Here is a 107,745-nt window from a genome sequence, read left to right as displayed (position 1 = left end):
ATGGATTTTTTACACCTTCGGGTTGACCCTGCTCGACCCACGGATTTACACCTTTGGATCGACCCTGCTCGATCCACGAATTTACACCTTCGAATCGACCCTGCCTGATCCATGAATTTACACCTTCGAATCGACCCTACTCGATCTACAATTTCATCTCTGGATCGGCCTTGCCCGATTCGTAGATCCACACCTTCGGTCGGCTTTGCCCGATTCATGAAGTTACACATTCAGTTGGCCAGACCGAGTGAAGGGTTCGTACACCTCAAAATCGACAAGTCATCGACCCAACCCAACAGAGAGTACACACAACTTAGCCACTGGGCTGTACCAAAATTAGAACACAAGCATACGACCCAACTCCACCATCCTCACTCCCTAGGAACCAAGTATTGGGTCTCCACTCTATCCAGCTGACCGACCGACTGAACTCCACCATCCTCACTCCCTAGGAACCAAGTATTAGATCACCACTCTTCCTATGCCACCGACCGACCGACCTGGTCTTTTCAAACTTTGACTATCACCACTCACCCCATCCCACGCCACCGATCAACACACAGACTTAACCTGTCTAAAGATTCAATCGCCCTTCCTACCCGACCGAGCCAGCATATTGCAACAGGTTAGCTCCCGCAACGAAGCCGACACTCCCATGCTTCACGTCCAGGAGATTCTCCCAATCGGGGCAATTGGCTAAGAGCAGTCTAGCACTTGTTCATCTCGAGGCGATCAAGGTAAGGGGCCTCGCCCATTCGGTCTTCCATAGCGGACGAGTGGGCAGCCATGGGTCAAATGTTTGCGCATTTTATTTGGCCCTTTGGCATCCAGTAAAGAGCGTCGTGGAATCACAAGCGCAAGTCTTACGGTCCAACAAGTTGGCCGAGCCGATTCCATCCCACTCGATCACTCGAGTACCCCAACCGAACGAACCTTTAATTTAACATCGTCTCCAACTCATTCGACCCGGCATGCCGAGTGGATACCCCTGTCATGGGATTTTAGTTCACTTCTCCAATCGGCAGGACACACCGAACGAGCACGTGAGCCCTAAAAGTCTCGTTATCTTAGTCCCTTCGACCCTTCTTACTGATCGGGCACACTTTCTTGGGTGATTGAACATTCTGGATCAGCTTTGATACCGAGAGACCCTTGACTACGAATAACCTACATCAAACTGGTCAGCTACGCCAATAATTGGCCGTCCAGGAAGGGAGACTGAGCGTGCCTCGATCGCTTCCTACTCTCTGACTTAAGAAAAACTCAACTTAGAGAGTGGGGGGCAAACTGTTAGGGCCAAAAATCTTCCTTGGCCCAAATAAGAGAATGAGACTGAATGAGGAAGAGACCAGGCCTAATCCCGATACGGCCCCATCTGGATTAGGCCCATTTGATACGAGATACAATCGGCCCAAACCATCGGGTCCAGGCCTCCAAATCCCAGTTCACTTTCTAGACCTATGAGCAAGTCCAGAGCCCACGGCACCCACATATCACTTTCCTATTCCAGATCAGTCTCCTATTCGAGGTCACCTTCCTGTTCAGGTCACTTTCCTACTCGAGGTTACTTTCCTGTTCGGGATCACCCTCCTATTTGAACATTGGTAAGATAGCTCACCACCGCCCTAATTCCTCTATGGTTTGTATCAGAGTCACACTAGGACTCTTACTCCCACCAGGACTGGGAGACCAAACAATCACTATATAAGCAAAGGTCAGCCCTCTCACAAGGGAGATTAGATTACATTACACCTTCACACCCGAAGCTCTTACTTGAGAGCTTCACATCACTGCCGCAGTCACAGTCCCCGTCTAGACTTCTAGTAACGTCTCTACTCCCTGCCCTCACTATACTAGACTCTTTCAGCCTTGCTGACTTGAGCGTCGGAGTGCCTATGGCAAACACCACCTTGGTGTTTTCCGTTTGCTTCACGCTTGTTTCTCTATGTGTGCAGGTGCAGCGGATCGCTAGTGGCCTCAACCTCACGGGATCAGACCCCCCTTCCATATAGGTAGATTTTTACGTCTACATATATCAAAAGAATTGATTGGTTAGAAAAATTTATAATTATCATAAATTTGTTAATTTTATAAAGAAAACATTAAATGTATAAAAGAATAAAAAATGGTGGTATTACGTTCATATAATAAAAAATATTAGTTTTCTTAAATTTCTTTATAAAGAAATTTTTTCTTCTCTACGTTGCTGTGTAGGCATCCATCAACAGAAACACCTTTTTTCCCTTATTTCTTGGACACCTTGACCAGTTTGCTTCAATATTTTAAAGTAAAGGTAAATAAAACTAATAATTAAAATAGAATTGATATATAAGAACCAAGTAATACTATTCTTGTCAAAACTTATTCCAAATTTCATATCTTAAATTATGTGTCATCATATATGATATTGATATATAAATGAAGTGATGATGTATTAAATGATATGATAATCTCATATATTTACTGCATTAAAAAACAATAAAAAGGTCCAGCTTGTACTATGAAGTAGCCTAGGGGTGTAAACGAGCTGAGTCGAGTCGAGCTTAGCTTTGGACTAATCGAGCTTGACTCGTTTGCTATAGTGTCAAGCTCGAGTTCGAGCTTGAGTTTTAAAAAAAAAAAAACTCTCAACTTTTCCACTTTCCCAATGAGCTCGAGCTTTTCGAGCCAAGTTCTCATGAGCTCGACACTATAGTCGAGTCGAGCCGAGCACAAGCTTCCACCAAGCCAAGCGCGAGTGGCTTGACTCGGCTCGGCCGACACCCTTACTATGAACAAGTTACACGAGCTGACATTACGTTAAACCAAACAAAAGGTGGGGATATATAAGTGATTTTGACTTTAAAATACCGAATAGATGGTTGATACTCTTAGTGCAAAGGGATACAAATAATACAATTTTCAAACTTTAAGGGTCCACTTGATTAAAAGTGAAAAAGTAATTAACTAGATCTAAGATTCTTCATAGTGGTATTGTTGTACCTGACATTGGGGGCGTCCAATTGAGGTTGGCCTTTGTCCACATCCTGGACAAAGGGGGCATGAAATTCCAAAACTGTTTTGTTTTGTTAAACGTTGGTTTTTGTTGATACGAAAATTCGTACCAACCAAAGAGATTCGATTGACCTTAGTGGAATCGAAATAGATATGGACGTGATTACGAATAATCAACGATGGGTGAATGATAAGTGCAATAAAGTAAAAGATAATAAGATTTTTAAAGTGGTTCGTGCGAGGTAACCTCTTATGCCTACGTCCACTATTCTTGTATTTGCTGTGAGAGATTACAATAAGAGTTTTATGAAAAATTTCTAACCCCTTTTTAATCATTTAAGGGGGTTTATATACAAGGTTTGTACAAAGAAAAGAGCAAAAATAAAATGATTACAATTGATTTGAACTGCAACTCCGATATTCTCGTAATTGAGCGTTGTAATTGCACAGAGATTATTGTTAATCTGGTCATTCCCGTAATATCTAGGATTTGAAGCTATTTGGGAATTGATTGAACGATCATCTGGGTTATTCGCGACTAGCTTGTGCTGAGTCAAGTTATAAGCTCATGCTGGGTTGAACAACCGGTAGAGTCGGATTGATTCTTGGTCGATCTAATACCTCGCAACTCACTGAGTTTGATGAAAAAATCACACACAACAGTTTTGTTTAAAGATGTTCAATGGATAGAATCAGTTGGCATGATATGAAATTATATAGATAGATCTTAAATATATCAAATAATATAGTTTTTCATATCAGCACAAAATTAGCAAACCATATATACAAAATGTATATATACGACACAATTTAATACTTCCATTGATCGTAATATAAATGTTTTCGATGTTTGCCTTTTATAGACACTTCATATGAGCTTAAATGATATATTATATGAGTGTTTTGTATTAAAACGACATGTCTTATGGTGTCTCATACTAGATTAAGTTCTTGGTTGCGGGCCGGATTGTGTATCTTTTTCAATGCAAAAGGTTTCGTTGGGAGCCACTAATTAAAAGCACCATGAGAGGAATGATTTAATCGAGCAATAAATGCACAAAGTTGTTCTGAAAATTTTAATTTAATGTCCTATGATTGCCTACGATGATGAAGACGGTGATTAATTTTTGATGTCCTAAGGGTTATTTTTTTAATTTGGGTGTGTTGACACCAAACTCTCATATCGGTTAAGAGATAAGAGCCATAGTCCTCTATATAGTACAATAACACTCTTAAAAACCTAGAGACATCTTTTTAGGACAAAACCATGCTGGCTGGTCAACAACTCAGCTTATACGCCCAAAACGAATAATACCTTGAAAACCCACATTCTATGTGACTGGAGACGGCATAACAACAGTCATCAGGGTGCAAAGTAGGATTGTTAAGGGTAAAAAGGGTATTATGATGGACGAAGAGCTATAGGTGGAACGTTTATGGGTGCGTTTGATTTATTATTTTAGATAGGATTTTGGGAATAATATTGGGTAGTTGAATAGGAGAGAATTACGAGGTAAAATTTAAAAATTTATAAAAAAGCCCCTAGGTTTACTAATTTTTAAACACCCGAACATATAAAATGACAAAAATACCCCCACCACTTGCAGTGCTAGATTGCGGCCACCACCGTTGGAATCTGGCCCGAAAATCGCGTTACGACACAGACCTATCGGATCTGTGTTGTAATGCGTCGTTATGGCCTTTTTCGGCCAGATCTACGGCTTGCTGTGGCCGTCGACGGTTGGAAAAGGCCAAAACGATGGTCATCTTTGGCCGTTGCTGACGGCCAGATCGGTGAATTACCGGTCAGTTCTGGTCAGTAATTCATCGTTGTAGAAGATTTCGGATACCACCGACGGTGGTTGTAGGAATCTGGCAAGTATGGGTAATGGGGGTGTTTTTGTTAGTTTTTAAACTTTTTTAGGAGGTATTTAATGAAATTAATAACCTTATGGGGTCTAAAAGTAATTAAAAAAATAGGGTAATATTTCTGGAATAATGTGCGAAATATTATTTGAAGAATAGGATTGGAAATATGGGTAGAAATAATAAGCCAAACATGATATTTAAAACCATGGGCATCAATATTCGCCAAATATAGGGTGAATAACGTAATTCAGCTTTTAGTTTTTATAAAAGTTTAATATTTGATTAAAAAAACAAAAAACAAAAAATTAAAAAGACCACTAGACCAGCCTAACTACGAACAAGCCACACGAGCTGACGGCCACAATAAATTAAAGTATTAAACAAAAGGTAGGGATATATTCGTAATTTCAACTTATAATTACAGATAGACGGTGGATACTCTTTTGGCTGCTATAAATGTATCGCTAATCTCAATGTTTTCACCTTCTCTTGCAAGAATTTCTCTCTTCAAACTCCAGAAATATCTGGTTAGTTCTCTTTCCCTTTACACCTGAAATCTTGATCTTCCCTGCTCTGCAATTCAAATTTCGTTCTGGGTTTTTCGTTTTTTTCCTGTTTCGTTTCGTTTTGTCTGGCATGATTATGATTGTACTGCCATCTGGGGTGAGTGTTTTGTGGTAATTGTTTGTGAAAAATTCCATCTTTTTGTTGTAATGAACATGATTTCATCTGGGTTGCCATAGATTTTTTGTTTTTGTTTTCTTGTTTTCGTTTCCTGTTCTGTGGTTGATTGTTGACCTTTCTTTTATGTGAGAAAAATGGAATTTATGTGGCTTATGGTTAATCATGTGGTATATTTTTTCAGTTGACTTTACCAAAAAAAACCTTTTGTCTGATCAATTGATTATTTTCTGCTTTTGATGTCTGCAAATCACAGAGAGAGAGAGAGAGAGAGAGAGAGAGAGAGAGAGAGAGAGAGAGCTGTTGTTGTAGTTTGAAGCTTCTGAGTTACACTAATTTTTGTTCTGGTTCCTGCAATGAGAAAGAAAATTATACCCAAAGTTTTCCTTACTTTAAAAGTTGAAGGTTCCGGTAGCAGTCCACAGTTTAGAACTTGGTGAACTAGAGAGAGAGAGCTGTTGTTGTAGTTTGAAGCTTCTGAGTTACACTAATTTTTGTTCTGGTTCCTGCAATGAGAAAGAAAATTATACCCAAAGTTTTCCTTACTTTAAAAGTTGAAGGTTCCGGTAGCAGTCCACAGTTTAGAACTTGGTGAACTTAATACTTATAAGATATGTTTTTGGGGTTTATATATAAGTAATCTGATTCATGAACATGATGATGTTTAATCTGTGTATGTAATAATTTTTATTTAATAGAACTGCTACCGGTTTGGATTTGTAGGGAAGTGAAAGAGTATGAGCTCATTTACTGTCTTTTAAATGTGGCTTACTAGTTTATTTCTGTATTTATCATTGATGCTAAGCCTATATACATTCAATTTGTAAAGGTTTTTTCTTCCCCTATTTGAATGTTTTCTTTATAAGAATAACATGATTTCTTATGTGTTCTTTTCATCTGATTATAATTGTACATGATTACTTATTTGCTAAGTTTGATATGATTATATAGGGCTCTGGAATTTAATTTTGTGAAGTGAAAAATAAAGGGGAATTTAGTTTTCTGTGGTGACATTTTTACTTCCGAAAAATGCCAAAGGATAGAAGAGTTCAATCTTTGTCTTTTGATCGGTCTAGGGCATCTCCTTACCCTTGCAATTCTAGTTCCAGGGATCCCAAACCGAACAAACTTGAAATACTTGAGGATACAAGAGAGTGGGAGGAAGTTAGGTGCCCAATCTGCCTGGAACACCCCCACAATGCTGTTCTCTTGCACTGTTCTTCTTCCAAGAAGGGATGCCAACCTTACATGTGCAATACAAGCTATCGTCACTCGAATTGCCTTGACCAGTTCCTTAAGACATCCGCATCTACTCCTTCAACAGAAATAAGACAAGACATTCCCTCTGCAGGCTTGAACTCATCTGGAACAGCAGAGGAAGCCTCAATGTCTGTGCAATCCAGGCATGATGTGATACTGTTGCAGCCAAAGCTTGGTTGCCCTCTCTGTCGGGGAGAAATTTATGGGTATAGTGTGGTAGAAGCTGCACGTCAGTTTATGAATTCTAAAGTGCGTAGTTGTTCTTGTGAGAATTGTGATTTTAGTGGTTCTTATTCAGAACTGAGGAAGCATGCTCGGTCGGATCACCCATCTACACGGCCAACAGAGGTGGATCCAGAACGGCAGCACGATTGGAGAAGGTTGGAGGATATAAGAGGGTTTAGGGACTTCCTTACTATTATGCAACCTGTAACAGGGGAAGAACACAGCGAGGAAAATGCTTCTTCCGATTTTATGCTCTACTTACTTTTGGGATCATATCTCATTTATGAAGTAGAAGAATTCCTTGTTAGTAGAGATAGACAGCTAGTGCATGACGATAGGGTCTCAGGGAGACCGTTGAGATTTAGGTATGACAGAGAGACTAATTATGCCCCAAGGCATAGATCAATGAATGATACTCGACCAGGGAGGACAAATGCTGGCAGGCACAACAATATGGAGGTTAACCGTTCCTCTCGATGGATCGATAGTTCACGAGCAGGAAGAGTAAACCATGGCAGGTATAGTAACGAGACTAATCATTTTCCCAGATGGAATGACTATTCACGTCCTCGTACAACAAATCCTGGCCAAGGATTGCGGTGGCGAGGACAACAAAGGTCTAGATTCAATAACCAACGGTAATAGCAGCATCTTAGTGATCATACTGCTTGTCGAACAACCCTTAGTGTTTAGTTTTGAATGTAAGTGCTCTTTCTCTTGCACTTTTCCCCTTTCCCTTCTTGTTCACTCTTTTGTTAAGGTTTGTAGCAATACTGATTTGGATTGATTTAAGCTTTTTCGATTTGCAGATAGGACCAACAGCATGTTTGAAGACATATTCATCTTCTTTGGTCAGCATTCAGGCTCATGAAGCTGAGACTAGGTCCCTAGGATAGTAAAACAAAGAAGGAGCTAATGTATTTTGTTACTGAATTTTGAAGGTTCTATCCTAGACTGAATGGAAAGGGGTTCTGAATCACCTCATTTTACTGTGAATCTCATGTATTTTTAATTAAGAAATGCAAAGTTAATTTTATTTTCTTTCACAGTTCTTGATTGTCATAGCTTATTTATTCACTTTGAAATTGTTCAAATCATTGTACTAGGCTGCAGTACCCAATCCAGTATACAAGGCCACTGGATTCAAGTTAAAGTTGGTCTTGTCTGCAGCCAAGGAGTAAATACTGAAACTCGAAAATGTTGCTTAAAGTGTAACAATAATGCTGCGGATGCTGAAGGTTTTCATCGAATTTTTGCACCGATCGACGTGTCGTCTGAGTCAGACGCAGTTACGTAGCATATTAACAACTATTCTGCGAATGAACGGTCGTTTATCAAATATGGACAAGCTTCCTTGGTTATTGGACGGTTGTTCATTTTAAATGGACTCTCGTCCATACAAAAATAACAATGGACTTTCATCCATATTATATGGGTAGGAATCCATTTACTATGGATGAGCGCCCACTTAGAATGGATGTCCATCCATAGTTTAAATTATAAAATTTATAAAAAAATAAGCATGGACGTCCTTCCATATTATATAGATGGGCGTTCATATTTAAATATTTAATGGATGGACGTCTCTATTAGATGGATGGTTGTCTATTGACATACGATTAGAGATGGGCATTTGGGATCGGGCCCAAAAGCTCAGCTCTAAAACCCGGTCCTAGGACCAGTCCTTGAGAGGACCGGACCTAGGAGGCGGGCCCGAGCCCTCCACTGGGCCCTCCTCCAAGGCCCGGGCCTGGGACCGGTCCCAGGCCTGGGCCCAAAAAAATTTATATTTTTTCAATGTAGTCCCCTGCAAAATTATTAAAACCCCCTGTTAATTTTAAATAGATATAAATTATGAGGGTTAAAATGAAATTTTATAAAATTTATTTTAAAAAAAAATCTTCCAGGTCTAAAAAATTTATAAGTTTTACCCCTAAAAAATACTAAAAACCCCCAATAAAATTTTGTTTTGCCCCCAAAACATAAAAAAATTGAGAGGAGAAAATGAAATTATCCAAGGCCCATGGGATCGGTCCTAGGACCGGTCCTGGGCCTATGGGACCAGTCCCGATCAGGCCTAATCAGGACCCGAACTAGGTCTTAGGCCTGGTTCGGATCCTGATTTTTCTTATGGACCTGGGACCGGTCTCAAGCCCATGAGTGACTGGTTCCATTTGAGACCAGTCCCAAACGGGTTAGGCCTGGGCCCACAAGAGACTGGTCCCTTGCCCAGCTCTACATACGATACGAGGATTTAAAAAAAAAACAATTAGGTCTAAAAATTTTGGGTCCCGAAAAAGTTTTAAAAAACAGAAGTAGCAAACATCCATTGCCTCATCTGCCGCTCTTCTTCTTCGTCTTCGTTCCTCATCTGCCACTCTTCTTCTTCGTCGAAGCCATCTGTGATTGTTATTGTAAGTGTTTGAGTTTATTTGGTTTCTGTTCATCATGTTTTATGGTTTTGATTGATGATTGAGCTTGATTTACAACGTTCACTTCTTCGTCTTCGTTCCTCATTTGCCACTTTTCTTCTTTGTCTTCGTTCCTCATCTACCGCTCTTGTTCTTTGTCAAAGCGATCTGCCATTGTTATCGTAAGTTATTGAGTTTATTTGGTTTCTGTTCATCATGTTTTATTAGTTTTGATTTATGACTGAGGTTGATTCAGCTGTAAAGAACTCAACGGGATGCTAGGAAAAAGCGAAATTTAAACTGGTGCTTTGATGTAAAGAACTGAATGAGAATATGTTTTCGGTGTGCTTGTGCAGTCAATGTAAGCCTCCATGTGAAGATCATTAGCTGCTGATTGATTAGTTCTATTTCCATTATATTCTTAGTTTTGCTTGATGCCAATGTGTGATGTGGGTCAGAGGTTGTGATCTATTTAAAGATCGAAGTGAAAATACCCAAATGCTCTGTCCAAATGAGAATATGTTTTACTAGTTTTAAGTGTTGCAGAGCTTTTTAATCAGAGGTCTGACACCTAGCCTGTTGTAGATTGCTGGAACTTTAACTAGTAAATGTGTGAAGCAAATTAAAACTTCGCCACCATATAATTTCGTACCGAAGCTGTAGCCTATATTAGAGAATCTCAATTGACAGTCACAATTCCAGAGTTACTAGTTTCCTCGAGGAGAAGTGCATATCATCAATCTCACTTTGATAGTCACTCGATTTTCTTTGTAGCAAGCAAATGATAAACATATTGGATAACACACCATCAGATTTGGAAGTTGCATACTAATAACTAAAAAGCAAAATGTTTTCTTTTGAAAACTGAGCTTTACTCGAACCTAGGTAAGTCAACGTTTACTTTCGAGAAGGGTTGGGCATTTCCAAGAAGGATATATATCAATGGAGATACTTGTGTCATGCCACCTCCTGATTCCTATCCATGGTTGCCAAATGCGAGTTCTTTCCGGTTAGTCTCCCCACTTAATTTACTCATTACTTTATTGCCAACCCTGGCATTCTTATACGGGTACGCATAAACACCCGTCCCTGCTCTCAACAAAACGTGGGATTCTACAACTTCTAAGCTGAATTGTTTGACCCTGGTCCTCAATGCAAGCCAAATAAGACATTCATCCGCTAGTGCAATGGCTCCAGCAATTCAAGGACATTGGAATGAGCTCATATTTGTCCCAAAAACTGCATGTTTGTGCATTGGTGGATGAATTCACAGCCATTCAGCTCCATCCTGTTGTTGTGCTAGATGTTTGTTTTGTGCTTAATTGTCTACTTCGTAGAATTTCCATTGTAGATGTATATTCCATTTGTAACATAATTGAGAACTAATCAGAGAAACTAGAGCTAATTAATGCATATATGTGATCTTGTTGTTTATATTCTCTCCTTTTTCTCTCCGTTTATGCATTATCTTGATTCAAAATCAACTTAACGAAATCTTATGTTAAATAAAAGTAAAGGAGGTCAGTTCTCTATTTTAATTGAGAAAAATAATTGCCAAGTTGATTTAGCTCAGAGGGAGAAATGAGAAGCCTTTTTTGTGATGGCAAATTATGTTCTAGATGCCTATTGTTCTGGCAATACAAGGGAGAAGTATCCAACAGCAACAATGCCCAAACACCAACAAATTCTATGAGATTCATTATAGAGTACATATATAATTTGTCTACTCACAAATTCAATAATTCTTTGCACAATGCTACTGTTATGATTCCTCCAAAGAATTTTCAGGTTTTAAACCTCTGCTCCCACTTTTGTGTCCAAAGTTAACCTTCGTTTCAAAACTTGAATGCTAACTTTTTCAAAGTTTCAAGCTGGAGAACCAAAATTACCAAATAACACCAGCTTGAACATCATCATTTAATGTAGCCATCTGAGCTTAATTTCTCTTCTTCTTGTGATTGTTTGTGTCATTTCCATTGGTATTGACTTCATATGATTATTGATTGTTTTGCATCTTTCAAACTTCTTTAGTTATCATTAATTATGATGATGAATTTTTATATATATAGGTTTTCTTCTCTATGCACCAATTATGATGATGAATTTTTTATATATACATGTTTTAGAAGAAAGCAGGAAATGACGAGCAAAAAATACAACCATTCCTCATGGAGGCACATCGTCGTCTAAAGTCCAATTTTGAGACGTGCGACATAAAAAGCAATATGAGGAGGTGTCGAAAAGAGATATTTGCCTTGGAAGAAGTTTGGATTTAAGACTTGTAACAAGTTTGGGTTTATTTGATAAAATTAATGGTTGGATTTGTAATTTGAAATGAGACCAGTTGGTGAGTATTAGATATGATGGATATAAACATTTGATCTATGAGTTTTTTAGTAGTTTGGAAGTTGTGGAGATGGATACTAATGAGTTTCTGGCGTATACAATGTTTTTTAGATTAAATAATAAGAATTTTGTATTGAGACCACAAGATTTAACAACCTAGATAGGATTTAATTTTGAAGGTTTGGATAACGTATCCAGAACGTGGGATTCCAAACAAGCTTGGATGGATGTTTTTGGAATAGGGATTTACCATCCACATAGGTGTAAATCTACAAAGTTAAAGAATCTTGCTATGAGAGTATTTCACAGATTTCTGACTTACACATTTAATGGCAAGAAAGAGACAAATAGAAATATGATGGTTAAGGATTTATTGTTCATGGAAGCAACAATAGCAGGGAGACAAGTAAATTTAGCAAATTTATTGATTAAGAACTTGGCAGAGGTTCAAGCAAAAAAAAGAGAAATATATGGGGGATGTTTGTTACGTTAATATGTGAGAAGTTGGGTATTTAGATCACCCCTAATGATGAAGCAAATAAGATTAAATTTTCTACAAATAATTTGTTGGGGGATGTGACATTGTGTAAAATGAGTTTGATTAAAAAGAATATGGTAGGAGAATGGTTTGTGATTAGGGATGAAATGAAGGAAGATGCAACGGTTCAGGAATGTGTCATTGTTCCAGAAGGGGTAAATCAAAGACAACTCTATGTATGCAAAAGAAGAAGAACGAATATTGAACCTGGATTATCTCAGAATGTACAAGATATACCTTCTCATACTTTAGATGAAATAGTAAGTAGATTTGAGCGGATCGAAAAGTTTCAAGAGTAGTTGTTTTTCACGTATTGAGAGGAAAATAAAGAAACAGCATGATCAATTGCAAAGTGATTTCAACTCGTTTGCATCAAGAATAGAAGAAACGGTTAACATCCTTGGGGAATGCATGACGGCAATTTTCAGCATGATGAAGAACTTCTCAAAAACCTCATCCTCTTCCAGTCAACCTCCACCCCGTGCACTATGATGAAGAATTTCTCAACAACCTCCTCCTTCTCAACATCCTTGGGGAACGCACTATGAATGTTAATAGTCATTATGTGTGGTTCAAATACTAACATTTATGTACGAAGATTATATTTGCCTTTTGTTTATAAATATGTTAATTGTTAAAGATTGATTTTATAAGATGTTCTTGATAAAGATTGTCTTTTGTTTATAAATATATATTTTTGTTTATACATATGTCAACCACATTTTTAAATGCATATGTATATGTAATAGTAGACATACCAAAAGACATATCAAAATTCAAATCTCAAATGAAATGCATATCCAAAATTTCATCTACAACTGGTTAACAAACAGTCTGCAATGTGACGGTAATATATACTGAAAACATTCAGAATAAATTACATTAATGTTATTATTATGAATTCATAACCCTACAGCAGACAACCTACTCATACCCAACCAACGACCAAAATAATAAAAGTAAAACAATTGAATCAACATACAACTCAACTGCATTCGTTAGAAATTAACCAAAGCGCGAATAATTTCTACCAAATACAATTCTATATGCTTCAACCTGTCAACAACATCAAATCTCTCCCAGCGAAACATGTTCATCATTTACAGACTCCTGCCCAGTACATAAATTACTTTTCCTGCGAGATTCTGAATCAAACCAATGGACAACTGTCAATGTTTAACAACCACAATTCAGCACACGTTATAGAAAATTTAAGCCACTTACAATTATATAACATACGTAACACATACCTGGGTAGCAACAACATCATTCGACAACACTTGAGTTTCCGGTATACTTTCAACAGTGTTAACGTAATCATATGTGAGGGCATCGGCCATGGAAGTAGATGAAAGAAACTGTTCATTTTCTCGCTCTGCTAATGATTTTTTCCTAAAAAGTAGCATAACACAGTAATAATCAAGTCGATATTATTATAAACTTCAAATAAATAATGTTTCAAAAACAAATATCATGTAAGAATAGGTGTATGACTCATACCAATTCCTTGTTTTTGTAATTTTTTAATTTTTAACCCTACGTACAATTTATTCAACCTTCGATTGGTTTCTTCTGCATAGATGATGACCTTTATTACAAACTGTATATGGACTAATAATTAGACTATTCCCCTCTTTGGGAGGATTGCTCCCATCTTTACTACTTAAACCGGTTGTGGAAGAGATGTTTACTTTCCTACCAAGCATTCCCTCACTTTCTTTCTGCTCCAACTTTTTTCTCATGTCAATCATAAATTCCATCAACATATTACAATCTTCCTCATTATTTGATGTCATATCAGCTACTGTTAGCATTATATTAGACAACTTATCAAAACATCATTATATTAGACAACTTATCAAAACATTGTCCTTCTACGTTGGTGCTCCACCTATTATAACTTACCTTAATTTTTCGTCCGACGCGTAAAATGTACTTATTTGGAATGTGTGAAACCCTTTTATGAATCAACACAATAATGGAATGTCTACATAAAATCCATCTAAACTCAAACAAATGACAGGTACAATGAATATCACACAAACTTTCTTCAAAGTATACCGCAAAGGGAACACGCCGATTATTATCTTCAAACCAAACATCTTCTAAAAACTTGATACTCCTCATATGAATCACACTTTTTCAGAAAAGATAATTCACAATAAATCTTCCCTGCAATCTTCTTTAAACCTTTTAAACTTTGCAGTTGTGTATGCACTTTGAAATTGTTTCTCAATAGGGTAATTAGTTATGAATGATATCAAAAATTTGAAAGATCTAAAATCAGCCTCCCTTTCTTTTCCACTTTATCCTGCAATGCATTATCATATTGTTCCACAAATTGTTTCAACATTGTTTTAGAATTTACATATCCATAAAAAAAAATGCATACTTTCACTACGTTGGGTAGTAGACATATCTACCTAGAAAGTATCTTTAAGAAATGCAGGCACCTAACGTACTATTTCTTTGTACAATCCACATAACCATTTATTCTCATGGAGGTTGTGCACATCAATGAATTTGTTACACCGTTCTTCGAACTCTTCACGTGTAAAAGAATCATACACAATATTTTGTAATTGAAACTTTATAGTTTCATATTCCTTATACCCTCTTAACTTTTCAGACAATTTTTTCATTATATGTCACAAACACCACCTGTGTCTTGTACTGGGAAAAACTATCTCAATTTCATTTTGCATGGCCTTATCTTGATCAGTGATAATTCCATTAGGAGCAAAATCCATATATTCAAGCCAATAACAAAATAGTCATACAAATGTCCGAATGTTCTCATGGGAAATTAACCCACAACCTAACAATATCGAATGTCCATGTTGATCGACCCCCACAAAAGTAGCAAATGGTATATCATACTTGTTTGTCAGATACATTGTGTCAAAGGTCACAACATCACCAAATTCTTTATTATGTAGCCCTACATCTGGCATCAACCCATGGCACATTCTGTAATCGACTCTCTTCATCTACATCAATTATATACTAGAAATTTGAATTCTCCTTTTGCATTTTCATAAAATACTCGAGTATTGCCAAAGCATCTCCAACTCCAAATCTTAGCTTCTAACTTTTTCAATTTAGTTCCTAGAATCTTTTTGTAGAAACGTCAAATTCTCTACACCTCCCGCCTCAACTGAATATGACTGAAAATTTTTATACGGTCTAATCCCAACCATATCATTAACTTCAAGCCTCCTTTTCACATAAGGTTGTATCGTTCAGTTTACCTTGAAATATCTTTTTTTCGTTGAACTTGTAAGATCATGGTTATGTTCAAGTACAACTAATTTAATTTTTAATTTGCATTCACCATTCAAAGCTGCACTAATTTGACTCTTACAATTTGTTTTAGCAACATGTTGTTTTTTCAAGGTATTTCTGGATTTATATCTCTCCTTCCAGAACAAGAACACGCCACTGTCACGTATCTCATCTCCTTATCATCTCCTTTCTTTGACGTACGTATCATTGCTTAAAAACCCATTTTGTTACCATACGTTTTGTAATACTTCACCAAACTATCAATTGAATCAAACACCAATCCAATATGAGGCTCCACTTCTTCCTCCACACATCCCATATCTTCTAATTTATCACATTCATTTTCCTGATCATTTAATAATTTTATAATGGACAAAATTAGAATATACTAATACAACACATCATAAGAAACAATACAATACAACAAATTTAAAATCATGTTAACGAAAAAGTTAAGGTTTCGAACTCAATTTACCTCAACATCATTGAAATGAGACAAACTGGACTCTTGCATATTCCGTAGTTTTATGCAAAACCAATACTAGTTTTCGCGTTCACGAATTTGGTTCACAACAGTCGCCAACAAATATTGTTTATCAGTTATTTTCTATTGTAACATATATTCAATCCAAAATATAATACAAAACTAAATAAATGCATAAATTAAATAAAAAACTCTTAAATACCTCAACAATGCTTTCTAATCCCGAACAAGTTTGATCTCCCCAACTCCCTTTCCACCCTAAACGATTCTTTTATAAAAAAATGATGGCTTTCTTTCTTGTCACGATAGCTGCTTGTTGTGGCTGTTGAGGAAGAAACCGACAATACCATGTAGAAGACTAACCAGAACACATAGACGAGAAGAAAAGTTAGGAACGATAAAGCGAAAGGTATTAGCTTTAACAATGAAGCTCTTTTTTTTTTTCAAAAAATTTTGGCACTTATTTTGGAGAAACGTATTAGACAAGCTAATCTTTTTTATAAATTGAAAAAAATATGTTAATTAAAAAAAAAAATTATTTGCTTATCATTTAATGTGGACACCCATCCGTATAATATGGACAGGCGTCCATTATTATAATGTGATTTAAAGAACAACTTCAAACTCAAATTTAAGATGACCAAAAGAACAAAACATGTATAAAATTAGCTTAAAAACCAGAGTTAAAGACCAACAGAAATCACAATCCCTCCATGTGGACAATGTGATTTAAAGACCAACAGTTAATATAAGGTAAACATGAAATACTCCCAATGGAACTAAGCTAATGAATAAAAAGGACAGCCATTAAAAAACACAGAAAAAAACCATAAAATGCAATTGGACAGAGAAGCTCTCACCTGGTTTGCGTCTGCATACAGATAAAGTAAGACAAAGGAAAAATAATGCGTGTGATTGTCTGGACCAACACAACCCAACGTCCATCAAGCTCTCACCTGGTTTGCTTCTGCATCTTTATCTTTCTTCGATGACTTTCTTGGTTGGACCAACCTAACCCGCTTCAAAGGCTTCATCCGCGTCGCTCATCCCTTCTTTTTTTTTTTTTTTTTTTGGCTGTTTGGATTACTAAAGAACCAAACAGATCAAGCATGGATAGCATTGAAGAGCTAGATGAGGAAGAAGAGTTTGAAGAGAAGATTTTAATGTTTTATAAAACACTAATCATGGACGCCATCCATGATTATTGTTTTATAAATTTTATATTTTAAACTATGGATGGAGATCCATTCTAGGTGGACACCCGTCCATTGTTATTTTCGCATGGACAGGAGTCCATTTAAAATGAACAACCGTCTAATAATCATGGATGTTTGTCCATATTTGATGGACAACCGTTCATTCATAGAATAGTTGTTAATATGTTACGTGGTTGCGTTTGACTCAGGTGACACGTCGATCGGTGTAAAAATTTGGTGTAAACCTTCAGTATCCATAGCATTATTGAAAGTGTGATACCTTAGCTTAATCGGAACTCAAGTTAATTACCATATTGTTGCCTGAGAAATATGTTATCAAGAAAACTTTAATGCTGATGTTCTTTTTGTGCTACTTTTTGATTCACTTATTTCTTCAAATAATCACAAAAGAATCCTTATATAATTAACTTGAAAAATATGAGGTGTTTTATTTATTTATTTTTTTTGGTTCAAACATTGGCCCAAAAAATATTTCATTAATTTGTGTTGCATTTAAAAAGAATATCAAAAACTTATTTAATATAATATTTGGATATTATTTTAGGACTAAACAACTAAAATTGGTTGTATAGTTAAAATCACATAAAATAAGAAGAGAAAAATCGTTTTTTTTTTTTCTTTCTAAATTAACAAAAATACTAAAAGTTAAACTATTTTCATTAGAAAACAAGTAATTTTATATAAATTCAAAACTAAATTGACTAACGAGGATTTGCAGCAAATCAATATTTTAATTAATAAAAGTGCAAATGGTTCTAATATGCTCTATCGAGTTCGAGTCTCTACGATTGTTAATAAAGGTGGTCATTAGAATTTATACTCAGTCGGTAGTTTCAAGGTCTCGAGAGATTAATTGAAGTACACGTAAACTGGCTCAGACACCCCCAATTATTAGAAAGAAAAAAAATGCAAAAGAATAAGCTAATTTTATTCTTCCATTCTTTTATTTATTTATTTTTTTTCCCTTTAAACTCAAAGTTACCGATGATAAATAATAAATATTTTTCCTTTTTTTTTTTTTTTTTTTGTAGCATTTTAAGTTTGCTAATTCTTATTTACCAAAGAAAAAAAAATTGAAGGCAAGATAAAAATAACAAATAATAATAAAGACACGTAATAAACATAAGAGTGAAATAACTGGAGAGAACTGAAGCCAAAGCCCTAAAACAGTAACAGAGAACCCACTTCAACTCTTGGTGTCAATTTCAGGTATTAAAATCTTCACTTGTTCAAAACCCATGTGTATGAAGAGTCCCTTCAAACTATTCTTACTTTATATCAACTTGTTTCGTTTATTTGGAATGGAAGAAATCTTGTACCGTTGTAATTAATAGACGGTGGTTTTTTATTTGCTCAGTTTATAACAACATGGCAAGATCGTTGTCCAACTTTATCTTGAAGGGAATCGCAGGTTACCCAGTTGGGCCTTCTTCTAGACTTGTAAGAATAAAGATTCTATCGTTCGTTTAAGATTTGAGTTGGGTAGAAAATGAATGAAGTATTATGAGGTCACTTGTTATGAGATTGAATATTTTGGTAATTGATTATCAGAATTTGATTACTAGGGATTTTGGTCCGTTTATGTTTCCAAAATACATGGGAGTTTGTTTGTATTGGCTGAAATCAGAATTTATAGTTTTGGTGTGGTTGAAGGGTGTGTTTGGGAGTACTTTTAATGCCACCAAAAGCAGTTCTAAATATGCCAAAGTTTTTTTTTGTGTGTGTGCGTTCTTGTTTAGTTTGGATCATCTGGCTGAAATCAGTGGTGCTTTTCACAAAGCATTTTCTACAAAAGCGCTCTCTAATATGCACGATGTTAGAAATTTTTAATTTCATTATTTGTCTTGTTCTAGGTCAGAAATAATTGCTGAAATCATGGGTCCTTTCCCACAAAGCATTTTCTACAAAAGCACTATCTAATATGCATTATGTTAGAAATTTTTATTTCATTATTTTTCTTGTTGTAGCTCTGAATTAATTGCTTCTCTGGGTGTTAGGTTGGGTAAATTCTGCGTTTACTTTAGTTGAATTATGAATCTGAATGGTGCCAACTTAGCTAAGTGATAAATATGTTTTTGAAGTCATGGAGTGTTATCATGTATATCACTGTCAGACATGAAGTGTTTTGCCCAGTGTATTATTGCTGTCTTAACAATAACATATTTTCATGGTTTTGCATTTAATTGTTAGTAGTTATCTGGATCCTTTTACCACAATGGAATGAAGTACTCTACTTCTGTGCCCAATGATCCTGACACACATGAAGATTTTAGACCTACTAATAAGGTTGAGAGCTCTGGCCTTTCTTTAAAGGATGCTGTTGAAAAGGTTAATTTTTCCTCTGAATCTTCTTTGTGTTTTGCTTTGTTGGCTAAAATTATTATTATTAGTATTATTTTCTATATTAAATTTCTATGAAAATTGTGCATTCAGTAATTGGGATTAGATTCTTGCTGTAGGATGTCAAAGAAAACCCTGTGATGATTTATATGAAAGGGATTCCTGAGATTCCTCAATGTGGATTCAGCTCACTGGCTGTGAGAGTTCTGCATCTATACAGTAGGTGCTCTAGCCTAATGACTTGAATTTTATAATTGTTTATCCATTTCCTGTTTAAGTTTCTTCAGTTGCCAGTGTTGGAAATATTTTCTATAAAACAACTTATTGACTTGCTATGAAAGAGGGCAGAAGCCATCACATTGGTTTTTATTTGGGAATGCACTTACACTCTTATTCTAACTGTGCTGAAGGATTCAAGATAAACTCTTCAGTCATATGTGAAATTCAAATACATTAAATGTTTGTTTTTTATGTGGCTGTGAATGTTACACATATAACCAGCTTTTTGAAAAGGGCAGTCATCTTATTAGCTCAATGTACAGTACTCGAAAGAAATGCATATTTTAAATTGCCTCAGAGCTAGGATTACAACCAAGTTAAATTATTAGTCAAGATGGCCAATCATAATTTATATAAAATTTTTGTCTTCATAGTATTTGTCTTTCCTTCTAGATAGAAAGATCAGTTGCATCTCAGTACAAGAGAATGGTTACGGAAGATCAATTTACAGACAGTTTTAACTAAGTTGATAAGGGGTTATTGAGCTTCTGAAGTGATACTGCCTGCACAAGTCTTTCCAAAACTAAGAGCGAGTGATCACTGGAGCTTTATATACATGACTTTTTACAGATAGTTTAGTTTCTTTCTTAACTTTGTTTATGAAAAGATTTCTTTATATTTAGGCCTTCAATTGCTATACTTGACGTTTTTGGTACCTCTATATCAGATATAATTTTTTCTATTTTGGATGCAATATTCAAATAGTTTGTAATAGAATTGCTGTGCAGGACCAAATTGGTCTTCAGGAATTGTCAATTATACAGGATATTCGGTTATTAATAAAAGTTCAACATTACCCTAGTGGCCTCTGCATATTGTTTTTATCTCAATGGGATTTGTTGATTTCTTTAGCATATATATTGCTGCTTACAGTATTTTTACTCATGGTTGGGGCCTGTGCAGATGTTCCTTTAAGTGCTAGAAATATTTTGGAGGATGCTGAGCTTAAAGACGCTGTAAAAGCCTTCAGGTGAGTTAGTAGTGGACAGGATTTAACTCTAATGTTAAATATGGTCTTGAAAAAGCTCTAAAAAGGCATAAATTTTTTGTTGGTGAGAAAATGCTTGTATTTTTTAGTGTTATGAGATGTTATCAAACTGCAGTGGTAACATGCAACATAGGGTGCCTTTTTAGTTCAATTTCAAGACTATATTAATGTTCTTTTATCACTTTTACTAGAGGCAAAAATTTTACTTGTTGCTAGCACAAACTTGATGCCTCTGCTTAAGATTTTAATCATGCTTTTTATAGTTGATTTGTCATGGATTGTTTCTGATAGTTCTAGATACTTACTGCCTTGGTTTTTTCCTTCAAATTTTAATTTTATTGACAATAGAGTCCGATAAATTTTTTTCCAGAGATACATATGTTTCCCATGATAGATATGTAGAATTTCTTCTTACATGTGGTTTAAATTTTTTTTTTTGTTAGCTGTGTCCATATGTAAATTTGTTCAGGCTCTTTTTCGTTTTGATGCAAGGCCTGCCTTTTTTGTGCTGCTGGTCTGCTGTTTTAGGCCTCCGTGAGTTTAGCTTGCTGGTTGTCAGGATTGTAAATGCTGATTTTTTTGTTTCTGTTGTGTTTTGTTTGGTTCCTGGAAATGTCCAGGACGCATAAACTCTTGTAGAGCCTCTCTTTTTGGGGTCTCATTCTTTCATTCTTTATACTATTTCCATTTACCCAAAAAAAAAGATTTTTGAGTAGGACACAAGTCAACATGTATGACATTCTCGTTATTCCAATCCCAGATTGTACTTGTTTTATAAAAATCTCTTATTTCTTTCTATGCAGCAACTGGCCTACATTTCCTCAGATTTTTATTAAGGGAGAGTTTATTGGAGGTTCAGATATAATTCTCAATATGCACCAGGTATAGGACTATTATTTTATATTTATTGAACATAATTTGTACCTTTCCATGAAAGTGCAACTTTGTTGCTCTAATACCATGGTCTATATCCCATGTAGACCGGCGAGCTGAAAGAGAAGCTCAAAGATATTTCGGCGGACAAGAAATCAGAATGAATTGCTGCTGTTGAATGCCAAGTGTTGGGATAGACTTATTAGGTGTTTACTATTCTTCGGCGTTACTGCAAAAAAATGATGGGATACTAGTGTTCTTTTTTGCTTAGTTTCTTGTCCCATGAGATAAGCTTGGGATTGTTTGCTTACTCCTTGTAGTTGATTTCAATCTATTTGTACTGTTGACCTTAAAATAAATTAGTTACCAAAACAGTCTTGAGGACTGGTTTCCAGTTAAGAAATCCATATTCTTGTTTTATGACAAGAGAACGAAAAATTACAACATGGACATTGATTATTGAGCAATACCTATCCATAAGACTAATGTTTCCATAACAAAATAGTTTCAAAGGCGTTTAAAGAGTCTTGAATTAATAACCAACCTGGGTGAAACTCAACAAAGTTGATGGGTCTTGGGTTGACCGGTTTAACCCGGTTAAATCGAGTGACAAAAATTTTAAAATTCAACAAATACACTTCTAAAAATCACAGTTAAGTTTTTATAGATTTGAAATTTAGCAAACAAACTCTATATACAGATTGGCAGTCGATTGGTTGATGGCAACGACAAACCAAATGCAATCCTAATCATCCATTGAGCTCATTCCCTATAAAATCTATCCAAGATTTGGCCAAAATCATTTCAATTTTGGCTAGATTTCACCGACACCAACGTCAACGTTCTAAGCCAAATCTCACTACTACTAGCGTCGACAACCCTATCTATCACCACAAAAACACTTCCCTCTCTCTCAGCCTTGTGACCAAAACTCATCTCAACCTACTCCCGTTCGTCTCGCCAATCGCTGACAAAAGCCGATTGTTGCCGTCTCCGGTTTTTCTCAATTTTCGATCGATTCAGGAAATCAATTTCGTCGTCACCATTGCACTCACCAACCCTTTCTCTTCAAAAGCCTCAACATCCCGACCTTCAATTGTTTGCCAATTATTATCCTAATTTTTAAGGTTTTTAATGAATACTGAAATGGGTAATCCGGCCCGGTGAAAACCCCAAGTCAGGCCGGGTTTTAAAATACTGTTAATAACACATCCATGATGAACTGCCAATGTGAAGCACCAAAGAAATAACAATAGCTAGTCCGATGCTAGATATATTTTGATATGAACAGCAGCATCGCTTCAAGGATACCGCGTTATCACATTACAGAACTCGTAAATCTATACAAAATATGAAAAAATTTAGCTGTAATATTAAAAAATGCCCTTACACCGTTTTTTCACAACAGAACAAAAACTACAAAATAAAAAAAAAGAAAAAGCATATTGAGCAATACCTATCTATAAGACTGATGTTTTCACAACAAAATTGTTTCACTGTCGATTCATGAGCAAAACCGTATAACAACACATCCATGATGAATTGCCAACGACAAAAGAAAATAAAAAAGCAGCTGGTCTGATGCTGCATATATTTTGTTATAAACAGCAGCATTTGATCCAAGGGATACTGCATTATTTGTCGATGGTGTTGAGGAATTCTTTACAGCTTGCCTGTTGCCACATGAGAATTATACCTCGCGTGATTTTAGTTAGCTCAAATGCTAACCATGGCCTGCATTACAACAAAACGGCCGAATTCCCTAGCCAATTTCACATAAGTGCCAAGTCACAACCGGAAAAAGTACAGCAATCATCACTTCTTAGCACCCACAGAGCATAAATATCGAAGCATATATTCATTGGAAGAACAAGTATCTGCTAAATCCTGATGTATTCTGGTAATTGCCTTCTGCAAGGATTTTAAGGAAGGAAGCAAGTTCCTGGAATTCTGTTGAATGGAGTTACCATGAGTTTTGCAAAGCTCCTGACACAAACCGGCAGAATCCATGTAAGATTTCGTATTCGCAATTTAAAGTGGTTTGCATTTAAAATTAACAGAGGAAATCAAAAAAGATTTATGGAAAAGTACCTGAGACCAGCGGAGTATAAACTCCAAATGTGGGCAACTTTCTAGAAGATCTGAAAGTGCCTCAATTAACCTTTGCATGTATTTGTGAGGAATAGAAGAGGCAACAGCAGGTATATCAACTGGACTGACAGCAAAAATGCATTTTTTTATTAGACTATCCTCGTTTAAACGAAGGCTGAGAATTAAAGCTCTGTTTGGTTGATCTTCATTTAATGCTGCATCAACTGCCTGTGCAATAAGGTAAAAAATAATGTAAAACAAAATTAAGTAGAGAACCAACCCTGCAAATAAGTTAAGGTGATCCTGTTAATTACAATTAAACTTAAATGCATGTTGATTTTCTATTGCTTCACCATGATTTTCATTCGTAACCAGTGAGCAACATATGAATGATAATAATAAAAAAAATAACAATTTCCTTCAAGAGATTTTGGTTGCCGTATCAGAATCAATAACAACATAAAATTTCATATGTTCCACGGTTTAGATAAGTACCTGTGGTGTGACATCTATGTCAAGATCAGTGGGATCAAAGATAAAAGATTCATCAATTGAATAAACTAGAACCCCTTCTGTTGTTGCTGCTGCAAAGCTCCGACCAGTGGGTGCAAGTCTCAAGCATTTAGTTCGAATGATGGGCCTTCCACGATTAGGCATGGCTCCTGGTAAATCGTAATCTAACTTCCCTCGTGTTTGTTTATCAACCCCTTCTTCTGTGTCACTGTTATCATCATCAATCAAATCCACTGGACCTGATTCTGTCATATTCTTAGAGTTTAAGAAGTCAAGAACCCCATCTAGAGAGAGATTATGCGTTATTTGAAATCGACGCAGCAGAACCTGTGCAGTAGTGATGAATCCGTATCTTCATTAACACAAGGTTCAGCAAGAATGTATTCACATGCTTTTATATAATATATGTAAACTAACCTGATCAGCTACATCATACATACAAATGTATTTGCTACTTCCCCCAGCTAATATATAGCTTCCATCAGCAGAATAACATAATGTTGTGAAGTACTTTCCTGAACTTGAATTAGCTGCTGATCTACGATCAGTCATGAGACGCCCTCCAGCAATATCCCTACGCCCCTCAATGGTGTACATTAACTCACCATTAATTGGATCCCAGAAATGAATCAGCCCATCCAATGTGCTGCAAGCTAATTGCCTTCCATCTGGGCGATAAACCACTGTAAGAACATCATGTGTGTGAGGGAAGGATTCCACAGAACCTTTTCCTTCAAAAACATCCCACAAGCGAACAGTTTTGTCCCATGATGATGAAGCTAAAACAGCCTACATGTGAAAACAGAACAAATTTGTTAAGCTATTCATGAGTCAAAAGATAAGATAAAATATCTGAATAGTCTATAAGGTATGGAGAATCACTTGAAACCAGTTAGATAAACTAAAAGAATCAAGAAGAAAACCATAAGGAAATGAGTGTAAAGCTTTTTAAATAAAACACTTCAGGTTCAGAGAAAAAGGTCAAATGAAACATTGGCACGTCTAACCAGTGTAAGCACTTGATCAAAGGATAAGTCAAACTCACATTTGTAGGAGAAAATGCCAAGCCATGGACAGGACCTTCATGACCACTTAGAATATCCAACAAACGGCCTGTTTTCATTGACCAAACAAATATCTACAATATACACATTACAAAGAAATCAGGGAAGATAAATTATGATAGCAGAGCACTATCAAAATCTCTTAGTGATAAGAAAATGTACCTCAAATGAATCTAGAGTTCCAGCACAAATAACTTCGCCGCTTTGATCTGCTGCCAAAGAAACAAACTGCCTGGAAGAAGGGGTAGTAAAAGTCCTAAAATTTCTATAGCGAAACAAATCCCATGCACGAACCGTACCATCCAGAGATGCACTTAGAAGGCAGTGGTTATTGGCCATAAAATGGAGAGCAGTGACAGCATTAGTGTGCTCAGTGAATGTCACAAAGCAAAAGCCTGATGAAACGGTCCAAACCTGCACATGAGTTAAAGAATTTTACATACAAATTTTAAAATAGGAAGGTAATCATTGACAGATTAGCATGAAATGACGTTAAAAAAAAAAAAAAAAAAAAAAAATCACCTATAGGATCACAACAATCCTATTTTTTTATTAGAAAAAAAAAATTCATTGACATAATACTCCAGAGAAATACATAATTATACTCAAATGTTAAATTGAAGATAATGACACAATGTTTGTGCAAAATGCTAACTAGTTTGCAGTGAACTGAATAAAATAAAGATTTTTATAGTTAAACAGGAGCTAATAACATCAGCTATTAGATCTTTCATCCAACAGACCAATAAGCACAAATGGAGAAACCAAAATAATTGCACATCATGAATGATACTACCAAATCAATCGACTGGAGGGAAGTGAGTATGGTACATTGTTATCTACAACATAATATAGGAAAATATTATATATTTATAAGGATGCATGTTAGTTGGCTAAGTAGAAGCAGCATACGATCCTGCAATGGACAATTAAATAGCATGTATACACATATAATTCCAAATCACACAATATTTTGCATATGAATAAATAAAATACCTTGACTTTGTTATCATCTGCACCAGTGGCCAATAGTTGTGAGTCTGGTGAGTATGCAAGACAGTTAACATCAAAATAATGCCCCTGCTGCTTCAATATATAACTCTCTGATCGCCACTCCCAGACAAGCAACTGCCCTAGCTTTGCACACCCAAACGTCAACCAGTTCCCCAGCTCATTAAAAACAGCTGTAGTGATCTTCTCTCTTGAAATCGATAACAAATGAATACACACAAAATCAGGCATCTGATATAAACCAAACACACCATTTGAGAACCCCACAACCAGCATATCAAGCCCCTTATGATAATCACATGCTGTTAGCTTAGCAGGTGCCTGAGGAAAATCATCCTTTCTCAATAACTCCCATTTCTGCTTATGCAAATACTCCTCTTCACATAGATCACCATCTTTTCCATCAAAATCCTTCCTCTTCTTTCCATCACTTTCTTTCCCTGGAGTACCTGGTGATGGAGGTTCCGAACCTTCCTCACTAATTTCATCAATTTTACCATCATTGCCACTATAACCCCAACTAAATATATAACAATCACGAGCAATTGTAAAAATTCTGCTTACCCTACCACTCTTTTTATCAACACCGAAAAAACAACCCACAACTGAGTCCCTGTGACCTAAAAGTAAAAAAGGCTTATTGCTATGAACACCTTTTAATTTTTCTTTTACATAGAACAATCTTGCAGCCAAATCTTTCGACCCAACAAGCAAATACTTAGAATCAGGACTCCAATTCAATGCAGTAACTTTATCATTGCAATCAGCTAAAGTCCTTATTAACTCAAAGGCAAAGACTTCCTTTTTAAACCCTGGTGATCTCCATATCTGAACTAATTTACCTGTAGATACATTTAAAAAGTTATAACTAAGCCTAAAATAGAACTAATGATACAATCACCCTATATACGAAAAAATTTAAAAAAAAAAAACCTCATCTAAAGCACAATTACAAATCTACTAAATAAACAAATTCAAATGCTAAAGAAATCTCTACAAACATGTTGGAAATAAAAATTTATGGAATTAAGGTTGTGATTGGAAGCTTTTTACCCCCAAAAAAACCTACTTTAGGAGTGATAGGGCTTTCAGGAAAATCACACGTTAAGTAGTTTTTCAGAAATCACTTCAAATTCTGACTCAAAAATGTTTCTTCTCAGCAAAGCATTCATCAAAGTTCTTCTCCAAGAGCAACTCGTTAACCTCCATTAAATAGAAACAAAAACATTTTTCCTTTTTAAAACTCTTAACCTTCAAAGTTTCAACAATTTACCTGTGCCAACGGCGATATATTTTCCATTAGGACTAAACTGAATTGCATTGACAGGATACTTAAATTTGACACGGTGGAGGACCACGTGGCGGTGGAGGTTAATAAAGAGACACCGCTGGTTCTCATCAACTGTCAAGAGAAACGTGCCGTCCGGTGACACGGCAAGGCGACAGACGTTGGACGATGATTGGACGGGGAGAGTCACGGTTTGGGACTTTATAAGGTCTGTGACTGACACTCGGTTACCGACCGGTGAAATTAGCTGTGTGTTCTGGCTTATGACAGCATTGCCGCCTCTGTAGGGGGCGCCCAGGAGATTCTGAAAGCGGTAGTTCATGAGTGTGGGGGAGGCGGACTGTTTGGATGGCAATAAAGTGAGGGAAAGTGAGGGAAAATTGAAGAATTAAATGGAGAGTGTAACGTTGAGTTCTCGCTTTTGTTGTTGAGTGTTAAGGTTTTTGTTTAGGGTTTATTGACTGAGAAGACGACGCTGTGGGCCGAGTGACCCGACTACGAAAATGAAACCCGCCCGTATTTTGTTTAAGCCCGTGGCCCGACGGCCTAGTTTTATGCGTAATTGGCTAATTGCAACTAAACTCTAATATTTATTTATTTATTTTTAGATAAAGATTCTTGATATTTTGTTGGAAATTCTTAAAATTAGCTTTAGATATTATCTTAAAGTTCAATTTAAAATTTAAAATGATATAAATCCATTTTATGATTATTTTGTTACATTTTTTCAAGTATATACATATATATAGTTTTTGAAAAGTTTTTTTTTTTTAATAATAAACCCTATGTGTTTAGCCTTTTTTGTAAACGCTTGTTTCGGTTTCGGATGAGCCCTAACTATTTTTTTTCTATAGTAAATAGTAAGCACTCACTCGTTTGAAATGCAACTTAACTCTTGTGTGTTTGCCTTTTTATGAGAGCATCTGTTGTTTTATAATTGTCTTCAATTAACTTCAAATTTATTGATAATTTAATCAATTTAACCCTAAAAAAAGTATTAACTCTCAACATTTTTCAAATCAAATTTTTTAAATCAGCGAGTGCTACATAAAATGTTCTAACATACAGGTTTACAAAAAAAAAAAAAAAAAAAAAAAAAAAATCTCTTGAAAATGATTATAAATCCCAAATTTAAATCTCAAAAATAGAAAGCTCAATGGGCCAAGGTTTCAAGGGCCTAATGGTCCAGGCCCAAAACTCCGCCCACTGTAATAATAAACATTTTAAATATAAAAATAAACACATTTCCCGCTCCGTGTTCAGGTTCAAAAAATAACGATAGAAAGCAATTTCACTTTTTCCGCAAAATTCTCGCACGGAAGAAAAATACAATGCGGCGTGAATATATTGGGTTTCAATCGTTCAAATCATTATGGAATCGCCTGAAAGCGATCGTATCAAAGCTATTTCATCATCACATCAGCTTCGTCTCCGGCGGTTCAAGTTGTCTCCATTTCCACTGTTTTGTTTTTTGCTTTTACGGCATCGTTATTTTTTTCGTTTTCGGTGCTTAGATCGATCGTTTGTTGTTTAAGCAGGTCATCGTTTCGTTTTAGTGTTTGTAATAGTTAAATGTTGTATTTGTAGGAAAATGTTTCATTAAGCGATTTGGGTTTTCAGTGATTAGGCTTTAAAGTTTATTTATTTATTTATTTATTTTTGTAATTATTTGGTTTTATTTATTTTATGGTCGATCTCTATAATGTTGCTCAGCAACCAAATAAAGCAGCAACTTTTAATTTTTTAATGTTAATATCAGTGGTGTTTGTAAAGTTGACCATGGATTTAATAGTTAAGAACGATTGAATTTCATTTAATTATTATTTGATCTGTTTTGGGGATTGGCTTAAGGTTTTTGTTGATTTTGTAGTTAAGTCAAAACTTGGTAAAAGGATTAAGTTTAATGTGCTCTGTGGTTACTGAAAAGGGTAGAAACAAAAACCAACTTGATGAACATTAAGTTTTCTGAGTCAGTATAACATCAGAGCACTTGAAAAAGTCAAGTTTGAAATTTCATTCAGTGGCTAACGGAACGACACAAGATATAAAGTTTAGAGCTTTTTTTTGCAATCATATATAGAACCTGTCTCTGAATAATCATTATTGGTGTTGACTGCTCGTCATCTCAGTGAAGTTTAGAATTGAATTATGGAATTTTGAGTTGAATGGTTAATCATTATTTTTTCCTCCTGTAATTCCAGGATTCTCCTTTTTTCAATTATCTTAGCAATCTCTCTCCTATACAGTCAGTTAAAGCAGCACGTTATGCGCAGAGGTTTTTTGAATCTCGTTTTCCAACTCCACCACCAGTTTTTAGATCACCCCATGTAGATCTGCAGCGAGAAACCAGCTTTTTGAAAAGGTATTGTTTAACTAATTCTTTTAGTGCTTCGGAATAATCAAAATATTAATAATGATACAGCACTGAATCATATGTTCTTTTACGGTGTAATTCTCTTTTTAGTCTAAAATTTTTGAAGTCTAAAATGTCCAAGACTTCATTCAGTCAATTGAAGGTTTTTATCTACATGATGTCAGCAATGATGTAGATGCAGGAGGTTCAGATGTTTATGGATATCACAGTAATCAAGTGAATAACAAACTTATTGCTTGCTTGCAAAAGGAAGTCCAGCCTTCGAGTCCTTCCGCGTGTGTTGATGAATATCTGACTGATCCTGTAGAGGTTGAAGACTCTAAGATCTCTGCTGATTTACGTGTGCAACCTACTAATAATGTGGGCCAATTGTTACGATGTGGCTTTACTGGCCCCAGAGAAAACATTCGAAAAGTTAATGATGCTAATAATGGAAACCCAGAGGATTACGTCCTTATGTTGCCCGAACAATCTAGAGTCAATATGCCTAGTTCACTGAATTTGGTTGAAACTGCAGATTATCAGGCTGAGTCTAGTACGTTACCTGTTTCTGGTGCAGAAAATCCTGAGCAGCATGTGACTCAGGTAATTATATATGAAAACGTATCTATTTTCCAATGTATCTGAACGAAAACAACCATGAAATAGTGAATTTTGATTCGAAAAGGCCTTATCCACTGAGTTATTTTGCAATGCTGTTTCTTAGATTGTTAAGTTGCAGAATGCAGGTATTCAACATAATGAACAGGATGGAAGTTGCCAGTTGTTGCCTGAATCTTTGCAGAGCGTTGAAGCCCATCAAGATTGTTCAGACAGCTCAAGACCAGTGTCAAAAGGATCCTTTAAGGTATATATGTGTCATTATATACTGCTAGTGATGCATTAATTGTAATCTGTTCTAAATTTTATTTCGATTGGTGGATAATTCTTTTATGTTGTCATGTTAAAATTCATGTTTCATTTATATAGTGACAAGAGACTGATACCTTTGCCTTCTTCGTTATTGCTTGATTAGTGTACTCTTTTGTGAATTTTGAAATAGATTGAATACCATGATTACTTATTTATGACTTCATGATTTAGTGTAAAACAATATTTATTGAAAGTAAGTTATATCTTATGCTGCCTGTCATGTTTGATGGTGTTACGCACAATATTTTCTGTTGAGTGCTGTTTACATCATTTCTTGAGCTTGAAAAGGTGGAATTTGCAGCAGTCAATGCTTAATTCTGTATTATAAAACTAGACGTTAGTAAATTGACTGATTCCATTTTTAACTTATAATTCAAGAACTGAATGTTACATCACTATTTCCCACTCCAAACCCTCAAATTTTGGTTCAAACACTACAGAATCTTGATTTGCCTAATGAAATATTTGAATTGCATCTTGAATAGGTATTATTACTTGACGTCTACTGCTTGATTCAAAGACCTTTTAATCTTAGACAAGACACCAGTAACTGAAGGAAAGCCAGAGAGTAACTGGGGCCATTGTTTCTATCTAAGTCAATGGAAGTCTTGTCAAGCTATTTGCTTAATCACCTTTGAGTTATATTTCTTTCTTTATTTCACGTAGCATTACCATTTCTTCTCTGTTGATGTTGTTAACTATTGGACACTTATGCTTGTTGGAGACCTTAGCATTTAAATGACATGGTTTCATTTTTTTGGGACTAAATGGCATCAAAAAAAGATTCTAGCTGATTCCTACTCACCATTTATCCACAAGGACTCTTATCTATGTAGAAAACAATCTTACAAGTGGTGTTTTTAAGGTTTCATGTGCAAATATTTTCTAAGAAAATATAAAAGTTTTCCTTGTCCAGTTCTCCCTTGGGCATTATAAAATTGAGTTAAAAATCTTCCTTGATAAATTTTACAGATACTAGCCTTGTTTATATTACATCATGCTATGCACAGGGTATCTTTTTCTTTGTTTTTCATGAGATGTTGAAACCAATTATTGAGAGGATATAAATAGTTTTTGTGCATTCTATTTTTAGAGTGATAGTATTGAATATATGTTTATCGCTTTATGAAGCAGCCTTAGTTTCAAGTTTAAAACAATATTTATTTGGCTGTTAAGAATTTATTATGCGGTGTGGGCAAATGCAAGTGCTTTTTAAGAGCATGGTTTGCAATACTTTTAGTTCCTGCCTTGTATCATTCCTAGGAAGAGTATGTATGATGACAAGTTGGAAGAAGTTGAATTTATTTATTGTACTGGTTACAAGGATCATTCTTCACATATTTTTTTGAAACAAGGCAAGTACTGCCAAATTGCAATTTGTTTTTCTTATCCACTTTGCAGTCGTTAACTTTTCTAATCAAATGTAGGAGGCTACTTTGTACCAACGTGGTATACGTAGACATCTTCAGTTTGAGGCTCCAGTGGTCTGCAAGAGTACTACTACTCATAAGAGCCATAGTTCTCACAATGTAATTCAAGAAGTTGATAATTCAAAGGTACCTGCTAGCCATACAGACTTGGAGAGTTTGATATTTTCTGATGTTGATCCAGGAGAGGTGTCCAACGGTAGGGAGTCAATCAGCTACTCCCCAACTATAGCTTCTTGGACTTCTTTCAGCTCATCTGAATTTGTTGGTTCCAATCAACATAGTAGAAGCCTTGCCATCTCAGGTCCCATTCCATCTGATAGTGGTTTGCATTTAAAAAGCATTGGCAGATCAGGGCCCATGGACTCAGATCTTATTCCACGTTTGAAATTGTCTGGTTATATGAGTTCTAAAGATCATGGGCGGAGGGATTGTTTAGCAAAGGACTCAAATAGATCATTATTCTCACCTGAAGCTGGGGAAATTCATGCTCATGTGGACAATTATCAGCAAGATAATCAAACTTTTGTTGAAACCGGTTCTGCTGCTTCTCAGTGTAATGAAAGTATGAAATCACTGTGTGATTCTCTGCATATGACTCCTTCTAAGCAGGGAGTTTCCTCTGAGTGCAGGATACTCATTTCACGAAATACTGAGAGGGTTGAGGAGTTAAACCAAGTGAGCCCCAAGACAAAAAGGCAAGTACACATTTATTCTTTCATTTAATCATTTTGATATTTAACCTTTTATTTATATTGGCTGTTTAACTTGAGAATGTGTGATGCAGGAAAAAGGCCATAAACGCTGGTGAAGGTGATGGCTGCAAACGATGCAACTGTAGGAGGTCCAAATGCTTGAAACTGTAAGTCTGCAGGTAGCACGTATAGAGTCTACATTTAAGTGAATGTTAGAAGTTGATATGCATTTAGACTTCTTTCATTTTCCAGCCTCAGATCTTCGTTTAGAAAATAATGGCATAATAAAAACCACCCTGTACATTTGCCATTTGTTTCAACTGGTATTTTTGGTCATTGGCAGTTACTGCGAGTGCTTTGCAGCTGGGGTCTTTTGTGTTGATTCTTGTGCATGTAAAGACTGTTTTAACAAGCCTGAATATGAAGACACAGTTCTCGATTTGCGACAACAAATTGAATCGCGTGATCCACTTGCATTTGCTCCAAAGATTGTTAAGCATGCCACCAACTCACCAGCAAATATTGTGGTAATTCCTTTGTATCCGTCTTGTTCTATTTCTGTGAAACTTTAAGTACTTTGATTTGAGAAACCTTTGCAGGAAGATGGAAACTGGACAACTCCGGCCTCAGCCAGGCACAAAAGAGGATGCAATTGCAAGAAGTCTAAGTGTCTTAAAAAATATTGTGAATGCTATCAGGTATATAATACCTTGGTGGGTTGCTATTATTTCAAAATTAATTCTTCAATTCTTAGCTTAGCAGCAAGGTTTATATCTCTAAACATGTTGCCCAATTGGGTCTCCCAGTTTCCAAAATTACTGTGATTATGGTTGTCAAAATTTTCTACTAATTTGAAAAGGAAAGGCCTGACACTTGAGTTGTGATCAGGAAATTGGATGGGAAGTTAGCACAAATTGGCCCATTGATCATTCTGATTGGATACAATTTCTTTTTTTTTTTTTTTGCCTATATTCTAGGCTAACGTTGGATGCTCTGATGGATGCCGGTGCGAGGATTGTTGTAATTCATTCGGCAAGAAGGCAGGTCAGAATTATATTTTTCAATCTTTAGCTCCTTCCAGTCTATCCAGTAAAATATTATAGTTTATTTTTCTTCATCAGATGAACTTATTGAACTTTTTCAGTACATGAAATTAAATCAGATACCAGCTTTCGCCTTCAGAATTTTCTAGCAAAAGTTCATGTAGAGAACAATTATATTTTATCTGAACTATCAGCAGCATTATTTGCCCTTCTGAAATCCTTGCGAATCTGTGCATTACACATATTTTCAGTTGTCTAGGCATTTCAATTGATGATTGGTCGAGTCTGTTGAGTGTCAGCTTATTCTGCATCAGTCAGTACTACGTTTGATTTGAACATGTTACGTAATATATAATGAACTGCATTATGAACAAACTGATTAACCATTTGTTTCAAAATAGATATGTTTTTTATTTTTTTCTTATAGTTGTCGAAACACTTCTCCACAATGTGTAATTGCAGATTCAGTATACCGAAGAGTTCAAAGATGGGATAATCCATCTGCTGATGGCACCAAGTCTGGGACATTAAAACAGTTTTCGCCAAGATGGGAAGATCTTCCAGATATAAGCCATTTCACCCCACTGTCTCTTCCATATGCAAAGGTTTTGGCTTCTTCAGCTTCACCTATAAGCGACTATCAAGAAGTTCCACATGCTCAATTGCATCAGGGAAGTACTCTCAAGTCATCATCTGGGCACCGCCATTGGCACAGTTCAATGAGTTTTATGCCACATTTATGCGAGAGCAGTGCTGGTCATGGCTGCAGTTCTGACAGTGCCTTCCATGACTTACTGAAAGATGATGATATGCCTGAGACACTCAAGGAAACTTCTACACCGACCAAGACAATCAAGGTTAGCTCACCAAATCAGAAACGTGTATCTCCTCCACAATCTCGATCACAGGAGTTGAGGTCAAGCTCTTCTCCAGGCCTGCGAAGTGGGCGCAAATTCATTTTGCAGGCTATGCCATCTTTCCCTCCTCTTACTCCATACATGAAGTCAAAAAATGATACTGGCCGCAGTGATTTGAAAGGTGAAGCCAGTGATCATTGATTTACAGAGCTAGAGAATGGTTTAGTTACAACAGTTTTATTTATTACATTATAATAAAATATTATATAGCTGGGTTTTATTCTCAAAAGCACACTATGTAATCTGTAAGTCGATAACTGCTTTTTTCTCGGACAAGCTATGAAAACTTGTATTGCCCAGATACTGCTATAGGAGTGTTGGTAGAGTTCTATAGTGTTGCAGCGCCAGTAGCCTCTGGTGAAAGGACTTCCTGTAATTATCATCTGTATATAGATCTATAATATCAAACAGTTCTGCCGTTTTCTGCTGGCCAACTTTGCGATTCTGTCATTTTGTTTTTATTGGAACATTGAACATCGACAAGCAATTTTTTTCATCAAACATGTGGTAGATTTTAGTGATGTTCTTCACTATTAAAGTATGTTGAATGCAGATTACAGGATTATGTAGAGCTATGCCCCATGGATTCTGCTACTCATGTTCATAAATAAGGTTGTTTAATTGATTTTAGAATCCATAAACAATAATAGCCAAAGTCTACTAGATTGATTATTGCATTAATGAATGCACAAAAATGCTCCAAAAGTAGAATTGACTAAATTCATTATCATCTATGCTCTACAAGTGAAATATAAGAAAAATGCATACAAAATTTTTATTGTTAGGACCAACAAGAAAACGGGAAAATTAGGAAGCTTAATTTATCTATACCATATACCCGAGAACCATTTCTATTTACTAACTACTTGTACATAAGCTTTGTCATTTTTCTCCCATGTTATTGCTTCCGACTGCTTCCTCATGTTATGCTTAACTAGAAACTGATGTTGTGCTACAACTATGCACGAGACCCCTCGAGTCCCAGCCTTGCAGCAAGCCAATTGCAGACCTCGTCCATCTCTTTAGGAACTGTGTAATGACCAAGCCTGCACAATAAAAACCCAACTACTCAGTAAGTTCTTTTCTATTTTCTAAAAACTTAATCATGGGTCTATTCTTGCATAGAAAAGACATCAATACTTACCCTTCAAAAGATTTGAACGTAAGGTGTCGAAATCCTGCTACACTTAAGGAGTTGGCTGATTTCTCTCCATATTGAAAGGGGACTACTTCATCACCTGCAACAAAATAACATTTGGTATTAATTCATTATAGCAAAAAGGTTTTGATTGCACTCATGTATAGACCACAATAAAAAAGTTTTGCAGAAAAGTTCTATGGCGGTGTTTAAAGTAAAGGGGGAGGCTTTCCTATATATTCATTTTTGAATTATTTTTACATGAACGCTTCTTAACAGTCATTCGTGCATAACTTTTGGTATTCACAGGTAAGAGATGGATATACGTACAAGTTCCATGACTGAGCATAATGGGCAAGCACGCCGCACGTCTTGCAGCCTCATTTGAACCTTCTATTTTGTTCCTCAAGTTCCTGTATCAAAATAATGTTTAGCAAACAAATATCAGAAAAATTTTCAGATATGTGTTGAGTGTTATCGATATCCTTTTCATATCTGCTGTGGCTCAACGGATTCATGTAATGCATAAATGTTATGATCCATGTTGATATCTAAGTTTGACAAAGGTAATTTATGAACTGTTATTATATGTTTTACCAGTAACTTTCATCTTATACAGAAACTTGTGCATAAAAAAGGACATAGATGAACATTTATTTGAGAAGGATATATCTGAATGTTGTCACACCTTGAACCTGGAAGCCAGCCACTGAGCCCGACGACTGCCCTTAAGTTGACACTGTATGGAATTCCATTTCCATACCTACCTAGAGCACAACAAGTTGCAGAGTAAAGGGCCATTGCAGCACCCATACTGAAGCCTCCAATACCGACTTTAACTGTCAAAAAGGAAAACAAAATTGTAAGATAATGTGAAGGCCATTAATTGAATAAGCTGACCTCACATCAGTTTATAAATTAACTTAAACTAGATACTGCTAACAACAATTCACTTAATATAATTTAAAGAACAACAAATGGCATAAAGAAGTTACAGTGGAAACTAATATTAGCACATGATATTTAGAACTTTCGGTTCAGGTCACATGGTACATGTGATGATTAAAAAACATGGCTTCTTAAAGATATGCTGGGAACTGAAGTTCATCTTTGAAATGGTATATTTGTTGCGTAAGTTGATTAAAGAAATACATGGGAATTTACAGAAGCTCATAATCAATTATTCATAAAGAGAAATGACTGTAATCATGTAAGGTAGTTAATTTCAAAAAATGGCCTTGGAAAGTACCATCAGCTGGCTCTGTTGACAACAAGTTTGCAACATGTGCTGCTGAAGCATCTAAACCCTCCCAATCATCAGGACTGTTGTCTGAAAGCTCTCCTACGTCAAACCCTGATGTACATCAAAGAAGCAATTTACATGATTCGGTTAGTATCAAAGCATGATAATTTTTTTTTTTTTAATATTTAAAATAAAATATAAGATATGTAATTCTCATTTAATCAACCAGAAGAGAGTCCTGAGAGTCAATCAATATTACATGCAGTGCAAGCAAATCCACCGAGTATAGCCACAGGACGAGTAGGAGCAGTTGGGCAAATCCATTTAATCTGCATCATAGAATGACAGCAGATTACTATATATAAATTTGGATGGCATCATATCGGTCGAATAATTAAATCCATGAACTTTAATCACCAGAGGACAAAAGGAAGTAGTAAGATATACATAAATAAAAATGTTAACTTATGGATAACAAAAATTATATGTATACTTACATTTGGCAGAGGAAGGCCTTCCAATAGCTGGGACCAGCTGCAACCAAATAGAAGACTGAATGAGAAACCTAATCTTTAACTTTTGTAATTTTTATATTATCATGAATGAAACAAATGTCCAACTCCACCACCTCCATAATAGAGATTGAGAAAAATAGAAGAAAGCAACAAGCAATTATTTTAATATGCTACATGATAATCCTGTTACGGGACACCCTTAGAAGTTGACAACCAAAATCTAAGAGGGATGTAATTTGCATAATCATCTAGAGTATTGGGACCGCAATATTTGGCTAAAGTAGCTACTCAAGGCAGAAAACCAGAATTATGTGAACATGACCATCTGCTCACAGTTTACCAATAAAAAATATAAACCCAGTTTCACCTTGAATTGAGGATTATGAGTTCACCATTTCCAATTTACAGAAAATTTCAGGAAAAAACATGAATTTAACTGTATTAGTATGAATATCCTTTGTTAAAAGGTCATGAATGGCTACTCATTTGGCAGAAGAACCAAGAACATTTTGTGGTCCCCCATAAATGAATATGACATGTGCACTTTCTCTATTTATGGCTTCTTGAGTTAAGCTTGGCATCAATCTGAACAAGAAAAGGGAAGGAAGAATAATCAAATCTATATAATTTCGCGGCGCCGCTGCTCTATCCTATCAAATTTATTCGAGTGAGAAAACATCCAAAAGAATCTCAACAAAGAAAAACTATAACATCATATGGGCCCTCAATTTGGAACATGCCAAGATGCTGACTTTCTCAAACTGCCTTTCTTTTTCTTCCTTTTGCAACCAAAAAGTCGAGCCTTAAAATATAGGTTTTGGACACTAATACGGAAAGAAAAACAAATTAAGCATCAAATACAGACAACAAATATCTTGAGTCTGCTTCCAGGCAAATCACAATGTGAACAAATGAAGCTCACACAAACAGTGACCACCAACTTAATTGCTCTATAAACACTCAAGCAATACTGTCAATACCAGGTACATATGTACCCAGATACAAAGTTCCTCTTTATACATGGAAAGGAACAGAAATTCGGATTCAAAAAGAAAGAGTCCTACATGTAAACAGGATATTAACAACTAAATCACAACAATCCGTGAAACAAGAAATTACAACATTGTAAGAATAGGAATGCAACAATATAAAAAATATGAAAAAAAAAAAATACCTGGAACCATTATCCCCAAGGCCATGTAACCAAACTATAGTGGCCTGGTGTTTCCCTTTGGGCCTCACCACATAAGTCCTCCCAAACTCAAATGTCCTTCTAGCAGTTCTACTACCTAAAATTTGCAGCGACAATATCACTTCTCGGAAATCATTCAAATCCAAAGAATAGAACACGACAGGGAAAACCTCAGAAATGGAACAACAATCGCCATTGAGTAAAAAATTGAACTAATCTACACACAAAAGAAAGTAAGAAACCCCATTTAACTGGGCTGTGAAATTCAGAAGAAAATATAGGACACAACAAAAAGAACTAAAAAAAATCAGTTCTTGCAACTATTAGCAATCTAGACTCCATGCAAGTTAAGGAAGAAATAAAAAATATAAAACTAATCATTGAAAGAAAGAAAAGAAACAAACCAGAACCCATAGTATGATGTGAATAGCTCATATTCGCTTCTTTGGAAAAAGTGGGAAAAGAGGGAGCAAAGGCGAAGAGTAAGAAGAGAGTGGAAATGTAATGGGATGATAAAAGGAGGAGAAAGAGAAGGGTGTATTTATAGTGAAAAAATGGAATAAAAGAGATGAATATGCATGAGTAGGTATGAGTGATAGAGTGTACACCAGCTAGCTGCACAATGTGCTAAAACCACCTAGAAACTCAAAAGAGGTGAAAGGGCATCCATGAAAAGTAAGCGGCTAAAAAGACAATGACAAAAGCAAGATATCTTTTTATTAGCAGAGAATCAAAGCAGAGTAGCAGAGGCAGGCAGAGCACATTCATCCATTTCTTGATTTGTAACATGGAGAGAATCTATGCTTGTGCACAACAAAAAAAAAACTATAAGAATATTACTGAAAACAAAGGAATAACCTAAATTTGTAAAAGAAAAAAATATTTCTTTCAATCATTTGTTTATGAATTTTTCATCATTGATTGACACCCATTAACATAAAGTTATCAACTTTCAAGTTTCCAATTTGTCTTTTTAACAAACTTAAACTTGTTTTAATCAAATTTCATTATCAACTCTCAGAGAATAACAGCTGGGGTTTTGGGTATAAATGTGTTTAGGGTTCTGGTATGTTTCATGTTCACATACCTGTAATTACTGTTAAATTAGAATCTAAAATAGTATAAAGCAATTCAAGATTCCAAATATTCGACGTTTAATTATTGATTGGACAACATTATCAAACTAAAATAACTATGATAATTTTCAAATTTTTAATATGATATCAAATTACATTTAAAATCTTAATAATCATAAGATCATTAATTTAAATAAGAAAATGAACTTACATATTTATTTAATGTGATGTAATTGTCCCACCATTTTAAGATTTGCTGAGGAGACATAACAGGAGAAAGGATACCAACTTTTCCCCCACTTTCCATCCTCTTTCTTGCTTGATATTATATTTTCTCAACTTGCTCAAGCCTCCAAAGACCCATCTACAAAACTTTTCTCCTTTATGCTCTTTGTGTTGAGGGAAACCATAATAGCACATTGTAATTCCAAAATCTACTTATGTTGGAATAATTCTTATATTATCAAGAGTAAAATTTCATAAAATATCTCGTATTAATAAAACAAATTGCAATGCTCTTATTGGTCCAATAATGTAGTATATCCTCTAGTTTTACTTGTCAAAAATTTGTCTCCCCCATGTTTGATATGAACTGTACATGGGGAATAATCAGTAATCCCAGTAACATAATTCTTTAAAATTTTCTGCAAAATTTTTGAACTTTTCTTATACCTAGTTGCAGAAACCAGATTGAAGTTGAAGTTTCATAATGGGATATAAACATAATTAATGTACTAAAAATTAGTCACTATACTTGTAGTCCAATGTGCAGTGAAAAGTGGAAGTGGGCATAAATCCTTAGCTGCAACAAGATAAAGTTAGAAATGCAGACCCACCAGTCAGAGGCATTCACTGAGTTATAGGTCAATGGTTGTGAAACTGTTAGTCCATTCTTTATGCACCACTATGTCTGGGTCACCTATGAAATGCAGCTTTAATGCCTTAAAGCTTCTGCCTTTTCTACCTTCAAAAATTCTCCCTCTAATGCTTTCACATCCACAGACAGTTGTATCCAACCCCAGTATCTCATACATAATTTAATTCTCTTCTTACAGTATTTTACTACCAGAAAAAACAGTCTTCTTTGACAGCCAATAACCATTTTTATTGGCAAAAAAACAGATTATCAAAGAAGCCACGAAAACTTAATATAACTTATCAGTCTAAAACGTAATCAATCCACCTAAACTTAAGATATAAAGTATTTTGGCAACTGATAACATTATGAATTATATTTTTTCATTCTTCGGCTTATCTGGTCAATGGAAGTAATACTTGCACTAAAGCTTTTATATATTTTTTGAGTTAATGATTGAAAACGATTAGAGAAGATGATAATGAGTAGATTTATCTAGTTGACCATGAATTTTTTTTGCTGAAATGGCTGATAAAGATTGGTAACAGCAGTAAATGGAGGCATCTGATTTCGTTTCTAGGTCAAAATTTAGGCCATTATCTTTGTTTCCCTCATCTGTGGAGGGTTTTAATTAAATGATGCCTTTTTGATTGTCAACTCCACTCATTACCCGCCCCAGAAGAATAAATCTTGAATTAAATTAACATCACAAATTGGGTTTCTGAGTTTAATAACACGAGACAACAATATGCTGTCTTGCACTGATCTTATATTTTAGATTATAATACTTCTTTGTTAATTGTTCCATTAACTTTTTTATATATAAATCGTACTCAATTTCATTTTTCCCTGCGAAAAATCATTTCACTTTCTAATAGTTTTCTTTGTTTTAGTTGTATCCCATATATATATATATATATATATTATAGTATATAAAAGACCTCTTGATATATTATATCAAGACCATACATATTCCACCATCCTTATATGTAAATCCACAATATTCAAGCACGGACTTGATTAAAGAGATATATATATATATATATATATATATATATTGGAACTTGCTTTGCAATGATAGTTTGAAACTGAAGCTCCGTCAATCTACATAATGTTTGGGAAGTAGGTGTCAAAATTGAGAGAGCAGAAGAGACAATTGAAGAGAGTCATAGTATGCCCGAGAGATCTTTTTAAGAGAGAAATTTGTATTCAATTGAATTGAATTGTTTGTTTTGGGTTGTTGTGAATTGTAATGTGAATACACACTTATTTATACAAAATACATAATCATATAAGGAAACATAATATTGACAATATTGTAATCTCTCTAGGTAAGAAACACAATAGCACCACTATAAGTAAGGAAATGAACATCTTATATAATGTTTGTGATCTTTCTAGTAAGGAAATAGAATATCAACATTCCATATTCGCATGTCAACATTCCCCCAAGCTTGTGTTTTGTATAGTCATAAACTTGAAGCTTGCATTGTAGATGTGAATTTTGTCTTCCATTGATGTGGAATAAGTAGGCAAAAGAGGCAAAGAGAAAAAACAGGTTGCCTGATTACGCTTGAGATGAGAAAGTATGAACATAAATGTTTTATGTACAAAATTGTGTTACCTTGTTGGTTATCTATCCCGATTGCCTATGCTCTTGCAGGCTGAAGCAAACTTAAGGCTGATGGTTGATTAGCAAGCTTGATATACGACGGAGCTTTGAAACCACTTGTTAAAACTCAATAAACTAATAGATATAAATGTTGAAAATGATTCAATATGTACTAGGAAATTCCAAGGAAACATTGGAGGGGTCACAAACAGTCCCATTAAAACCCAGCCTCTTTAGACATTTATCATCTTGTTGACAGAATTTTCCTAAACATGTATATAACATATAAATACTACTCACTGTTCTAACCCTAAGCTTTGTACCATCTCATAATTGAGAGAGCATTGAAGAGAGTAAGTATCCTAGAGATATCTTTGAGAGAGCAAGAGAGACAATTGAAGAGAGTCGAAGTATGCATGAGAGATATCTTTGAAAGGAAAACTGTATTCAATTAAATTGAATTGTTTGTATTGAGTTATTGTTATTTGTTACGTAAATACACACCTATTTATGCAAAATTAATAACTAGGAAAGGAAACATAATATATGTAATCTCTCTAAATAAAGAACACAATATCACCACTCTAAGGAAATGAAATATCTCATAATGTTTGTCAATAGTAGGAGATAGTGTCACCCTAAACTATATGACATCAATTTTCAGAAGTTGGAAACAATGACCAATTTATAGTATGTGAAAGTATTCGTAATCGAGTTACCCCTGATAAGCATTTTAACCCTACTTTTAATATCATATGAAAAAGAATTTCCAATAGAAAAAAGTTAAAAGTATGCATTTCGGATTCAGTAGGTACCATGTTTCACGTGAAACTACATAAAATAATAATAATAATAATAATAATAATAAATGGTATCTTAAATAGATTATTTACCTCTTTTTTACTTAATATATTAAAGATTATCATAATATATTATGGTATCTATGCTAAACAAAAGTGCCCCAACTGTGGGTTTCGTGTTGCATCTTAAACATCAAAGTTACATCCATCCATATTTGAATTAATATTTAGATATTGAAACTATTCCTAAGGAATTTTCTTATACGATTACTTAATGCAAACAACTTGGTAACTTTTGAGATTATTAAAATAGTAGATATTAAAGTAGTGCTACTCAGCCATGCATGCATATATCTGCAAAGCTGGCTCCCGCACTTGTAAATTAAATTCTATGAAATTAGGGTTAAGGAAGGGACATCGAGAACAATAACCTATATATATGTATATATATTTATACATTGTGAATAAAGTGTAGGTATGGTATATTTTGTCTGGCCAGAAAAGATCGATTGTGTTCTTGGTTTTGAGAAGACATTTGTGAACCATATCAAACTAGCTTTAGCAAAGATCAAAATAGCTAGGGTTCCCCATATCTTACTTTCATCTTTAAATTTATCTAGTCAATGTAGTGTTTTGATTAAACAAGTACATGGATTGACAGTTAAGCAAGTGATTTGCTAGGTTTGTGGGAATTATCGGATATGGTAGATTGGGTAGAATATATATCGATTATTCAGTTTTATATTTCGATTGATATGACATTATATAGTAAGTTGTGTTTGATACGAACGACGTTACATCAATTGATATTACAAACACTAGCACATATGTTCTCATGAGAATATTTAATAATATTATAGCTACTATCTATAATACATCGATATGACATTATACAGTACATCGCGTTTTGGTACAAGCGATGTTACATCAATTGATATTACAACACTAATAAATATATTTACGAGAATATTTAGTAATATTATAATTGGTTGAAAGGAAAATGTTAAATACTGAGATGAAATATCTAAATATTGTTTAATCAGTTATAATCTTTTGAGTTAAACTATTTAATTAAAAACACAAATTCATGGTCATTGATTTAAATTTATCTAGTCAATATAGTGTTTTTATTAAACAAGGACATGGATTGACAGTTAAACAAGTGATTAGCTTGGTTTGTGGGAATTATGGGATATGGTAGATTGGATAGAATATATTGATTATTCTGTTTTTTATTTTGATTGATATGACATCATACAGTAAGTTGCGTTTGATACGAACGACGTTACATCAATTGATATTACGAACACTAGCAAATATGTTCTCATGAGAATATTTAATAATATTATAGCTAAGGTCTATAATACATCGATATGACATTATATAGTACGTCACGTTTTGGTACAAGCGATGTAGATGTTACATCAATTGATATTACAACACTAGTAAATGTATTCACGAGAATATTTGGTAATATAACAACTGGTTGGAAGGAAAATGTTAAATACTGAGATGGAATATCTAAATATTGTTTAATGAGTTATAATCTTTTGAATTAAACTACTTATTAAGAACACAAATTCATGTCATTGATTTATTGCAATCTAACATATATGAGATGGAAATTGAAGATAGTTTGTTAATAGGGTAGCCACTGGAACTCTTACCCAATCGGTAATTCTAGGGTTCCAGATGATTAGTTAAGGTGCATATAAGTTGGTCTGGACACCTCCAGTCATATTAAAAAAAGAAAAAAAAAATGTTGAAGTTATTTTCATTTCTACCTCATCAACTCTTAAACCGTTGGATTGTAATGGATCAACGATTAAAAATTTAATTAACATATTATTTTTCGAGTTATAACATGAAACATCATATTTGTAATGTGAACTCTCTATCAAATGAACAAGAAAATTAAGGAAAATTTTGGTACATTCAAGAGTTTGGTTCTTGCTTCCGTGGATTGCTAATTTACTGGTGATAAATGTGACAAGTAAAAGGTTGGATTCTGTCAAAAAATGAGACGAAAAAGTAAAAAAAAAGAAGAGATGGGAAAGAAAAGAAAGATTTTAAATTCCGATTGTTTCTTGCAATCTGTCTTATTCCATATCAATTGATCCCCCATGGAATCACAATCAATTTTATTCTTCTTTCTTTTCTAGGCAACTATGTATATATTACATTACATTAAACCCAAAGAATTTTGTCACGATCTGACTGCTAATAAACATGTACAGAATCAATGGCACCATGTAAATCTTAACTGTTAGTATAATATTCAAAGTGTTCATGTTATAATTTGTGAAAATTTTTAGAATTTTTTTTTTCTTTCTCTAATGAACTTACTAGAAAAAGTGGTTTCGTATAGAAGGAATAATTTGTTGGCAATTGATGAGATATTTGCCCACGTAATTTTGTCTCTATTATCTCAATGGGAAAAGAAATTGAGCTGAGTTGTTCCTTTGTGATTCATTATTGGTAAGATGGTGATGGGGGGGAACTTTTGAATCAATTCTCTTTTGGTTCCGATCACGTTTTCAATCAATAAAAATTGACAGTTTTGTTTGAGGTGTCTGGTTTATAATCTTTTTGGAAGCAAAAACAAATCACTCTTTATTTTGGACGGAGGGTGTTCGAATAGTTTACACGCACTTCAACTAATTTTTCAGAGTTCCTCAGGGTCCTGAATTTGACGACCAAGTAAGCTCCTCAGTGACAACCCCTATTAAGATCTATGAGAATTCGAACTCAAGAACTTATAAAATCTAGTTTTGTTCTTTTACCATCAAATTATCCAACGGTGATTCATACTTAGTTTTTCTGCTCTGAATGCTGCTAGTCCCCTTGTAATCTCTTTCTGATTTCCAAAATTGGCTTTATTTCATGTCTTGAAATCAAATTTTGAATATAATTCTCAGTATTAATCCTTAAATGTGTAAATTATTAGTTCTGCTTTTGGGAAAATGAGTTGCGCAAAGGTAGATGTAGCGTGTTGAGAAAGATGCCGATGTCTCCTGGAAAACGTTCAGCAGCCTCTCGAGTGGTTTCCAAATATTCTGATGGCCAAATAAAGCTCTTGAAAAGTTCTCTTTACAAATGTGCGAACCACATTTACATTACACATCCGTGCAAACACTTGGCAACACAAAACATAAGGTCAAACTCTCCATCTTATGAAACTCGCTTCGCATCCTCTGTGTCAGATTACGAATCTGCTCTGATACCAATTGTCAAATCCCACTTTACAAAATGGATTAATTCCGTAAAGTTCTAAAACCTTATTATTCATACATACTTAACAAATCAAAGCAAATAAAAAGCTATGATATATCAAAAAAAATAAAAAATAAAAAATTTGTCATGTAGCAAATCGAACTGTCTGGGAATCACCAGGGAGAAGGGCTTATGCCTAGTTAATTAGTTATTGTGGTTCGCGATAGGCAAAACTCAAACAACGTCAGGGTGAAGAAAGAAATACAGTGAATTTGAAGCCTGAAGGGAAGATCAAATAATACAATGCCAAAATCATCCAAAAGTAACAGAAATATAATTCGTCCTCTTAATCGAAGGAAGGGTCATCATAAGCATCCTGAATTCTCATGGACATTGTTCACTGGCAATTCATGACCATGACATCTTTATGCTGAATCAAAATGAAACACTTGGTGCAACTCTGGAGGGTTAGAATACAGGAATCCAACATTATAAAACCACAAAAAAATGATTCCTTTAAAAACTAGCATCAAGATGTTTCAGGAAAGAATTGAAATGTAGCCATCTAATTATTTGGCAATGCATTAAAGGAAACCTAAAAAGATCCATAGTTCCAACAGATGACTGACCCGTGTCTTGAATAACCACAAAAAGATACCGTCCCAAACTTTGGGAAAGCAACAGCCACAAGAACTAAGGACCATCCAAAACAAACAATACAAGAGCTTTTCAACTTTTGAAGCTGCAGTGTATACTGGAAACTGCCTCATCGACTCCTCAATATTTTATTCCAATAGGAAAATTAACAGATGCAATCAGTGATGGTGATCATCATCGCCATGTCCATCTGGTGGTCCACCGGGGCCTACCACTTCCAGCTGTCAATAAAAAAATTTAATTAGTAGGAAAATATAAGGGATCATGAGAAAAAATGGATAATTTCAAGAAGACAAAAGTTTTGAAAGCCACTTAATTCATTCATCCTATTCCATTTTAACAAAACCAATGAAAAATGGATTTCCTTCCATGAAATTACAACTCATGGAAATCAAGTACCTAACTCAGTCCCATCCAGGCCCAACAGACCAAATCTTAACTAATAAAAAAGGTCTCACTGGAGTATATAATATAATTAAAGGGCTTCTTATGTCATGATTCCTGTCTTTACAATTTCATTTGCTAAGAAATCCACTAATAATTAAGATGTCATATTTGTTGCCTGGTTTCAGCTTAGTCAATCCAATTAAAAGTAAGAATCCTCTTGATGATTGGATCAAAGGTGTATTACACACAAGGAAACCTGAGTAATACAAGCAAATTCGAATTGATTGATTATGCCATTTTATAATGAGCACAGACAAGATAAAAATATGATGCAGAATTCTAGGTCAATCACATAATTTTCGGCCCATGGGTTGGCAGGGAACATAATCCACCAAAGGACTTCAAATCCCAAACTTTAGATATAGTTTGACAGACAGGCCTTTCTAGTTTAAGAGTCTGTGATTGAAGTTTGATCCTGCGCTTACCACAAAGTACTGTGAGCACACTGGGCATTCATGTGGCTTGTCTTTCTCCAGCCAAAACCAGACAACATCATGCTCCTCCTCTGCAAATAGAAAAGAAAAAAGGTAAATCATTCTAGATGAACGTTATTAAACAATGCCCTTTTGGTAATTTTTTGCCCAAATCATTAGAAGGCATTCATATAAAGCTGTGAGAAAAGAAAAGACAAGATTTTGTATATTTTAAAAAAAACCCACCGCCTTCGCCTCCAGGGCAGCCAACTATTCTCTTGTCATAGTAAGACTTGACAACAGCAGGTGCTTCCTACAAGCAAGTCAAATGAGACAATTATACATATGTCAAACTGTTGACGTCTAAGTGTAAACCAAAGCCAGCCACTTTGCGTCAATTTACAAATGAAAATATACCACACTAAGCTTAATATAGATATATTAAAAACATCATCAAAGAAATAACTGGTTCAGACCCAATATAAGTGTTGACTGTATTAAACTATAAAGGCTTGTTAGGTAGTCCATTCAATTCAAAAGAAATTCCACGTAAGTATCTGTCATCCAAAATGGTGGTCCTGATGACAAAAATGATCCCCACCCCGTAGGACAGTTCCTCTGTCTAAAGCAGACCTATCATATAGCACTCTAACAAAAGAAAAGAAATAGAAGACCTATCACCATCCCGGTCTTGTATACTTATATGAATTATTTCTTACTTTTTGTCCATTGTTCAAAAAAAAAGATAAAACAATAGAAATGATTATTTATATCTAACTACTCAAGTTTCTATCTCAAACTTAAGAATTTTAACAACCAATGCAGTGGATATCTAATTCAATGATGTTAGAGTATCGCAATTCATTTGTTCAAGATCTAAAGTTTTCAAACCATTCAAACGGAAATGGGTAGTGGAATCTAGTATCCCCTCTCATAAAAGGGAGAGAGAGTAGATTAGAAGTACAAAGACTACACCAAAAGTAAGAGAAACAAAAATAATAAAACAAAACCCCTCCACAACAAAATATATCTTTAAATTCAATCAAAAGGGCCTGCTTATGAATGTGGAAGACATACCGAATCTAAAAGATTTTCTCTTTCAAAGAAAAATATTAATCATTTTAGTGCAATAGAACTGCAACTCTTCAACAATAAAGAGTTAGCATAAAAGTCGCATTTTAGACATTTTTTACCCTTATCCCCTAAAAAATTACAAAATAATAAATGCTGAGGCAACACAAGGAAAAAATCTGCCACTGAACACTAGAAAATCAAACACACAATTCAACAATATCTCAACATTTCCAACAAGAACATCCTCAATAGTCAATAATATCAAGCATTACTACGTAGATGAGACATAAACAGATATCTTGACTGCGAATCTCCAGTAAGAAATCCGAATGACCACACAGTTGATCACTACTGGTAAAACTATTTTGCAACACATTTATGAACAATGTAACAAAACCGCAAAGGAAATTTACCTTAGTGCCAAATGGTCCAGCAGGGTTGTCTATCTCAAGAATATCCCTTCCCTGCAGAAAATAGAGAACCCAAAATCAGATCATCAGTCAGCTGCCAAAAGCATCTAATACAAAAATCAACATGCTTACAAGACATGAAAAGGAAAGAGGACCACAATTAGAATTATAAACAACAGACAGATTTATTATAAAATTAATTTCAACAGAAAAAGTGTGTTATAATATTTGCAGAACAAGTGATTCATTTGTTTGAAACAAAACAGAGAAGCCTCAACTCGAATAAGCATGTCAACACCAATCAGCTACACATATATAACATTTCTTTTAGGGAAACATAAAAACAGTAATATATAACATTTTCCACCAAACCAAACAGCATTCAAAATGAACATCTTCTGACCCAAAACAGAATTTAAAACAAAAATTACCTCAAGTGCAGCTTCGAGCTCCTCCCGCTCATGTCCAGTAGCAATAGGCATGACATCCTCAACCCTCTTCTTCACAGAAGTCTCTATTACAAACCAAACAAAGGCATTTACATCAATCAAACATAACAAGCACATAGCCACTCATTTAAGCATTATATATACAAACACAAGCACACATATTCAACATTTCAACCTTTTTCCTCCCCAATCAACAGAGCACGGTATTGATTAAATATTAAAATACTTTAATAATAACACAATTCATGGTCATTTATTATTGTAATCTATGAGACGGAAATTGAAGATAGTTTGCTAATAGGGTAGTCGTTGGAGTTCTACTCAGCCGATAGTTCTAGGGTTCCAATGATTATTTAAAATGCATGTAAGTTAGCTTGGATGCCTCCAGTCATATTAAAAAAAAAAAAAAAATGTTGAAGTATTTTCATTTCTACCTCATCAACTCTTAAACCGTTGGATTTTAATGGATCAACGATTAAAAATTTAATAAACTGATTATTTTTCGAGTTATAACATGAAACATCGTATTTGTAATGGGAACTCTCTATCAAATGAACAAGAAATTAGGAAAATTTTGGTCCATTCATAGTTTGGTTCTTGCTTCGTGGATTGCTAATTTACTGGTGATAAATGTGACAAGTAAAAGTTTGATTCGTCAAAAAAGGACGAAAAGTAAAAAAGAGAGAGAGGAAAGAAAAGAAATATTTAAATTCCGATTGTTCTTGCAATCTGTCTATTCCATACAATTGATCCCCCATGGAATCACAATCAATTTTATTCTTCTTTCTTTTCTAGGCAACTATGTAATATTACATTACATTATACCCAAAGAATTTTGTCACGATTGACTGCTAATAAACATGTACAGAATCAATGGCACCATGTAAATCTAAGTTATATAATATTCAAAGTGTTCATGTTATAATTTGTGAAAATTTAGAATTTTTTCTTTCTTTCTAATGAACTACTAGAAAAAGTGGTTTGGTATAGAAGGAATAATTTGTTGGAATTGATGAGATATTGCCCACGTAATTTGTCTCTATTATCTCAATGGGAAAAGAAATTGAGCTGAGTTGTTCCTTTTGATTCATTATTGTTAAGATGGTGATGGGGGGGAATTTTGAATCAATTCTCTTGGTTCCGATCACGTTTTCAATCAATAAAAATTGACAGTTTTGTTTGAGGTGTTTGGTTTAATTTTGGAGCAAAAACAAATCACTCTTTTTTTGGACGGAGGTGTTCGAATAGTTACAGCACTTCAACTAATTTTTCAGAGTTCCTCAGGTCCTGAATTGACGACCAAGTAATCCTCAGTGAACCTATTAAGATCTATGAGATTCGAACTCAAACTTATAAAATCTAGTTTTGTTCTTTTACCATAAATATCCAACGTGATTATATACTAGTTTTTTGCTTGAATGCTGCTAGTCCCCTTTATCTCTTCTGATTTCCAAATGGCTTTTTCATGTCTTGAAATCAAATTTTGAATATATTCTCATATTAATCTAAATGTGTAAATTATTAGTTCTGCTTTGGGAAAATGAGTTGCGCAAAGGTAGATGTAGTGCGTGTGAGAAAGATGCGATGTCTCCGGAAAATGTCAGCAGCCTCCCAGTGCTTTCCAATATTTGATGGCCAATAAAGCCTTGAAAGTTCTCTTTACAAATGTGCGAACCACATTACATTACACATCCGGCAAACACTTGGCAACACAAAACATAAGGTCAAACTCTCATCTTTGAAACTCGCTTCGCACATCTGTGTCTGTGTAGATTACGAATCTGCTCTGATACCAATTGTCAAACCCACTTTACAAAATGGATTAATCCGTAAAGTTCTACAACCTTATTATCATACATACATACAAAAATCAAAGCAAATAAAAAGCTAGATATATCAAAAAAAAATAAAAAAAAAAAATTTGTCATGTAGCAAATCGAACTGTCTGGGAATCCACAGGGAGAGAGGGCTTATGCTAGTTATTAGTATTGTGGTTCGCGATAGGCAAAACTCAAACAACTCAGGTGAAGAAAGAAATACGTGAATTTGAAGCCTGAAGGGAAGATCAAATAATCAATGCCAAATCATCCAAAAGTAACAGAAATTAATTCGTCCTCTTAATCGAAGGAAGGGTCATCATAACATCCTGATTCTCATGGACATTGTTCACTGGCAATTCAGACCATGACATCTTTATGCTGAATCAAAATGAAACACTTGGTGCAACTCTGGAGGTTAGAATACAGAATCCAACATTATAAACCACAAAAAAATGATTCCTTTAAAACTCATCAAGATGTTTCAGGAAAGAATTGAAATGTAGCATCTAATTATTTGGCAATGCATAAAGGAACCTAAAAGATCCATAGTTCCAACAGATGACTGACCCGTGTCTTGAAACCACAAAAAGATACCTCCCAAACTTTGGGAAAGCAACAGCCACAAGAACTAAGGACCATCCAAAAAAAACATACAAGAGCTTTTCAACTTTTGAAGCTGCAGTGTATACTGGAACTGCTCATCGACTCCTCAAATTTTATTCAATAGGAAAATTAACAGATGCAATCAGTGATGGTGATCATCATCGCCATGTCCATCTGGTGGTCACCGGGGCCTACCACTTCCAGCTGTCAATAAAAAATTTAATGTAGGAAAATATAGGGATATGAGAAAAAATGGATAATTTCAAGAAGACAAAAGTTTTGAAAGCCATTAATTCATTCATCCATTCCATTTTAACAAAACCAATGAAAAATGGATTTCCTTCCATGAAATTACAACTCATGGAAATCAGTACCTAACTCAGTCCCATCCAGGCCCAACAGACCAAATCTTAACTAAAAAAAAGGTCTACTGGAGTATTATATAATTAAAGGGCTTCTTATGTCATGATTCCTGTCTTTACAATTTCATTTGCTATGTAGATGTGAATTTTGTCTTCCATTAGATGTGGAATAAGTAGGCAAAAGAGGCAAAGAGAAGAAACAAAGGTTGCCTGAGTACGCTTGAGATGAGAAAGTATGAACATAAATGTTTTATGTACGAAATTGTGTTTGACCTTCTTTGGTTATCTAACCTGAGTGTCTTTGTGTCTTGTAGGCTGAAGCAAAACTTAAGGCTAAAGTGGGTTGATTAGTAGAAGCTTGACTAATTTGACGGGAGCTTTGAAACCACTTGTTAAAACTCAATAACCTAGAATAGATATAAATGTTGAAAATGATTCAATACGTACTAAGAAAATTCCAAGGAAACACTGGAGGGGTCACAAACAGTCCCGTTAAAACCTAGCCTCTTATTGACATTTATCATCTTATTGATAGAATTTTCCTAGACATGCACATAACCATATAAATAACTACTCACTGTTCTAAACGTAAGCTTTGATATCATGTCAGAATTGAGAGAGCAATTGAAGAGAGTCAGAGTATGCCCTAGAGATATCTTTGAGAGAGCAAAAGAGATAATTGAAGAGAGTCGAAGTATGCTTGAGAGATATCTTTGAAAGAGAATAATTGTATTCAATTAAATTGAATTGTTTGTATTGAGTTATTGTTAATTGTTATGTGAATACACAACCTATTTATACAAAAAGATAGTAACTATGGAAGAAAACATAATATATGTAATCTCTCTAGATAAAGAAACACAATATCACCACTCTAAGGAAATGAAATATCTCATATAATGTTTGTCAATAGTAGGAAATAGTGTCACCCTAAACTATATGACATCAATTTTCAAGAAGTTGGAAACAATGACCAATTTATAGTATGTGAGAGTATATCGTAAACATCGAGTTAACCCATGATAAGCATTTTAACCCTACTTTTAATATCATATGAAAAAGAATTTCCAATAGAAAAAAGTTAAAAAGTATGCATTTCGGATTCAGTAGGTAACCATGTTTCACGTGAAACTACATAATAATAATAATAAAATGGTATCTTAAATAGATTATTTAACTCTTTTTTACTTAATATATTATAAGATTATCATAATATATTATGGTATCTATGCTAAACAAAAGTGCCCCAACTGTGGATTTCGTGTTGCATCTTAAACATCAAATTTACATCCATCCATATTTGAATTAATATTATAAGATATTGAAACTATATCCTAAGGAATTTTCTTATACGATTACTTAATGCGAACAACTTGGTAACTTTTGAGATTATTAAAATAGTAGAAATTAAAGTAGTGCTACTCAGCCATGCATGCATGTATTTGCAAAGCTGGCTCCCGCACTTGTAAATTAAATTCTATGAAATTAGGGTTAAGGAAGGGACATCGAGAACAATAACCTATATATATGTATATATATTTATACATTGTGAATAAAGTGTAGGTATGGTATATTTTGTCTGGCCAGAAAAGATCGATTGTGTTCTTGGTTTTGAGAAGACATTTGTGAACCATATCAAACTAGCTTTAACAAAGATCAAAATAGCTAGGGTTCCCCATATCTTACTTTCATCTTTAAATTTATCTAGTCAATATAGTGTTTTGATTAAACAAGTACATGGATTGACAGTTAAACAAGTGATTTGCTAGGTTTGTGGGAATTATGGGATATGGTAGATTGGGTAGAATATATATTGATTATTCAGTTTTATATTTCGATTGATATGACATTATATAGTAAGTTGTGTTTGATACGAACAACGTTACATCAATTGATATTACAAACAATAGCACATATGTTCTCGAGAGAATATTTAATAATATTATAGCTACTATCTATAATACATCGATATGACATTATATAGTACATCGCGTTTTGGTACAAGCGATGTTACATCAATTGATATTACAACACTAATAAATGTATTTATGAGAATATTTGGTAATATTACAACTGGTTGAAAGGAAAATGTTAAATACTGAGATGGAATATCTAAATATTGTTTAATGAGTTATAATTTTTTGAATTAAACTACTTAATTAAAAACACAAATTCATGGTCATTGATTTAAATTTATCTAGTCAATATAGTGTTTTGATTAAACAAGTATATGGATTGACAGTTAAACAAGTGATTAGCTTGGTTTGTGGGAATTATGGGATATGGTAGATTGGATAGAATATATTGATTATTCAGTTTTTTATTTCGATTGATATGACATTATATAGTAAATTGTGTTTGATACGAACGACGTTACATCAATTGATATTACAAACACTTGCACATATGTTCTCATTAAAATATTTAATAATATTATATAGCTAGTATCTATAATACATCGATATGACATTATATAGCTCGTCGCGTTTTGGTACAAGCGATGTAGATCTTACATCAATTGATATTACAACACTAGTAAATGTATTCACTATAATATTTGGTAATATTACAACTGGTTGAGATGGAATATCTAAATATTGTTTAATGAGTTATAATCTTTTGAATTAAACTACTTTAATAATAACACAAATTCATGGTCATTGATTTATTGTAATCTATGAGACGGAAATTGAAGATAGTTTGCTAATAGGGTAGTCGTTGGAGTTCTTACTCAGCCGATAGTTCTAGGGTTCCAAATGATTATTTAAAATGCATGTAAGTTAGCTTGGATGCCTCCAGTCATATTAAAAAAAAAAAAAATGTTGAAGGTATTTTCATTTCTACCTCATCAACTCTTAAACCGTTGGATTTTAATGGATCAACGGTTAAAAATTTAATAAACTGATTATTTTTCGAGTTATAACATGAAACATCGTATTTGTAATGTGAACTCTCTATCAAATGAACAAGAAAATTAAGGAAAATTTTGGTCCATTCATAGTTTGGTTCTTGCTTCCGTGGATTGCTAATTTACTGGTGATAAATGTGACAAGTAAAAGGTTGGATTCTGTCAAAAAATGAGACGAAAAAGTAAAAAAAGAAGAGATGGGAAAGAAAAGAAATATTTTAAATTCCGATTGCTTCTTGCAATCTGTCTTATTCCATATCAATTGATCCCCCATGGAATCACAATCAATTTTATTCTTCTTTCTTTTCTAGGCAACTATGTATATATTACATTACATTATACCCAAAGAATTTTGTCACGATTTGACTGCTAATAAACATGTACAGAATCAATGGCACCATGTAAATCTTAACTGTTACTATAATATTCAAAGTGTTCATGTTATAATTTGTGAAAATTTTGAGAATTTTTTTTTTCTTTCTCTAATGAACTTACTAGAAAAAGTGGTTTGGTATAGAAGGAATAATTTGTTGGCAATTGATGAGATATTTGCCCACGTAATTTTGTCTCTATTATCTCAATGGGAAAAGAAATTGAGCTGAGTTGTTCCTTTGTGATTCATTATTGGTAAGATGGTGATGGGGGGGAACTTTTGAATCAATTCTCTTTTGGTTCCGATCACGTTTTCAATCAATAAAAATTGACAGTTTTGTTTGAGGTGTCTGGTTTATAATCTTTTTGGAAGCAAAAACAAATCACTCTTTATTTTGGACGGAGGGTGTTCGAATAGTTTACACGCACTTCAACTAATTTTTCAGAGTTCCTCAGGGTCCTGAATTTGACGACCAAGTAAGCTCCTCAGTGACAACCCCTATTAAGATCTATGAGAATTCGAACTCAAGAACTTATAAAATCTAGTTTTGTTCTTTTACCATCAAATTATCCAACGGTGATTCATACTTAGTTTTTCTGCTCTGAATGCTGCTAGTCCCCTTGTAATCTCTTTCTGATTTCCAAAATTGGCTTTATTTCATGTCTTGAAATCAAATTTTGAATATAATTCTCAGTATTAATCCTTAAATGTGTAAATTATTAGTTCTGCTTTTGGGAAAATGAGTTGCGCAAAGGTAGATGTAGCGTGTTGAGAAAGATGCCGATGTCTCCTGGAAAACGTTCAGCAGCCTCTCGAGTGGTTTCCAAATATTCTGATGGCCAAATAAAGCTCTTGAAAAGTTCTCTTTACAAATGTGCGAACCACATTTACATTACACATCCGTGCAAACACTTGGCAACACAAAACATAAGGTCAAACTCTCCATCTTATGAAACTCGCTTCGCATCCTCTGTGTCAGATTACGAATCTGCTCTGATACCAATTGTCAAATCCCACTTTACAAAATGGATTAATTCCGTAAAGTTCTAAAACCTTATTATTCATACATACTTAACAAATCAAAGCAAATAAAAAGCTATGATATATCAAAAAAAATAAAAAATAAAAAATTTGTCATGTAGCAAATCGAACTGTCTGGGAATCACCAGGGAGAAGGGCTTATGCCTAGTTAATTAGTTATTGTGGTTCGCGATAGGCAAAACTCAAACAACGTCAGGGTGAAGAAAGAAATACAGTGAATTTGAAGCCTGAAGGGAAGATCAAATAATACAATGCCAAAATCATCCAAAAGTAACAGAAATATAATTCGTCCTCTTAATCGAAGGAAGGGTCATCATAAGCATCCTGAATTCTCATGGACATTGTTCACTGGCAATTCATGACCATGACATCTTTATGCTGAATCAAAATGAAACACTTGGTGCAACTCTGGAGGGTTAGAATACAGGAATCCAACATTATAAAACCACAAAAAAATGATTCCTTTAAAAACTAGCATCAAGATGTTTCAGGAAAGAATTGAAATGTAGCCATCTAATTATTTGGCAATGCATTAAAGGAAACCTAAAAAGATCCATAGTTCCAACAGATGACTGACCCGTGTCTTGAATAACCACAAAAAGATACCGTCCCAAACTTTGGGAAAGCAACAGCCACAAGAACTAAGGACCATCCAAAACAAACAATACAAGAGCTTTTCAACTTTTGAAGCTGCAGTGTATACTGGAAACTGCCTCATCGACTCCTCAATATTTTATTCCAATAGGAAAATTAACAGATGCAATCAGTGATGGTGATCATCATCGCCATGTCCATCTGGTGGTCCACCGGGGCCTACCACTTCCAGCTGTCAATAAAAAAATTTAATTAGTAGGAAAATATAAGGGATCATGAGAAAAAATGGATAATTTCAAGAAGACAAAAGTTTTGAAAGCCACTTAATTCATTCATCCTATTCCATTTTAACAAAACCAATGAAAAATGGATTTCCTTCCATGAAATTACAACTCATGGAAATCAAGTACCTAACTCAGTCCCATCCAGGCCCAACAGACCAAATCTTAACTAATAAAAAAGGTCTCACTGGAGTATATAATATAATTAAAGGGCTTCTTATGTCATGATTCCTGTCTTTACAATTTCATTTGCTAAGAAATCCACTAATAATTAAGATGTCATATTTGTTGCCTGGTTTCAGCTTAGTCAATCCAATTAAAAGTAAGAATCCTCTTGATGATTGGATCAAAGGTGTATTACACACAAGGAAACCTGAGTAATACAAGCAAATTCGAATTGATTGATTATGCCATTTTATAATGAGCACAGACAAGATAAAAATATGATGCAGAATTCTAGGTCAATCACATAATTTTCGGCCCATGGGTTGGCAGGGAACATAATCCACCAAAGGACTTCAAATCCCAAACTTTAGATATAGTTTGACAGACAGGCCTTTCTAGTTTAAGAGTCTGTGATTGAAGTTTGATCCTGCGCTTACCACAAAGTACTGTGAGCACACTGGGCATTCATGTGGCTTGTCTTTCTCCAGCCAAAACCAGACAACATCATGCTCCTCCTCTGCAAATAGAAAAGAAAAAAGGTAAATCATTCTAGATGAACGTTATTAAACAATGCCCTTTTGGTAATTTTTTGCCCAAATCATTAGAAGGCATTCATATAAAGCTGTGAGAAAAGAAAAGACAAGATTTTGTATATTTTAAAAAAAACCCACCGCCTTCGCCTCCAGGGCAGCCAACTATTCTCTTGTCATAGTAAGACTTGACAACAGCAGGTGCTTCCTACAAGCAAGTCAAATGAGACAATTATACATATGTCAAACTGTTGACGTCTAAGTGTAAACCAAAGCCAGCCACTTTGCGTCAATTTACAAATGAAAATATACCACACTAAGCTTAATATAGATATATTAAAAACATCATCAAAGAAATAACTGGTTCAGACCCAATATAAGTGTTGACTGTATTAAACTATAAAGGCTTGTTAGGTAGTCCATTCAATTCAAAAGAAATTCCACGTAAGTATCTGTCATCCAAAATGGTGGTCCTGATGACAAAAATGATCCCCACCCCGTAGGACAGTTCCTCTGTCTAAAGCAGACCTATCATATAGCACTCTAACAAAAGAAAAGAAATAGAAGACCTATCACCATCCCGGTCTTGTATACTTATATGAATTATTTCTTACTTTTTGTCCATTGTTCAAAAAAAAAGATAAAACAATAGAAATGATTATTTATATCTAACTACTCAAGTTTCTATCTCAAACTTAAGAATTTTAACAACCAATGCAGTGGATATCTAATTCAATGATGTTAGAGTATCGCAATTCATTTGTTCAAGATCTAAAGTTTTCAAACCATTCAAACGGAAATGGGTAGTGGAATCTAGTATCCCCTCTCATAAAAGGGAGAGAGAGTAGATTAGAAGTACAAAGACTACACCAAAAGTAAGAGAAACAAAAATAATAAAACAAAACCCCTCCACAACAAAATATATCTTTAAATTCAATCAAAAGGGCCTGCTTATGAATGTGGAAGACATACCGAATCTAAAAGATTTTCTCTTTCAAAGAAAAATATTAATCATTTTAGTGCAATAGAACTGCAACTCTTCAACAATAAAGAGTTAGCATAAAAGTCGCATTTTAGACATTTTTTACCCTTATCCCCTAAAAAATTACAAAATAATAAATGCTGAGGCAACACAAGGAAAAAATCTGCCACTGAACACTAGAAAATCAAACACACAATTCAACAATATCTCAACATTTCCAACAAGAACATCCTCAATAGTCAATAATATCAAGCATTACTACGTAGATGAGACATAAACAGATATCTTGACTGCGAATCTCCAGTAAGAAATCCGAATGACCACACAGTTGATCACTACTGGTAAAACTATTTTGCAACACATTTATGAACAATGTAACAAAACCGCAAAGGAAATTTACCTTAGTGCCAAATGGTCCAGCAGGGTTGTCTATCTCAAGAATATCCCTTCCCTGCAGAAAATAGAGAACCCAAAATCAGATCATCAGTCAGCTGCCAAAAGCATCTAATACAAAAATCAACATGCTTACAAGACATGAAAAGGAAAGAGGACCACAATTAGAATTATAAACAACAGACAGATTTATTATAAAATTAATTTCAACAGAAAAAGTGTGTTATAATATTTGCAGAACAAGTGATTCATTTGTTTGAAACAAAACAGAGAAGCCTCAACTCGAATAAGCATGTCAACACCAATCAGCTACACATATATAACATTTCTTTTAGGGAAACATAAAAACAGTAATATATAACATTTTCCACCAAACCAAACAGCATTCAAAATGAACATCTTCTGACCCAAAACAGAATTTAAAACAAAAATTACCTCAAGTGCAGCTTCGAGCTCCTCCCGCTCATGTCCAGTAGCAATAGGCATGACATCCTCAACCCTCTTCTTCACAGAAGTCTCTATTACAAACCAAACAAAGGCATTTACATCAATCAAACATAACAAGCACATAGCCACTCATTTAAGCATTATATATACAAACACAAGCACACATATTCAACATTTCAACCTTTTTCCTCCCCAATCAACAGAGCACGGTATTCCCAGACACACACATTAACTTAATCCTATTCTTCCTCATCAACCCAACCAAAAAAAAAAAAAAAAAAAAAAATTCCACTAATAAACCATCTAGTTGATAAAATTTACATAAATAAATGAATCCACAGATTTACTCAACAATCTTCGTCAATTTCACACAACATTATCCACCACAAAACTCCAAACCAATCTAAGACACACGAAGAGATAAAATTCAAACACAAGACACATATATTCAAATACGAATACATATAAATGCCGCAACAAATACAGGAATGAATACATAAAAGTGAAGATCTTAGGGTTTTGAGTACCTGGTTCAGAGGAGAAGAGGCAAGCTGCGAAGACTGGGGGAGAAACGAGGGATCGATTAGCGGACAGAGCGATTGTAGGAGCGATAGATGCAGATCGACATGAAGATTGAGCTTGAGCAAGTGCTAGGGTTCTGAGGCGTGAATAGCAGATTCTTCTCCACATCGTCGTCGTTTGGAATTAGGGTTTGTGTTAATTGTTTTCTTTCGTTAGTGTTGATCTCAGGTCACCTCTGTGTGTTCGGAGAGATGAAAACGACGCCGTCACTCTCTCTACACTTTAACTTTTAAATTCCGAAGTACGAGTTGGAAATGAAATAATGTGAAACGAAAGGAGAAAATTTTTAGGGGTGGCTGCGATGAAGATGCCTCTCAATAACGGTGTTGTCAGTGGGGATTGACTTGGCACGTGCGACCTGAGTGTCTGTGGTTTGACTCTCTACACTCAACTTTATTACTTTGTGTGTATTCTCCAATTAGAATTCGCCACATAAGCAAAAAAACACTTGGGTGGGCTACCAATTTTTATTTTCTGTTAACAAGATCGTGTTTTTAACTTTTCCTTGCATAAATTATAACAGTAATACTATACCACCAACCATTTTTTACAAATTTTTTTTTATAATCCTAATATGATAATTTATAAATAGTCAACTCATAATTAATTAGTTAGATCCATGTGAAACTTATTGTGAATTGATCAATTGCAAATTATCACATCAGAATTATGAAAAAAAATTTGTGAAAAAGGGTTGCTAGTGTAATATTATTCAAATTATAAACTCATAAATAATCTCTAAGTGTGAAAATATTTGGAGGATATAAGCGTGGTCCATAATAAACTTGACCATATATTATGTATTTATAACAAATTAAACCAGTAAGACTTGAACAACAACAACACCTGTTATTAGGAATGAGTTTATATAGGGCATATGTAATTAAGTTAATAAAAGTATTGTTTTAAGACCTGGGGACCGAACAGGCTGGTCTGGCCAGTAGGACCAATACTCGACACTCGACAGCCTCTCCGATTCGGTTCAGGTTTCACTCCAAGGGGTTTTTACCATATTTCAAACTTATAGGAACTAATTGTAATTTACAAGAGTGTTTTTACAATATGTCAAAAACCTAGGGACAATTATTTTATTTGTGAATTTTGAAATAAATTAAAATTTTAGAGACTAATTTGTGATTTTTAAAGGTATTTCGTAAAATACTAAAATTTAAGAAACTATTTGGTAATTTAAAAAAAAAATGTCCTCCAACATCATCAATCCAACCAGTTGGATTGGACGACCCGTAACCCAATCACCTTGTCTGAGTCTCACATCAAGTCCGGTTTTAAAATAATGTATAAAAGAAAGTCTGAAACTTGTTACTCTCTTAATTTTCTTTAAACCTTTAATACTCTTTTTTCCTTCACAGGGAAAAATTAGTCTTTTATTGTCATTATCTCTTGAATTTTATAGTTTCCAAATTCTAGATCAAAATCTTCTCCTCATTTTAGCTTTTACCTAAACAAATAAAACTTGTAATTTGAATTTGAATTTTTTTCTAATAACTGGAGATGTCTAGATCAGCTTACGAACACTTCAACTAATCCCTCAAGATTTTGAAACTACCGACCAAGTAAGAGTTCAAATTGTCACCTTTATTAACAATTGAAGAGTGACTCGAACTCAAAATCTCTTGAATAATATACCCAAGAGTCTCTATCGAACCACTCGACCATCCAATGGTTAGTTTGTAATTTAAAAGTTACAAAATAAGAATATACAAATAAATCTCAATCACAAATAAGTGAAAATGCACGTGTCATGAGATCCTTCTAAGTTTAGAAATGCTCAAATCAGAAAAGGATTCAAGTCGTAAAAGATACACCAAAGTTGCCAAACCTCTGGTCCCCTTTTATTGAATTCTTAGAAATGGCCAAAAAAAGTAAAAAAAAAAATCCTATGCCAATGGGATAAAACATTCAAAACCAGGAGAGGATAACAACAAAAGTGTACAAACAAACCTTAAGATAACAGTTTAATTGGATAAATTGATGAAGTGAGACAAAGTTGGATGGATTGTGGTTAAGGGATTACTCCTAATTTGGTCTATTGGGAATCAAAAGGGTTTAAGCTATGATTACTGACTTGAATTTGCGAGAGTGGAAAACTATCCTCTTGTAATGCCAGGCCTAATTTGTTAATGTTGTTTTAAGTTATAACCAGTCAGAGCTTTTGCTTTTGCCTTCTACTTCCGGATTCCTGCTCTTTATCTTCCTCTAATTTTCTTCTTAAATTTTTTAAATCATCTTCGCTCACCTGGCCGTTCAGTTTTTGGTTCAAAGCGTATGCTTCGCCCAACTTTCTCTTGCATTCTTTGCTTGCAGAATCATGAGAAACCACTGAGACAAAACACAGAAGAATAGAGCAAAGGGACAGTTAAAATACACAATCTATGCATAGTCCAATCACAATCAATCAGAAGAACATTCCAAATATATTATTTAACAGACCCCATTGACAAGTTTTAACAGAGTTGATTCAATTTTTGAACCTTGTTTACTCCGGTATATCAAAGATAAGAGAAAACACTTGATGGAGACCACAATGAGATAACTAACCTGGTTTTGGGTAATCTCTTCCAATTATGCACTTTGCTTGAGTTTGAACGCTCAGTGGAGCTGTCCATGGTTCATAAATATATTGCTTTGGCATATCTGATCATTAAATATATGTGAGCAGCAGTATAAACCGAGCCAAAGAATATGATAAAGGGGTTGAACTTCAACATACCTTTCAAAACAGGCAGAAAATGCCTGATATAATTGCCATTGGGGTCGTATTTCTTTCCAAATGACACAGGGGAATAGATGCGGTTATACTGGTCAGCACAAAAACAATTAAAACATGAACAATTGCACTAGAAAAAAAGTAACTTGCGAAGGGAAAATCTAATTACACAAGTCTCTCCACTAGCAGCCACTGTGGCTAAGAGAAATGTGCAGATGATTTGTACCTGGTAAAAGAATGATGAACATGATAGCCACATCCAATTTCCGTTATTAATTGCCCAATCTGAATCAATAAGAAGTCTTTCGAAGACATCACGCCCTTTTTCCCAATGAACAAACTAGCAGCAGGGAAAATTCATGTCAAGACCAAAAAAAGATATAAGGAGATAAAAAGAATCCAAAACATTTCAATCATACCAGATCGCCACGAGTTAGGAAACATGCTACACAATGTCGAGCAAGATGGTGCATCCAACCCCACTTGCGAAGCTACAACAGTGCAGATATACAAACTTCAAATACTCTGCCTAGATAAGGAAGGGCACACCTAGGTAGCAGCAGCAGTTAATAAAAAACTACAAAGCATAACACAAATTTCACCTGGACCATAATAGCGTCAATCCAAGGGTACCCTGTCCTAGCTTCCCTCCAAGCAGCCAGCAGTTCATCATCATTATTCCAAGGTATCTACATCACCAGATAGTATTCCATCAAAACTCAATAACAAATATGAAATCAATAAATATTGAATTCGGAAGGTCATGCAGAATCACATTGATTTTCCTCAAACTATTGATAACCATGTCAGAGGGACTTATTATTCATATAGGAAAAAAAATCAGAAGTTGCAATTTGAAAAACAAATTAGTTATAATTTCTGAAACTGCTTGCCGTAGATTTTGACTTGTGAAAAAGAACTACACAATATAATTTGAGATGATATAGCTCTGACGACAGTAATCAATTACACCTAATGCTGTCAATGATCTATAGTGACCATTGATTCTGACAAAGGATGTTTTCCCAGAGAAAAATAATATTCACAGTTTCTTCACATAAATATGCAGAAAACCTTTCAATTCTTTTGAAATCCCAAAAAGATTTGACTTTCTGTAGCAGAATAAATACAAACTAGTCTACTTGGAATTGCATTATAACTCTTAGTAACAAAATTCTAGTTACAACATAAACCAGGCTCAAACAATATCTATTTTTACAAAAAGAAAAATAAACCTAAGGGCATCTCTAACCTAACGCCATTTTAGTGTAAAACACCAAAATGGTGTAGAAAATGTGCTCCAACCCAACACAAAAAACTACATCAAATTAGTGTAAGTGAACAGTCTTATGCCAAATTTGGTATAATACTATTCATTCACACTAATTTGGTATGACAATATCCATCTATTATAAAATATATTTTATTTTCTTATTTTTGTTATTTGTATTTATGTTAATTTGATTATTGTTTATATTAATATTTATAATAATAAATTCATAATAATTATATAATTCAAAAAATGATGAAAAATTAAAAACAAAACTTTTGTGCTGTTGTTGTCTTTTTTGGTGGGAAAAATATACTAATTCGAAAAATTAAATTACTATCAATATAGAATTTTACTTTTGTGTTGCTATTGACTTTTTTTTTTTTTTTTTTTGGTGGCATTTTATATTAGATGTAATATTTTTTTCTATTAAATGTAATGTTTATTTGATTAAATAAATACTTAATTTTATTAAATCAGTATAATTTTCAAAGTAATTATTATTTAATAAAAATATCATTCCCAATATTTAATTAATATATACAAAAATAATTAGTGAAATAGATGAATTATTGATTATTAATAGAAAAAAAATATTCTAAGGAATATTTTTTTTGATGTAATACTTGGTGCAATGGGTTGGAGATGCAATAGTGAAATATACCAAAAATCACACCAATTTGGTGTGAAACTTGCACCGACTTGGTGTTTGTGGTTGGAGATGGTCTAAAGGAAACAAATATGGCCCTAAATACAAATAATGATCAGTCACATTATCATCATCACTGACTTTTATGTATATCTTATATCTTTTTCTTTTCCTTCAAATTTGAGAGTAGACTTCAGTTGCAATTTTCAGATAGCAAAATGAACAACCACAAATCTCCAACAAAGAAAATAAACTGATAAAAGCCATTAGTTGCACTTACCTGCTTGCAAATTCTATTACCTTTCATCCGGTCAAAATTCGGAGTGGCAAAAGCTACAGTGTAGAAGAAATCTCGCCATAGCAACTGCAGTGTTGAACCGGATTTTAGTTTACTGCATCTAGAAGACTAGAACCAGCATTACTAAATACAAGACAGTAGACTGACCTGTCCAACAAGGGAAACTGGTGGTGATGTGTGCTTTTTGACATTCTTATAAACATTTATAAGGCATTGATAGAAATATCTGGAAGACAGACATCCAAACTGCAAAGAGATAAGAAATGGAGAAAATGGAAGAGTTACAAAGCACAAAATGCAAATGCAGTGGTGAGATAAGTCTACATTTGTGTAGGTCTGCAGTAACAAAATCCTCAAAATGTCCAAAACAGAACATTCCAAGTAAACTCACTTTCAAGTAAGGTGACAGAACAGTTGTTGCTGGCTTTGCATATGCAGATGGGTCACCTTTAGGTTTCTCAAAGTTTGCCACCCACTCCTAAAGTTTAAACAAAGAAAAGAGTTACATCAATGCCAGGCACACTAGCAACTCAGTATAAAGTGAGAATTTAACAATAAAAACTTAAAATGCTAATATAAAAAGTTTAATGGAATTTCCATGTACAATATTTACATCATAACAAAAGATAGAAAAAAAAATGGGAACTTGTAGTGCCTTTGTGGCATCCAGTGAAAGCCATATTGCTTATCTATTGTCAAAAAACATTGCAATTTTTCATTCTGAAGCAATTCTCCTGACTTAAATTGTTTTTCAGCTTTGAATCATTACTTGCATCAGAAAATCAAATATATGGGGGATATTTGGAAATAGTATTACTAGTACGGTGAGGCTGAATTGAACTATTTAGTCTCTTCAAATTGTTTATATCTTCAAAGAGCATAATCTTATTTCATTCTGCAACTGGTTTACTTAGCAACCAAAACTTTGCAGGCGCAGAACCTTAGCATCATACCTTGTTACTGATAGATTCTCTCAATCTCTTCAAGGCTTCTGATTCACCGCCTCTAAAAGGCGTCAACTCATCCTGCACACACACTATTATTCAATGACAAATTAATAATCTTAGAAAGTATTTGTAAATCGTAACTTCATACCTGTTCATAGTCTCTGTAGCCAAGTTCTTCAACTGTTGGAACTTCTGTAATCTCACAACTTCCAACATCTGCAATAGGAGGAAGTGACGAAATTGAGATTGACAGTGGGGACGATGCCCATGAAGGTTGCCCGGCAAGCTTCAAAAATGATTGATAACTCAGTGCTGGCCTTCCCCCATTCTTCATGAACAACACAGCCATGAATTAGTGGAAGAAATACGAAACCAATACAAGAGTAAAAAAGCCTCCTTCAGAATCAAGTAAACAACACTCTTCCATTTCATAATCTAGTTATAATCTTAATTAGATACTTGACAGGTCTAACGCATTTGACAGGGAATTGTCACATACCTTCTGTATAATATCTACAGGATTAAAGAGAGTATGACTCACTGGAGAGAAAACCTCAATTCCAGCTGTAGAAGCATAATCCTGTTAAACAGACGTAAAATTCCTATTAACTATTCTCCAAAACATAATCACATCATACTACCTGATTTCCTAGATATTTATAAAGCAATACAAAGCTACTTCAATGTTTCTTGAGTTAGGAAACAAAAAAACTGACCTTAACTTTCTTATCCAGAGCCTGATAATACGGTTCCGTGTCATACTCAAAGCAAAGCTTCTTGATATCCCACTTCAAGAACAAAATAAGAAGAGACTAATTGTAAAGAATAATTAGTATAAGTCTAGCGGTAACCAATAAACTTAAAGAAGTGTTTGAGAGTTGAACCACCCAAAAGCGAACTGTTTTAGAGCGTTCAGCTAAAATAGATTAAAAAAAATTACTTATTTAAGTATTCTTCCATGGTTAAACAAGCTATTAAACTGCTTCTCATCAAATGCTTGATAAACACTGCTCGTAAAAAAACCTTCTTTTTCATCTTTTTCTAAGAGAAGCAATTGAATTATATGTAATTAAAAAAAAAAAAAAATTTTACTAGAATTCAAACGTCCTTCCCAACACAGTAAATATAACTATCATATTTAAAGTACAGTTATAACTGTAAAAAGAGATAAGACTTTTAAAGAGAGAAATTGAACCTCCTTTAAGCACCGAATCACAACTTCACTTGGCTCGCCCTTCAAAATCAGCAATCTGGACCCGAGCTTCTTGAGAGACAAGTCAAGATCCACCAGACTCTCAAGCAAGAACCGGATTCGGTTCAGACCGGCCAGGGCCGACCCTGGAGAGAACGCGTTAGGGTCCGGTTCCATGTAATGCGGATCAATAACAAACACAGGATAAACAGACTTTGATCCCTTCGAAGCGTACTCTAACGCCGGATTGTCATGGATCCGGAGACCCTTCCTAAACCACACCAGCGAAGCCGAACCAGAAACCGATCCGGACGCCATAATCGGAGCCAAAAACGGAGTTTTAGAGAGAGTGTGTGAAAATCTCATGAGAGAGACAGAGAAACTCTCTGTTTAAAATTATCAGAGTTTGGCGCGTTAAATTGTGGAAATGAGAAGGAGGAGGCTAAAGTGCACTTGTAGTGTAGGATAAGGAAGCTTGTGAGGCGACGTGGCGTGGCGGATTGAAAAGGGAAGAGAGGGTTAGTGTGCACTGTGCGCATAAGTTATACGTTAGTGGAACATTCGGTTGCGGTTAAAATGGCGCCACGTTGTGCCTTTAAAATTGCTGTGCGTCGAGGGTTCTGGAGGTTTAGGCGTTTAGCTTAACGACTCTCAACTGTAATCACTAATCAGTTAAATAGGCATCTCAAAGGTTTTTATAAATTTTCTTTTTCGAAGAAGAAAAATAAATATGTATTCTATAGTTATAAGTCTTAATGATTTATAAAATTTATTTAAAATATTAAGATATATGATTTTATTAAAGGGAAGTGATTTTTAGTCCCATTAAATTGATCAGAATATCTGCTTTTAAATGTTTTTATTTTGATAATTTAACAGTAATAATTTTAAATACACCTTTATTCTATTTCACAGTTTGTTTTAATTTTTAACCTTTAATTCTTACATAAACTTTAACCCTGAGTTTTTATAATTATTGAAATATTTTCTTTTCTTTTAATTATTTTTTATTTGATGAAAATATATTACTAAAACTATGAAAAAGTTAATCACGCAATCTAATGTATCTAAATATGAAGAAGAAAATTAGAGAAAACAATAATTTGAAATTAAGAAAAAGGGTGTTAAAAAAAAAAAAAAAAAAAAAAAACTAGCTAAGTTTGAAATTGGGGAAAATTTTTGGAAGAAAAATAATAAATTTCGAAATTGGGGTTAACAAAAAACCCAATTGAACTTAGAAGGTTAATTTTGGTATTAAATGAGGTTTAAAGAGAGTTATTTTAAATATAATAAAGGTATGCTTAGCAAATGAACGATATTAATCAATTATATGGGGACTAAAAACACTTTCCTTTATTAAAACCTTCAAGCATAGAAGTATTAATTATCTTTACTACACTCACCACTAACTTTCTCTTACTAACGGCACATATCAGCTTACAATTCATCAGTTCATATGGGTTCTGCCTATATAATAATAGGTCTCGTCTGACCAAGCCAATCACAAACTCCCATATGAGTTTAGTGAAAGGGGTTAGTGAGAATGGTTAGTAAGATTAGTATTATTGTTCTTAAAAAGAAAGTGATTTTTAGTAAGAGTAAACAGTTTTTTCCCACCCAAAGTTTGCCTTAATGACACTTTTCCACTTAATAGTTTCAAAATACCACTTTTTTCACCCAAAGTTAATATTTCGTAACTAATCAAAACCGATTTTGATTACAAAAAGTTTCTCTGTCATCACCATTTAAACCTTTGGTTTTCTCTCTAAAAAACCTCTTTTACTTCGGCACTTGATTTCTCACCGATTACTGACCACTGCAAAGTTAGGGTCTTATGCTCTTAGCTGATTTTCAGTTGATTTTAGTAGTAAATATTTAATTAGTCATCATTATTTGATCCACTAGCCCCCACACTCTACAAAACCCCTTCTACTCTAGCTCCTAATAACTTGTCAAACACCAGCTGAGAAAGTAAAGTGTAATTTAGGTATTAACCAAATATAAATGTTGGGTGGAAAAGTGATATTTTAAAACTTTTTAGGTGGAAAAGTCATGAAGGCAAACCTTGGGTTGGGACAAATTGTTTATACTTTTTTAGTCCCTATCTAATTAATCTTCACCCTCAATAGCTAAGTACACCTTTTCTATAATTAAAAAAAATCTCTTTAAACCTGATTTAATACCGGATATAACCTTCTAAGCTTAATCAAATTTATTTTTCCTAATGTCAAACTTAATTAGATTTTTGTTTTACAAATTGTTTCCCAAATCAAACTTAATTAAGTTTTTCTTTACATAATTTTTCCCCAGTTTCTTAATTTTAACTTATTTTCTCTTTTTTATATTCTGATATATTCTTTTATAATTTCCATACTCCTAGTATAACATTTTTATCAAATAAAAAAATAATTAAAATAAAACAAAATATTTCAATGATTATGAAAATTTAATATTAGGAACTACCTACGAGTAACCGAGTGGTTCGATAGGGACTCGTAGATATATTACTCAGGAGGTCATAAGTTCGAGTCCCTTCTCAGTTGTTAATAGGGTAGCCATTAAGACTTTTACTCGACCGGTAATTTCAATATTCCGAAAAATTAATTAAGATACGCATAAGCTGGTCCAGACACCTTTAATTATAAAAAAAAAAAAAAAATTTAATGTTAGGTTATGAAAATTTAGGGTTAGAATTATGAAAGATTAAATGTTAAAAATAAAACAAAAAATAAAATGGAATGTAAGTATATTTAAAAATTATAATATTATTTCCAATAATTAAATTAAAGTTAAATTTATCCAAACAAAAAATAGATTTAAAATGAGGGATAAAGATAATCAGGTATCTTCTTAAACTTCTCGGTTACGACTTACGACTTACGAGTAGCAACTGGGGAAAGAATAACACGGGCCCACTATGCCACTCCACCAATTCTAAACCGCTCATTTTGAACGGTGATATACCCATACACGCGTCGCCACGTGTCTTTCTCCCCTCCTCTTCAGTTTCTCTCTGTTTTGTCACTCTTCATCACACAGTTCACGCCTGCGATACTGCTCTATCTCACCGCCAGTTCTTCACAAAACCATGAGTACTCTGACTTCCCTCTCTTATTGCTCAAATTACTCTTTCTTTTTCCTTTTTTTTTTTTTTCCTTAATCGGAATTTTGACCATTAACTTCATTACTAATCACAGGTATTGCCAGGAAGATAAATATTGGAACCAAAGGTCAGTTGAGGTTTATTTTTTATTTTTTTATTTTTTTCATTTTAATGATATTTTGTCAGCTAATTCTGTTTCTTTGCATAAATTAAACATTATTAATAATGATCATTAGGATTTGGAAGGTTCAATCGGTTCATTTCGAATCTCTCTCGTCAGAATGGTGACGATGTTAAGGTACTAATTTTTTTTTTTTAATATTAGTTTTATTTTATCTTTTAGAATTTTACTGTTTGGTTTTTGTAGTGTTCTAGTTATTTCTGCTGTCCAATAAATTTAAGAGTGTTTGTGCTTTAGTAAATTCTATGAAACAATTGAGAGGAGTAAAAAAGTGAATATTTTTTTTTTTTGCTAATACTATAATTTCTAACTTGTTTGCTAACTGACATGGGAATTGGGAAGTGACTTGTTACAGTTATGCTGACGATGGATGATGTGGTAACTGACATAACAGGCACAAAACAGTTTTCTAAAATCAGCGTATTATGAGAATATGTTACTTAAATTTTTTAACCAAATTTTGAAAACGTGAGATTTGAATATGCATAATGCAATAGCAGCAAATGTGAAATGTAATAATTTTGTTGTGTAAGTTTTTAAGTATATAGCAATTTAGAAGGACTTTTATTGCTTTCTTGTTTTTAAGTATATAGCAATTTAGAAGGGCTTTTATTGCTTTCTTGTTTTTTCACCCAGAAAGGTAACTAGAGCTAGAAGAACACTGTTCTTTTATGCCATAAATGCTAATCAGATGTGTCAAATGTTAAGTGCAATTACAAACTGATTTTTTTTTTTTTTTTTGTATTATTTATTTGTATTGGTGGGGTTATCCTTAGGTTCATGCTAACTTATTATCGTGTTGGAAAACTTGACACCTCAATGATTTGAAGTAGTTTCCACTGTATTATCTTTTTTCTTGTTCAAAGGAAACATTTTACTTCATGGAACTTTTTTTTATTTTCTGTAACTCAGTTTGTTTTGTTGATTCATATCCTATTGCGTTGTGATTCTATGTGTTATTTATCTGGAATTCTGAAGAGAATCATTTTTTGTTTCTAAAAATCTTTCTATAATACAATTAGCAGAACCTTCCAGCACTGTCCAACATGTTTGCAAAGCAGGATCAAGATAGATTTGAATCTGGTGGGATGTACTCTTTAAGGATGCTTGCATTTCTTGGGGCTAGTGTTTCAGGACTTTTGAGTTGTGCAACTGTAGCATATTCTGATGAGGCTGAACATGGCTTGGCATGCCCTAACTATCCATGGCCCCACAAAGGCATTCTCAGCTCATATGACCATGCTTCGTAAGTTGATTGTTTTGTTTTTGCTAATCTAAAACTATTTATTTTGAAAAGGCTTATTCCGTGGGACTGGTAAAACTGATATAAGTTCAGAGGCCTCTCCAACTCTATTGACCTGTCAAAACCGCAATGAAATGCTCTACGCTTCTGCCAGCATTCTCAGCAGGGAAAACTTATTGTGGTTTCTGCCTTTACGTAGATGTTTGTTGGATTTCAGTTTTCTTGTAGCTTTCCTGTAAATGTTTTCTTTTTTCTTTTTTGGTATTACTCTTACTACCTGATTGTTGTGTTGTGAATACTGATGTACTGATGAAGTAGCACAATAAATTTGTGATTTTTCATGCAAATTTTACTTCATAGGTAATGTCGACTATATATGAGCAGGATTCGTAGGGGTCACCAAGTCTATCAGCAAGTTTGTGCATCTTGCCACTCTATGTCCTTGATATCGTTTCGTGATCTTGTGGGTGTGGCATACACTGAAGAAGAGACGAAGGCTATGGCAGCTGAAATTGAAGTGGTAGATGGGCCGAATGATGAAGGTGAGATGTTTACAAGACCTGGCAAGCTAAGTGATCGTTTTCCTCAACCATATGCAAATGAACAAGCAGCCAGATTTGCTAATGGGGGGGCATATCCTCCCGATTTAAGTCTTATCACAAAGGTATTAGCAATTTACTGAATTGATGACTAGAAATGAAGCAATCATTTATCCTATTGTGTCTAACACCATATCTTTTCAGGCCCGTCATAACGGTCAGAACTATGTGTTTGCTCTTCTAAATGGTTATTGTGATCCTCCAGCTGGTGTCTCGGTATTATCTACTTCTCAGCTTACCTACAATTTTTTCAGCAAATAGAAAATATAATGTTCAATCACTACTATAGTTAGTAAGAGGATTTACTGGTTTATGAAATTTCTGAATTTCAGTCCTTTGTTTCTGTTCAAAGTGATGATATTGTTTAGATTTTCAAATGATTATGTTGCTGAAAATACATTTATTGAGATTTCTGGCCACACTAAATTCCTTGAGAAAGTAAAAGATGTTATGTCACACCTTGAATGGATTGGAATTTTGGAATTTTGGTTTCTGCCACAAGGGATATAAAAGGAGAAAAGATACTCCTTGTAACTCTGAATTAACGGAAAAATGATCACAGCTTTGTTAAAAGTTAACAATCAATTTATAATTAATATCAGCCAAACCTTGTCTGTGGGAATGCAGAGAAAACAGATAAAGCAATTCTGCTTGCTAAAAGTATGTAAAACATTGTTCTTAAAGTTCTTCAATATATTGTCTACTGAATTGTCAAACTTAAAGTTCTTCAATAAATCATTTTAAGCATTTACATGACTGGCTTGCTCTTTGGTTCTAAACGTGTAAATGTAAATCTCTTGTTTTGTCTGTTGTAGATTCGAGAAGGGCTGCACTATAATCCTTACTTTCCTGGTGGGGCAATAGCTATGCCCAAAATGCTGAATGATGGTGCTGTTGAATATGAAGATGGTACCCCAGCAACAGAGTCACAGGTAATCGCCTAACCTTTCCATCATATCTTGCAGATTTATCTAGAAAGAGTGAATCATCATTTTCTTTCACAATGTTGGCACAGATGGGGAAAGATGTTGTGACATTTTTGACATGGGCGGCTGAGCCAGAAATGGAAGAGAGAAAACTGGTAAATTCTTAACCTGTGCACTTGAAATTATCTTAGAATAAAGAGAGAAAGCTTTCAAAGATGTCTTGAATCAATGCGGCTATTTTCAAATATCAATTAGAGGCATTTTACAAAAAAATGTTTTGAGTTGCTTGCAAATGTTTATCCATAAGACGCCTATTTACGTAATTGTGATGAGTCAACACTCTAAAATTTTACTTTTTAGCTTTTTTGTTGTTTATGAAATGGTGATGAATTGCGCAATAGCTAGTCAACATATATAAACATGATGATTTTTTTAGTGAAATTGGCTAACTGCGTCAAGATATTTACTATAATGGTAATTTTGGTACTATATAACGTTTCCTAGTGTGCTCATAAACTATTCATTTGGGTCTAACACTTGAAAGTGAGATATCCCTAATGAAAATAGTGATTCAATTCTCTTCAAATCCTTCATCTTGGGTGGTGCACAACCACATCCTGAGTCGATAATACAGTAATTACAACATTATCTTAGATGGGAGTTGAGATGAGGAATTTATGATTGTATTTCAAGTGCCTGTAAACAGTTCTAACTTCATTTGGGTTTAAAAACCTGCAGATGGGGTTTAAGTGGATATTTGTGCTGTCACTCGCTCTTCTTCAAGCTGCTTACTACCGGCGCTTGAGATGGTCAGTTCTCAAGTCACGAAAGCTGGTCCTTGATGTTGTCAATTAATCTCTTCGCTATTTCTTTAATTTAGGATATTGGTTGGCAATAATGCTTCAATTTTCATATTTGAGGAGATGAGCTTGATATTATACGGGATGTAGAAAAAATACCCATTTTAATCTTGATTCTTTTAAGGAAGGAAACTAAATAAGTTGCTCTTAGACAGATATTTTATTTTCTAAAATGGAATGAAAATTACTATCACTCATTATCACCAGTATTATTATTACTACTGTTATTACTATTACTGCTGCTATTTTTATTTTCAGGAAACAAATTAAACTGAAGTTTTTTGATCTAGTTTTGCAAAAGGAAATCCAACCGAATCATAATCAGAGTTAAAATAGTTTGCGGGACCCTGACAGGGTGGGTCAAACGCTCAATTCACAAAAAATATCTTGACAAATTTCACTTTAATCCCCTATTGTTTTAGCTATGACACTCTATTTTCTAAAAACTTTCAAATTCTTACATTTTAACCTCCAAAAATTACAACATAAAGTTTAATAAAACAACTTATAAAATACGAGGTATTACAGTTAATAAATGAATCTTGACCCTTGAGCAGATAATATTTGAAGTATCTAACGAGCTTCCCGTCAAACAAAGCAAATCTGGAAAAAGTTAACATCATGCAAGAAACAAAGTGTCAACAATACGAACAAATTGAAAGGCTTTAAATCAAAATACATAATTACGTACACATACAAGTTCTGCTTCAGCCTCTCCACATTCATGTTGATGCCTGTTAAAAGTCAATGATCCGGAAAAATGGTAGAAAAATGTTTTGAGTAGCTACATCCTCCCATTCTAACTCTTCCCACCAATGTTTTTTTCCTCTGATAACAAATTCAGGTTTGTTCGTGATTGCGCGACTGGAATCAAGTGGAAGCTTCTTAAGTAGTGGACATCCAGCTATCTCCATTTCCTGCAGAAGTGGGAAAGACAAGGCATTCCGGTGGATGCTCTTCAATTTTGGCAGGCTTTGTAGTCTAAACCGATTGACTTTTGCAAATGGGTTCAAGTTTCCCATTATCTTTTCAACTTCACCAAACTTTGAGATATCGATTATTTCTTCCATATCAGAGCAATCATAAACATACAAAAACCTGAGATTGGGAGCAAGAATAAGCCACGTCAAGTCCCTCAATTTAATGCAACCCTCTACAACTACTGTCCTGAGGTTTTGAAAACCATGAGGCTCTCGTATCTCTTGGACGTTACATAAAAAGTCAATCTTCACCTCTTCCAAATCTTCACAATGTGAAATGGCTAGAGTATCGAGATGCTTCATAGTTGCCAAAGAATAAACATCAAGGGACTTAATATTCTCTAAACGATGAAGCCTCAGAGAGTCGATCAAGTTATGTAACTTACGAGAGCTAAAAAATTTTTGGAGTGCAGAGTTAGTCCCTAAGTCAATGCTTAACACATTCAAAACTTCCAAACAAAGCAATTCCTCCACCAAAAATTCATTTCCACCAAACAAAATGCTATCTCCACAATAGAACATACTCAATACGCGTAACATTGAAAACTCAGATATCAATTTACGCGGAATCGTACGAAGATGATTGGTGAACTCCAAGTTCAAACATTTAAGATTAACCAAAGCCTTTAACTCTTTTGGCAACTCTTCTAATTCAGTCCATGAGAGATCAAGTTGTTGTAGTGAAACCAACTTCGAGATTAAATGAAAGATCTAAAAGTTTTAGAGAAGAGATAGATTGAAAGAAGTCATTATTTATCATCTTCAATCTATTGTCCTTCAGAAACAATGTGAGGAGGCCAGGGCATGTAGGAACCTCTGATAGGTTCTCTATTTCATTTGCCATTAATGATATCCTTCTCACCCCTATCCATTTGTCAGCCTTTGGTGCTTCTGTTAGTCTGGCACCTGCATGGACCAGAAAGCTTTCCTTCTCCTTCTCAACTTCACATGCTATCCACAAAGCCATATCACGTATCACATCATGCATTTTTACTTTATCATCAACACCGGATACTTCTTCTAATAAACATGCATTAAGAAGAATACCAATAAAGTGGTATCCTTGATTTCGAGCTCCAATTCCCTCATATTCATCTAAAAATCCCTCACCTATCCAACGATCTATTAAGTCCCTTTTATCAACTTTATAGTCTTCAGAAAATAAACTACAGTATAAGAAACAAGATCTAACTTTGTCGTTCGGCAAACTATCGTAAGTAAACTTTAAACGAGGATACACTTTATCCATACCTGGAAATTCAGAGGCTGATCTCTGTAGGACTTGAATGACATGGCTCCATTCTCCAGGTGTCTTCTTGAAAGCCATTGCTCTACCAATAGTAATGAGTGCAAGCGGTAAACCACCACACTCTTTGGCTACAATTCTGGCCAATTCAAGAATATCTGGATGATTGTTAAGAGTGTCTTCTCCAACCTTTGATCGAAACAATTCCCATGCTTGTTCATTTTCCAAAAACTCCACTCTAAAATGTTTATGAGCTTCCATAAGGCCACAAACCTCAACAGAACGAGTGGTAAAAACTATTTTTGATCCATTGTTTGGATCTGGATGAGGGATTCCCACTTTGGTTAAATCAACTCTCTCCCAAATGTCATCCAATAATAAAACAAATTTCTTCTTTCTCAAAATCTCGAGCAAGTCCTGAGCTTTCTCAAGGAGACTTTTTTTCTTCCACGACTCGCTTGAAAAACCTATCTTTTTCCCAATCGCTTCTTGAATCTTCTCAACTTGGTGGTCTTTAGACACCGCTACCCAGATCACAACATCAAAATCATTTCGTTCGTTGCAGAAGTTGTTGTTGACCTGAGTCAACAGTGTAGTTTTACCAACTCCTCCTGTGCCATGTAGCCCTGTAATTCCCACTTGCTTTTCTCCAAGGCATCTCCACACTTTATCAAATATGGATTGCATACCAACTATCTTTGGATCAATTGGTATTTCGTTCACAGAATCTTTTAGTACCTTCTCAGCTACATCTTTGAAATCTCCTTCACTCTTTAAAGTGGCCACAGCTCGCAACTTTTCAGCCACTCTTTTTCCAAACTTGTGGCTGGATATGCAGTTCCAGGAACAATAGCCACCAAGACATAATCTATCGATTTCTCGAGAGCTATCTTTTATTATCTCCTCAACTTCAGTTCCCACCGCTTCCACCCTTGAAAGCCAGCCTTGCACTTTGTCAAGCCGTTTCATTTTCATTTCAGGTTGGTCTTCAGCATTCTTAACCCTCGTCGTTACATCGTGACTTGCTTCAATCAATTTTTGGTTCTCCGCTTGCAATTTACGGAGGTTGTCTTCGAGGTCTCTTATGTAAGCAGTTTCCGCAAACAAGCAATTCAGGCAACGAGATAAAATATCATCACCTGAGATTGAGAAAGAGAAGACGTTACCCATTGTTTTTGTCAGGTTTTCAAGGAAGAGAATGAAGTGAGAGAGCAAGTAAAATAGAGAAGATAATTATGTCTCGGAGGATAGCATTTCCTCGATATTTCTTCGTTCTTATAATGAGATTGTAACAAGAAGAGAAGGAAGTAACAACCAGAGAGAAGAAACAAGTCTCTTGTCCACTTTACAATATTGACTTTTTTATATCTAAAGTTCTTGACTAATTGTCAACAACTAGAGTTTACTTAAGGAATATTTAACTAGAGTTAGTATAGCTGTATCCCAATTACTTCACAATAACCTAAGCTGTACAAATACAATTGCTTAAAGTATTTAAACTAATTTAATAAAACCGAAGTAATTAAAACAATTTGAACAATAAGAACTTATTACACTCATTATTCCAATACCCCCCTCAAGTTGGTGGGTGATAAGTGTCTAACACTCCCAACATGTACAAAAGATGATAATGAACTTTGTTGGCAAAGATTTAGTAAAGAAATCAGTTGATTGCTCATTAGTGGACAGAGGTGGGAAAGGCTCGGGCCTAGGTTTGGGCCCAATAGGACCAGTCCCATGGGCCTAAAAAATTTATTTTATCCTTCTTAATTTTTTATATATTTGGGGTTAAATTGAGAATTATATAAGGTGGTTTATGTAATTTTTTAAGGGTGATTTGTAAAATTTTTAATTAATTAGTAAATAAATATAAATGAATGTTATAATGGTTTTAATTTAACGAGATAATTTAATTTTAGCTTTAAAAATTTAATTTGAACTTAAACAATTAAATAAAAATAAATTGATGATTAACTGGTTAGAAATTTATATGGTTTTAATTTAAAGAAATAATTTAATTTTAACATAAATATAATATTCACACTTCAAAATATACAAATTTAATTTAAACTTAAACAAATAAACAAATTTATTTTTACTAAATTATTAATTTACATCATCGAAATCCATGTTTTTGAAGAGATCAAGTAGTTCGGGATCTTTAGGATATTTTATAGTCTTTAGTCTGCCTGGTCTAATCCCATAAACATGTTTCTGTTAGTCCAGCTAGCACCTATTTGAACCGAAAAGTTTTATAAAATGATTATGTTGTTGACAATACGTATATTCAGAATTCTGGCCATGCTAAATTCCTTGAATGGATTGAAATTTTGGCTTCCGTCATAAGAGAAATAAAAGGAGAACAAAATTTTCCTTCAAACTCTGAATTAATAGAAAATGTTCAAAGTTTGATAAAAATTTAATAATCAAATTATAATTAATTGATAATGCAGTTTTGCCTGCTAATTATTTGTATTGTTCTTAAAGTTCTTCAATATATTTTCTACTGAATTTGTCAATCTTGATGAGTTAATTCTTATTGAGATTTATACTCAACATTTTGGCGCGTTTGGCTAAGTATTTTTATTCATATTTTGGACCGGATTTTACAGATAGTGTTTGTTTTATTATTTACACAATCTTGTCCTGATAATTCAATCCTAACAACTATCCTGACAATTTTTTTTTTTTTACCGTTACAGTTTGTTTTTTCACTGCATCTTCACTGCTTCACTATTTCACTTTCTCAATATCCATCACCAGCTTCGTGCTTCACTTCTCAGTTTGCATTACCGTTTTCAGTGCTTCACTTTCTCAGTATCCATCAGCACCATTTCAGTTTCTGATAATCCATTACCAGGTTCAGTGCTTCACTTCCCAGTTTGCATTACCACTATTTCACTTTCTATTATCCAGTACCAGCTTCAGTGCTTCACTTCTCACCGTGAACCCGCAAATCCCTTTGTCCCAAACCCACATCCTAACCCAACATGAACCCACCGTCAACCCACCACCGTGAACACGCAAATCCCTGTGTCACAAACCCACCACGAACCCACCTCAGATCCCCAACCGTGAACTTCGGAAATAGATTTGTCACAAACAAACCCATTGTGACCTGATCTGTCACACACCAACCTACCATGACCCGATCTGTCACACACAAACCCACCGTGACCCGATCTGTCACACACCAACCCACCGTGACCCGATCTGTCACAAACCAACCCACCATGACCCGAGTTTTTGCAAACCAACCAACTGTGACCCAATCTATGGCAAATCAACCCATAGTGACCCGAGTTTTTGCAAACCAACCAACCGTGACCCGATCTACGACAAACCAACCCACCTTGACCTGATCTTTCTCAAACGAACCCACCATGACCCGATCTATGGCAAACCAACCCATCGTGACCCGATCTTTCACAAACCAACCAACCGTGACCCGATCTATGGTAAACCAACCCACCGTGACCCAATCTTTCGTAACCTAACCCATTGTGACCCGATCTGTCACAAACCCACACCCCCATCTGGATCAAACCCACCTCAGATCTGTGTACAAGGAGATGCCTTTTTGCGTTATTTATTTGTTTGGGTTGAATGGATTGTGAATGGGTTTTTGTTTGATCTGTGTAGAAGGGGATGCTGTTTTGCGTTAATGGATTGTGAATGGGTTGTTGTTTTATTTGGCATTTGGCACACGCATGATTGTAATTGGTTGTTTGTTTTTGTTTGGCAGGGAATTATTTTTTTTTTATTCGTTTTTGTTTTATTTGGCACAGGCATGAATCCTTTTCAATGCGTTTTTGTTTCGTTTGGCACACGAATGAATTGTTTTAATAAGTTTTTTGTTTTGTTTGACAGGTTTTTAATCTCCTGTACACACGTTAATCCCTTTAATTGTGTTTGATATTTATCTGTCTCAGAGAAGGGAAAGAGACCCGCGAAGTATCCAAATCCAGTTTGTAAGTTTCCGTTACCTATTTGTTTTCAAGTCACCGAGACGCTATTTTTTTTCATTTTTTTTATTGGAAATAATTTGTGTTAATACTGTTTTTTTCTTTTCATTAATCCTTTTAATTTGAACTTAAATAATTCGTTTTGTAATTGGTTGACTCAAATATTTTATTCGAGTTTCAATAATTGATATATTTGTTGTGTAAATTCCACATCGTTCTTTAATCGTAATAAGAAATTACACTCATATGCACAGATGTCAGCATAATTTGTCTCGACGTCGCAGGATTGATTATTACTTGCAACAGAGGCAAAAGTTTCGACGTTTTTCCAGACTTGGAGTTCGCCATACACCCTGTTGGTCGACATTGTATGTATCTTCCCCTGCATTGACGTCTTCAAGCAGTGTCGGATCGAAGGAGGTATAATTTTATATGTGTTTAGTTGATTACGTTAACATATGAGTATTATATTTTGTAATGTGATTGGTGATTCGTATGGTGCCCCAATGTTGGTTCTCCCTCACCGTACTATCCTTAGATGAGTGATTCTGTGGCCTGGTCTGCTGAGATGACCCACAAATTTCTGGTCCTGTTATTTAAGCGGGCCAAAACTTCGCATGGTACTGCAATGAAAACAGCTGATTACCAGAAAATGTTGGACGACATATCATCACTGGCTGGTAGAGACTCAACGTGATACAATTAATCTCTAAGTTCTTTCGCCTGCGAAAAGTTTATCAATCATGACAAAAATTGCTGCAACACAAGGGGTTCGGGTGGGATCAGGAGTCACAAAGTCCAACGTGTCCCGTTGAGGTTTGGCAAGAATATGTCAAGGTAAATTTTCATATTTTTTAACTATTATTATTCAACAACACCATAAATGTACGCATTTTTTTCGGACAGCTAAATATTAATATATTATTCTTTGAACTTACCAACAAAACCCACTGGCGCAACACTTTTACCACAAGGGACTTCCTCACAAGGAGCTTTATGAAATAATATTTGAGAAGCAAACTGCTACTGGAAGATATGCGTACACATCTACATCCTAACCAGTGGAGACCTCCAGTTATTCCAATCCTGGCGCGGTTCCCCTTGATGATAGCAACTTTGAACCTGATCCTGATCGGACGATAGGGGAAAAACGGCCAAACACATCTGGCCATGGAAGAGTGAGAAATAGGAGGCATAGAAGGAGGTCGGGACATTCAATTGCGGATGCCATTTTTAGCTTGACAGACGAGCTTGTGGAGAAGCGGACTATGGGATCGAGGGCTACCAATCGCAGTGCAGATGACAGGGAAGAAAAGAACACCAGTGCTCCATGTGATCCTTTTTCCATGAGCAATTGTATTGACATCATGACGGCCATGCAAGTATCGACATAGTTTTACTTGCCGGTTGTCACGTACTTATATGAAAATCCAGGGTGGCGAGAAATATTTCTGAAACTCCTACTGGAGGAAAAGGGTAACTAGATTTATAACAACTTTCCCAATAATAAGTAGATGACACTATATTTCATCAGTATTTGGCAACAATTTTGTATGCGTCAGTGGGCAATTGTCATTACAATTACAATTTATAACGCTACTGTATGAACTTATTTATGTGATATTACATGTGTAAACACCGTTTTCGATTGTCATTACAATTAAATATTGATTGTTATATTTTGCTAAGTAGTACAACAACTATTAATTGCTGATAATTGTTGATAAATGTTTTACAAATGTGTAGGTTTAAATGGCGTCGTCTAGCCGTATAGGAAGAAGACGACATGCTACAGATGAGAGGGACGAAGAAGAAATACTGACAGATATAGCCGTTGCACTCTACGGTGTTACCGTGTTGAAGCAAGTGTGCGTGAATCACGACATACATCCGTATTAACTGGTCATCAGTACATGTTGGAAGTACTCAATGGTCATCATGACAGGATCTATGACAAGTGTTACATGGACAAAGACTGTTTTACATTGTTATGTGAAATTTTGTCCAATCAAGGCAAATTGCAACCAACCAGGAGGACGAGTTTGGAAGAACAAGTTATGATATTTCTAACAATTGTTGAAAATAATGAGACAATTATAACGATGATGGAGGATTTCCAACATTCGGGTGAGACGATCTCTAGACATGTTACCGCAGTTTGCGACGCTATATGTGAGTTGAAGACATAGTTTATCAGACCACTTGACTTCAATGATGTTCCATGGGAATTATCAGCCAACAAAAAATATTATCCTTTCTTTAAGGTACTGGTTCATTATGTTTGCTATTAGTAGATAGTTAAGTTAATTGTGTTATTAATGTTTTTAGTAGGTTAATATTAGTAAAATTCAATTTTCATGATAGGATTGTATTGGAGCCATGGATGGCACACATGTATACGCTTCAGTTCCACGTGAATTTGCCGATAGGTACCGGAATCGCAAAGGATCGATGTCACAGAATGTAATGGCTGTATGCGACTTTAACATGATGTTCACTTATGTCGTTACTGGATGGGAAGGATCTGCGCATGATTCAAGAGTTTTAAATTCAATTATTGATGATCCTAATTCTAGATTCCCATATCCTTCACCAGGTATAAGTATTTTCTTGAGGTATTATAGCGTATTACCTCCACTGTTGAGGCCCTGTAATTCAAATAAAATGTCTGATATTATTACAGGGAAATACTATTTGGTTGATGCAGGTTATCCAAATAGAGATGGGTTCCTCGCCCCTCATAGACGAGTGGCTTACCATATTTCTGATCATCGTCGTAATCGAAGGGGGCCACAAGAGTTGTTTAATTACAAACATGCTTCACTCCGCAATGTTATCGAGAGAACCTTTGGTGTTTTGAAAAGACGATTCCGTATTCTAAATGGAATGAACAATTACCGTTGGACAAACAAGAGAAGATTGTTATGGCATGTTGTGTACTTCATAATTTTATCAAAATGTACAATATGGACGACCGTATCTTCGAACAAACCAATAATAGTACGGGTAATGAGCAAGTATATTGTGATCGTCAAAACGGGGCAGAATATGGCCGAAATGGAGAAGGACCGAGTCAACCGTAACAAGGTATTATAGACAACATGACGACTGTACGGGATAATATAACGAATGCACTGTGGGCAGCACAGTAGACCATGTCATAGTTGTTAATGGAGTATAAGTGTAATAATGATTGTAAGGGTTGATAATTAGTATTTTTGTCATATATGTATTAATGTGATGTTTTTAAACAGTTGGATTAGTACTTGAAATTAATATGGGTTTTTGTTTTTTAATATATACGGGTAACAAAATTATCAATAAAATATTTAGTATTATTAAAATGTAACTTGATAAGTTATATATATAATAATACATTATTTTAACAAAATGTAATAAAATATTATATTAATAAATCATTTATAAAAAAATATATTAATCAAATATTCAACACAAATATCAAGGTCAAAATACTCTACCAAACACATATTCTGAAAATCATATTCTCGTAATTATAACCCTATCCAATTATCCAATACTATTCCCAAAATCATATCCAAAATAATAAACCAAACGCACTCTTAAGCATTTACATAATCGGCTTGCTCTATGGTTCTAAACGTATAGATGTATATCTCTTGTTCTGTCTTGGAATTATTGTTGTAGATTCGAGAAGGGTTGCACTACAATCCTTACTTTCTTGGTGGGGTAATAGCTATGCTCAAAAGGCTTAATGACAGTGCTGTTGAATATGAAGATGGGTATCCCAGCAACAGTCACAGGTAATCGCCTAACCTTTCCATTATATCGTTTAGGTTTCTCTAGAAATAGTGAATCATCGTATTCTTTCGACACTGTTGGCTCAGACAACTATATATCTTTCGATTTGATAATACTGTAATCACATAATTATTTCAGAATATAATGTAAAATCTATGTGTATTTAATAGTGATATAAGGGTGAATTAGTAATTTAATTTGGATCTTTATTATCATTATTTTCAGATTAAAATTTAAGTAACAATTGGTAACTTTTTTAATTCAGAAAAAACCAATAACCTAAACACTGAAATTGTTTAGACATAAGTGATAAATGGTGAAAACAAATACATTTATTAATATATATTGTGTGAACCCACTAGAATGTCCTTTTACTAATAAAACTATCGTCTGATGGGTGAGAAAATATACTTTAGTCTGATGAGTGAGAAAATATATTTTCAAAGCTGATGAGTGAAATAGTGAATACGGTAAACTTTGGGTGGAAAAATGTCATTCATTCAGAAAGCATTATATTTCAATTCCTCTCAACCACTTCGCTCTGCTTTTTGTAAGTGGAATTAATGACCCAGAAAATTAAGGAGAAAACTTTACAAAATAAACCAGACTTTACAAAAGTCAGAGCAAAGGTAAAACTTTAGCTCAATACTCTTCAATCTTATAATGATTTCTGAAATGTTTCTAATTTATGTCAACTTGTTTACTGCAGGAGACAGAAAACATGATACTTAATGGTTACTGGTTACGTAGCTGAGAGGGTCGGTTAATTTTCTGGGCCTCTGTTATGAAATTCAGGAATTAAGGCCGTAATTAAAGGTACAGTTTTGTTTATGAAATCACAATATGTCTCAGTACTAACATGAGGAACATTGAGTGGATATTGGTTCTACTTATAACACTCCAGAAATCCAAGATGGTGCCAGGACCAAAATTTTAGATTTGACCAAAATTTTAGATTTAATTAAAAAAGAATCAATTTAGATGAGAATTAAAAAAAGAAAAAAAAAAATTAGCAGCTAAGCAAATCCTAATATCACATCCTCAAATTCACAAACATATAGTGTCTCTAGTGTCTAGACATTTCATTGTTGTAAGAGATCCAACAAGGAGTTGAAAATCCTTTAGGTATTGAAGACAGAGAGCTTGACTACAGCCCAGAATTTTGAGAGGTCAAAAATTTTCAAATGATGAGGTTCCTATATATGGTGATGTTTAACATTTAAAATATTTTTCAAAAGACATTAAATTTTACCATCAGCACACACGTCATCGGGGCTGGAAATTTTTGCAGATAGAAGGTATTCTCCAAGTTCAGACATTTTAGATTTTCCTCAATTCAGAAGTTATTCTTTAACATAATTTAGATTCAGAAGACACAACATGATTTAGTTTATAAGAAAGTGTATATTGAAAATTTGACAATGACATAAATAGCTGGATAATATTAAATAATGTTGTAAATGTAATCTACAAGTACATATCTTAACAATAAGTTATAATTTACATTATTTTTGTTTTAAAATAACTTGTATTTACCTGGGACAAGATGCACTCAACGACTTGATTTTTTTGTTCAAACCTGCAGTAATATGATCCATATATTTCAACTATTTTAATAAGTTAGGGAGAAAAAAAAAAAAGCTTACAGAGAAGAAAACAAAAGATGATTCTAGCTTATTCAACAATTTTGGAAAAAATAAAGTTATATATTAATATAAAATCTTTAATTTTAAAATGGTAACGCATAATTAAATAAACTTTAGTGGGCAGTTGATAATTTTAGTGATGAACTCCGATTAGCAGACATTTGATAGGTGGTAATGAAAGATGCATAAATATAAAAATCTTTTTTTTTTTTTCTTTTTGAAAAATGATTATACAACAAACTGAATAACTGATTATGAAAAAATATATATATGAAGTATATTTAAAAAACAATTAGTAAGGTATAAGTTTCTAATTCAAAATGGGGCTTTAGGCCAGTGATTGCCTCATTCAACTTAGAATAAGTTTGCTCTCTACGGGCAATAGAATAACATATATATATATATGATTAATAAAACTTTCAAATAGAGGATGATATATATCTATACATGATTTGTGCAATAAGCTAGATAGATTATCTAGGTGTGAAAATTATTAGGTATGCAATAAGCTAGGTAGATTATCTAAAAAAAACTAGCTTAGCAAAATTAAAAAAAAAAAAAAATCAAAAATCGAAAAAATCAAAAGAACTAATCGTGACATTCACACCTTAGAATATACATAAATATAATTCTCTAGCCATGATGTCCAATGTTAATTTGTTAGGACTATAAATACATACCATTGGATCTGAGTTATAAAATATCATATTAGTCCAACAAGATGAATTCATTGATGATTAAACAAGATCATGATGAAATTAATATCAGAATGCCTCAATTTTATGTATATATATATATACACACACGAATTCATCGATGATTAAACAAGATCATGATGAAATTAATATCAGAATGTCCTTACTAGAGAATATATACATTAATGTTGCATAAATTTTATGTTAAGATTTGTTGAGATTTGATTAACATTAGTTTTGGAGATAATCTCTACTGCGCATATTTAGGAATTTGTAATCCTTTCTTTCAAGGGAATTAGTTGAGATTTTATTTTCTTTCCTTGCTTATCAGATCATGATGTGATCTGTATATGTGTATATATTATAGCCATTTGGCAAAGAAAGAAAATATAAAAAAATACAGCTTTCTCAATTCTCATTTTATCATGGTATCAGAGCAATGATCCTATTGCTTCTGTAAGTTTCCGCATACTCTAAATAAACATGTCTACACCTGTGATTAATCCATCAGATCCTTTGTTCCTTCACCCTTCTGATCACCCTGGCATGATCCTTGTTCCAAAAGTCTTAGATGGAACAAATTATGTCATGTGGAAACGATCGATGCTGATCAGCCTTAGTACCAAAAACAAATTGGGATTCATCAAAGGAACTGTTATCACTCCGGATGAAAAGGATCCCAAATACTCTTTATGGCAGCGTTGCAATGCTATGGTACTATCTTGGATATTCAATTCTCCAAGTCAAGACCTTATACACATTGTTCTCTATGCTGAAAGTCCTTCAAAAATTTGGACAGATCTTCAAGAACGATTCTCTCAAGGTGATTTTTCTCATCATTATCAAACTCAACGATCCATTGTTGAACTAAAACAAAATCAAGAATCCATTTTTTCTCACTATACAAAGATGAAAATGTTGTGGGATGAGCTAACCATTTGCAGCCCCTCAATCACATGTACATGTGGAGGTCAAAAAGATCTAAAAGAAAAGGAAGAAAGAATTCGGCTTGGTCAATTTCTTATGGGACTCAATGAGACATACTCTGCTATACGAGGACAGATTATGCTCATGCATCCTTTACCAACTGTCAAAAAGGTATATTCACTTTTATGTGAAGAAGAAAAGCAGCGAGGTCTCATTGAAACAAAGAGCAGTGATCTTATTCATGCCTTTAGTATTCATACTTATGACAATTCCAAGGAGTCACAACCTGTGGCTTCAAGACAACAAAAACAGTGGTCATCCACTCATTCCAAGCCTCAAGGAAATCGAAAACCCCTTCATTGCTTTTATTGTGAAGGCAATACTCACTGTGGATCGATGTTACTTTCTCAATGGGTTTCCTGTTGGACACAAACTACATGGCAAAGATCTTCAGCCACCCAATCGAAGCAGAAAAAATCGTTGCTCACCAAGCCAGTGCAGAAGTCATTTCAGACTCACACAAGCCTCTCATCGATCCTACTCCTCAATTCACTTCCGAGGAACTTGCTCAAATCAAAGCCTTTTTTAATGGTAAAAAATCCGCCCAAGCAAACTATACAGGTATTTTTGCTCCTTTTTGTTCTTCCTTTACTGCACAAAAGACAAACTTGAGTCATTGGATCATTGATAGTGGTGCCACAAATCACATAGCCACTTCCATTTCAATCTCCTCTCCTTTCTCTTCTTAAGCAACCTTGCCCAATGGTGCCTCCTCTGCCATAACTGGCATAGGTTCCACCCAACTTTCAGCCCACATTCATGTTAAAAACATACTCTGTGCTCCCTCTTTCCATGTCAATTTACTGTCAGTTAGTCAACTCATTGCTACCTTAAATTGTTCTATTCAATTCTTTCCTACTTTTTGTGTATTATAGGACCTAACTTCGAAGAAGATGATTGGTTTGGGGAAGTAACTTAATGGCTTGTACTACTTCGTGCCATCAATAAAGTCTGCATCAGCTACCACATATATCACTTATCATGTAGATTCCACTCCAAAAATTCCATGGCACCAGTGGTTAGGACATCCCTCCAAGGCACCTTCACAGTTTTTGAGTCATGTTATTCCTTCATTTGTATTTAATTCTCAACATTTGTGTGAAACTTGTCATTTGGCTAAGCAAACACGGCAACCTTTTTCTTCTAGTACGATTCAAACTTTGCATTCTTTTGATCTTCTTCACTGTGATATTTGGGGACCCCTTCGTACTGCAACTCATATAAGGGCACATTATTTTTTAACCATTGTCGATGACTATACCAGACTCACATGGATATTTCTCATGCAATTCAAATCCGAAACACAAGGGTTACTAAAAACCTTCATCTCTTTTGTTAATATTCAGTTCAATTGCCAAGTTAAATGTATTCGTAGTGATAATGGCTCAGAATTCATATCCGTGAAACAATATTTTTCCAATCTTGGCATATCATTTCAAAGCTCTTGTCCATCTACACTTTAACAAAATGGTGTAGTTGAAAGAAAGCATCGACATCTCTTAATCGTTGGCAGGGCCTTAAGAATTGATGCTAATCTTTCATTACAATTTTGGGGAGAAAGTTTGCTTACTGCCACCTACCTTATCAATCGACTTCCTACCCTTGTGCTACAACACAAATCTCCCTATGAAATGTTGTATAACAAGCCACCCATTTATTCTCACTTGAGAGTGTTTGGATGTCTTTGTTATGCAGCAAATTTGCACCCCACTCACAAATTTGACTCTCGCGCCAGAAAATGCATCTTTGTAGGCTATCCCATTGGACAAAAAGCTTATCGCTTATATGATCTCAAAACGCACCAATTTTTCTCAAGTCGCGATGTCATTTTTCATGAGGAAATTTTTCCTTTTCATACCACAGCACCCTCACTTGCTACCACTATTTCTCAACCTGAAATAATCGAATATTCTACTGAGTTAACTCCTTTTACAAATCCTTCTACAACCTCATTACCTGAGACCACTTCCACAGAAAATTTCTCTTCTCCTATCTCATCCCCAGCCCCTCCTCCTCCTCCCACTTACTCATTACCCGCGACCACTTCAACAGAAAATTTCTCTTCTCTTATCTCATCCCCAGCCCCTTCTCCTTGTAGAAGTGAACGCATCAAAAAACCATCCATTCTTCTTCAAGATTTTCATTGTGGATAGGTGAGTACAATGCCATCAAATGCAACCTTCAACCAGAAATCTTCAACCAAGTCAGGTACTTGGTACTCTTTAAGTAACTACATTTCATATGATTCCTTATCTTCTAATCATAAACACTTTGTCAATGCCATCTCAAGTGTTCTCGAACCAACCTCATATGCACAGGCTGTATTAGATCCGAAATGGCAAAAGGCCATGCAACGTGAACTTGATGCTCTTACTACTCAAAAGACATGGTCTTTGGTTCCTTTGCCTGTTGGTCATCGTCCCATTGGCAGTGAATGGGTATATCGTATCAAATACAATTCCGATGGCACGATTGAACGCTAGAAAGCATGGTTAGTTGCCAAAGGATTTTCTCAACAAAAAGGCTTGGATTACACTGAAACATTTGCACATGTTGCCAAGTTAACAATTGTTCGATGTCTACTTGATGTTACTGCCGCCAAACAATGGCCATTACACCAAATGGATGTGACCAATGCCTTCCTCCATGGTGATTTGGAGGAAGAGGTATATATGACTCCACCACCGGGTCTTTGTCGACAAGGGGAGAAGCTTATATGTCGACTGCATAAGTCCTTCTATGGACTTAAGCAAGCCACTCGCAATTGGTTTGCAAAATTCTCTCATGCTAGCAAAAAGGCTGATTTTGTTCAATCACATTTAGATTATTCTTTGTTTGTGGAAACTAAAGGTCCATCTACAACTATGGTGCTCATCTATATAGATGACATAGTGATAACATGCAATGATGCTATTGTTATACAGAATCTCAAAGAATTTTTGCATCAACAATTTCACATCAAAGATCTCGGTTCTTTAAAGTTTTTTCTTGGCTTGGAAGTTAAGGCATTGTAATCTCTCAACGAAAATATGCCTTAGAGATTATAGATGATGTTGGTTACTTAGGTGCTCAACCTTCAAATTTTCCAATGAAAAATAATCTAAAGCTCACCGATGATCAGGGTGATTTGCTACATGATCTAGAACGCTATAAGAGATTAGTTGGACAATTAATCTACCTCACAATCACAAGACCAGACATCAAATACTCAGTCAATATCCTAAGCCACTTTATGCACGCACCAAGAAAGCCTCATTGGGATGCTACTCTTCACATTATTAAGTACCTTAAAGGAAGTCTAGGTCTTGGCTTGTTGTTTTCATCAAGCAATTCTTTCAACTTGAAGGCTTATTGTGATGCAAATTGGGCAAACTGTCCTATGACTCAAAGATCAACTACAGGTTATTGTCTGTACTTGGGAAATTCACTGATTTCATGGAAGGCCAAGAAGTAGAAAATGGTCTCTAGATCAACCTCGAAAGCTGAGTACAGCTCCATGGCAGCAACAACTTGTGAATTGACTTGGCTCAGATTTTTGCTTAATGACATGCAGATTTCCACAGGACCAGCAAAGTTACTATGTGATAATCAAGCTGCACTTCACATAGCAGCAAATCCAGTATATCAAGAGCGCACCAAGCACATAGAACTCGATTGCCATGTTGTAAGAGAAAAGATACAAGAAGGTCAAATTGTTACAGAATTTGTTCCATCTCATTTGCAGTTGGCAGATGTTTTTACAAAAGCTCTTGGAGGAAACGTGTTTAAGGACTTAAGAAGCAAGTTGAACATGCTGGATATACATGCTCCAACTTGAAGGAGAGTGTTAAGATTTGTTGAGATTTGATTAACGTTAGTTTTGGAGATAATCTCTACTGCACATATTTAGGAATTTGCAATCCCTTCTTTCAAGGGAATTAGTTGAGATTTTATTTTCTTTTCTTGCTTATTAGATCATGATTTGATCTGTATATGTGTATATATTATAGCCTTTTGGCGAAGAAAGAAAATATAAAAAAATAAAGCTTTCTCAATTCTCATTTTATCAATTTGCATTGTGTCTATAACTAAATAATTCATTTACTTGAAAAAAGAAGACACTGTCAAGAGCTTGATGTCGCTGTCGTCCAAACTAGTGAGGTGAATTACTATTAAATTGTTCTATGGTCTAACTTTTGAGGCCATCTTGTATAGATAGAAGGAAAGAGGGAGAAAGCTACAAGAGAAGTTAACAAAAAATGCAGCTAGCATGAATTATTTAAGTAGAGAATATATAACTTCTTTTGCTTTAGAGTGTAAAAAATTAGTGCAACTTAACGTACGGCACGATGTGATTGTGGTTCATTTATTTATTTTATTTATTTTGTTTACCAAGTTAAATAGCTATCACGTGAGGCTTGTTCACGTTAGAAAGTGACTTAGGTTGTTTTGTTTTGTTTTTATCTAGATAAGATTTTAGTAGTGGTAGTAGTGGTAAATATGATGTGAGTGGTTGGAGAGATTTGTGGGAAGTGGTTTAGTGGAAGAGGTCTTTAAATAGCTGATGTGATTGAGATGAAGTACGCATTCTTCTTATCAAGATTTTTTATTGTACTTCCCATTTCAATAAAAGCTTTTATTAACTTTCTTTTGACCTTCTCTCTTTATTTTATTCTTCTTTTTATTTGATGGTATTAGAGCCAATGAGAAGGCCATTCTTTTGTCTTGTCTATCCAGCAAGTAAAATAGAGAAGATAATTATGTCTGAGAGGATAGCATTTCCTCGATATTTCTTCTTTCTTATAAAGAGATTGTAAGAAGAAGAGAAGGAAGTAACAATCAGAGAAAGAAGAAACAAGTTTCTTGTCCACTTTACAATATTGACTTTTTTATATCTTTCTTAACTAATTGTCAACTAGAGTTTACTAAAAGAATAATTAACTATGGTACTATATTTAACTAGAGTTAATACAACTATATCTCAACTACTTTACAATAACCTAACTATGGTATTATATTTAACTAGAGTTAGTATAGCTATATCCCAACTACTTTGCAATAACCTAAGTTGTACAGATACAATTGTTCAAACTATTTAAACTAACTTAATAAAACTGAAGTAATTAAAAACAATAAGAACTTATTACACTCATTATTCCAATACCCCCCTCAAGTTGGTGGGTGATAAATGTCTAACATACCCAACTTGTATATAAAATGATAATGAACTGATTCAGTAAAAAAATTTACTTTACCCCTCTTAATTTTTTATATATTTGTGGTTAAATTGAAAATTATGTAAAGGGGTTTATGTAATTTTTCAAGGGCGATTTGTAATTTTTTTAATTAATTAGTAAATAAATATAAATGAATGATTATAATGGCTTTAATTTAAAGAGATTATTTAATTTTAACAGTTTATGTAATTTTAATTTAAAGAGATAATTTAATTTTAACATAAATATAATATTCACACTTCACAATGTGTAAATTTAATTTAAACTTAAACAAATAAACAATTAAATAAATTTGCTTTTATTAAATTTTTAATTCACATTATCAAAATTTGCATTGTCCGAATTTGTGTTTTTGAAGAAGTCAAGTAGTTTGGGATATTCAGGGTGCTATTGTCATCTTCTGTCTATATGAGTCAAATCTTATAAACATGTTATGACTTCAATCATCTCATTAGTTAAAGAGTATATTCTGTCTTAAAAAATGCGACCACTAATTGAGAGTAGAGGTGAGAATTCGGGCATGGACCTAGGACCGGTCCTATAAAGTCTGATCCCAAAACCGGCCAAGGCCCATGGACCGGGCCCAAGGTTGGTCTCTCCTCCAAGGTCCAGCCCCCAACCATGGGAATATCTATTTAGCTTGATACATCTACTATATGCGCTACTTGTGTCATGTGAGATTAATGATGCATAGAAGTTATGCAAAGTGCTTTTATCTGTCTGTCGGTCTTTCATTTTAATTATTATTTTGAAAACAAATGCTACAAACATTATTGAACAGACCTATGTATGAGTGATATAATTGACATATTGTATTGCCTTTTCTATTTGATTTTATTAACACTGTGATTTATGAACTTTTGAAGGTTATAGCGGCAACTGTGGCAAGTTATCCTTTAAAATATTCTGAAGTTTTTCTTGGAAAGCCCAACGAAGAGTATTCTTCCTGGATTCAGGACTCAGAGAAGTGGGGAGGTGTGTTGAACTTCTTTTCTTAGGGCATGTTTTGGCGGTCATTAGACAGTTGAAAGAAGATGGACCTAAATTATTACGAATGCCATTAATGATTCATCTCAGAACTGCTAGTGTTTCTTGTTTAGCTTTATTTATGGGAAGCATCTAGCTTTGCCATAGTTCTTACATTTGGGTAAAGAGAGTGACTTTCATGTTTACACCATGGCAATTTTCTGCATGTATATGTGCTTGTGTGCTTGGTTTAGGTGATGACCTTTTGTACTTATTTTGCAGTTCATGTATATGTGCTGCATGAGAAAGTGCTTACTGTCCTGTTGCCGAATTTGTGTGTTATGTGACAGTTCACATTGAAATTGCAGTATAAGGGCATAGCACAAGTAAATGAAGATGCACTGAAGCAGATGGAAGTCGCTCATGAAAACTTCAAGACTGAGGTACCTTTGGTCTTTTTAGCTCTCAAAGATGAGTTTCAGCAATTTCAGTTGATATGCTAAGTTTTATTTTCTTCTAAATTCATTCAACTAGGCGGAAAAGTTAAAGAAATCATTAGAAGCCGAAGCTGTTTCACTTAGAGAGAGGGTTTCTGAGCTTGAAATGGAAAATATTTTGAAGTCCGAGCAAGTAGCCTCAGCAGCTGCAGTAAAGGAAGATGCTGTTGCTTCTTCCCTAGCAGAAATCACTGGTTTGAAGGAAGAGATATCAGTTAAAATGTGAGACTAGTAACTGCATATTAAATTATGTTGATTTTGATATGTATCAAACTTTTGTTGGATGATATACTATTTTTGTTGAATTTCGTTTACTAAATTAATTTAAAGGTTGTTGAATGTCTAAATTTATTTATGAATTGTGATAATTGTTGTTGGTCGAGGAATATTACGAAGAATTTCATTTCATTATTCTATTATTTAATTGGTAATAATATGAAAAGTAAACTAATCACAAAATAAAAGTATTTAAACAAATACTTGCCGAAAAATATTTAAATTTTTTTTTTTTTGGTTAAAAACTTTTAACAGTTCAAAGACGGTCAATGATTGATTAAAATTATATCGAATCTTTGACGGGTTATAATTGTCAAGAATCTGTTAAAAAATTCTTAATAGTTTAAAAACAGTTACCTTGCTCTCTTGACAGAAGTTTTAATGACGAGTAAAAGTTATTAGGAAACCCGTCAAGAAAGGGGGGTTTTTCTAATAATATATATAACAAAAACCATACCACTATTTTTCAGCTTTGGGCATGCATACATTGATCTCTTTCAAACTTGTGAAGGGCGAGGCACTTGAATAGATGCTATTCAAATTTAAGAGAAGCTATAAATGAAGAAATGAGTTATACAATGGGTTCAGATTTTTCATCTCTCGAACTTAATCAAATTTCCAGAACATATGATGTCTTCCAAGTAAGTATCCTTAAGATTTAGAGCAAGAATCAGCCATGTCAAGTTCCTCCAATTTAAAACTTGCCAATTGGTGTAGTATTATCCTAATCTTTTTCACTCTTTCTTTAACTTAAGTGCGCAAATGGGAAGTTAATTTTCATCTTTGAGGAGATGACCTCGTTATTATACGGGAGATATTATAACAAACATTTTCACCCATGATGTAGTTTGAGTTAAGTAACAAATAAAACTAGGAGATTTTGAAAGTTACAAATTCACTCAATTTTTCACTTGAAAAGTGAAAACTAAAATACTCTAAATTATTGTTTTTAAGTTTCTTATTTGAATTGATGTATAATTTTTAATTTTCGTATTAACATATATAATACGATTATATTGGTAGGTGGGCTTTAAATGAGTCAAACTTTACCTACAATCTCAGAGGTTTAAATCATACTGAAAACACCTTATGGCCAGGTGTATTTATTAGGGGTGTGTAAAAGAACTAGCTGAAATGAGAACTGGTAGGTACTCGAGATTCGATTCTAATTCCTACTTGGAACCGATCTTCATTGAGTAGGTTACGATTCTAAAAATAGAGTAGGTTACGATTCTAAAAATTAGGAATCAACTGGTTTTGATTCCAGTTTTGGTTTCAAACTGCAAGAACCAAGAACCAAAACTAAAACCGTATATAATTAAACGATGAGGGGTCAATGTATAAACAATGAGGGGATTGAAGAAACTTGCAGAAGAAAGAGTAAAAGTTGTTTAAAGAACGAGAACGAAAGATAAGAGAGGAGAGAGAAAAATTAATAAAATATTAATATTTTTATTTTGTGAATAATGTTGGGTACTTTCACTACTTGGAACCGGAACGAGAAAAACCCAGGTTCCAATTCAAAGCATATAGGGACCGATTGGTTCTAGTTCCATGGGATACCTGCTCACCTTTAGTACTTACTCGAGCCTAAATCAGAATTAGTCTCATACTTTTGGGTATGAGGAGACTCGAGGCTTTCACAAAATAAAAATAATAATAATATATGTTTCATTTTAGATTAGATATTACACACATGAATTACTTCACAAAAGGAAATCACACCTCTAATAATAATACATGTTTCATTTTAGATTAGATATATATGATATTGCAACGTTAATTAACACATGAATTACGAAAGTGAATCTTAAATAACTTCTGGGAAAAGCAGTAAAGTTCATTCTAAAAATCTGCAATTTTCATATGACAAAAAGAAATAGTTAATGAATGAATCTTGACACTTCATCAGATAATATTTCCAGTATCTAACGAGCTTCCCGTCAAACAAAGCAAATCTGGAAAAAGTTAAACATCATGCAAGAAACAAAGTGTCCACAATACGAACAAATTAAAAGGTTTTAAATCAAAATACATAATTATGTACACTTCCAAGTTCTGCTTCAGGCTCTCCACATTCATTTTGATGCCTGTTAATCGTCAATGATCTGAAAAAGGGTAGAAAAACATTTTGAGTAGCTTCATCGTCCCATTCCAACTCTTCCCACCAATGTTTATCTCCTCTGATAACAAATTCAAGTCTGTTTGTGATTGCGAGACTGGAATCAAGTGGAAGCTTCTTAAGTAGTGGACATTCAGATATATTCATTTCCTGCAGAAGTGGGAAAGACAAGGCATTCCGGTGGATGCTTTTCAATTTTGGCAGTTTTCCTAGTATAAAATCATTGACTTTTGCAAATGGGTTCAAGTTTCCCATTATCTGTTGAACTTCACCAAACTTTGAGATACCGATTATTTCTTCCATATCAGAGCAATTCCCAACAAACAAAGACCTGAGATTGGGAGCAAGAATAAGCCACGTCAAGTCCCTCAATCTAAAGCAAGACCATAAATGTACTGACCGGAGGTTTTGAAAACCATGAGGTTCTCGTATCTCTTGGACTTCACATATTATTTCAATCTTCACCTCTTCCAAATCTTCACAATCTGAAATGTGTAGAATTTCGAGATGCTTCATAGTTGCTAAAGAATAAACATTAAGGGACTTAATATTCGCGAAACGATGAACTCTCAGACAGTTGATCAAGTTATGTAACTTACGAGAGCTAAAAAATTTTTGGAGTGCAGAGTTACTCCGTAAGTCGATGCTTAACACATTCAAAACTTCCAAACAAAGCAATTCCTCCACTAAAAATTCATTTCCACCAAACAAAATGCTATCTTCACTGAAAAAACCACAATAGAACATTCTCAATACGCGTAACATTGAAAACTCAGATATCAATTTACGCGGAATTGTACGAAGATGATTTGTGCCGTTCAAGTTCAAACATTTAAGATTAACCAAAGCCTTTAACTCTTTTGGCAACTCTTCTAATTGAGTCCCTGAGAGATCAAGATGTTGTAGTGAAACCAACTTCGAGATTCCTGATGGTAGCTTGGTGAGAGGATTAAATGAAAGATCTAAAAGTTTTAGAGAAGATATAGATTGAAAGAAGTCATTATTTATCATCTTCAATCTATTGTCCTTCAGAAACAATGTGAGGAGGCGAGGGCATGTAGGAACCTCTGATAGGTTCTCTATTTGATTTTCCATTAATGATATCCTTCTCAACCCTATCCATTTGTCAGCCTTTGGTGCTTCTGTTAGTCTGGCACCTGCATGGACCAAAAAGTTTTCCTTCTCCTTCTCAACTTCACATGCTATCCACAAAGCCATATCACGTATCACATCATGCATTTTCACCCTATCATAAACAGTACTGGATACTTCTTCCAATAAACATGCATTAAGAAGAATACCAATAAAGTGGTCTCCTTGATTTCGAGCTCCAATTCCCTCATATTCATCTAAAAATCCCTCACCTATCCAACAATCTATTAAGTCCCCTTTAAGAACATTAAAGTCTTCAGAAAATAAATTACAGTATAAGAAACAAGATCTAACTTTGTCGTTCGGCAAACTATCGTAAGAAAACTTTAAACGAGAAGAATACCAATAAAGTGGTATCCTTGATTTCGAGCTCCAATTCCCTCATATTCATCTAAAAATCCCTCACCTATTCAACAATCTATTAAGTCCCCTTTAAGAACATTAAAGTCTTCAGAAAATAAATTACAGTATAAGAAACAAGATCTAACTTTGTCGTTCGGCAAACTATCGTAAGAAAACTTTAAACGAGAAGAATACCAATAAAGTGGTATCCTTGATTTCGAGCTCCAATTCCCTCATATTCATCTAAAAATCCCTCACCTATTCAACAATCTATTAAGTCCCCTTTAAGAACATTAAAGTCTTCAGAAAATAAATTACAGTATAAGAAACAAGATCTAACTTTGTCGTTCGGCAAACTATCGTAAGAAAACTTTAAACGAGAAGAATACCAATAAAGTGGTATCCTTGATTTCGAGCTCCAATTCCCTCATATTCATCTAAAAATCCCTCACCTATTCAACAATCTATTAAGTCCCCTTTAAGAACATTAAAGTCTTCAGAAAATAAATTACAGTATAAGAAACAAGATCTAACTTTGTCGTTCGGCAAACTATCGTAAGAAAACTTTAAACGAGGATACACTTCATTCATACCTGGAAATTCAGAGGCTGATCTCTTTAGGACTTGAATGGCATGGCTCCATTCTTCAGGTGTCTTCTTGAACGCCATTGCTCTACCAATGGTAATGAGTGCAAGCGGTAAACCACCACACTCTTTGGCTACAATTTTGGCCAATTCAAGAATATCTGGATGATTGTTAAGAGTGTCTTCTCCAACCTTTGATTGAAACAAGTTCCATGCTTCTTCATTTTCCAAAAACTCCACTCTAAAATGTTTATGAGCTTCCATATGGCCATAAACCTCAACAGAACGAGTGGTAAAAACTATTTTTGATCCATTGTTTGGATCTGGATGAGGGATTCCCACGTCTTTTAAATCAACTCTCTCCCAAATGTCATCCAATAATAAAACAAATTTCTTCTTTCTCAAAATCTTGAACAAGTCATCAGCTTTATAACGGAGACTTTTTTTCTTCCACAACTCGCTTGACAAACCTATCTTTTCCCCAATCTCTTCTTGAATCTTCTCAACTTGGTGGTCTTTAGACGCCACTACCCAGATCACAACATCAAAATCATTTCGTTCGTTGCAGAAGTTGTTGTTGATTTGAGTCAATAGTGTAGTTTTACCAACTCCTCCTGTGCCATGTAGTCCTATAATTCCCACTTGCTTTTCTCCAAGGCATCTCCAAACTCTATCAAATATGGATTGCATACCAACTATCGTTGGATCAATTGGTTTTTCATTAACCGAATCTTTTAGTACCCTCTCAGCCACATCTTTGAAATCTCCTTCACTCTTTAAAGTGGCCACAGCTCGCAACTTTTCAGCCACCCATTTTCCAAACTTGAAGCTGGATTTGCAGTTCCTGGAACAATAGCCGCCAAGACGTAATCTCTCAATTTCTTGAGAGCTATCTTTCATTATCTCCTCAACTTCAGTTCCCACCGCTTCCACCCTTGAAAGCCAGCCTTGCACTTGGTCCAGCCGTTTCATTTCATGTTGCTCTTCAGCAATCATAACCCTCTTCGTTACATCGTTCCTTGCTTCAATCAATTTTTGGTATTCGGCTTGCAAATCACCAAGTTTGTCTTCGAGGTCTCTTATGTATGCAGTTTTCGCAACCGTGCAATCCAGGCAACGAGATAAAATTTCATCACCTGAGATTGAGAAAGAGAAGACGTTACCCATGGTTTTTGTCAGGTTTTCAAGGAAGAGAATGAAATGAGACCAGCAAGTAAAATAGAGAAGATAATTATGTCTTGGAGGATAGCATTTCCTCGATATTTCTTGGTTCTTATAATTAGATTGTAAGGAAGCAACGAATAGAGAAAGAATAACTTCCTAGAAAACCACTTTCTTCGTTAACTCATCGTTCAAGTCTCTCGTACACTTCGCAATATTAACTCATTTATATCTAAACTAATCTTCAACTGGAGTTTCTAAAAGAATACTTAACTAGGTATTATATTTAACTAGAGTTAGTATAGCTGTATTCCAACTACTTAACAATAACCTAAGCTGTACAAATACAATTACTTAGCCTATTTAAACTAACTGAATAAAATTGAAGTAATTAAAACAATCTGAAGAATAAGAACAGATTACAATCATTATTCCAATATCCCCCGAAGTTAGTGGGTGATAGATGTCTAACACTCCCAACTTATGCAGAAGATGACGACGACATTTGTTGCCTAAAGATTTAGTAAAGAGATTAGCGGTTGCCAATTAGTAGATAGAGGTAGGCAAGGCCTAAGCCCAATACAATCGGTCTTATGGGTTTAGAAAATTTATTTTACCACCGTTAATATTTTTTTATATTTAAGGTTAAATTAGAAATTATGTAAGGTGGTTTACTAATTTTTAGGGGTGATTTGTAAATTTTTTAATTAATTAGTAAATAAATATAAATGAACGGTTATAATGGTTTTAATTTAAAGAGATAATTTAATTTTGACATAAATATAATATTTACACTTCACAATGAGCAATTTTAATTTAAACTTAAATAAATAAACAATTAAATAATTTTTTTTACTAAATTATTAATTTACATCGTCCAAATCCGTGTTTTTGAAAGGTTCAAGTAGTTTGAAATCTTCATAATGTTGTTATAATCTCCTGTTTGCCTGAGTTCAATCCCATAAATATGCTTCTGTTAGTCTAGCACCTGCATGAATGTTGCTGACAATATGTACATTCGGATTTCTGGCTGTGCTAAATTCCTTGAATGGGTTGAATGTTGCTCTATGGTTCTAAACGTATAGATGTATATCTCTTTTTCTGTCTTGGAATTATTGTTGTAGATTTGAGAAGGGCTGCACTATAATCCTTACCTTCCTGGTGGGGTAATAGCTATGCCCAAGAGGTTTAATGACAGTGTAGTTGAATATGAAGATGGGTATCCTACCAACAGTCACAGGTAATCGCCTAACCTGTCCATTATATCTTTTTGGTTTCTCTAGAAAGAGTGAATTAACATATTCTTTTGACAATGTTGGCTGAGATGGGGAAAGATGTTGTAACATTTTTGACATGGGCGGCTGAGCCAAAAATGGAAGAGAGGAAAGCGGTAAATTCTTACCTTATTGCACTTCAAAATTATCTTAGAATGAAGAGAAAAAGCTTACCAAAATGTCTAAATTCCTTGTAAGTATCTTACAGAAATGTCTCTATTGCTTTCAAGTGTTATATCCAACAAGATGTCTAATTGTAATGGTATAGTTTTTATATTTTTAGTTTTCATCATTGTTTATGAAATGGTGATGAACTGCATAACTAGCTAGTCAACATATATCATCATGAGGATTTATAGTGTGATTGCTCCAATAGGGATGTCAAAATGCCCCATTGACATCCCTACTTACCAAGTGTGCTCATAAACAACTTTTTGGGTCTAACACTTGAATTTGAGATATCCTTAATCAAAATAGTGATTTAACACTCATCAAATCCTTCATTTTGAGTGGTGGTGCACAACTATATATCTTTTGATTCGATAATGTTGTAATTGCAACATTATTTGAGTTGGGAGTTGAGGAGTTCATGATTGTATTTCAAATACCTTTGCATAATTCTAACTTCATTTCAGTTTAGGAACTTGCATATGGGATCACTCGCTCTTCTTCAAGCAGCTTACTACTGGCATTTGAGATGGTCAGTCCTAAAGTCACGAAAGCTGGTCCTTGATGTTGTCAATTAATCTTTTTCACTGTTTCTTTAACTTATATATGCAAATGGGAAACTTATTTTCATCTTTGAGGAGATGACCTTGCTACTATACAGGAGACATTAAAACATTTTCACCCATGAGGTGGTTTGAGTTAAGAATTCCACCTAGAAGATTTTGAAAGTTACAAATTCACTCAATTTTTTACTTGAAATGTGAAAACTAAAATTCCTTAAATTATTATTTTTAAGTTTCTTATTTGAATTGATGTATAATTTTTAATTTTCGTATTAACCCATGATGTATAATATGACTTTACTGGTAACTAGGCCCCAAATGGGATGAACTTTAACTGCAATGTCAAGGGTTTGAACCACACTGGAAGCACCTTGTGGCCAGGGGTACTTATCCGAGCCCCGATCGGGATTAGTCTCATAACCGATCGAGATTATTCTCATACCTTTGGGTATGAGAAGACTTGAGGCTTTCACCAAAAAAAAAAAAAAAAATCATTTTATATTAGATATTATAAACACATGAATTACTTTACAAAAGAAAATCACACCTCTAATCATAAAACTAAGTGAAAAGAGTCCTGACATCTTATCATAGACCAATCGCTTGGTCTACAAAGGCACCACATGTCGATACATATGATATTGCAACGTTAACTAACACATGAATTATGAATGTGAATCTCAGATAACTTCTGGGAAAAACAGTATATTCATCCTAAAAATCGTTACAAGATATTCTTAGGAATAGTAAACTCATTCTAAAAATCTGCAATTTTAATATGACAAAAAGAAATAGTTATTGACACAACCCGCCCCCCGACCCTTCCTATCCTATAGAGTTTGGACGCACTTATGAGGCTCGGGTGACCAAGACATGCCATGTGAAAAGCTGTGAAATCCTAAAAATTTGTTTTTTGAATATACTTCTCATAAAACACATTCTCTTGATTTGTCATGAAAAACATAGCATATAATATATATATGTATTTGAAAATAAAAAAAAGCATAGCACATTCATTTTATAAAACCTAAAAACCGAGGTATCAGATTTTTCTAAAAAGCTTTTATACAAACAATGATTTTTCATGCTTACTAAAAACACCTTCAAATAAACATGTTTGCAATTTTCTCAAACCCTTACATGTGAACGGGATACAACACACTCAAAACTTTTCTCTGAAAACTTAAAATATAACTATAAATGCTCATGCTTCTGAAAACAGTGTTTTCTAAAAATCATGTTGCAACCATCTATGTCATCACTCAAAGAACACTTATGACTCTAAAAAACAATAGCTCTAAAAGGTCATGTTGCAAACATCCGAAACATCACAGACAGACGTATCACTGAAAAGAAATAATGCTTTATGAATGTCATGTACACAGTAACGGATCCAGAAATTTCTTTTAGGGTTGGCCAAAATAAAAATTTATTATACATTACTATTTTTATCCATTAATATTTTTGTTAGGATGGGCCAAAATATATAAATTATATATATTAATATTAAAAAAAAAATTTGAGAGGCCCACCCAAAAAGTGGTTGGATCCGCCACTGTATGTACATAACAGAGACTTCGTGCAATTGTGATTAATGCAATTAACCCATAGTTTTTCTGATATTAAAAACTTAATCTGATTATGATAATCTACAAAAAGAAATCATACTGCAAACATCCACATCATCACTCAATAAATGCTTATTTAGTGTTTTTGGAACAACATTATTAAAACATACAACCAATGTTTATGCGTGCAAATTAATACTCATGCATCTCAAATTTCTCATGTCTTTAAAACAACATTACTAAAATCATATTTCAAATGCCTGAATTAGGCTTATAAAATCAGTATTAATAAATGATAACTATCTTGATGATATGAAATTGAAAACTGATTTCTGAAAACAATGCACCGATGTTTGATTTCTGAATACTGAAAATTTTATGCTGATAACTGAACTTTAAACTAAATACTATAGAGTTAACTAAAACAGAAAAACTTTGAGTTTAATACTGCTTTACCATTAAATACTAAAACTATTTCCTGATTCTTAATTGAAAAACTGATTCTGATACTAATCACTAAAAACTCTCACCCCAACTAGTACCCAAGTGTAAATTCGTCCAACCCAACAAGATCTAGCATCGCGCGTGTTGAACCACTAAATCCATCCTGCTAGGCAGAATCAAACACCGCTCAAGCCTTTGACCCAACAAGACCATGCATCGCTCGAGCCAACACAATCAAATCCTGCTAGGCGGAATCAAACACTGCTCAAGCCTTTGACCCAACAAGACCATGCATCGCTCGGGCCGACATAATCAAATCCTACCAGGCAGAATCATACACCGCTCGGGCCTTCGACCCACTCAAGCTGGCAATTAACCAATCATATGCATGCGCAGACTCATCACATAATATGAAAAGGGGGATGGGTACTACGTAGGGTGGTTTGAAAATCACTTTTATCTTTACTTTCTCAATCCTCGCTTTTCTCATAAAACTTATGCTTTTCTTCTTTATAAGAGGCATGCTTAAAAATCATAATGCTTGATGCAATGTAAATGGGTAAGCATGTAACTTCATAAAACTTAAGCTTTTCATTATAAAAGGCATACTTGAAAATAATACTTTATACGAAAATGGTAAACATGTAATTTCACAGTGTTTCTCAAAAACCAACAATTTCAACACAATTTTCATTTGTCATTTCAACTACTTGTCATCCACATCAGAATTCATCTCCACCCAATGCAAACAACACTTCCCGCATTTAGTAACAAGAAAACTTCTTCTAATGTGAATTCATCAACATTTTTAAGGCAACATTTAACAAATAGTCACATTAGTTCAAACATAGTCTCACAACATTTCTCAAAGCATTTCCTCTCCTTATTCAAACCAATTGCCCAATAAGGAGTAAAACTCATTTAGTATATTTATCAAAAGCACTACACTCTTATTTAATCATGTATTTCCACTCTTCTCAAATTTCCGGCAAAACAATAAGCAATAGCATGTTTTTAATATAAAAAAAAATAATCATTTAATTAACATAGTTTTGGAAAGAAAATTAAGTAATTTAATGCACTTGAAAATTAAAATGCAAAAATCATGCATCTCATCATAATCTCAAGTTGCATATAAGTCAAGAACATATCACATATATGCTTATAAATCATGCATATATGACATAATATTCAAAAATCACATCCAGGGGTGAATCTGCAAATTTTCAAACATGTTTCAAAACTGACCGTTTAACCCATATTCGGAATTTCCTCAACATTGCAGCTCACTACACATACCGACTCCACCCATTAATTCAACATCACAAGTTCACTAATTTATCAACAATTTTCCAGCAGCCAACACACAAATTCTCATAAGGTAACTTTATTATAACATAAAGTTATAAGCTAATATATATATAACCTTGATTTTAATTTTATATAAAAATAAATTGCAAAAAAAACTATTTTATTTTGCTAAAAAGGAGAATTTAAAGAAAAAATAAAAAGAAGAAAAAGAAATTGGTTTTTTTTTTTTTTTTTTTTTTTTTGGTGTGTGGGGGAGTGTAATACGGTGAGAATGATTGCCTTGAGGTGGGCTTGGTGCTAAACATGATTAGTAGCATACGCGTGCCAACTGGATTTTAGAAAAGTTTTTTTTTTTTTAAATATTTATTTAAGGGTAATTAAAGAAATGAGAGAAATTGAAGAGCTGTTTTTCTCTTCGAGTAATGCTATACGTACTCACGGATCTTCCTAACCATTTTATTAACCTTTGTTAAAATTACATATAGTACTCGTACTATGTTTGTGGTACCCGTACTATGTTTTATATTTACAAAAGTTAGTACGATGGTTAATACACTCGTAAATACGCATAGTATTATTCTTTTCTCTTCTTATGACTATTAAACACCTTCATTTGGTTTATGTATCACCACCAACCACAGTATTGGAGGGCTGGGTGACATGATTCAATTAAGTATACAATGGGTTCCTTTTGATGAATAAGATTTTGCTGGAAATCATGTTCAAAAGGGGCTACAAAATAGTCAAATTCCCTAGATGACGTTGTTCAAGCTTGACTTTATGAAATTTTTTGGTCAATTTCTCCCTTATTCGATTGGAGTTTATATTAATTCAGATTAAGTTGATTCCCAACTATTACGAATGAAACGAGACAATTGTTCAGAAAATTTACTGCTAAATCGATTGTTGGTTTAATTTGAAAACAAAATGTTTGATTGGATAGGGATTTGGGCCTTGCATATGAATTTGAAAAGTGAAAGTAAGATGGTCCAGACCTGTCCAATTAGCCCACCAATCCTCCTAACGAGCTTTATTTGAGTTCGGACAATCGCCAGGCTTCGTCTTTCTTTTTTTTTTTTAAATTTGAGTAGACGACCTGTTTTTTAACCCAAATAATGTCTACCCATAAATTATTAAAATATCACTTTATTACATAGATTTATATTCCGTTTTCGATTTCAACATCATTGTGACCTCAACCTATCACTATTCTCTTCTCTGATTATTACTCACCAAAATCTCTTAAACCCTATCCCCACCAATCATTGGCAATCAAGCGATCAAGTTTTGTATAATCGCCCCTCCCAAGTCAAATTCCCAACAATCCCAACTATCAAAATCCAACCTTCTATCATCAAAAGACTCATCCATCTCCCATTTTCAAAAATCCTAACAGTTTAGACTGACTTTATTTTTTGTTTATCGTCCGAATATAAATACATATAATAAAGTAGTATTTTAAAAATATGCGAATAAAAAAGTGTTATTAAGTCATTATTTGGTT

At 34.3% G+C, this 107,745-nt stretch overlaps 12 protein-coding genes across 16 annotated transcripts; 4 read left to right on the top strand and 8 right to left on the bottom strand.

The window, feature by feature from the left end:
- The first annotated feature begins 5,303 nt into the window (after positions 1 to 5,303).
- LOC116123604 lies at positions 5,304 to 8,077 on the top strand. Of its 3 annotated transcripts, none has more exons than XM_031409353.1 (3): positions 5,304 to 5,390; positions 6,496 to 7,730; positions 7,839 to 8,077. In XM_031409353.1, the coding sequence occupies exon 2, from the start codon at positions 6,574 to 6,576 to the stop codon at positions 7,669 to 7,671; it is 1,098 nt and encodes a 365-aa protein (XP_031265213.1). In that variant the 5' UTR covers positions 5,304 to 5,390; positions 6,496 to 6,573; the 3' UTR covers positions 7,672 to 7,730; positions 7,839 to 8,077. The 3 variants fall into 3 exon arrangements, with proteins under 3 accessions (XP_031265213.1, XP_031265215.1, XP_031265214.1); XM_031409355.1 differs by having other exon boundaries at positions 7,823 to 8,077; XM_031409354.1 differs by lacking the exon at positions 5,304 to 5,390 and adding an exon at positions 5,403 to 5,526.
- A 10,318-nt stretch (positions 8,078 to 18,395) lies between these two features.
- On the top strand, positions 18,396 to 22,210 carry LOC116123581 (monothiol glutaredoxin-S15, mitochondrial). The gene is made up of 7 exons (XM_031409327.1): positions 18,396 to 18,519; positions 18,668 to 18,750; positions 19,504 to 19,638; positions 19,770 to 19,869; positions 20,833 to 20,899; positions 21,721 to 21,799; positions 21,898 to 22,210. The coding sequence occupies exons 2-7, from the start codon at positions 18,679 to 18,681 to the stop codon at positions 21,952 to 21,954; spliced, it is 510 nt and encodes a 169-aa protein (XP_031265187.1). The 5' UTR covers positions 18,396 to 18,519; positions 18,668 to 18,678; the 3' UTR covers positions 21,955 to 22,210.
- A 932-nt stretch (positions 22,211 to 23,142) lies between these two features.
- Positions 23,143 to 28,120, bottom strand: LOC116123592 (periodic tryptophan protein 2). The gene is made up of 8 exons (XM_031409341.1): positions 27,743 to 28,120; positions 26,455 to 27,311; positions 25,621 to 25,872; positions 25,440 to 25,532; positions 24,812 to 25,183; positions 24,377 to 24,721; positions 23,882 to 24,109; positions 23,143 to 23,776 (listed from the first exon to the last, which is right to left on the bottom strand). The coding sequence occupies exons 1-8, from the start codon at positions 28,077 to 28,079 to the stop codon at positions 23,606 to 23,608; spliced, it is 2,655 nt and encodes an 884-aa protein (XP_031265201.1). The 5' UTR covers positions 28,080 to 28,120; the 3' UTR covers positions 23,143 to 23,605.
- Positions 28,121 to 28,913: 793 nt separating this feature from the next.
- LOC116123574 (CRC domain-containing protein TSO1-like) lies at positions 28,914 to 35,560 on the top strand. The gene is made up of 11 exons (XM_031409322.1): positions 28,914 to 28,965; positions 29,181 to 29,200; positions 29,959 to 30,119; positions 30,296 to 30,716; positions 30,853 to 30,978; positions 32,471 to 33,168; positions 33,258 to 33,332; positions 33,509 to 33,692; positions 33,765 to 33,863; positions 34,143 to 34,209; positions 34,671 to 35,560. Exons 1-11 carry the CDS (start codon positions 28,914 to 28,916, stop codon positions 35,264 to 35,266), a joined length of 2,499 nt encoding a protein of 832 aa, XP_031265182.1. The 3' UTR covers positions 35,267 to 35,560.
- A 266-nt stretch (positions 35,561 to 35,826) lies between these two features.
- Positions 35,827 to 39,938, bottom strand: LOC116123542 (acyl-protein thioesterase 2). The gene is made up of 9 exons (XM_031409303.1): positions 39,618 to 39,938; positions 39,196 to 39,310; positions 38,004 to 38,040; positions 37,766 to 37,835; positions 37,513 to 37,617; positions 36,952 to 37,102; positions 36,594 to 36,676; positions 36,270 to 36,363; positions 35,827 to 36,171 (listed from the first exon to the last, which is right to left on the bottom strand). Exons 1-9 carry the CDS (start codon positions 39,646 to 39,648, stop codon positions 36,084 to 36,086), a joined length of 774 nt encoding a protein of 257 aa, XP_031265163.1. The 5' UTR covers positions 39,649 to 39,938; the 3' UTR covers positions 35,827 to 36,083.
- A 7,321-nt stretch (positions 39,939 to 47,259) lies between these two features.
- Positions 47,260 to 50,352, bottom strand: LOC116123539 (cytochrome c oxidase subunit 5b-1, mitochondrial-like). The gene is made up of 5 exons (XM_031409301.1): positions 50,203 to 50,352; positions 49,775 to 49,825; positions 48,534 to 48,600; positions 48,300 to 48,379; positions 47,260 to 47,648 (listed from the first exon to the last, which is right to left on the bottom strand). Exons 1-5 carry the CDS (start codon positions 50,335 to 50,337, stop codon positions 47,586 to 47,588), a joined length of 396 nt encoding a protein of 131 aa, XP_031265161.1. The 5' UTR covers positions 50,338 to 50,352; the 3' UTR covers positions 47,260 to 47,585.
- A 7,412-nt stretch (positions 50,353 to 57,764) lies between these two features.
- Positions 57,765 to 61,622, bottom strand: LOC116123536 (cytochrome c oxidase subunit 5b-1, mitochondrial-like). Its single transcript, XM_031409297.1, has 6 exons — positions 61,247 to 61,622; positions 60,708 to 60,790; positions 60,280 to 60,330; positions 59,039 to 59,105; positions 58,805 to 58,884; positions 57,765 to 58,153 (listed from the first exon to the last, which is right to left on the bottom strand). The coding sequence occupies exons 1-6, from the start codon at positions 61,407 to 61,409 to the stop codon at positions 58,091 to 58,093; spliced, it is 507 nt and encodes a 168-aa protein (XP_031265157.1). The 5' UTR covers positions 61,410 to 61,622; the 3' UTR covers positions 57,765 to 58,090.
- Positions 61,623 to 62,984: 1,362 nt separating this feature from the next.
- On the bottom strand, positions 62,985 to 68,832 carry LOC116123535 ((6-4)DNA photolyase). 2 transcript variants are annotated; one of them, XR_004127049.1, is made up of 15 exons: positions 68,389 to 68,832; positions 67,910 to 67,981; positions 67,693 to 67,773; positions 67,342 to 67,521; positions 67,200 to 67,271; positions 66,638 to 66,724; positions 66,394 to 66,492; positions 66,229 to 66,312; positions 64,632 to 64,718; positions 64,449 to 64,520; positions 64,256 to 64,369; positions 64,033 to 64,120; positions 63,861 to 63,956; positions 63,381 to 63,641; positions 62,985 to 63,343 (listed from the first exon to the last, which is right to left on the bottom strand). XR_004127049.1 is itself a non-coding variant. In XM_031409296.1 (14 exons), the coding sequence occupies exons 1-14, from the start codon at positions 68,749 to 68,751 to the stop codon at positions 63,466 to 63,468; spliced, it is 1,671 nt and encodes a 556-aa protein (XP_031265156.1). In that variant the 5' UTR covers positions 68,752 to 68,832; the 3' UTR covers positions 62,985 to 63,465. The 2 variants fall into 2 exon arrangements, 1 of the variants encoding a protein (XP_031265156.1); XM_031409296.1 differs by having other exon boundaries at positions 62,985 to 63,641.
- Positions 68,833 to 71,370: 2,538 nt separating this feature from the next.
- Positions 71,371 to 75,498, top strand: LOC116123537 (cytochrome c1-2, heme protein, mitochondrial-like). 2 transcript variants are annotated; one of them, XM_031409299.1, is made up of 9 exons: positions 71,371 to 71,477; positions 71,583 to 71,615; positions 71,725 to 71,786; positions 72,695 to 72,915; positions 73,297 to 73,576; positions 73,656 to 73,727; positions 74,327 to 74,443; positions 74,527 to 74,592; positions 75,176 to 75,498. In XM_031409299.1, the coding sequence occupies exons 1-9, from the start codon at positions 71,474 to 71,476 to the stop codon at positions 75,290 to 75,292; spliced, it is 972 nt and encodes a 323-aa protein (XP_031265159.1). In that variant the 5' UTR covers positions 71,371 to 71,473; the 3' UTR covers positions 75,293 to 75,498. The 2 variants fall into 2 exon arrangements, with proteins under 2 accessions (XP_031265159.1, XP_031265158.1); XM_031409298.1 differs by having other exon boundaries at positions 72,692 to 72,915.
- Positions 75,499 to 75,613: 115 nt separating this feature from the next.
- On the bottom strand, positions 75,614 to 76,952 carry LOC116123544 (probable disease resistance protein At5g63020). The gene is made up of 2 exons (XM_031409305.1): positions 75,995 to 76,952; positions 75,614 to 75,900 (listed from the first exon to the last, which is right to left on the bottom strand). Exon 1 carries the CDS (start codon positions 76,815 to 76,817, stop codon positions 76,035 to 76,037), a length of 783 nt encoding a protein of 260 aa, XP_031265165.1. The 5' UTR covers positions 76,818 to 76,952; the 3' UTR covers positions 75,614 to 75,900; positions 75,995 to 76,034.
- Positions 76,837 to 78,842, bottom strand: LOC116123543 (probable disease resistance protein At5g63020). Its single transcript, XM_031409304.1, has one exon. The coding sequence runs from the start codon at positions 78,691 to 78,693 to the stop codon at positions 76,945 to 76,947; it is 1,749 nt and encodes a 582-aa protein (XP_031265164.1). The 5' UTR covers positions 78,694 to 78,842; the 3' UTR covers positions 76,837 to 76,944.
- An 18,735-nt stretch (positions 78,843 to 97,577) lies between these two features.
- LOC116123573 (probable disease resistance protein At5g63020) lies at positions 97,578 to 100,919 on the bottom strand. Its single transcript, XM_031409321.1, has 2 exons — positions 99,629 to 100,919; positions 97,578 to 99,049 (listed from the first exon to the last, which is right to left on the bottom strand). Exons 1-2 carry the CDS (start codon positions 100,917 to 100,919, stop codon positions 97,578 to 97,580), a joined length of 2,763 nt encoding a protein of 920 aa, XP_031265181.1.
- Between the last annotated feature and the right edge of the window lie 6,826 nt (positions 100,920 to 107,745).

The sequence above is a fragment of the Pistacia vera genome, unplaced genomic scaffold (assembly GCF_008641045.1).
Source record: "Pistacia vera cultivar Batoury unplaced genomic scaffold, PisVer_v2 Contig143, whole genome shotgun sequence".
Taxonomy (NCBI): Eukaryota; Viridiplantae; Streptophyta; class Magnoliopsida; order Sapindales; family Anacardiaceae; genus Pistacia; species Pistacia vera.
The sequence above is the reverse complement of the archived record's forward strand: the minus strand, read 5'-3'. Positions and strand labels throughout refer to the sequence as shown.

Excerpts from the sequence above, each read along its gene's own strand:
- LOC116123604 (XM_031409353.1), top strand. The coding sequence starts at position 6,574 with ATGCCAAAGGATAGAAGAGTTCAATCTTTGTCTTTTGATCGGTCTAGG.
- LOC116123581 (XM_031409327.1), top strand. The coding sequence starts at position 18,679 with ATGGCAAGATCGTTGTCCAACTTTATCTTGAAGGGAATCGCAGGTTAC. Across the intron at positions 18,751-19,503 it reads TTGGGCCTTCTTCTAGACTT|TTATCTGGATCCTTTTACCA; the intron begins GTAAGAATAAAG and ends AATTGTTAGTAG. Across the intron at positions 21,800-21,897 it reads TAATTCTCAATATGCACCAG|ACCGGCGAGCTGAAAGAGAA; the intron begins GTATAGGACTAT and ends TATCCCATGTAG.
- LOC116123592 (XM_031409341.1), bottom strand. The coding sequence starts at position 28,079 with ATGAACTACCGCTTTCAGAATCTCCTGGGCGCCCCCTACAGAGGCGGC. Across the intron at positions 24,722-24,811 it reads TGTATGATGTAGCTGATCAG|GTTCTGCTGCGTCGATTTCA; the intron begins GTTAGTTTACAT and ends ACTACTGCACAG. Across the intron at positions 24,110-24,376 it reads ACATAGATGTCACACCACAG|GCAGTTGATGCAGCATTAAA; the intron begins GTACTTATCTAA and ends CTTATTGCACAG.
- LOC116123574 (XM_031409322.1), top strand. The coding sequence starts at position 28,914 with ATGGGCCAAGGTTTCAAGGGCCTAATGGTCCAGGCCCAAAACTCCGCC. Across the intron at positions 33,333-33,508 it reads AGGTCCAAATGCTTGAAACT|TTACTGCGAGTGCTTTGCAG; the intron begins GTAAGTCTGCAG and ends GGTCATTGGCAG. Across the intron at positions 34,210-34,670 it reads TTCATTCGGCAAGAAGGCAG|ATTCAGTATACCGAAGAGTT; the intron begins GTCAGAATTATA and ends GTGTAATTGCAG.
- LOC116123542 (XM_031409303.1), bottom strand. The coding sequence starts at position 39,648 with ATGAGCTATTCACATCATACTATGGGTTCTG. Across the intron at positions 37,103-37,512 it reads GTCAACAGAGCCAGCTGATG|TTAAAGTCGGTATTGGAGGC; the intron begins GTACTTTCCAAG and ends CCTTTTTGACAG. Across the intron at positions 36,677-36,951 it reads GGCTGGCTTCCAGGTTCAAG|GAACTTGAGGAACAAAATAG; the intron begins GTGTGACAACAT and ends ATTTTGATACAG.
- LOC116123539 (XM_031409301.1), bottom strand. The coding sequence starts at position 50,337 with ATGTGCTTGTTATGTTTGATTGATGTAAATGCCTTTGTTTGGTTTGTA. Across the intron at positions 48,601-49,774 it reads CTGGACCATTTGGCACTAAG|GAAGCACCTGCTGTTGTCAA; the intron begins GTAAATTTCCTT and ends ACTTGCTTGTAG. Across the intron at positions 48,380-48,533 it reads CTGCCCTGGAGGCGAAGGCG|AGGAGGAGCATGATGTTGTC; the intron begins GTGGGTTTTTTT and ends TTCTATTTGCAG.
- LOC116123536 (XM_031409297.1), bottom strand. The coding sequence starts at position 61,409 with ATGTGGAGAAGAATCTGCTATTCACGCCTCAGAACCCTAGCACTTGCT. Across the intron at positions 60,791-61,246 it reads CCTCTTCTCCTCTGAACCAG|AGACTTCTGTGAAGAAGAGG; the intron begins GTACTCAAAACC and ends GGTTTGTAATAG. Across the intron at positions 58,885-59,038 it reads CTGCCCTGGAGGCGAAGGCG|AGGAGGAGCATGATGTTGTC; the intron begins GTGGGTTTTTTT and ends TTCTATTTGCAG.
- LOC116123535 (XM_031409296.1), bottom strand. The coding sequence starts at position 68,751 with ATGAGATTTTCACACACTCTCTCTAAAACTCCGTTTTTGGCTCCGATT. Across the intron at positions 67,982-68,388 it reads TGATTCGGTGCTTAAAGGAG|TGGGATATCAAGAAGCTTTG; the intron begins GTTCAATTTCTC and ends TTGTTCTTGAAG. Across the intron at positions 64,719-66,228 it reads GTAATAGAATTTGCAAGCAG|ATACCTTGGAATAATGATGA; the intron begins GTAAGTGCAACT and ends CTGGTGATGTAG.
- LOC116123537 (XM_031409298.1), top strand. Across the intron at positions 71,787-72,691 it reads AGAATGGTGACGATGTTAAG|CAGAACCTTCCAGCACTGTC; the intron begins GTACTAATTTTT and ends TAATACAATTAG. Across the intron at positions 74,444-74,526 it reads CCCCAGCAACAGAGTCACAG|ATGGGGAAAGATGTTGTGAC; the intron begins GTAATCGCCTAA and ends ATGTTGGCACAG.
- LOC116123544 (XM_031409305.1), bottom strand. The coding sequence starts at position 76,817 with ATGTTACGCGTATTGAGTATGTTCTATTGTGGAGATAGCATTTTGTTT.
- LOC116123543 (XM_031409304.1), bottom strand. The coding sequence starts at position 78,693 with ATGGGTAACGTCTTCTCTTTCTCAATCTCAGGTGATGATATTTTATCT.
- LOC116123573 (XM_031409321.1), bottom strand. The coding sequence starts at position 100,919 with ATGGGTAACGTCTTCTCTTTCTCAATCTCAGGTGATGAAATTTTATCT. Across the intron at positions 99,050-99,628 it reads TAAAGGGGACTTAATAGATT|ATTGTTGGATAGGTGAGGGA; the intron begins GTTGAATAGGTG and ends GGGACTTAATAG.